The sequence below is a fragment of the Echiichthys vipera genome, assembly GCF_963691815.1.
Source record: "Echiichthys vipera genome assembly, chromosome: 3".
In the NCBI taxonomy this organism is placed as follows: Eukaryota; Metazoa; Chordata; class Actinopteri; order Perciformes; family Trachinidae; genus Echiichthys; species Echiichthys vipera.
Genome location: NC_139828.1, coordinates 15,208,940 through 15,350,680, shown reverse-complemented (window position 1 = coordinate 15,350,680; position 141,741 = coordinate 15,208,940). Strand labels below are relative to the sequence as shown.

The 141,741-nt window shown below is 39.2% G+C and overlaps 6 protein-coding genes across 6 annotated transcripts; 3 read left to right on the top strand and 3 right to left on the bottom strand.

Annotated features, from left to right (window-relative positions):
* Positions 1–49,676: 49,676 nt before the first annotated feature.
* On the bottom strand, positions 49,677–60,329 carry LOC310966667 (cystathionine gamma-lyase-like). Its single transcript, XM_083940479.1, has 12 exons — positions 60,102–60,329; positions 57,704–57,785; positions 57,468–57,563; positions 57,164–57,273; positions 55,873–56,007; positions 55,684–55,741; positions 55,440–55,517; positions 54,858–55,010; positions 54,368–54,489; positions 53,233–53,285; positions 52,779–52,917; positions 49,677–50,783 (listed from the first exon to the last, which is right to left on the bottom strand). The coding sequence occupies exons 1-12, from the start codon at positions 60,285–60,287 to the stop codon at positions 50,769–50,771; spliced, it is 1,227 nt and encodes a 408-aa protein (XP_083796605.1). The 5' UTR covers positions 60,288–60,329; the 3' UTR covers positions 49,677–50,768.
* Positions 60,330–63,554: 3,225 nt separating this feature from the next.
* On the top strand, positions 63,555–90,446 carry LOC310945255 (ankyrin repeat domain-containing protein 13C). Its single transcript, XM_083911296.1, has 13 exons — positions 63,555–64,184; positions 65,986–66,027; positions 72,717–72,821; positions 77,749–77,834; positions 79,084–79,129; positions 80,031–80,097; positions 81,461–81,605; positions 82,076–82,207; positions 83,150–83,311; positions 86,812–86,891; positions 87,671–87,769; positions 88,207–88,307; positions 88,431–90,446. The coding sequence occupies exons 1-13, from the start codon at positions 63,809–63,811 to the stop codon at positions 88,559–88,561; spliced, it is 1,572 nt and encodes a 523-aa protein (XP_083767422.1). The 5' UTR covers positions 63,555–63,808; the 3' UTR covers positions 88,562–90,446.
* Positions 90,447–91,570: 1,124 nt separating this feature from the next.
* On the bottom strand, positions 91,571–97,444 carry ctbs (chitobiase, di-N-acetyl). Its single transcript, XM_083940720.1, has 7 exons — positions 96,988–97,444; positions 95,472–95,610; positions 95,052–95,260; positions 94,725–94,896; positions 94,532–94,629; positions 93,181–93,342; positions 91,571–92,332 (listed from the first exon to the last, which is right to left on the bottom strand). Exons 1-7 carry the CDS (start codon positions 97,105–97,107, stop codon positions 92,144–92,146), a joined length of 1,089 nt encoding a protein of 362 aa, XP_083796846.1. The 5' UTR covers positions 97,108–97,444; the 3' UTR covers positions 91,571–92,143.
* An 8,592-nt stretch (positions 97,445–106,036) lies between these two features.
* Positions 106,037–115,607, top strand: LOC310945035 (vitellogenin-2-like; the record flags this gene model as incomplete). Its single annotated transcript, XM_083910976.1, has 34 exons — positions 106,037–106,076; positions 106,316–106,336; positions 106,432–106,619; positions 106,744–106,995; positions 107,102–107,263; positions 107,357–107,505; positions 107,611–107,761; positions 107,855–108,012; positions 108,092–108,257; positions 108,343–108,468; positions 108,551–108,769; positions 108,857–109,074; positions 109,169–109,266; positions 109,353–109,477; positions 109,810–109,911; positions 110,027–110,146; positions 110,240–110,426; positions 110,502–110,595; positions 110,708–110,893; positions 110,978–111,128; positions 111,217–111,433; positions 111,528–111,940; positions 112,028–112,072; positions 112,154–112,222; positions 112,327–112,533; positions 112,627–112,769; positions 113,782–113,920; positions 114,024–114,153; positions 114,246–114,429; positions 114,537–114,631; positions 114,735–114,829; positions 114,940–115,105; positions 115,240–115,401; positions 115,495–115,607. 34 exons carry the CDS (start codon positions 106,037–106,039, stop codon positions 115,605–115,607), a joined length of 5,091 nt encoding a protein of 1,696 aa, XP_083767102.1.
* A 6,844-nt stretch (positions 115,608–122,451) lies between these two features.
* LOC310945034 (vitellogenin-1-like) lies at positions 122,452–131,896 on the top strand (the record flags this gene model as incomplete). Its single annotated transcript, XM_083910975.1, has 33 exons — positions 122,452–122,491; positions 123,307–123,458; positions 123,538–123,789; positions 123,874–124,035; positions 124,125–124,273; positions 124,359–124,509; positions 124,606–124,763; positions 124,847–125,012; positions 125,093–125,218; positions 125,311–125,529; positions 125,620–125,837; positions 125,928–126,025; positions 126,097–126,221; positions 126,322–126,423; positions 126,535–126,654; positions 126,757–126,943; positions 127,239–127,332; positions 127,422–127,607; positions 127,715–127,856; positions 127,937–128,153; positions 128,233–128,624; positions 128,937–128,981; positions 129,075–129,149; positions 129,252–129,458; positions 129,561–129,703; positions 129,790–129,925; positions 130,008–130,131; positions 130,215–130,395; positions 130,499–130,593; positions 130,881–130,975; positions 131,199–131,364; positions 131,520–131,681; positions 131,784–131,896. The coding sequence occupies 33 exons, from the start codon at positions 122,452–122,454 to the stop codon at positions 131,894–131,896; spliced, it is 4,998 nt and encodes a 1,665-aa protein (XP_083767101.1).
* A 1,046-nt stretch (positions 131,897–132,942) lies between these two features.
* Positions 132,943–140,929, bottom strand: LOC310965787 (afadin- and alpha-actinin-binding protein-like). The gene is made up of 14 exons (XM_083939540.1): positions 140,865–140,929; positions 138,786–138,902; positions 138,231–138,370; positions 137,864–138,067; positions 137,128–137,238; positions 136,891–137,026; positions 136,713–136,788; positions 136,206–136,386; positions 135,700–135,853; positions 135,225–135,361; positions 134,326–134,499; positions 134,031–134,148; positions 133,630–133,759; positions 132,943–133,537 (listed from the first exon to the last, which is right to left on the bottom strand). The coding sequence occupies exons 2-14, from the start codon at positions 138,802–138,804 to the stop codon at positions 133,390–133,392; spliced, it is 1,728 nt and encodes a 575-aa protein (XP_083795666.1). The 5' UTR covers positions 138,805–138,902; positions 140,865–140,929; the 3' UTR covers positions 132,943–133,389.
* Positions 140,930–141,741: the final 812 nt, after the last annotated feature.

The following is a 141,741-nucleotide window of genomic DNA, read 5'->3' as shown; positions in this document are numbered from 1 at the left end:
CCACGGTGGTCATTCAGAAAAAAATGCAAATACTAAACTGGAGCCAACTGTTGATTGTAAGATTATTTATTAGTGTCTGTAGTAATATAGTTGTAGTATAATAGTTGTTTCTGTGCTGAATGTTTATGATGCTACCCGCTGGGTATCAGTTGTAAATATTATACTGTACGCCGTATTCCTCGGCGAGCAACCAGGACTATGAAATGTGAAGCTTTTAGTTTTTAGTTCCCTCCTGAATATGAACGCACTGGTATATTGTAGTGCAATTATTTTCTCAATAGTTTTCTTTTAGGAATAGCTTCAAGGCCACGCTTACAAACGAAGTGTGTGAGGGAAAGGGCAACATTAGGGGATTATGGATGACAGGGTGGCCATATGCTTTATGACAGGGCCGTCAAAGTCTCACTTAGCAATTCCTGCCTATTCATTGGATTAGAAGTGTTCATGTTCTGTTAGTACAAAATGTGTTATGACAAGTGTGCCTAATTTCATCAGCCAAATCTTTATGATGAGTCAATATAAGTAGAGAGGAGAGTGCTCTTTGGATACAAGACTGAAGCCTGAAGGAAGCCATGTTCAAAATGTCCAAAACACACAACTTTTAAAAGATCAAAAAGCTTTTTGGCACACTTGAATGCTTGCTACACATAATGTATAAGCTTTGCAAGCTTTTGTCTGTGTGTAGGCCAACGGGGTTAAGTGGTCACATTAATACACCAGTGCAAAGGGGCTGTGTCTGCAGGTACTGTATATTTAAACTTAAATTTAATATTGAAATCTTTTTCAGCATGAGGTCATGCTTTTCATTTTGTGGTGATTGCCATATTCAGTCATGTTTCTTCTCACCAGCCAACTCGTGTCCTTAGAGCCTTAATGCTACGTTTAAATAGAAGTAAATGTCCATTTCTTTTTCAAGTTCAAGTTCTCTATTTATCATGTGCACAACAATTGCAGAGAAGCAGTCGTTGGCAATGGAAATCTCAGGCTCTCTCCAACAATGCTAATTAGAAGATGATCACACAAGTAAAAACAAAATGAGAATCTAAACATTAAATCATAGAAAAGTTCAAATAAGGGATTAAATACAACATGAATTAAATATAAAATAAAGTCATTGCAAATGAATTAACTGAATATGAACAGGAATGTAGTAAATGCATTTGCATAACTGTAAATATACAGTATATATAACATATGTACACATAAAGGTAAAGATACAATATACAGTAGTGGTAAAGTGTCAAGTGAGCTCAACAGTCATCTGGCCTGTAGGGCCAGGCTGTCCCTGAGCCTGCAGTGCAGGACCGGATGCTGCGGTTTTTAATGTGTACAGTGCAATTCAGCAGAGATCTCAGATAAAATCAAGGTACTTTTTAATGAGTTGGTTTGCTCTTAATGCCAAGAGTGCTATTGGCAGGGCAATCCATTCCCTCTACTGTAATGTAGATGTGTTTTTTTCTTCCTAGGTATGTTGTCATGTATATCGCTATAAATGTATTAGAAGAAGTCCAGCATCTCGGTCAAAGATGGATGGAAGCATTTGCTGTCATGGCAACCTTCATATTGTGGCACACTTTCTAACAACATCACAACTCTGCCTTCTCAGCGCGTCAACCAACAGGATTAGATTTAGGTACACTGTGCTTTGCCCGGTCTTGCCTTTCAAATGTGAGAATACATCCAAGCTCAGTGATAATGACCCTATAGAAAACTGTTATCTGCAAAAGCCATGTGGAAGATGAACACCTTCCGTTTCCCAATGTAGATTTTTGTTCAACTCAATGGATTAACCTCGGTTGGTGAACACAAACAAAAATGTAGATGGAAACAAAGCATTTGTTGCAGTGTGTTGCACAATAATGAATAATTTGTCACTAATTATGACTATTAATTATTCATTGCCAGCTATGAATGTGCAAAAAACAAATGTATTCCTCAACAAGTAATCAGTTTCTTTACTGTGTAAGTGCTATCTATCACACTAACATGAGGAGTGTGCATTTTAATGAATGCTCCAATAATTGAGCTCATGGATCTGCATTGATCTGCAATTTTTATTTAAAGCATGTGTTTGTTTTGTGCTGCAATTAATATGCACTTCAACAAAAACATCTCAGATTTAATCCATGCATTTAAAACCATGATTACATTTATGTGCAAGTTGCAGTTGGATAAGGGAGGTTTTTGATTGTCTCAATCAGCTTCCACTTGAATGTGTGTCATGTAATTATCTTAGTTATCTTTCCAGGAGACTGAAGCTTTCTGTTCTTCAGTTAATAAACAATAATTATGCAAAGGAATATCCCCTTAAAGCTAACTGGCCCTACATTTGGTTGGGGATTTGCCACGGTATTGCATCCCTCCAAACTCCCACAGTTGAGAGGAAATGGCAGATTAGCATTAAATTCTTTGTAAAGCTAAACAGAAAACATTCATTTCCAACGTCTTTAAAAGATCCAGTAAAGGTTTACAAGGAGTGAATTATGTCAGTACAGCTTAAATATGAATGTTCATTAGAACCAGGGGAGAGCCACAGTAATATGTTTATTGATCCACACGGTGTAATCATCAAAGGTGAAGATAGAAGATAGCTTCATTAAGCTGTGTCAAAATTGAGTTCTCTCTGAAACAAACTAAAGCATATTAATCTCAATCTCTGATTGTCCAGACTGTGACATTGCTCAAATGTTTGAATGGTGTTTTTTTGTAAGGAACATGATTTATGGGGTTCGGAGATACTGCCGCTGCCAGCTGGCACCCTCTCTCTCACTCAAGTCACTAATGCAAGGAAGTGAGCTGCGTCACTTGGGGTTTTGAGATTTCAAGATGAGAACAGATGTTTTTGAAAAAATGTTTGTCTGCATTATTTGGAAAATAGACTTTTCCAAATGTTAATTCCACATAGCTATTCCGACTTTATCGGAAACCCTGCAGTCCAGGAATTTTGGTATTTTTCAACATTTACACGCAGCCCGGTTCACAACGGGCAGGCTGCAGCAATCCCAATCAATCCTGTCTCTCAAGTCTGTCTAAGCAGCACATGGTGGTGTCACATATGCACACAGTACAATGGAAACAGGTTTGGCACACCAGCCGAGGCTCCACTGATTTAACGGATGTCCATAAGATATCTTCTTATCTTTTGTTCACATTACGCCTCTGCTTTTGAATGGTTCCACACATTTACAGTTTCTCTGTAAGCGCTCTCGTCTCTTTCACATTGTGTTCAGTTAAGGAATGCTAAAAATTTGGCAATCTTTTGTATTTTTTTTCCTTGAGCTATTTTGACATATCTGTCACAGACAGACTTACGCAACATGTTGCTGAGATGAAAAGAGAAATATCTACCTACCTATCAAAGTGTCCTTTTGGTTCTTTATATCTTCGTCCTCTACTTGACTTGCATCAGTTTAAACATGCAATGCACTTTTGATTCATTTTGTAGCAGTGTTCTTGGCTTATGCGGTGGTGTAATGCTGTAATTCCATTAAAGTATATGAACATAGTTTTTTCAATATGCGTTGGGATTTTGTGGCTGCTGAAGCATGTTTTCTTATTAAATATATACATCTTCACTATCATACTATTTAAAAACTGATGCAGGTGGACTGTACAGTGTTTAAAATGGTGCCCCCTGATTGAACTCTGGTTAGGCTGAGCCAAGTATGTAAATGTGTGTAAATTAACTTGTAGGTTAATAGAGTTACGTCACATACTTAATTACATGAGTTGACTTGCGTAACTGCTACCATTTTCACAACATGACAATGACCTCCTGCCACTGTTAAGGGAGATAATTTAGGCAGTTATTTTTTTTAAATGTCCGTTTATGAAAATAGCCGGCCATGTGTAAATGTAGCGGTAGAGAACACTCCTGTGGGTAATATTAGAGCAGGGGTGTCCAACCCTGCTCCTGGAGAGCTTCTGCTGTGCATGTTTTTGGTTTCATCTTAGTTCAACACACCTGATTCTGATGATGTGCTCGGCATCAAGCAGCTGAAGCTTGTCATAGGTTTGAAAATCGTTAGAGCAGGGAGAAACTTAAAACATGCAGGGCAGTAGCTCTCCAGGAGCAGGGTTGGACACCCCTGTAGAGGGTAGGAAAACAACTTATGTGGTTTCCAGGGAGGGTGTCCAGTTAACCAGTTACCCAGGTAACCACTTTTGTGCCCTGGTTGGCTTTGTTGGCTTTAACAAATCCTCAAAACTGAAGAAGAATCAGCAGCGTCCTCGAACAAAAGATGTGAAAGACATTTGATATATTACATCCAAGCGAGTTTTGTTTTCTGTGTTGAAATTGCTTGAAGTATGAGGATAATGGTTTTACTGAGAATGATGCGACTGTTTTTCACTGGTGAATGTTCTGAACACTGTGAATCTTGTTACATGCTGCTGGCTATGTCAAAGCATGTGTAGACATCTATTGTTTACTGACCTACAGCGTGTGTCCCATGGGCCAACAAATGGAATAATGTAATGTTAATTTACGAAACACTAGAGAGGAATAATTGCATACATGCATTTTGAAGAGGAGTGTGATGCATAACTCTAAAACTGCAAATTATACCAATACTGCTTTTAATACATGCTACATATTACAAACTGTACAATACAACAACATGTGCATTATGCTTAATATTACATTTCATTTAAAACTGTTACTGCCTTTGTGCTGAAAGGAAAGATGTGTTAGGTTGAACCTTATAATAATGTCTAAAAACACCTATTATTAATAAAACCATACACTAGTAAAGAAAGAGATTTACCTAAAGACGAATCTGCATTTATAGTTTTGCAGAAGACCAAAAAACAAACTTTAAATCATTGCATCATATTTTACACAACAAAAAAATCATACTGTATGGGGAACTATTCAAACGTTTAGAGACTGAAGTATTGGACATTTATTGTAGCCCCATTGCCTTTTGAATTATCAAATGTATTAATATTAGACAATTATCATAAAAGAGTTATTTTAATAATCAGATAGAGCCCCGCAATGTTCCAATAATATATGTAATACCTGTTTTTGTCAAAATATCGCTAATAGTCTCTCAAACAGTAAACCCTCAATATACCCTAACGTTTTTAATCTTTAAATGCCTGCAGTTGACGTGTGCAGAGCCTTCTCTTGATGTCTTGACCTTCTTACACTTTAGCATTTTGTCATAAGTGTGGTGATTTTCTCTAAAGTATTTGCAGACTTCTTCAGAGTTTTAATGGGAAAACTTGAATGCCAGTTAAAAAGGTACCAATGTGTAATGCACAGTATATGGCCGTGTTGAGGTGCAGCAGCCTTCCCTTGAATGTCAAAATCCCTAATTAAGATAAAAAGAAGTTTTAACTCTTTTACTTTCAGCAACTTTGACATGCAGGATATTTTCCAAGCTGTGCAGTATGCAGCCAGGTAACCTTAAAGACAGCTGTATGAAACCCTAAGTGCTCAGTAGCACACAGAACTAAACTGTGGTGGAACTTAAGTGCTAATTGAACATACTCTTCAATAAATAAGAGGTAAAAGGTTCCTTCCATGCCTTATAGACATCTGGGACTAATTCTGAGAATATTCAATTAGTCATGAATTGTGTAAATCACCTGGCTCAGTCTCTGGACTCTGCACACCATATAGTCCTTTTATTGCTGAGTAAGGGTGCTGTCTGCATTTGATAAATTATAGTGGGTCCATTAAAGACTTTATCCTCCCATTTTTATCGCTGTTAAGCTCAATAGACTGAAGTTGTATATTTCTTATGAGAGAAGCACAGAGAGAAGCACTTTTCTATAATGACTTGTTGTGCTATGCTGGTGTGTTAATATGAAACGCAGAGAAAAAAAAGAACAAAAAATCCATATTTAGAGTTAAAAGTACGATAATGTGCATCTCATTTGGCTTATGAGGGTGAATGGGATGCAGTTTTAAATGGCAATTTTAAATCAAGATTAAATCATGGTGGTGTGCTGCTCCAAATGTTTGCCTTTAAATTTTAGTCTATTCTTCTTTTGGTGAAGCAGAAATGTCTCTCCGTGATAATAACAAGAAATGTGCAGGACCAGTACATAATCGTTTCTACATTTTCACCAAGTGTTTTAAAGTAAGGGGTGTTTGCCTAAATTTACAAAGAACGTATATACGCCGAGGTAGCACGGTCTCAGGGATTTTGTTAAAGTCTCATATCTCTCAGCAGAAGAGCACTAACATGACAAAAATATCAGTTGTATCAATTTTATCCTCACCAAGAGCGTCTATTGTTCGGACTGTGGCCTTGAAGGATGTTGGTTGCCCCTGTTGTTATTGTTTCTTTAATGCTCTCCTTCCATAGACCATAATGCAAAGAGAGATGAATGTCTGTTTCCTCTGAATGACATAATTGCTCCTTCAGGGCCTCTCACGGTGGAGGCAGGACTCTAACTGAATTAATCAGGTCGGTGATGGATGCTTCCACTTTACCTCACTTATGCTTTTAATGTATGATTTGAATGTATGGGTCTTTGTTCGCAGACTGCGCGCTGAGGGAATAAGGCAAGACAATGCGGCTGGGCTTTGTGTGAAGACGTAGTCTCCTCAGGTCAGCTAAATAACCAGGATGAGTCAAAAGGTCACATGGTGGCCGCAGAGAGGATCCAGCAGCGTCCTCTGAACACAATGACTCTGCTGCTGTGGAAAAGGTTTGGTTGTATGACCTCAGGCGTTAATCCACTATGGCCCTAAACATAGCGGTAGGTATGTGTTGTTGGTGTACACTCTCGCTGAATGACAATGAGGATAAGTGATGTAAAGCTTGTTTATTCAGTCATCAGTGAATGGAGACCAGTGGGACCAAACACATAGACAAAAAAAAGAACTGCTGTAGATCATTTCAGCAAATTGAAATCACCTCAGCACAGTCAAGATTTGATGTAAAGACTGCCTCATTAATATTCACTACTATATTGCCACATATAGCTTTTCTCTCAATCTTTCACCTGATAGATGTGTTTTATTAACATGTAGAGAATTGTTGTCAGTCCTTGCGAGACCCCTATCAGTTTGTGGCCTGCAGTCTGTCAATGCACTCTGCTGTTCAAACACAAACTAATGAGGCTGTAAATCCATCCCTTGCCCGCATGCTTGGCACTTCCAGTCTAGCAAAAACACTTATCTATTGTCAACAGTTCTCTCATTTTTGCAGTCAAGTCCTTATCCTAAAAAAACATGTCATGTTAAGTTACAACTCTCTTAACATGACCTTAAAAGTACTAGATTGTAATGTTATGCTACTGTGTACGATGAATATACCAAATATTAGTGACAGTTGCTTCTTTTCAGGATGTAGACTAATTCAGAAAACACATTAAGAGTGTTTTCTTTCATATCTTGGCAAGCCACTAACATATTGTGTACCTTTTTTTCAATTTGTTCACATGGCTGCAATCAAAACCTGTTCTATGAAGATAAACACTATACAAGCTAATTAGAGCTTCCATAAGTGTCAGTAATGCAAAAGAAAAGGTATCGTTGTTATCACAATACTGTTTGTTTTTAATTGAATGAAATCTAAAATGGAAAATGTTTTTGTATGATGGATAAAATAAGGTGGTGGTGTTTGGGCAAACATTAAAAGGTACCCAGTGATACACTTCTTTTGTGGAAACAGTCATGGGTGTGTGTATGTGTATGTGTGTGTTCAGAGTCACAAGAGGGCAAGTTTATGCTTAAAAGACTCTGTTTACCTTTTTTTTATTAGCATGTCAATAAAGCTTTTTATGACCATGCATCAGATAACAGCGACATCAAACAAACCTGGAATGAACCACGACTCAGATGGGATTTAGTTCACCTTCTCAATGTTATTTGTCAGCGTGGTATCTAATAGAATTAGTGTAAAGTAAACCTTCTGCAACGCTCAGCAAACACAAGAGGTAGACTTCGAATCCATGGCCCTGATACGTTGCCATGGTAACACTGTTACTTATTGATGTTGGTAATTCCTCATGTCCGAGTGAAATGACCAAAAGTATTAAATGTATCAATCTGAAAGTATTGAATATAAAGTTATTTATTTGGAAAATGAAGTGTAATCTAGAATGACTGCATTTTATTTGGGGTTTTCTGATAAGGTGTTTTTCAGCCGTCTTCTGCAAACAGGCGCTGACAAATGAGCGACTCTATAAAGAAGCAGCTGGAGATGAAGAGGATTACACTTCTCAGTTTTTCTTTTGTGGGAAGGTTTGCAGCTCTTCTGTCACAATTTTAATTACTTTTTTTAGGTAAAAATCAATGATAGGGAAGAAGAAAATTGTGATAAATTCATTTAAAAGAGATCAATATGTATGTATCCTACTATATGCTAACAAGATGATTTTAATAGGCATAATGTTTGCCATGGTAACCTCAACAACAAAGAATTGCCCTCATCCGTCTGGACTAATCACAAAGTCCAGCTGAGGTTCATGGGAAGACACTATAATATAAAATTGAAAGAAAGATAATACTTCCTGTTGTAGTGTTTTAACTGTTATTGTTACAACAAAGAGTGCAATATGGGACAAAAGGAAAGTTAATATTGAAATACATACAAAAACACCCATACGTACCTGTATATATAGACAAAAATATATATATATCTATACATAAACACATGTATCCATATATACATACACTCATATAAATTAAAAAGTGTTTGTTCTGCAATACAAACAAAAACAAACTATTTACATTGCAGCATTAATTGACCTATTTTTTAACTCCAGCATGACTCAAAGTATCTCACCCATGTTCAAAAATCAAATTATGTTCTTCATTCATATCAACATCATTTTCAAGAACCCATCAATATCTCAAAAACCTTTTGAAACATTGAGTGTCAAATTGTTGTCTTTTTGTAGCTCTATATAAACACATATTCCCCCAATAATGATGTTGTTCAAATAAAAAGTTAAGGGAACACCAAAGTTCCCATCCAACAGTTTTTGAGACATTTAAACCACAGATGTTAATGTTTGTGGTGGTCACCTTGTGGATCACTAAATCCATTAGGATTAATTCTCTCAGCGACACGAATGTCTGTATAAAATGTTTCCATCTTTCTGGTTCAATTTATAAGATGTAAGCATACGTGTGTTCCACCGACAACACACTACTGTATATTAATGACCACGCCTTCAATAATCCATCCCTTCTCCTCAGCTGATGCACAGTTTTAACACTGTTTGTGGTCAATAGACCTTCCTGAACTACATTTGCATGTTCATGATGGAGCAGTTCCTGAATATACAAACAAAGGAGTGCAACATGTTCAAGGATGAAAGAGTCGTCCCAGAGACCATAGTGCTGTTTACACACAGGGAAAACTTAATTTAAATTCAGCAACCAAAATAATGGAAACATTGTGGTAGTACAGCTCCCTGTTGACCATTATACACAAATGCAGTAAAAGAAAGAAACATAATAGACTAATCATGACTGGATTTTACCACAGCCGTATTCTCCAGGGAAGCAGTGCAATAAAGACAGCAATTCAATTGTAAGAAAAATATTTCTTAGTGCAACACTGCAGCTTCAACTATTTTCCTCTTGGTTGAGATTCTTTTTATACTCTTGGGACCTCCATTTCCCCTCATTTCACCCTGCTGGGCGTTTATATTGGCGACCCAAAAGCAATGTGAATGTGATGTTTTTGCATGTGGCTTGTTGTAGTGATGTGCTGTCTGAATGGTTTTGGAAATGATACGCTCTGCCTCCTCGACTCTGCTTGGCACTGCCGAAGCACTAACAAGTCAAATCCAACCACATACATCTTTATAATAGCACTCTGCACTGCTGCCTCTTTGTCTGCTCCTCTGCACCAAAACATATTGGAGGTTCAATTTCTGTCTTTGTGACCATAGAACGGGGAATGGAAATTCAATTATTAAAAAGAAACGTACAAAGAATGATGAATTCAGCCCATTTGATGAACAGGAAATTATGGTTAAATAAAAATAAACACAGTCTCCATCGTCTGTGTTACCAATAGTAAAAAGTGTTAAATAAGCAATAGGTTGACATCAGTGATTAAAGAAGTATATATACTTTTATACCAAGGTAAACCAAGCAGTACAACATTAAAAGTTATTTTTATACCAATCTTACAACCCATTGGCTACCTGTCTGACGGCAGATAAACCTATGGAGGCTCCTTTCACATTGCTATATTATCATAGAATATTACATTATTCTGCTGTTGGTTTTTTTAATCACTTACACACAAAATCACATTTTAATGTTGTAGTTAATCAATGTGGAGATTATTTGAGATACGTTGTATACTAATGGGTACATTAGTAGTATTGCATCATATCATATAAGAATATCATGGGGCTTTTTATGTTAAGTGTCAAATACATGTAGTGGAGTAAAAAGTAGGCCACAATATTCTCTATGAAATATAACAAAGTAGAAGTATAATGTATTATAGTCAGAATGGAGATACTCATGTCAAGAGGGCAAGTGTATCAAAAACTGTAGGTTAGTCATATTCCTCGACTGCAGGGGTCTTCGATGTTTTTTAGGCCAAGGACCCCTTAACTGAAAGAGAGACGAAGCAGGAAGCCCTTCTACAAATATTGTATTAAAGTGAGTTGCATATTAAATTGGACCTAACAGCTAGGGTGGCCTAAAGGCTATACACACAACTTTTTATGGTGCATACAACACTAAGATGTTACAATAATCATTATTAACATATTCATATAAGTAAACGTAGCATGTTAATGTTAAACATACATTTGGAAGGGATATTGAATCATTCAGCTCAGTTGTATCAGTGCATGGCTACCTTAGTGGATACCTTGCCTATAAGCTGGTAAGCCTATTATCAAGGTTGTGTAAATGTATTTTTTTATTTTTTCACAAATTTGTTGCATATTAAAAAATAAGAAGATCTCTGCTATACTGGATAAATGTATCGTTAGTGGATTTAAAAAAAAAAAACATCCGAGAAAAACTATAAGTTGCATAAAATGAACGCTTTCTCAAAATAAGTCCGTTGCTATGGAGGGAAATAGAGCGACGGTTGGCAATGGCAACCTCAAAATGTCCCTTTGGTGGAAACCAGGTGAAGTTGATTAGCCAACGATACCAACTTCATGTGAAACTGTGGACAGTAGCACCAACCATGGCTAGCACTCAAAAAAAATGTGAAGGGAAGCAGCTTCACGCAAATGAAAGGTTAGCAGAAACGCTATTCAAAGAAACAAACAGGAGTCAGTGGAGACAAGTCAGTGGACCAGAGGCGGGCGAAGACGTGGGAGTGTGAGAGTTGGACACTTCACATGATGTCCTCTGTGTCAGACGAAGACCTCACGTCCAATGGGGAGTCGTGACATGATAATTAAACACCTCGCCTCAATGACAGCTTATCTTCAGAAAGGCGAGTTTAACACTGCTCCCCTGCTCTCTCTGTGGCTTCCCTGGAGACACAATGGTCCGCGGTGGGTGTCAGGCTACATAGACTGTATATACTGTACAATTATTGTTGTGGTCATACTGCTCGTAAAGGCTAAAATGTCATACACATAGGTCATATACTTTGTTTACCTGAGCTGGTGGTATTATCACAGTATAGTCCTAATGGCTGTTGAAGTGTGTCCTTGCATACACACACACACACACACACACACACACACACACGTTCATATACTGTATATAAACACCTAGGCACAAACTCACTCAGCACCATGGACAGGGCCTTTGGACAAACTAGAAATCCTCAATTTCACATAATTGGTTTGTCAGGTTTAGTTGTAGCCTGTGCAGACTAGAGGTCTGCTGGATACTTAAGGTGTCATATGTGTACAATTGGTAATTGCTTTAATATGTAATTAATATTTGGATTTTGTTGTACCCCCTACATTGACGGGTGTGTAACTCGGTTATTTGGTTTGCATCTGATGTAAACCTTTAGATATAATCTGCCATTTAGTTATATGTCCTTTGTTGTTCTGATCATTTAGGTGATCACCCTGAAACTGAGAAAAAGCCAAATCTTTAAAAAATGTAGATACATGTCTTAACTTAAAGATGACCTGTCTTTCTTTGCATGACATCCTATATTTTTGTTTAGCCTTCCTACTAACTTTATTACTGCTGTCTGAATCTGAGCAATTACTTTTTGCAATACAAAAGTAGTAGTAAACAAACCATACACTGGCATTTTGTCATCGCTTAGAGCCTACCAAAAAGTAATAGGGCTGGACATGTTAAGTTTCTCTTATGGTTTCTCTTATGGCTTAAAATCGAGTTTTTATGTCCATGTAAAATCTGCCCAATCTATTTTTTTTCATTGTGTAGTAGTGGATATTTTAGACTGATGGTGGCACTGTAGAAAATCTCACTTGGTGACGAACAGAGACCACCAAAAAATCATTAAATTACCCGGGTTGTGGTTCAATATTTTTCCAAACAACATGACTCTTGAAGGACAGGGTCATAATGTTAATACAGCAAAAACATATACTTAGAAGGAGGCTAACAAATGAAGGCAGATCACATAACAGGTGATTTACGGTCCATGGTTGGTTCAATTCTGAAATGGCCTATTGACTGTTTTGTTCTCAGTAATGGCATTTCTGTTTCTGTTACCGACCGGCCTGCATCTATAATTCAGTTTTCCTCAAGATCAAATGGGTTTTCCAATATCGCTAATATGGTCTCACTAAAGGAAAACAATCTTGCTGGGCCTGAATAGCAACAACAACACCACTCCTGTTTTTCCCAAGAGTGTTTGTAGAGCAAATTTAGCAGTAAATTACATTTTCGCAGCAGTCATTACGACCCTTTCTTTATATGTTTGAAGTTGAAAGTGCAACAACAGGAGGTTCATTGTTCTTGTTAAAGCTAGACAAACAACTGCTAGAAAGATAACGCCAATATCCTTGAAACCCTGCAGCTGCATTCAGTTCAGGCAATAAAGTGGGAGAACCAGAACAAGAGGAGTTTACTCATGTGGACACAAAAACAGGATTTGTTCCACAATGCTCATCCTGCCTATTATTGCTGATTATTATTATCATTGGACTGCTGATATAAAAGGACTCACTTTTTGTCACTAAGCAGCCTGTTACGGTCCTTGCCACACTCATTCACTCATAGGATTCATTAACCTCCAAACCTCATCAAAATCTCGCTTCTATCCAATTATTCTCCCTCTGAAAAAAAAGACAAAGGAAAGGTCGGGAGCAGGGTTGTGACCACTGCAATGTGCTGTAGGTATTGTTGGAGGTTAACATTTCTTATCAACATCCAGTGATGTGACTGACTTTTTACTATAAATGTAATTCTAGTTATATATTATGTTAATGTCGATAAATCTCATTAAAAGACCAAAACCAACAATGCATTAATCTTACTAACTATCATCTTTGCTACCTGAGCCAGATGTATCTTATTTTTTCTTTGCAAAGAGCTCCATTGTTGTCAAACTATTGTAAACACATCAATGAGCCCCACATTTTCTTTCATCAGATGAACACAGGCACTGTCATGTTCTCTGAGTCAAATATAATGATAGCAGGATACGGCCTGATCACGTACGATTCATCCATCTTGCTGTCAATCAAGGATTTGAGATGATCAAATGCTTTGTTGGATTTGGTCTCTTGGACATAAGACTGATTGACAGTAATAAAAGAAAGAAAATACACTAATGCCATTGCCAACCGTAACATTTAGTTCCTCATAAGAGCTATTTTGCAATTCATGTTATTAGATATTTTTGAATTGTAAAAGTTGATGGACTGAATGAAACAATCACTCCAGTGAAATCTATAATCATTAATTTGTTCTTTAGGGTTTGGCAATTACTTAAGACGGAAGGAGCCATTGTGTGTAATTAATTCTAGGCGAAAAAGAGATTTAAACTTTAAACGTTAATAATTAGGAACACAATTCATTGAACACTGTCACTGCATGACAGTGATGTGATATTATCATCAACAAATCATCAGTTCCTGACCCAAATGCAAGCTGTGGTAATTCTTCTATCAATCTACCCTAATGTGTCTTTACTTTTGTGTGTGTGTTCATTAGGGGCGACCCCGAATAGTCGACTATTTGACGATTGGCTCCGAGGAGCCTGATTCGACAGCCAATCTCATAGTCAAATCATAGCAAAATGCACAAAATGAGGTTATGAAACAATGGATTATTCCATTCTGGCTCTGGGGGTGCTGAATGTCTGATTTTACGTATAGATGCTTGATTTCTCTCAATAAACCATGATAAACAGCCTATTTGGGTAAAATATAAGCCAATTAATAAATACCGTTGCTAAGAATGTGAAAATAACTCATGTGTTTTTAATCGTTCTCCTTAGTGTGCAGGAATAACCCCCTCCCCCTCCCCCTCGTAGACTAGTTCTTCTACCTAGGATCCGGCACGTCAGAGCGCATCTTGCCTTGGCTTTAAATCTATTTGGGCGTCAGAAATACAACAGTCTGCTATGGTTTAATCATCAGCATAATTTCATTTTGAAATTTGCCTTTTGTTGTTTTTCATTTTAGACGTTCAATCCGACACAGTTTGAAACAGCGCCCTGAAAGTGAAACTACAGTTCTAAAAATACCTTCAGCTATATGAAAGAAAGAATAACAAACAAAACACATTTATGTTATAACAACAAATACATTTAATAAGATGCTCCTATCAGAAATCAGACATGACTAAGATGATTTGACTATGAACATTTTTAGTCGGGGACACCCCTAGTGTGCATGTAGAAGTCAATACCCAGCTACCATTGTTCTTCTTTTTGTTCTTTTTGCCTGTTGTTGATCTCATTAACATTCCTCCAGAGAAGTGTCATTTGGCTAAAGAGTCTAATGTCCCACTCTAATTCACTCCTAACTGTGAGGCAGGGCTAATGAGAAATTAGAGCAAGCAGTGCAGACACAGTTTACAGCAGGAAATGAATAGCTGGTAGCACAATTTCGCATGAGTCATCAATCACACCAGTTGCAAAATGTGGCTGCTGAGAAGGTTTTTGTTGCAAGAAGTTTTCTAACCCCTATGTATAAGGGGGTCTAAGAAAATATTGATACACTTTTATTGCAGTATTCAAAGTATTACAAATGTTTTGTTTTATTTACACAGCTAACCCTAATTGTCTAGAAGAACGAGCATACACACATTTGCATACATACACATACATACTGTAAATATGCACACATCTACACACACACACACACACCTGGTGATCAAAGCCCTTCTTCATCCCTGTATTTAGCAAGGATCATATATTTATTTTATATTTTCAAAATATGATTTCCGGGTCCAAGCCGGTCCAAGTCTTGTATTTCTACAATGCATTAGTGCCGTGTTCCCCGTTGTTTGAACAGATCTGAGTTTAAAAAAACAAAACAACGTGATTGTCGTTTTACCATTTTCTTATGGATGAAAAAGGTGACGTTAGAGGTGATCATTATTGTTAACATGTTCGGGTGTTACGAAAGGTGTTATGTCAGACTTAACAGCCGGATAGGACCTTTTCAATGAAATTCCATTGCTAGGCAACAGCCTTGGCCCTTGTTAACTTCCTGTCAGTTTATGTCATTCACAGGAACTGCAACAGGAAATAAAGTAGGACGGATTTGGAATCTTTGAAAAAGGTCTCTATCTTTACACGGAGAACAGTTATATTAATGTAAATGTGGCAACAATATAAATTATTTTTCTGTTAATCAAATGACTGTTTACGATCTTGCCATGACATGATCCTACAAACGGCAAATGAATAAATAGGAGTTTTAGGAAAAGAAATCTGAGCACAACTCTCCATCAACCCGGGGTGTTCTGGGACTCACACAGACTCACACAGATTGACGGCAATATCACAGTCTACTGTATATCTGGCTTCATCTCATGATAGAGAAAGAAGGTGATGTACAGTGACTTGTTTTAGAAGATTAGGGGATATATGTTTAATTTCATCCCTTTACCTTGAAGGAACTCACGACTGCCTCCTTACGACTACAGTATACTTTTTCCTCTTCCCCACAGTGACTGTGATGTGAAGTCTGATGTCTAACATCTGTCCGCTGTGACTTACTGGTAGAATGTTTTTTGATGCAGTTGTAAGCCAACCTAAAAATCTTTTATCTGCCTATTCTAGAAGAAACAGTCTGTTTAATGTAGATTTATAAAGTTAACTCGACTAGTTGCCAACTGTTAAATGACTTTGTCGCTATTTTGATTAATCGTTTTCAGTAATTTAATCTAAATAAAATCTTTTTCTCATTTCCAGCCTCTTAAATGTGAATATTCCTCTGATTTCTTTACTCCTCTATGACAGTGAAGTGAATATATGAACTGAGTTGTGGACAAGACAAGACATTTGACATCGTCTAGTAGATGATCTGTAAGATCTCCTTTAAAAGCATGAATGAATGCTGACGGATATTCACAAAAAATGTTCTCAGATTAATTCTCAGGATAACAGAATCCTCAGTCCATGCGTGTGTGTGTATGCGCGTGGGTGAGTAAGGGGGTTGCTTTGACTTTGAGCACAGTACCCGTGTCCCTGAACATGGACATCCTGCTTTTAAAGGGAAGTCTAAGAATGTACAAGGCCATAGTCGAGCCTCATCTGCATTTTTAGCCACTTGTGTATTCTAAGCGCTCAAGGTTCTTGAGTCTGCTGCCAATTTGTGCCGTCCTACAAGGTCTCTTGTTCACTTCATGTCCAATTTCTTTGCAGTTTTGGTCAGCATACAATTCTCATCTGACATCCTCTTGTTTCAGAGTGGATTGAAAGTTTTATGGAGGATTTCCTGAGACGTCAGAGACAAGACTTACCCTGGGATTAAATGTGACTGACTGTGGAAAAAAAAGTTCCAGTAGTTGGTGGCAGTGTAATGTTATGAGTTGTTTTTAAAGTATTAAGCAAATCCTCAGACTGATACATCTACAAATCTCTGCGAGAAAGCTCTCCATCTAAGCTATGAGCTGCTATCAGAGACTTCCACCAACGAGTCACAATCTTCCAGTTAGGTGCTCCACTCAGTCTTTTCTAGTGATAGTGAAACAAGTCATTTAATAGGTGTTCTTGCACTAATTTTTACATAACGGATTCACAGTTTCTTTTTCTTTTGCCATGATAGTCAATGGGAAAAACTATTTTGGGCCAAAGGCATCAAGTGATGGACACAGAAGTTGTAATTCCAGTGTTTTCCCCCTATGTGAAATCGGTGTCAAAGCCCGGCACATCCTCTTAAAGGTGTGGCTCCAGCTGTTGGAAGCATCCCTCATAACTGAAGCAGATAATGTAGCCTGTAATAGGAAATCCGGCCCTAATCCCACAACTGGCTCATTTAGCTTGCATGCAACCATAGAGCTGCGCATTTTCTAACTTTTCTCTCATCAAGTCGGCCATCAATGGTAACCTCTTCTTCTAACCAAAAGAAAAGGCACCATCGGGGCCAACAAAAGCTACAGGAAAAAAACTCAAAGGTGAAGGTTCAGCAATCGAATGATGATAAAGCTGTGTACGTGTTTGAGAGAGATAATAACAGAGAGACGGGATGAGAAGGAGGTTGGTGGATTATTGCACGGTATACATTTTCATCCGCAAGCAGTACTTAAGTTGTGTGGTGTCAATAGTGAATAGAACCTGGTGCATAACAGGTAGCTTTTTTTTTTTTTTTAAATATTTTTTTTTAACCAATTTAGAAGTGCTGATCATGCTAAAAATACTGAAAAAGTTGCAACTTCTTATGAACAAATCAGGTTAAATAAGCAATTTAGGACAAGCTCAGTTAAGAGGGTTTGGTGTACATGACTCAGAACACTAGTTAAAAAAAGTCAGGATAAGAATTATGAAAATGTTCCTGCATGAGGCCTAATAAAAATCTATAAATCGAAGTCTGTGAAATCCAGTTTGTCAGTCAAGGACTTCCAGTGAAACACCTAATACATATTTGTGGTTTTGTCCTTTGTCCTAAATTTTCAGCAATAATTCTGTTCGTAACAATGGAACAAAAGTATCTAATGTATCAAAATGTCCACAGAGACTTCAACCACTCCTATCTATTTATTACACTTGTTACAATTTACGTCACACTGTCCTCCCTCATTGATGTGGTGTGTATAATAAAAATAATACAACTCAAGGTGAAAAAAAACAAACTACAGTTTGTTTGTTTTACATCACAACCACTGGAAGCTGTTTGGCAGCAAAAAGCAGGGATTGATAACAACTTTCCAAGACACACAGACAGACGCCGAACAAGTAAGGTCAAGTTAAGTTCATGTGTTTCCAAAAAATACTACAGTGTGGGAAATGTACTGCAAAAACCAAGACCACATTCATTGGGAGTATAAATTCTTCTGAATCTGGTCTTACACTTTATAATTTAACAGGAAGAGCTCCAAATTCATGTCACTGCACCAACCCACGTCCATTTAATAATGGCCATTTTAAACTATTCATCAATCGGCTTAAAAACACATTTTCCTTTTCTATTTATCAATTTAGTTTATTTGAAGCAGTAGATTACACACTACACGTTAACCGCATAGGTATGTAATATTTGCTTTTTGAAAAAGCGCCAAAACCCTAACAAAACTGGGAAACCCTGTACGTGTTGCTGCTGTGTTGTAACTAGTAGTACTCTGAGACCTCATGTGAATAATGTATAATCAGCACATCAATTAATTCATCTACAAAACATGTCATTGGTACATGCTCTCTAGAATGACAAATAAATAAATAAAAGAAACAACCAAAAACATCTGCAATCGGCCAAATTATAATCTAAACATTCACATTCCCCAATTTTTCTATAGCTTTGTATAACAGCTTAATGTGGGAGCTTGTGTTTAGGTTTAAAACAGTTGTCTATTTTGTTGTTGCACGGCGACACAAATCCTAACAACTGTAGCATAGACATTGATTTAATGTCAGGTTTGCATGGATTCACCAGTGTGTTTTGTTGTTTTTGTCCCAAGAACATTTTCTTGATGAATATTTTTGCCTTACAGATGTATCAAAAATAATGAATTGGATCAAAAGCAGCAGCTGTGCCCTGACAACAAACCAACCTATTCATCATCTTTATTTAGATGCCATTTTCTGAAGTGTAACAATGCCGTTGAAACACTGTGATGCCAATCAATGAATAACATTCTTGTCAGAGGATTTATTGATCAAGTATTTTCCAAGAAAACAATAAATTCACCTACTTATAGTAAATATACAGTAATATACACAGAGATGCCATAACCATTAGTAATGGTTGTGGCACCTCTGGAAAATACATGACGGCAAAATAGAGTCAATACAATGGAGCACCTGAAATTCTCTGTGGAGGAAGTCTGGGATGTTGAGAATGGAGTCTGTCTTTTGTCTTAGTGGCTTTTATATGTTAAAATCAACCTCACAAGCTTTGTCTGAAAGCTGTGCATCCTGCTTTCTTTTTTTATCTGTCCCACAGACTGCTGCAAACAGTAGGAACAGTATTTTCACTTGTGAGATGTGCCGACCACACCCTGTTACAAAATATAGCAATCTAATTTCAAGCATAAAAGTTATCTCTCCGTCTGGCAGTCTGCAGCAAAGTTGGAAGCTCACTAGTCTTATTACATTTACCCCTGCCAAGATGCCATAATGGCTCCCAGGAGCATGCTGTTATTAAAGTAAGGGTAGCAAAGTATAATATATCATTTTAAGAGCAGATGCATGATCAAAATTTAAATGTGAGTTTAGTTTATTTAAGAGCAGCCTTGACTTTGCAGGTCACAGGTGCCAGTTCAAAAACACTTAATTGTCAAGGATAATATCCCGATCACTTGGTATTATCCTACAAACAGACAAACTGAAAAGCAAAGGAAGTTCATTGACATGATGACGCACTTCTCATTTATCTGCTCTTTAAATCAATTCTTTATGAGTAATAACATTGTGAGAGAGGAAGACTGTTAGATGCACAAGATGAAATACATTCAACGCCTGTCTGATGATTGAGACAATAAGAAACATTTTTATAGCCACATAGCAAAAACACACAATATATATGTCAAGGTTTGACAGAATAATTAATCCAAATGAATGACTCAGCAACTATTTTACAATGTGCAGAGTGAGGTTCCTGGCCTGTAGAACATTTCCAGTTTGTGGTCTCTGGTTTGAAACTGCAAAACTGCTCAACCAGGAAGGATCTTAATACAGTGTGAGTGAGTGACCATCTCCCAAGATCTATTCATCATATATTGAATAAACAATATAAAACAGTCCAGTTCATTAATACCACAGGCTGTGTTATATCAACACAACCCCAACAGTATCATTATATAGGGCTCAGTTTGATTTAAACAAAATGGTAACACTGACTGAGAGAAAACAGACAATTCCTGCAGCGGCTGGTCAGTGCGCAAAGGTTTATTCCCACAGAGGAGTCCCACTGAGTCCTGAAAATGAAACGACAAAAACAGAAGTGATTTCTGATCTGAAGCCCTTATCAACAAGACGGCATAAGTTGTCTGGGCCTATCTAATAGAGTGACAACAATATAGTTAATGTTTGTTTAGGTTTAGGCACAAAAACTACTTGGTTAGATTAATGAAAAGGTCATGATTTGGTTAAGAAAAAGTACCTTGTCAGGGTGACTTTATTTGTCAACTAAGGGGAACGTCATTGTCATGGTTACAATAATGAGCATGGGGTTAAGGTTAGGGAACATCATAAAAAACAAAGACATTGACTTTCGGTTTCAAACGGGAAAACAAATTATGTCTTATTGACCAATCCATTTACCCCTCCACAGGGAGGGGGGACCCAGGGGCTGCTCAATAACAGCATCACCTGTTTGTTTTTAAGCATTTCCGAACTGTAAGAATTTTAGCAAGTTATTTGTATTGCTTACAAGTCAAGCAAAGTACCCCTGTATTTCTGATTTTTTTTTGTCCCCCCCTGTTTACTCCATAAGAAATGAGTGAGAGGGAGCAAATACTAGTGGATACAATTACGGCAATGCCTCTTAAAAAAAGAAAAACATCTTGCTGATCAGAAAGTCTCTCTGTCATGAAGTAAAAGTGGAAAATCCTCAGGCAGATTACTTTAACAGGTCCGGCTTAAAGGTTTGCCAACTTTCTAATTAAGTACAGAAGCCTATTTGTCCTCTCTTTCACTTTCAGAGTCCAGAACTATTTGTTGGGATTTCCAAAAAAACTTTCCTTCACTGGTTTTCTCAGGGTTTACTGTGTTTATGTTCAGCTTCATATTTTCCAGTTACCATATAGTCAGTCTTTGTATTGCATGGTATTTTGAAAATGTGTGGTTTACAGTACTTGTTATTCATGCATGAATGTGAGTTACACTGTTGAATTCGGCCAAAACACAATCAAGTCAGATGCCAGATTGTGGCTGAAGAGCTCTATTATGTGACAATTACTTCTTTATAGCAGGGAAATTGAGCTACACAGAAACACTAAATCACACTGTCAGTAGGCTGTCAGTACGAGCAGCAGAAAAATAAGATTTAAGGGAGTGTGTGACAGAGGTGATGAGCTTTGTCTTCTGTGACACTGGAGTGAAGATGATGGAGATGAAAAACTAGAATCAATTTCCATTTCTGTCCAGCTTCATATTGTGTATTTTCCTTCAGTGGGCTTTTGTTTCATACATTTGTACACGTTTGTTTTACTTCTGCACTCATTTTTAGTTAAATCACAGTTTAAACTTCTGTCACGTGACTTTCACAGCCATAGAGGATATCATAGAATAATTAGTTTGTTAGAAGTGCAAAAGTCATTTATTGTCAATGCAGAGTAGAAGTACAAAGCAGTCAAAGCCGCCTAGAAGACAAAGAAATGAGTAATTTAATTTCTACAGAAACTAAAGAATTAAAAGTACCACTTTACGGTCCACACTAATTGATTGACAGATGATCTGTGGAGAAGACATTAACGTTAAAATTACCGCTTTTATGTTCCAGTAGTCTGTAGGAGACTCTTCTACTGTGTTTCTCTCTTATACATCCTTGTCCTCGTTTTCCTTCATGCAGTAGATTTTGCAATTTATCACTGTCAGATTGCAGTTGCAATTCATATAAAATAATCATATCACAAAACGGATTCACATTGTGTTCAAAGAGCCAATGCAGCGTCTACAAGAGAAGGAGTCCAGGAGGTTGTCAAGGATGAACAAAAATAATTGTGCACCACATAGTTTTCAGTGGAGCATTTCATGTGCCTCTCAGAGGCGCATTACTGATGGGGGAAAGTAATTAATCAAAGGAAGGACAGAATGAGACTTTACTGGCTTCTTGCATTGTCTTGTGGCAGACAACAGATAATCCTCTAGTGGCGGAGCAGTACTTTATTGTATTCACCTCACCAATGAAGCCTCTTTCCCATAGTGCACCACTAGTTTAGCTCCTTTTCTACCATTTATGAGGGAAGGAGTGAAGCATACATCAGGATACAGTGAGATATTTTTACAGTGTGCTGCAGGCACGTTCCCCATTTCAAGGAATATAAATGTACTGTAGATTTCCATCCAGTTTATAGTGATTGATGTAGTCAGAGCACAGAGACAAAATATAGTATTCAGGACATCCAGCTCAAGGTTATTTAGGGCAGGCCTTTGAAAGGATGCAGCTGCTGCTCAGTATGGTACCATGAAATAAAGACAGCAAACGGGCTGTACTCGTGACTGGAATTATAAACTACATTGGAGTTTTCTGTGTTCTCTCTGAAGGAATATGTAGTTTGATACGATATATTAAAAATAAGCTGTGCATTAAGGAGTGCTGTGATCTCTCTTCAACAGTCGATTACTTGTACAGAATTCCAATTGAGAATAATTGTCTCAGTATTAAACTGAAGAACAAAAACTAAAGAACAAAAACGTTTTCTGAATTGCAAGATAAACTGTATTGATTAGAAGTCAGCAGTTGCTGCAAAGTCTTAAGATTAGTATTCCCAAAAACCCAGCACACCGTGGTCATCTCACCTAAATGTCACAGCATTGTAGCCGGGAAAAACGACTAAATTGTTTTTCTCAAATCACCCACTTTTCTGAGCTAGCAGAAATTACATACTGTCCTTCTATACATATTAAGTATGACGGAAAATGTAATATGTTCTGCGTTCAACCTGCATAGTTTGTGGATATGTGTATGTGACAAGAATGCACAGATGTGCACTACACAAGCAAGATTTTCTGAATATGAGATATGAGCTTGGTGATAGTCAACCACCCCACAGTGCATTGAGTCTCTTCAGATTGTGCAATGGCGAAGATTTTGTCCAGCTGTTAATATGAAACTTTATTATATTTTATGTTTTAATACATTGATTCCCAACGCGTGGTAAGTTTATCCTAATAATACCTGTTTTGAGATCAGTAATTTGGCGCTGTGAGAGCCGCTGGCTGTATGTATTTTAGCAGTTAGTAGTATATTTAGTATATTTCAAACAGCACATGACTTAGTGAAAGGACCCCTCCTCCAAATACTTCTTATGATTTTAAAACTCTAAAACACATATTGCATAATGTCTGTAAGTCTCTGTGGAGCCCTGTGGTACATTTCTGGATGATCAGAAGGCTTTGAATCCATTAGCTAGATATTATAGTGCTATAGATGAGAATGCATTTTCAGTCTGCAGTAACTACATGATGATGATGGACCCAAATGGCACAGAGCCATCGCAAAAGCATCTGCTGTAATTACCTCTGTAAATAGAAAGTACAGATGTGTCATGAGTGGGATGAAGATGATGGACTGATGTATGACTCAGGAGAAATAACGCAAAATATCGTCGCTTATCCCTCATGATTCTGACACATGCGTGCATAAGTAGTGTCACCTTAGGTACTTTTTAGACAGGCTTACACCTCTTCCCAACATACAGTTAACAAGTGGAATCCGGTGTTGCTTAACCTGTTTGCTGACATTCGGAGCAGGTTAGGACATCTTTATTGAGAAACAAAAAATATATTTAAGTTTGCTCATTCACATCACATCCAGTTAGGAAGAGGTGTTATGCAGTTCTCTTTGAAAACGTATTTTACTAGTGATGGCAGTTGGTTCACTACTTTGGTGGTCCAGACTTAAATATCTCAACATGTATCCAGTGGATTACCATGAAACATACAACAGATATGAATGGCTCCCAGAGGATGTGTCATAATGACTATAGGGATCACTTGACTTTTCACTGAGGTTGACATCTTAGTTTAACAGTGAAACGTTTCGACAAATATGGGATGAATTGCCATGACATTTGCTAAAGATATTTGGGGCCCATATAGGATAAATGATACTGACTTTTGTGATCCCCGACTTCTCCTCATGCACCACCTTGCTCCACTTTAATAAGCTCTTCAGAGGCTGCTGCTCTGAACGTTTTAAGAGTTGTAGAGGGTTGGCAGAGGTTTGCGATCCCTCACTTACTCCCTCGCAGGGACGGCTGGCTGCGTAAAGTCCTCTAATCCTTCCATGAATGTCTCACACCAGAGCAGGTGAGATGTTCAGAGGGAAATGGAGTAGAACAGCTTTTGTCACAGTCCACCATGTTGTCAGGTCAATGGCCCTTTGACAAGTCCAGTTTGTTGAAGTGCCCTGCAGCTTGTTATCTCTTAATGCTCAGTGTGGTGGTCAAGAGTGAAGCCAGAGAGGCAAGAAGCTGTCAGCAAGGGTCATCAGTGACACAGAGCAGACACACAAGTCACACAGAATCTCAAGATAAGGGGTTTTCAAAGTCTGCGACTGCGGGCCTCCTCTCAGTCAAAGCCTCACTCATTTTACTTGCTTAGTTTTCATTCAATTCCTGGATGCCTATAGGATCATGATTATGTTAAGTTATTCCCACATATACTTCATTGTAGTTCATGGATAGAGCTGCAAAGATAAATTCCTTTATGAGTTTCCAATTACTAAATTAATCACTAATCATTTTGCTAATCGATTAATTGCATTGAATTATTTTTGACCAGCGATTGTTGTTAGTTGTCATTGTTGTTGTGGTGACATCACATGTGTCCATAAAGCATGTAGCAGCCAATACTTAATACTACAGGTCCCAGAATAGCAGGGGGAGAAAAACAAACAATTTTCATTTGATTAAAGAAGTCCGGTAAGTAATTGGCCTTTTCCATCATTCTGTAAGCAACTGTGACTTTATGCTGCACATGGCACTAGTCTGCAAACAGTGAAAGTGAAAGTAGTTGGTTTCCTGGCTGAGAAGTTGCAGCCTCTTGCTTGCAGCTTTTCATCTAACAATTCACTGTGGCTGCTCCCAACTGTTCTATTTCTCCTTTTTAATTTTTTAAATGGATCCACCGTCAAAGAAATGCGAAAAATGACCACTGTCTAGTTTTGTAGATGCAAAACGTCCACAAGTAATGAATAATCTTTTTACAAAACAGATGATGAACAGCCTGAGATATCTTAAGAAAAATAGGTGCAATTTCAACAACATGTCTCAGTTTTAGACTGTATTCTGTTCAGGTTGAACAAGGAAATCAGTCTTATAGTGGGGCATAATATTCTATTCCTTGAGCACTGAAATAGGTTATATACAAATAAGCACACCAGCTTTCCATTTACCTCTGAGAAGAAAAGGGAACTAAAAAATCTTTCTTAAAAAACCTTGACACATTTTTCTCCCCCAGCGACACTGCACTTACTACGTGCACAGGTAGTGTCAAATCAAACCACAATTATAGACTAGAAAAGAACATGTAGTGGAAGAAAACACAATTACTCTGACACAGAGGGTGACACTCATCTCTACTATAATGTGATCACAAGAAGTAAAACCTCTTAGTGGTAAACAGGATCCTAATCTTACTTGGACCTTCTCCCAAAAACTGAGAGCACACTAATTGGACAATTTCTAAAATGAACTCGCAATGACAAAACACTTTTCAGTGGTCAGAGACATGGAGAAAGGTAGACAGCAAACACTCAACTCAAGAAACTGCGCCAGTAGTACAGAAATTAAACTGAACCAAACTGAAATAAACTCGTAGCTATAACCCCACCGGTACTGGCGAAGAGCGCCAGAGCCAGTGATTGTACAGTCACACAAATGGGTCATTTCAAAGAACAAAATGTCTCTTTCAGTATCCTAAAAATGTAATGAACCCGGGTCAGAACCTTGGACAGCGCCCTCTCTGCTAAAAGTAGCCGGTTCAGGACCTCGGAGAGCATCTGATGCATAGCGCCGTTTGCATTTTGAAATTTTGCATTTAGATATTGTTTAATATTGTACTGTGATTGAAAATTGTTCAAAAATAGATAAAAGGTTTAGAGCTGGACAAAATATCTAATGTTGTATAATGAGCCAACGTATATCAGGCCAATATGGACATGTGATGTTGACTTGAAATAATATGATTATGGAAACAGAGTGACGTGTAATATTGATTTGAAGTTCTTTAGATACAGACTAAAATGTATTAAATTGCCTCAATACATTTTATATAACTTTAATCTGGATGTTTGTTCTAACTTAATTTTAGCAAGATGTTGTGTAAATAATACCTATTAATCTAGTTTAATTTTAATCAAAGTGTTAGTAATTTCTATTTAATAATACTATGTGTCGCTTTATTGCCAATAATCTTTTGATGATTGATCAGTTTTTTACGGGGCAGTTCCTGTTTCTCAGCAGCTGGGCTTGTTCAGCTCAGGTATTTAACTTGGCTTTCACTTGCTAATTAATTGCCCATGCTCCCCACAGACCTGCGCAAAGATGTACTATTTCCCATTTTATCATGGAAAAAATACATTTTTTCAGAAACCACTCTTGCTTCTTCAACCTGTTTTTTTTAATCATTTCAGCTCATGTATGCAACTTTCCTCTGGTCCACCTCCAAAGGACACAACCCATGTTGTTACTTAATTAACAACACAGTTTTAGAATGATTTCACAAAACATTTATGAAAAATATTTCTTACCAACATTCACTCACAGAGTAAAACCTGTCACTTCAAGAGGGTGGATGAACCCTGCTGCTCTTGTTGAAGGATTGTTGAAGTTCTTCCCTCCCCTCCCTGCTGTCATGGAAGAATGTTGGCAATTGTTCAAAGAACTGAATTACTACTTTGCACAGCTTGTTCTCAGCACGCTGAAGTTGGTGTAAAATGTGGAAAGAAAAATGTACTGAACGTGCACTTGAGAACAACCCTAAGGAGGAATAAGGGCGCACTCACAGTGTCCATCCCTACCCTAGACCTCTGAGTTTTTGTGCGCAAACACTGCAGTAAACACTCCACCTCAACGTGAACCTTTCGCCACCATTGTTTTAAATGTCTGCGCATGGTCTGTCCTTCTTTTTTTTATATGTGCACATGGAAAACAACGTCAGAACGGCCGTAGGTAGGTACGTACACGTTCGCACGTTCGTGCTCGTACATGTGCAAACGTTCTTTACAAATACCCACCTCTCCCAAACGGGCTGTGGTGAGTGCAACCGCACCGCGCCTAGGAGCGGTACAGTTGCACTCACACTGGTCAAACTAACTAGACTTTAGCCTCGAAATGTGCTTGGGCATGGTACAAATTGGACAGTGTGAGTGCGCCCTAACACAAATAGATAGAATGGCTTGATTCAAAATATAACAAGATAATCCTTATTTTGACAGTGCAGATGGACAGCAAAGGGTCATAGAAAACAACTGTATAAACAAGATAACTCATCGCTTATGCAACAGATCAGCTTTCAGTTCGGTATCAATTTGGAAAAATGTCAAAAACAAATAATTGCTCCATTTGTATTTTTATCCTTTGTGGAGCTTTTCATACTGGCAGTGCAAACCACCAAAGTACCCTACACCAACTGTTTTGTTATTTATTCCACCATTTGTGACAGAGAACCAAATAAATCTTCATTGGTGGAAATGCTTTAAGCATTCCCAACCTATGTTATCCAAATCTTTATCATTGTTATTATTATTCTGCCGTACGGTTTTTAGTTGCCTAACTATTTAATTCTTATTCAGTTCTTTAATGTCTTTTACAGTTTTTTCCTATAATCATGGTTTATGTTTTAAATGTTATTTTTAGACCTAAGTTTATAATGAGTGTGTATTGCGCCGGTAGAGTGAAGAGAATCTATTTGATCTCTCCCCCACTCTGACTCAATCTTCTCTAGCTTCCACTACCTTTATTTTTACGATATCATTTTGATCTCAAAATTTAGGCATTCTTGTCTTCTTTCAGAAAATGTGCTTATTGTAGCAATAGGACTCCGACCTTTTGTGATAATTTAATGCTAATCCCATTTTGAGAAATTGGTCTTTTTTCTGCAATTTTACACACATTAATAACTTAACATTATAATTAGTACTAGACCAGCAGCCCTAGCACCCTTGATGGAAACACTGAAACCAGGGAGTTGTGGGCTGAAATATCAGAGAAGGATACGAGAATATCTTATCCAGGGATCAACAAAGGATCATATAATCATTACTTTTCCACGAGACACTGTGTGCAGGCCTCAAATGTTCTTTCTCAAAATATCCGTGCTTCATATTTAAACAGCTACACACCAGTCAGAGCTGCCCAGAAAAAGCAGGCTTTGGTCTGACACAAATTCCTGTTAAATGAGCAGTAGTTGTTTAGCAGTAAGGAAGTGTTACTCATTCACATTTCAGGCCAGGATGGGGATTGAAATCATTAATCATCTGAGAGCTGTCACACTTCTCAAACCTTTGAGATACATATGTGCAAACGGTTAAAACATCTTTGTATTTTATTCTCAGTCACGGAAGAATTTTAATTTCTCTGGGCAGATGGTTCAATAAAGTAATCAAACACTTTTAGTGCATTTCTGATCCGCTTTCATGAATCCAAACCTTTCATTGGACACGGAAACATCTGCATGCCACCGATGCCCTGATGTCACAAAGTGATTAACTGCTTTGTAATTGCTTCACAGGGAGAGAAGTCATGGTCACCAGCCAGCACGGCCCCTGGCTCAAGCTCAATTCTTGTTAGCATCTGTTTTGAATAGGCGACTCAAGTACTTTCTCTTGCTGTTGTTACCATGGAAATCCTCCCCAAGGATTATCTTCTCTGCTCACCCGGGGTGCTTCTGACAAAACAGCTAGTTAATGCCATTTCCCCTCCTTTGCAGCATGTTCTTTTCCAGATTACACCGAATGGATCATTGTTGATGAGAAAAAGGGATTCATTATTATCAGAAGAAGCTACAGTCTCTGTGGCTCTTTCAGCAGTGTGGAGAAGTCTGGCAATGTCAAAACATTCGACAGTTTCAAGACTACGGATATTTCCCAGAGCAGGAAATTCTGAATGTAAACGTTCCCATTTACTGCAGTAAGATAAGCACTGCAGTACCATTTACTGACATTCATACACAGTTAATAGATACCATCCTAAGCTTACAAGACTGCGGCCTCTATGGAGGATGTTTGTACTTTGTTGGACCTGAGCCCTGCATAGCAACTCTGTGTGCCCTGGCAACAAATGTGACGACACAGTTTCCTTCGAGATGCTCAACACTTGCAGCTTGTCCAAGCACATGGGGATGTGTGCTGGCTGTTCACATGTAATTGGGATTTAATGGAGCACCTACAGTGATAAATCACTGTTGGTATCAATAAAGGTTGGTATAGAAACTGTGCACCCAAGTTCTAATAAAATGACTTTCGCACATCAAAGTTGACTGCTGCGCTGAACGGGGGGCAGAGTTTTAGACTAGGGGGCGTTAAGTATAAGGGTGTTTGTGAATCATGTGTTTCAGTAAATCATAAACCAATTACATTAAAACAGACGGCTGGCTTGGCTCTTAGAGGCCATGGGCTTTGGTTATTGTGTTACCATTAGTGGTGGACCACTGCTGCTCCCGCCTCAGCAATCATATCATGTCAGAGCCTGTCAGTGTAGTTGCATGGAAGCTAGAAATCAGTACTGAGGCAGTCTAAACTGCATAAATAAATAATTAAATAGCAAAATAAATAAATAAGCAGCAATATAATTACATCTTGTACAATAGATTTTATATAATGGGATTTAATGGCATGTGATAACTAAAGAGCTTCAGCTACACTAAGAAACGTAGATTTACTTTACAGTACACTCATCCATCACTAGTCCAAAACCACAACAACACAAAATAAAACACAAGCTCGTTTCGATTTACAGTGACTCAGTAAAAGGTCTCATGCTCCTGACCTCAGACTGAACTGAATCGCTATGAGCCTGTATTGGACCAAATGGAAGCTAATTGCTTTAGCTTGCACATGCCAGCTGAAACAGTGCAGTGTAAGGAATTAATATTTGATATAATGAAAGGCAGCGTCACTCAGAAAAAATCTTTGTCCTTGATTTAAAAGAAGTGAGAGTTGTAGTGAACCTGCAGTTTTCTGGAAGTTTGTTCCAGATATGTGGTGCCTTAAAACTGAAAGCTGCTTCTCCATGTTTAGTTCTGTCTCTGGGGACAGAAAGCAGACTCGAACCAGACGACCTGAGAGGTCTGGACTGCTCATAATGTTGCAAATTCTTTGACAGTGTAAAGACGTGGAAGTGATGTGATCCACTTTTTTGGTCTTGGTGAGGACTCGAGTAGCAGCATTCTGAATCAGCTGCAGCTGTCTAATTGATTTTTTTAGAGACATGTAAAGATCATTAGAGTAGTCAGGTCTACTGAAGACAAATGAAGGCTGAATAATAACATTGATAATAGGAATTGCTCGGAGGCTTACGATTCCAATAGATCAGACAATTTGATTCCCATCCCTAAACCTGATTGAAACCTACTAAAATATTTGATTATGTGGCTACCACTGTGTGTGAACTATTAATGTACTGTACTGCAGTAACATGTTGACATTTAAAGTTAGACATCCATAATTAATCATGACTGTAATGACGCTGAATGTTTGTGCGGTGATTAGTGGTTCTTTCCCAGAAAAAAACCTGCCCCCACAACAGGCGCAGTATACTGCTGCCTGGGGTAGCTCGAGGCCCTGTTTAAACAAATTAACCATAGGCTAAACCTTGAATATTTTACAGTTCGCTGCTCAGCTGTGTTCATGAAATCATCTCTCTGAGCTGGTCTGCAGTTTCTACCAGATGGCTACAATCACTCAAGGCAAGACCTGATGAATGCAGTTTGAGTTTTTATAGGCTTAAATGATGGGGATAAGGGGTGTTTTTGCTCAGTAAAAGGCCCCTGCTAAGATTGCATTTATTTTATAGGGCTCTCTATGATCTTACAGACTGTGAGCAAACATGTTTTTATACGTTATCACTTTTATTGATCTGTTTAAAAAAACTGAGCAGCTGAGTTAACACTGGCTATGGCTTAGTTTTACATTTTGGCCATAGGTCGGACATCTGCACACATCTCTGTTTTTCCAGATTTGTATTTTGGAAATAAGGTAAATGCACCAATGTTGAAAACGTGTGTAAATGGAGCACCAAAATGTAGGATGATATTAAATCTGTCAGTATCTGCAACTTGAGGCATATTTTTTGACATAAAATCAAAGGTGTGTAAAATTTAAACCATTAAACCACTGAAGCTGATACAGCCTGGGGTCAGCCCCAGGTCATCCGATGGCCCAGCTGCTGTTCTAACACAGCATTGTATTGGCCTTGTATGTTGCATCCGCTGAGAAATGCTCAGTTTATGACTCGATCACAGACAGTTGACAGTATAGCATGTATCAGTATCATGACTGATGGTGACTATGGCTTCTGGTGTCTTCTGGGTCATTCATTTTATGATTCAAAGGTCACAATAACCAGTGTTAAAGTGATAAAGGTCAGGGCTGACTGAGAGTTAAATAGGTAATTAAGATACTGCTAGAGAAAAACCAATCTTGATACAGATAATTAAATTTCATATTCATATTATTCCATATTTTTCAAGTGAAACCTAATCTGATATGTGAGTTTTATCAAAATAGGAGTGAATTTAATGTATTTAACATAAATTTAATTAAATACACAAAAAATAAACTTTTTACTGTATAAGCACTTCTCAAGTCCACCATATAAATATCAAAAAAGCAGTTTCACCAGTTGATGACGTGGTAGAATTCCCATTAACCAAAGTCTACACTCTTTTTTTAATGGACTCAATTTGTCAGCAAAATTCAGAAACAGGACTTTCAACAAGTACCGTTGTAAATCTCAAGAGAAATGACACTGCATTGTGTAAGTTTAAAATATCAGAGAGGTGTAACACAGAAGTAAATAATATATCTGTTCTGGATTTACAATATTGATTCATTATATTGAAGGGAACAATAACAAATGCTGAGTCTAGCAGGAGCCTTGCATCAGCGTAATGGCCAAACAAATTTGAGGAGCATCATTCAACCATCCACTGCAGAAGAGTTATCAAAAAGTGTTCCATCTAAAAAGTGACTTTCATTTTCTCAGGTTTTTTAGGAGGTGCTAAGTCTTTTGTAAAGTCATAAACTAGTTAAAGGTAAATCTCATTGACTGACTGAATACAACTAATTTTCAACCCAGAAGTTTATTATGGATCAGATATAGTTGGAAAAGCAAAAGGACATTGTTAATTATTTCAAAACACTAATCTGAATATGCAGATCTTTAGAAGTGGGTAATCATAAGCCGTCTCCGGAGGATAACAGACTAGAGTTTTAGATAAACAAACTTTCCTCCGAGGCAGAGCTGCTTGCCAGATATGATCGCAGAGTTAAACCCAAATAAATGGAGACAAACAACTTCTGTAAATAAATGACTTTCCACCCCATAGCTTTAATTGGAAGCTCAGTTACCTCATTAACTGTCAGGGAAATAACCCTAAAATATGATAAGCTTGCTCAGATTTAATCAAAGCTGGTGCTGCTGCTGCTGCTGCTGGTGGTGGTTTAGAGCGCACTTGATTTGTGAAAGTTCTGGAGGACATCTTTTTCAGTAGCTATATTTACAGCAGAGGGAAGCAGGACAATATACAATCACTCAATTTATTTCAGATAGATTTACAGCAGTGGGAAATCTGCTTTTTGGCATGTTCCCTGCTGCAGTAATAACAGCATTTCAAATCATTCTTTGATTGGAGTAAAGTTGAACAAGACTATTTATTCTCCTTTTCACTTTGTTTTGGTCGAGCTGGTAAATGCTCCACTATGATTACTAGCTAGCTGCAAACTGTGGCTGTCTGCTATGTGGTTCGGAAGGAAGTGTATAATAGGCTTATCAGAACTTTTTATCGGGCCATTCACAGCTGCACAGTGTGTCTGGAAGTAGTGCTGATGAGAGCAGTGAGAGTGAAAAAAAAAAGTAACTATGCAGGTCTTTAAGGATGCTATAAAGCTATGTAGAGCTGCAGAGTTGGGAGATAATTATTTGTAAATTTGTCTCTATGCATGATCCCTTTACCCCATTACACATACTTATTGATGAACTGCTTATGTAGGAACATTGATTATCAACAAGAACATGAAAACAGTATCAACTGTCCATTAGTTACTTAACTAGAAGATGGAAAACTGAATGTAGCAGCTGTTGAAAACAGACATGTAAAGCATGTTAGCTGCAGCATGTAAAAAAACAGCAATCATTAGTCAGTTTGCGTACAAACAGCAGCATAAATGCGTACAGAGATGTCATGCTTTGATCTGACATGAGCAGCTGTTTGTGCTCCTGGGTGAAGTCAGCTGTGCAACTCAGACCAAACCGTGAGTAACTGGACATCATAGGAGCTCCTTCAAAGGGAGGTCTGAATCTCAGAGGGAATAGGCCTGTGCTCTGAGATTACACATAAGAGCATGAATTTTTTTTTTATCAGGCTCTTCATGAGTCAAATACAACGCAAACTCGAAATAAATCACCTCACCTCTCAATTTACAGAGTGTGTTTGAAGTGCAGCTATATTCGCTGCACATCAAATTCTCATCAAGGAGCCCGGCAGCAGCAACATGGCCTGTGAAACACCAGAGCAGGGCTAACATGTTTGTTCCAATCTACACAGAGCAAATTGAGAAAGCAGCTCAGAGGAACACAGAAATAATGGAGAGGCAGAAGGTTGTTATTTGTCGCTCAATACAGCAGCGTCTGCTTCAGCCAGGAGCTGCTGATGATTTCAATTTATGGGAAAAAATTGGCTCATTGAAGTGAAATGATTCTCCATCTTCAGCTGAACTGCAAATGTGGTCAGAATAAATAGATTTTTTGCCAGGAGACAAATGTACAGCATCAGATTTCACCTCAGAACAATGTTCCCTTGCTTCACAAATAAGTTAATGAGTAAGGTTTCACAAACCTACATGCTTAATGTCCAACAGACGCCATAAGAGATGTCTTTTAAATGTCTTGTGTTGTCCAACAAGCAGTCCAAAACTCAAGATAATAAGCTTATCATCATATAAGAGTAAAAAAGCAGCATATCCACACATTAAATAAGCTGAAACTGGCAAATGTTTGGCATTTTTCCTTGATAATTTTCTATTAGGTATATAATCTTTAAGGAGGATCATTTTTTTTCACAATCAGCAAGAAGAACATACAAAAACATAACTGGTGGTGGGACAAAACAAGACATTTAAACACCCTGGGCACCGTGAATCTTCATTGTTTACTTACATTTTTTAGTAGAACTGCAACAAGTATTTGGTAATAAATGAAGATTAGGAGAAATAGCTGAATACGCATCAGTACTGTATGTTCAGTATCAGTCAATTGCAGTCAATCATTTAATGAAAATAAAGAACTACTGCTAGTTTTTTAACAAATAAAGAACTTTGTAATGACACCATTTCTGAATCACCTAAACATCAGTTTCTACATAATATGTTTTCTAAAAAAAGTTTTCATGTTGGCACTTACTGTATCGGACAACATAGCGTACCATACGATACTTTATCAGTATTGATATTGTGCATACCTAAAGTAAATAATTGTTGCAGCCCAGTCGATCCACAAGCAACCAGCTCCAGCAGGATCAGGGGATGGCAAATGTATGATCCCATTTATGCATAATATTATGTGGTGAGAAAACCAAAACCTTTGTTAATTTTATCCCCATTCAGTACAGCAGTCTCCCTGTGTCTGCGTGGGTTTTCTCCGGCGTCCTCCCACAGTCCAATGACATGCACGTGTTAGGTTAATCAATGACTCCAAATTGCCCGTAGGTGTAAATGGTTGTCTGTCTCTGTCTTTATGTGCCCTGCGATAGACTGGTGTCCTGTCCAGGGTGTACCCCGCCTCACGCCTGATGTCAGCTGGGACCAGCTCCAGCCCCCCCGTGACCCCGATTGGGGGAAACGGTTGAAGATGAATGAATGAATGAATGTTAACAAATGTGGCCTTTGTGAAGTATTTCAGTACAATACCTTCCCAAAACCACACTGCAACAAAGTACCACTTAAAAAGTTATCGCAGAGTCAACTTGTTAATGTTTTGGCAGGCCGCTTGTTTTACATCGCATTACATCTTCGATCTGCTTTTATTTTCTTGTATATCTGTACAGAGTGGTTGTAAAGCATCTGCACCCTGCATTAAAGTCAATGGGGCTCACAGACTTCTGCCTGTCCTCATGCCACCCACCTGCTCGAGATAGCTAACAACACATTTATCCGATTTATCATGAGATCAGAGACTCTGAAAACACATGAAACAATGTCACCTGTAAGGTTGCAGAGTGGCTAGTGGGTCAAATATAAATCTGATTTATTGTACATATGGACATTTGAAGTTTAAAGATGTACCAGAGTGAGTCCTTAACAAGAATTTACTACACCATTTGACTTAATGCAGATTGTGTTTTATGATCTATTACAGGTGTGAGGGAAGATAGTTGCACACTCCATAATGCAAAAAAAGATTTTATATTTCACTGTTTTGACAACAGTTCAAGGTATGGGATTTTCTGATCTATTACAACATAAAGAGTATAATTTTGACCTATAACACAAAGCAAAATGAAAAGCAGAATGAGCGTGCAATTTATTACACTCTTATACTGTAGTGGAAGAATTTGTGAAACAAATCATGTATACATATGCTCCCTCCGGTCCATAACAAACTCTCCTCTGCTCCGCTCATGCGTGGTCTGGGAGAATAAGCAGCACTTTTAATGGCATAGTAAATTGGTATTGTCATATGCTGTCATGAATGCAAATTCTGCATTAATGGGTTGTGTTTTCCATCCTTGTAAAGTGGCTGTTTTTCATCATTATGCTCATGCAGTAAATGGCTCTTTGTGTAACTGAAATCGATCAAGATCTTAAAAGAGTCACCAGGTTAATGCGGAGAACACATCACTTGAAGCATTAATCATTCTGATTAGGGTAGTTCAACAAGAAGTCCCATCATGATATAATAGAACTTGCACTACGTCTTTAATATTCAATCCATGTTCTTCATTAGACACCAATTTCATGACAAATGAAAATATTCTCCTGTGTCTGTAGACACCTCGTGATTATCTCAAACATCAGCCGTTAGGGCTGATTTTGCTGTTGTGAAACTAAATTTAACTTTCATACAGGAAGGGACAGGATCCACGGTCTTGTGTGTGTGTGTGTGTGTGTGTGTGTGTGTGTGTGTGTGTGTGTGTGTGTGTGTGTGTGTGTGTGTGTGTGTGTGTGTGTGTGTGTGTGTGTGTGTGTGTGTGTGCGACCCAACCATCCACCTCAAAATCCTCCCTAAGTGGAGTTTTAAGCTTGTTATACTACATCACCTGACTAGGGCACCTGCTCTAAACATGCAATATTAATGTAGATGGTTTTACGTTGGAGTCAGCTGAAAGCCGGTATCAACACGTTTAATATCAAAATGTCTGTGGTTTGCAGAAACCAACAATGCCAACATTTTTTCTAGTGACCAGGCTGTGTTTATGTCAATCCAGTCTTTAAATTGAAATGCTTTGTCATTTAATTTGTGTAAAACACAGTCTCTTGGATTACAGACCTCTTACATCTGATTTCTGTGGTTACAGCTCTGTAGCGTCGCAGTATATTCGTCTTTGCTCTTTGTCATGAAACAAATCAACCGACCGTTGCCAATGGATTTTATGTCCATTGATCTGAGGAGAGGGGACCAATATAATCACATTAGCATAATCAATTATGGCAGGTTCAGTCAATATCTCAGGTTGACTCTCTTCCTTTAATATGCTTTAAAAAATGTGAGACCAATCTGATCAGCCTTCTAATGAAGTGTTTGCTTATGTGCAAAATTATCTTTGATTTATTTACACATTCCATTTCCAGCTGTGTTACATTGATTGGATCAGAGACTGTATCTGTACCTGAACTATTTTATTTTTTTTAGAAATGATTTTAAAGTTATTTTTTCAATTTTTAAATGTTTCTTATGTGTCCCAAAAAGTACAGGAGAGAGTACTTTCTGTATTTATGTCCCCAAACTGGGAAACTCACTGCCTCTGGATTTTAGAAGGGTAAGCTCTATCTGTATTTTTAAATTAAATTAAAGGCATATCTTTTCAACCTGTCTTTTAATTTGGAGTAATGTTATAGCCTCACCTTTTGTTGGCTAAAATCATTGTTTTTTTTTAAATCCTAAGGCCTAAACCTTAACCGTCACCTTTTGTTGGCTTCTGGTCAGGTCCTGCCGCTCGTCAGAGAGTTTTTTCGTACGAACTTCTGTGCATAACATTAGGTAGGATTTGCCACGAACACGTTCATGAATACATTGAATCAGGTTATTCCCCATATACGTGATAAATAACCTGGACACTGATTACTGCATCATATTGTGCTCTGTGTATGAAAGGTGCTATATAAATAAGTAGAGTCGATTAAAATTATATGTCCCTCTGGAAAACTTAAATCAGAGCATTTTGATGCAGCCACACCCTTTTACAACAAATTCAACACCATTGCAGATCTGTCTGTTTTAGTAAAGGACATTATAACTCAGAAGTGTATATAGGTCCAAGTATTCTGGTTTATGTTGCTGACTCAATTCTCAGCAGCTCAAGCCAGAGTTTGGCACCTTCACATCTGTCACAGTTCCTCAAACTTTCATTTATAAAAGGTTTTGAAATTTGAGTCCAAAGCTGCAAAAGGTAAATTTGCACAACAAAACAACACTATAACCTAGGGCTTCCACCAAATAGTCGACCAAGCACTAGCTAAATCATTAGCTGACCAAAACTTCATAAGTCCATTAGCAGGAAAAATAAATAAATTTGGAGCAGTGTCTTCTCAAAATTAAGTGAAAATCTATGTGACTGGCAGCTGGCCTAAAAGGCTGGAGGGCTTTTAATTTGGAGGGCCAGATACAGGAAGTTGTGAGTGAGTGTCACGGCAGGTCCAGGTCTCTTCAACATTGCCGTTAGACAGTTAATAATTAATAGTCAATCATGTCAGGAATGACGTTTAATATATGGGATCACTTTGATAAGAACAAGGATGACCCCAAGAAGTTCACATGCAAACTTTGCAAGAAAAACTTTGCCTTCCCCTCGTCCGCGACGAACATGACTTACCACCTTAAACATGTAATAAAGTTTAAAGAATTAGAATCTGAAATAATTTGCCAGTGTCATTAACAGGCAAAAGACTTATAGCATGCAGCTGTGCATACTATTTAAAAAAATGGTTATTAATTATGTTGAATTATGGTATTTAGTAGCTGAGGCTATACTTGGGGGGGGGTGTCGATTAGTCGACTAATCGCTCTAAATGGCGACCACTGGTCAACCAAGAAAATCCTTGAGCGTCAATATTGGACAAACCCTAGATGACATTACTTAAACATTCTTTACAGCCAATTCCCCAATTTTAGTCTTTCTCTACAATATTTGATCGAAATCGAAATCGATTAGATTAGATTAAAATCGAATCTAATCAAATACAACTTTATTGTCCACCATGTTGGAAATCTTTGATTCCATCGTTGTATCCACTGTTGTCATTACATCAATAAATCAATCAATCAATCGCAAGTAAGATACAGTCTGCATATATTTAGCGGAGCTTACGGAAAGGCGACTGGAGAGGTCTGCTCCTTCTATACTGTTAGGATCGTCAGATGCAGACTGTCTACAGGTTTCATTATTTACAGTTTGTCCTCACATGTCAAAGGTCTGGTGTCTCATGACAATGAGAGGGGTCTCCGGGTTTTATTTAGACCTGTTTTTTGTTGTTGTTTTTTTGTGATTGTGTTGTGATTTAATTTTATCCTCTGATCTTTTTTTTTCTCACGCCCGTCTGTTCCCCACTCAAGCATCCATCATTTTGATCCACTTAAGTTTGATTCATGTTGATGTGGATCTTAACACTTATTTTATGATGTAGTAACACATCAAAGAATACTGTATTTGTGTCTGATGGCATCGAGTACACCTCACATCTGTCAACGCAGATGTTTCATTTATTCAGGACTATACTGTGTCATAGATCCAATTTTCAAACTGTTTTGAAAATCACTGGAAAAGATCAATAAAAAGAGGCAGAAGATGAATTTAAGACTGTTGCTGTAGTCAGTTAAGTGCTAAACTGTGATCACTTTGGCTTTGAGTCAGTTGCATTACTCTAAGTTTGCAAAGTTAGATATCTTAAACATTAATATGTTCTATTACTATTATCCCTTAAGACATTTTTTATTGTTAGAGCTGCACCAAAGAACATTTCTGGAGCCTGACCAATACATACCACGATATCAGCTTATTACAGATGCCAGTATATATATGTCAGCTGATAAATGACATTGACGTTCAGACATGCCAAAGATATATAGATCCTATAACGTGTTCACCAGAGAGTATAACAAGGCTATTTTTCTACTGTTCATTTCTTGGTCACAACTGTTGTTACACAAATTTTAAAGGGAAACTAGTCAAAAATAAGTGTTATGGATTGTGTCCCAAAAAATTAATATCAGTCAATATATCAGTATCTGATTTTGTCAAAATTAAATATCCGCTTTAATACATGCACATTTACACACACACACACACACACACACACACACACATACACACACACACACACACACACACACACACACACACACACATATTAGTTCAATGTCTTCATTGTTGACTATTGTAAAGTCTTGTTTTAATATTGGGGAAAATATGTCCTCGAGACTGTACATTGTGAACTCATGAAATGTCAAAAAACATGGATTCTGCCAGCCTGAAAATTGAATAAACAACTTTTTAAGGTCATCTAAGGCAGAAAAATCAATTAGTAAATGTCCAATGTGCTGTGGATCTGCCTCAGTAAACAAGCAGGCGGGAGCACAAATATCAAGTTAAGTTATCCACCGGCCTTGAATACAAGTGAGTCACAGTCAAGTCAAAATTACTTGTGAAAAAGTATATATGGACGCTGCAGATGGGTGACAAATGAATGAAAATAAAGAGAGCTAGAACCGCTTTAACTCTACTTGTCATAGATTATCTCTTTCTATACCTTTGCTATGAGTTGTTTATCATTTGTTTACTTTTTTTACTTTTACAGTTTTACCTTATTCACTAAAAAGACATTTTTTAATGAAATATCGAAGGGAAAGTTTCATCCCAGGCATGATACTAACTAGCTAACAGCTGTTAAAGGAGAGGAGGAAAAGAAGGAACGAAGATAAGATACAATAGTGTTAAATACAGCTGAATATAGAAGTATCAGGCATACATAACAACAGGTACATTAGCTTAATAGAGTAGAAATAGAAACTAGACAAACTATACAAGAGTAACAAAGACGAAATTACAAGTTAAAGTGATAATGTGAGTGGTTCTGATAAAGTGACAGTGTTGGGGTTAATAGCAGCAGAGTCTGCAGGTCTATATAAACATTATACACACCAGACTAATATATTATATGATTAAGTAATGGAACTCAGTAGGTCTGTATTTAGATAACAGAATCTAGGGCAAGGGTCGATGTGACTTAACATAATATACAGTATTTAAATATATAATATGGTACATTATTATATAGTGAAGGGCGTAAGACTGTATAAGGTGCAGTAGAGAAAGCCACAGATGAAAAAGACACAGATGATGAACACGTGGTCTGAATAATGTATATTGCACGTGTGACCTTTGGTTTACATTATTCAGCCTATGAGTACCTGCTTTTTTGGTAACTATGGTAACCTCCTAAGCTGAGAAGTGTTGAACGTATCTGCCAAGTAGCAGGAGCCGAAGGCAGAGTTTTCAGTTTGGTTGTCATGGAAACACATGCATTATGTGACGATTGAACTTCGCAGATTTTGCAAAACAAGGTCGGTCTGATCGACCTAAAGTGGACGAAAACGTTAGCTACTGTAACAACAACAACAACAACAACAACAACACATACATGTATTCACGGTACGTCTGTCATTGTTCACATGAAAACACTCTGCACTGGTTCATTCATTTGGTCATTTATATCTACTTACAAGGGACTAGGCTTCGCCTCCACTGACTTCCCAGGTATATATTACTTTTAGAATAATATAATTAAGTAATGTAAGTATTTTATATAGCTGTTATTTTCATTACAGAGTAAGAAGAGCTCTCTAAGAAACTGGATAACTTTAACATTGTATTAAAACAATATCTACATCTGAAAATACACAATACAGTCGTGCTTTAGGAAAAGGCTATATTACAGGACAGGGATATAATATGTATTACAGGATTTTTATAGGGGTTTTAAAACTTTATAGTTTTGATTTTTTTTTTTATAAATAGGAAAAAATGTACAGTTGGGCCAAAGCAGGCTTTAGTATTTTGATACTTTTACTGTATTGCATATATTTATGTATGTATATGTTAAATATAATAAGATATATTTCATTTGAATACTTGTTCTTACTCATATTCTCATCAGTAATTTTCATCTCACACATTTCTAGCATATCCTCAAGAGCATGCCCTATATTTAACTTCACATAATGTGAAAAATAAAACCCTTTACTCATCCCAGTTGATGCTACAGTTTCTTTCAGAGTGGATCAGTATGGCTGTACTTTGAGCAACAATTAAGGAAAAACATCTCAGACACTTAGACACTGTTTTATATCATCAAATGTTGATGGTTGTTTCCAACACAGATTATTAGATCGATCAGAAGATACAAGTACAACTATAGGCCAAATATACTTAGACTTTTTGTATACTTGTCATTATGAGTTAGTAATACTTGTATATATCTGATGAGTACATAAAAAGTAAACTGAAAGTAAAAACGTATGTTTTTGTTTAAAGGAAGCCCACTTGACTAGACTTCTTTCTGGTTAGGGAATTATTGATTATTGTGTGCGTAGAAAAAGAAAATTTCTGTTTGAAAGAGAGTGACAGAGAAGGATGGAAAAAGATAGGCGAGAGAGAGAGAGTGTCATCATTCATTTGCAGATCGTAATGAACAAGAGGGCTCATAAACTTGCATCAGGTAGGTGGGTGCTGCACTAGTGGCCACTATGTTAGCGAGCATTAGTGACTTGAACTCCAGGAAAGCAGCAGAACAGAGCCAGTGGAGAGTAATTAGAAGTGAGACATGAGCTGTTTTTGGCGAGTTGAAGACCAGACATATTGCTGACAGAGCTGCCAGAACATGTCGTAAATAAAACAGAAAACATCATCTCAACGATCAAAAACACATTTACAAAACCATTTGATTTTTTCCCTGCCTGCCCCTGAAGCTCTTATTTTCTTTCCACTAGTTTTTCAAATCCAAATTAATTTACATCAATGATTGTCATTCTTTAAAAGTTGCAGTTCATTTTTTTTTGTTTCTGGCAATGCTAATCATTAATCAGTGATCAACCTCATTCTGTTGTTGCTCTCATTGAAGTTGCTCTGTATTAGTTTAAATGTGTAAAGCATCATTTTTACTTTATCTTTCAACTCTGCATTTTCATTAATGGATAAATGGTAGGGATGCACAGATGCTGCTTTTTCAGTCCCAATACATGGATATAAAGTACCGATCCAATACCAGTGTTTAATTAAATTCACCCCGGATAACTTTTCTGTTTTAACTAATCATTATGAAGTAAAAGTTGATTGCAAAGTGTTATGGCTATAGAAAAATGTCACCACCGGCGTTTAGACTGGTTTTCTATAAGCCTCACTTTCACTATGAAATCCTGTCCGTCTGCGGGTCTGAATTACAGGGAAAATGGCGACTCGCTTAATGGCACAAAGGAAAAGGAAAAAGCTTGAGTTGTGCCTGTACTTATGAATAAAAAAATCTATACATACTGTATATGCATGAATAAAAGCAACAACAACACTGCCCTCAGAACACAACATTTTGGTGGACACAACGCGAGTGCTCTCAGAGACCATGGCTGGTTAAGTTAATCTTTTGGTTGAAGAGTAAGTAGAATTTCAGCCAACCAAGTTTTTCTTTGGTTAACTACAGCCCTACCATTTTCTACCAAAAAGCCCAGTACAACCATTGTACAACCAGTGAAAGCAGGTTCAGTGCATGCTCAAAAGCCCTTCTTTATATTCACCACAAAAACAGGATAAATCTAAATATGGATCATAAGTGCACCTGTCATATTGCAGTATATAGACTATATTTATAGGTTATAGGTGCTTTATATGTTTCTTACTAATATACTTAACTACCTGACTGACACGACTTTCATGACGTGCTTCATATTGTTCTCTTTTTATGACAAACAAAACCTAATCCATTTTTCACGATTTTCACGAAATTTTCATTCTTTCCCAAGGGTTATAAACAATTTTAAAGTCGCCCATGTTTTCAAACTCGGTACCTGTGTATGTCTATTCTGATATGTACCAATATGAAAACACAATATATAATGCAGAAAATGATGCTTGTGGTGATTTAGAAATTGTGTCATATACCAATTTATTTTATTTATTCTTTATTTAAATGGTCAGCAATTGTTTATTCAGCTGTTTATATTATATTCATTTCTAGAATTTGTTGAGAATGTAATCCATTGTTTGTATAATTTATAATAATGTTAAATATTCTTTTATACATTTATTTGTTTAAGACCGCCATCTTCGGAGAACCTTTGCAGAGTCATGATATGAAATCACGTCATACAACTGTCAACCCACATAGAAAAGGACATAGTTTCATCGGCGGCCATATCGGAAATCAGTGAATTTTTCCCCCTCATAATCTATCAGTCTATTGGTTGACCCTAATCATAATGTTTGTGTTAGTGGTCTCTGTTGGCTGTGAGTCACAACAGTTTCAATGACTGAGGGCCTGACTCATCTGTGAGGACAGAGGGGGGTGGTGTGCTGCAACTGTAGATGATGTGGATGGGATGGTTTTTTTGTTATGTTTTTACTCTCTGGATAATGAATTTCCAACAGCAAAGACAAGGACTTCTGGGAAACAAATGAAACATCAGATTGAGACTGAGACCAGAATCTGCTCTGTCTGTCTCCTCAACAACACAACACACCTCATACTATAAATAATTGATATGATACTTCGACAGGGTCAGGAGCAGGGAAAATACCCCCTCAAGCTCAAACAACGCCTCCATCCATCCCCTCTGTGTTAACACTTTCGATGTATTTCCGTACTCAGGAGATACATTATTCTTCTGTCTGAGCTGATCGACTCCTGTAGAACCTTGGTCTCTCTGAAGAGCCAGCTCAAACACATTATACTGCATCTTAGAAAGTGTGTAGATGGAATATATCACAGCAGATGGAGGGTAATTATGAGAAACAAGACACAATTTTCTCCTTGATCTATTTCCTTGCATGTGTGCAGGGGACAGCATGTTATGCTGTGCTGGTACAGATTTTAGCCCCAAGTAACATGCATATGTATTAACCTTTGCTTGACATGGTGAGAGTGAACAGTGTACTTCCACCAAAGTGTTCACATACAGAAACATTAAGTGGACATTTACAATATACAGTCCTTACAGCCCTCTTATGATGTATTGCATGAAGTTTTTCTAATCAACGTCCATGACATACACTGTGGGGTTGGTGATCGTTTCTATTGTCATATCATCCAACCAGGGTTAGTCAAGATCACCTATATAAGTGATTCGATCACCTGGGGGCTGCAGGAGTAGGAGGGGGCTGCTGGCATTCGTCTCAGCATGCCAGTGACATGGCAGACTTTGTCTTAGTGTCAAAGGAAAATGTACATAATACAGTTACAGGTATATGAATAAACATTTATTAAAGAGTTTGAATGTTTTATGTAAAGAAGCTATCCTCTAAATACTGAAAACACACCACTATCCACACGGCTCTCCCATATTGTTCCCCAATATGTGAAGTACCGGCATTTTTCACAGACTTCATTCTCTGATGCTCACGACGTCATTACTCCACTATATCTTTACATATGAGATATTTGTTTGCTGCTATATCAGTGCTCTGAATGTCACTGGTGCTGGTTAACGAGGCTCAGCGGGCGGACATGCTTCTCCACCAGAAAATTCTCCAACTACATTAAGTTAGGTAAAATCCCGTCTTACAACCCTTCTGTTGTCGATAAGAGACCATGCAAGTTACCTTTTCTTCTTCTTTTGTTGTTGTTTACTTTAACTTTCTCTGAATACTGTGAACATATCCATACAATACAACATTTGTTCCACAATTCTTTGCACTACCTCTTCACTCTTGCACTTTCTGGAACTGAGTAACTTAGCTTGAGTTGTCTACTGCTGCTTTTATATGGCTTTAAAATTCACTGAGGCAGCTCATGCTAAACATTTATGAACTCTGTACTCAATATGGATAGAAGTGTCCACCAAATGGTGCGTACATAAGCACAATTTCATTGTCCTTGTAGGCCTGTCCCTGCCAGCATCACTCATGACCTTTTACATTCAAAGCCAGTGGGCCATGTTGCTGCCCTGATCAATACTTACTGTAAGAAGGATGCAGACAATGAAAGGCTGGTTCTCACATAGACAAAGCACATCTCTGCTTACAATAGTATATGTTCAGTAAATCTACCAGTTTGCGCAGTGTCCTTATCAGACTTATCTTGAAGATGAAATACTTGTGAGCACTAATGGTGCTATGTCAGTATGTTTTCTTTTAGATTTGGCATTAAGACATTTATTTCAGCCATTTGTTGAGTACATTTGATTATACCTCCTATCATTATATTTAATGGCAGTAGTGTTTCAGCAGACATTTACTGTGTGAATTGTGAGTCATATTACAGAGAAGCATCCAAAATGTCCAAATATGTCTTTTTTGAGATTGCTGACCCCAGCTGCAGTTCAGTTGTGTGTATAATTGACATAACAAACCACTTACATGATCAACAACTGTTGCTGCTGTTTCTGGTTTTCCCAGAACAGCAGAAACATAGACATAATTCAGTACATCAATACATGACTAATTATGTTCTTTGGAAGCAGAGTGGTTGAGAGAAGAATGGGGACTGGAACCCTTCAGACCTGTAATTATAGTTTTCTGTACCCTTGACACTGTCAAGGCTACTCGTTGTCACCCTCTGGTCCAACCAAGAGGATAATTCATCTTTAAACTAATAAGTAATCTGTAAAAAGAAATATGGCCATTTTCCCTTTCTTTAAAACCATGTCAAGTGGTAGATTAAACACTGCGTTTACAGTATATCTGGCAGGGCTGACATTCAGTGCTGCAGGACCATTTATAACAAACAAAGCGTGGCAGACATGCTTTAAAAATGAACATCAATGCGGACATCCATTACAACCAAGCTATATAACATGACACTGTACATGAAGGGTAATACACTGAAGGTCAGCTACACTGGAGTAATTTTGTGTTTGGTCCAATTGGTCTTATTCAATCTACTACTTCTATATGCTTTAATTTTAAGGGCTAATCATCAATTATACTAAAATTAAAGGACAATATGTCCTCTTTAACCATGTATTTATAACACAGAGAACACATTGTACTGGGATTACGCCTGCAGTTATTCTTCATTAGAACTCTTTAACTGGTTCTCGACACACATGGGGTTTTAATCACCTACAAAACAGCTTTATTTACCTTCTCATTTAACCACAGTGATTTACATGGACAATAAAACAGCACATACACACTGTTGCTGTTCAGTCTTAGGACCCCTCCAAGCAAACAAACTGGTTTATGTGGAACAGAGTTAGTGATTCAGGAATCATTCATTGTCTCATCAGGCAAAGCGGTCCACTCCCAATGTTTAATCAGATATAGATTTACTTCACTAAACCAACACTGCCAGAATACAGAGGATTTATTTTTCATGTGATCGAGACACATTACAAATATCTATTTTTGAGAGGTACTCAACAGCAAAGTTAAGTACCGAATGAGCTCACCCAGTGAACATGACTTTGTGATTAAAATGAAAAGAATCTTTCCATGTTCATTTAGTAGCTATTCATGGGCTTTTGATTGAATCAAAGATTTCCCAGTTGTCATGGAAATGCTAATTGTTAACTGGACTAAATTGATTATTTTTTAGATACTTTGGTAAAATAAATGTTGCTGCAACAGTATTTAAATTTTTGTATTTCAATGTCAAGCAGATTTTAACTACACATTGAAATACAGTCATTGAAATGCTGTTGAAACAATAGATTTTAGTAACTCAAGCAGCTAAAAAATACTTTTCAACCAAATTTAGCACCATTTTTACTTGGATGTTTAAACATGCTATACATTCACCTTAAAGGAATAGTTCTACAAATTTGCTTATGTGCTAAATTATGAGATTGATATCACTCATATGTCTGTACGGTAAATATGAAGCTTAGCTTAGTTAGCTTAGCTTAGCACAAGGACTGAAAATGGACAAACAGCTAGCCTGACTCTATCCACCAGAATCTGTCTACTCGTGCCTCTAAAGCTAATTAATTAATACATCATATCTATTTTTTTTTAATCTGTACAAAAAACTGTGTAAAAATGACAAGTGGCAGTGACTTCTCCTGGCCAAGAAATAGTCCAATAAATGGCAAGTTGTAGCTTTATGCGCTGAATTGTCCTGGGTAAATTCTGGTGTCAGGTATAGTCACCAGTTTGAGTAAGAATGTCAACTGTCTCGTAAACAGCCGTAAGTAAGCACTTCATCCAGAGAAAGTTGGACTCACCACTCTTTTGCATCTTTCGCCTCACTCATCTCTTCGGTATGTTTTGGTAATATACTGTCGTTCTTACAGACTCTAGACAAACATGACTGTTCTGTTTACAGTTGATGTCACTTCACAGGACTTTTGGTAACCAAAGTCAATATTTAAAATTGTTGCTTTGTGTCGCCATTTTTGCTGTCACAGTTACTGACATAGCAAGTCGCCCTCTGAGCGCCAAACCTCTTATCTACATATTTGTGTACATGAATGTCATCTACAACTGCAGATGTGATGGAGTGCAGACGGCGTCGAGTGAATGCAAGTGGGCGGTTTCTTTTTTTTCTGTGATGCAACAGATTATAACCACGCATTAGGAACCAAAACAGCCACTTTATGTTTATACTGAAGACTTTCGCCGCACATTTTGTTGTTTAAACTGTAGGTTAGGTGATGTACTGTAATTCCACAGTCATATTTAAAATAAACTTCAAAAGCCCACAAAGCCACATCATAACCTCTCATGTCTCCCCTTAGTTGTATCATGAGAGACAATTATCCATATTGATGGAGATGTGCTCGCCAAAAAAAGAACCTGGCTGACTGAAGGGAGCTGACAACCACTGAAAACCTGCAGTGAATGATGATGTTTTTGAGAAAAGTCTAAGCACACACTCAGTGACAAGATCCAACCACATGAGTCAAGGTTGGGAGTGTTGAGAGCTGAATTTCAAACACCTCAGTAGCTCCTTTGCTGTACAGGAGCAGTGTCTGACATTTAGTCCCATCTAGCGGTGAGGTGGCAGATTGCAACCAACTAAATACGCCTTCCAACTTTCTCTCCCTTTCCAAGTGTGTAGTTGAACCTCTGGTGGGCTTCAGGTAATGTAAAAAGAATAATCAATTAGTTGTCAACTATTAAATTAATCTCAAACTATTTTTGATAATCAATCAGTTTGAGTAATGTAAAAAATAGTCAAAATTATCTTAATTCTGATTCTTAATGTAAACATTTTCGTGTTTCTTTACTCCTATGACAGTAAAATTAATCTTTGAGATGTGGACAAAAAACATTTGAGGACATCATGTTGGGCTTTGGGGGACACAGACATTTTTCACCATTTTATAGACCAGACTCTAATCGGTTAGTCTTGGAAATAATCAATAATCAATGCAGTCCTAGTCATTATGTAGATATGAAAGGCTCAATTTAAGCTAATGAAAACCCAACGCTTTTTAGTTTCAGGTGATTATACACAAATGAAGACACTTAATCTATTCCATTTCTGCCAATAGATCCCCTTAGGGCATGTTTCATTAAGCCTTTTGAGGCGGTGTTTCTGGTTGCTAAATTATCAAATTTAGCCTTTGGCAGAGATTTGTGAGGTAGCATACTTATACAAAACCTAAATGGCTGATTCAGAAGCTCCTCAGGGGGGTAAAATCCATTACTAAAGTTCCAGTGAAGCACTGATCTTCTTTAGAAAACTGAAACCTCCTTGTGGAAATGTTATTGTTGATTTGGTCATTAGGAAAACAAGTAGCTCACTTGATCCGAAACCCCAGTTTGCTGCCGACCGCTATCCAGGATAAATTGGATGTGGCTCATCGACGGTACGGTTACTGGTGCTGAACACATAATTACACTGCTCGTGTTTGTAAAGCAGGGTGGCTAAGAGAAAGTGAGAGACTGAGACTTGTACTGCAAACTGATTTTAATGGAATCCTCGCTTACACAAATGACATGGACTGTGAGTGGTCTGCTCCAAATGAAGGGTATACTTGAGCAATGATGTGACTACAGGGGGAGAGCAGAAGGTGGAAGTGCCTGAGTGATATATGCGTCCTGACCTGGAGGAAATTGTTTTTTTATCAACACCAAGTGTTTTATCAAACATTATGCTGAGAAGTGCTCCTAGAACAGCCTTTAGTTGTTATTATAAAAACATTTAACATCGTCATTGCTGAGAAATTCTGCTCCAAATTAGCCATGTGATTATAAACACTCCCTCGTTAATTTGCAAAAATCCTCAAACGTGAGGAATAGCATTCCCTTCCTCTTGCCTTAAATGGCATACACTTGATGAAGCGTCATATTGATATTCTGCGACCAAATACACACATTTATATTAATAACTTTGAATTGTTCTTCATAAAACCATTTAACTGGTTCTGAAGAAGCCTATAAAATATTTGAGATGTTGACAGTAAAATAATATTGAAATATTTCTGACTTCTGGACAGTAGATGGCGACATTAGTTTCACCTGTATGAGTCTAGTTAGTCTGACTAATGAGAGGTAATTAGTAAGTCTACATCTCTTACCTGGACAAATAAGAACCTTCACAGGCTTATCTTTTACAAAGGAAACTATTCCAGAGAAATAGGAAATTATAATTGCAGAGTACAGCTGCAGTTGTACTCAGGGAAGTGACATTTAGAGACTGTTCTGTGCATCAAAACAAGTTTGGTGTTTTTCCTTCAGAAACTTACTGACTAGGTCTGTGCCACATTAAAGCCCTCCAAAGAAAACTAAAAACAAAACAGACAGCACAACCAGCATAAGATAAAAAGGCTACAACTAATGATCTAGTCAAATAAAACGATTCATGTAAAAATTGTGGTAATTATTCACATATAGCAAGATTTGTATCTTTTTAAAAGAGCAAGCTGTTCCCTGGTAGTTGAATCCCTGCAGTTTGTGCGCTGAACTGAGGTACCAAGTGTTGATCTGCGATGATTTAAGACTTCAGGTACCGCCGGTCTTCATCCCGACTCCGACTGATTTGCGCCTCAGCTTCGAGGATGCCCTGAAGACATTTCACTTCTTTGGATGCTATTAAAAAAGGCAAGAGAAGAAAAAAAATGACCAGTGAAATCAATACACAGTCCACCTCCAGGAAGCAGCACACAGGCACTTTTTCCTGAAATGACCCGCAAGCACATCCTTTGAGCAAACATAAGACCACAATCCATAATTGTTTCTCCTCTCTTTGCTTGAGCAGCTGAGCCAAAATGTCAGCAACTTCATAAATGGCACCAACACATTGGAGAGCTCCGAATTATTAACAAACAGCTAAGTTCATGGTTCAAAACTAACCCAAGGATGAGGAAGCTCGGCCGGAAATTTAACCGCCTGCCCCAATCGGACCTGCCATCCCATCCAATTAAACGCTTCACCCATCAGGTGCCTTTTCCCCAGACCACACAGTCATTAGAGATATTTGTCTCCATTTAAATTCCATTTGCTGCAGATGGGCAGCAGAGGGATTCAGGGAAATTATCTGAATCCTGAGGAGAGGAGTTGCAGCCTGCCATGAAGGATACGGCTGCATGAGTTGGCAAACAGGGGTTTTAGGAAACTTAAATTTCCTACTGATAGTAATGCAGTCAGTAGGTAAGAATTGGATCATTCAAAAGCAGCATACTACAACTCATTTAATAGCTTTAAGCTTCACATGCCAAATTGTTTCTAAATGAGCTGTTGCATTCTAGCCGTTTCATTACTTTGCCCCCCCCCCCCCCTTAATGCATCTAGGAATAATATAAAACACAGAGAAAAAACAATGATTCAATCCAGATCCTGTGTTTGATGCAACCTCGGCAGCCATGAAAAGGGCAGAAAGAAGATGTCGACACCAGCCGTTTGAGCAGAGAGAGAGGTGATAAAAATGCAGATGTCTGGACGAGCCAGGCCAGATCTGCCAGCAAATGGTGCAAGAAAAGCTGAAACAGAGCAATGAACTTGGAAATGGATTCTGGGAACACTCGAGTTCTTCTGATGAGTCATTTTGCAGAAATACTATGAACAAAATAGTGACGAGAAGCAAACAGCTAGTAAATCAACGTATTTTAAAGATACAAGTGTTTGAAAATATAAACATTTCCCCAACATTTTAGAGGGTAAAACAAAAAAGAGTGACTTTGGGAGAAGACATATAAACAGGGATTTGCTGAGCAAGTGCGAATATACCCAGTGGACCACAATGAGTGACTTACCCTGCTGCACACAGATACAGACTGCACAGTGCATGATGGCTCTGGTCCATGTAGCAGGGAGAGGGGGTTTATGGAATGGGTGGATAAGCCACAGCCGTCTACAAAGTTCACAGCGTGCAACCACTGCTACATCTAACTCAATCCTGGTCTGCATCTCTTGCCGACCTGGCTCTCCTTAAATATTCCCCAAGATAATTATCACTTTTTCTTCAAGTCGGAATTGTCTTTATTCTGCACCATACAGGTCAAATATAGTATATAGTTTATTGTGAGCCTTGAAAGTAAGCAAGTGGCATACTGCTTGGTCTCAACGCCAAAAAGAGAAAATATATACGTGACTAAGAGAGAGTACTTTTAAAAATGTTTTAAATATTACCCACAAGTACAGGTCGTAACTCACGGACATCCCACACAGCTCTGTGTTCTGTACAATTACAAGGTTTTATCTAACCACAGACGCACGGGTGTATTTATCCTCTGATAAATCATTAGCTAGCCTCACTAGCATCTGGATTGGCTTCAAAGCATTCACACCATAAAGCTCAGTGTGTAGTGGATTTTGGGGGAGAAGAGACACTGTGGTGCAATAAATACTACTTGTGGTATTTGTGACATTTTCTGTTTTCAGCATTTAAAATAGTGCTACTTGCTGGGAATTCTTTTCTAGAAGTTAAGTTCTGCATAGATTAAAACTACAATTACAAACTTACAATTTCTGAAAAAATGGTGTAATGTAGATTTCTATCCCTTATTGACACCAAACTTGGTGTCATTACTTTATCTGTTGATTTGAGTGGTTTACTGGACTGATCTGGTGTTGGATGTTACTCACAGCAGCAGCCAGCGCTTGCTCTAGGTCATCAATGATGTCAGCCTCATCCTCCAGGCCCACAGAGAGACGGATGAGTGTGTCACTGATCCCCAGCACAATCCTCTCTTTCTCTGGCACTGATGCATGGGTCATAATCGCTCTAAATTATGATTGAAAACAGACCCATTTATATATGAGCCACAAACAGAAAAACATCCTGCCGTTTTAATAGAAATTAGAGCAGAGACATGGACTTTAATGAAAATAAAGTGTCTGATAAGAATTGTATTTCCTGATCTCTGCTGCTCCCTTGTGGTGCTACTGGTAATATTACATCTCTGCTTACAGTTGCACATTAAAGTTATCATTTTGATTATTTAACTGTAGTACTATTTCTGCATGTTAATTGATATCGTGTTTTACTGCAGAATACTTAGTATTGAATATGTATAATATGTTCTGCAGGGATACTTACGGATGTTCTGCTAAACTTTCATATCCACCAAGACTCTCAGCTATGGCAAACAACTGAAATAAAAAGAAAACAGATTACATGAAGTGAAACATAGTGCAGGTTATAATGTTTTTAACCATAAAAGAAGGAATTTAAATATAAAGTCACACAACAGATAAGTAACAAACTACAAAAACTACCCATTTTGTGCTGTTTAAACCCATTACTGCATGATATCGGTGTTTTTATGCATCTTTAGCCATTTAACTCTTTTACTCCAACGTTACAATGTATGCATATGGTGATTCTTAATTCCAGGACTGTTTTCCTAAAATAAGATTTTTAAAAAATGCATTTTATTGTTCTGCCTACAGTACCATGATACAGTCAGGATTCGTACACCTTTTCAAGCACTTTCAAGGTCGATTGTCACGCTTTTCCAGCACCTTACAGCTGTGGTAAAATAATATATATTTCTATGAATACATACATACATACTGATAACAATTATTTCATGCTTTCACTTATTTTATTTCTATTCTGTAGCTATTTACTGTGAACCTGCACCTTTTCTTAGCCCCATTCACACACTGTCGTTGTGGGGGTGTCATGCTTTTATTATGTCCCTCCATCTGTGTTAAAGGCACAGAGACAGAATAGGAGAACAGATCTGTTGTGGATCTGCGCCGGCAACAGAGGTAGATACAGAGCCGCAACAGCGCCAAGCTGACATCCGTGTGAAAGGGGAAACCGGCAGGGTGCAACGGAACTCAGCAATGAATTACCCATATCCCAGGTCAATATGTGACAAAGCAGCGTTCAGTGCAGCCCATGCTACTTATTAGTAACTTACAGAATCACTGCGTGCAATAATCCACCGTCTGTCCCCCTCTCTCTTTTCTCTCTCTCCCTCTCTCGAACACACACGCTGCGGTCCATCTAACGTTTCACCTCAGCAGCTGCAGGAAATGCTTGCAAGTAGGACTTTAGTGCTAAGGCACCCTTGTAATTGAGCAGTAGAGTGATTTTTTCCTTCATCAGTCCTCTCAGTCTTGGAGTCTGAGCCAGTCGTTTGGGAAAAAGCCCCTCAGTACCTACTTCCAAACACAAAACCAAGCAGTCCAGATCAAATCAAAATATAAAACTGCCACATTACTTTAAGGTTACTGAGGAAGGCACTGGCGTGCTCGAGTTTCCCCTTGATGTAGAAGGTGATCATCCCTGGACATCCGGTGCATTGCCTCTTCATCACATCATGCTGAGGGTGAGAGGGCAGACCTACACCAAGAAAGGGAAAACAGTCAGGTGGTGATTACAGGATGTTTCTACCTCATTAAAGCATGGACAAGTGGGTGTGTGCTGGATTTGAAAAAACTTCTTTGAAAGTGTGTATGATTTTTGTTTGAGAGTACACCAGAAGATTGATAGGAAAGGGGGGGGGGTGTAGCAAAGGGCTGTGAGAACATACTGTATACTAATACTATTTGCTCATGAGTCCTGGCGTTCTTCCACACATCATTAGACTAAAAAAATAAGGTGGCAGAGAGATAACAGACATTCCCTTAACAATATGCTAACATGATATGAGAGTAAATAATGAAGGTTAAATAAAACTTGTTTGCTACACTCCAGTGCTGAGAGATTACCTGGGAAGATGACCCGCTCCACCCTGGGATCTGCCTCCAGAAACTTAGCAGCAGCCATGGCGTTCTTAAAGTGCCGTTCCATCCGCAGATTTAGCGTCTTCAGCCCTCGGTTACACAGGAAGCAGTCAAAGGGAGACGGTACACAGCCCAGGGCTGAACCAAGGCAAAATCACATGGAAAGAGAAATAATTACCCGAAAGAGGTCACAAAGCCTCCCAAAACCCAGATCAGGCAAACAACAAAAGCATAAACAAATACCTCCTTCTCAAAAGGTTTTAAATTGGTGCCAAACTTTGGCCTCAGGAGCATGTTTTGGTTGGTAAATGAGTGAATGTAGGTCAATACTGACTGTGGCAGAGCAGGACACGAAGTAAATATGACACTAGAGCCAGCAAACATTTAGCTTCTTTGACAAATGACTTAAACCATAAATCAAGATATTTAGCCACTTTCTGTCGATTGACCTATTGTTCAGCACTTGTCTGCTGTACAGTATATCTGATGTAGCCTGTGGAGGCAGCCACTCACTGCTGTAACCTGATAAATGGCATTTTGTCAATGCAGATTGCACTTTCCCCTCACCATTCTGCAGAAACTTCAGGCGATCATACAGGTCTTCTCGGTTCACTGAGGCCAGACCCATTACCACGTCACTGTGACCTGTCAAATTAAAAGACAGGAATAAAAGGTGGATATTTTATACTGTCTAAATTCCATGTAATTGGGAGCAGAAGAAATTTTACCAGTTATGTTTTGAGAATTAAGTAATATATTTCAATAATTTTTTTCAAATGCTAGTTAAACTGTAAAGATGTACACAACTTACCGTTCATGTATTTGGTAGCCGAGTACATGCAGATATCAGCTCCTAAAGCCAAGGGGCGCTAAGTCACAAGACAAACACACAAGTTAATCAATAACTTGTTTCCACATGAACTGGAATTTGATTGCAGGAAACTATTAAACTGCTGCTTCAAAATCCGAAGGGCATAAAATGCACATCTGTCACTCTCACCTGGAAGTAGGCAGACATGAAGGTGTTGTCAACTACCACCACTATGTCTTTGTTGTATTCGTGGGCCACCTCAGAGCAGGCCTTGATGTCAACAACCTTCATCGTGGGGTTGGTGGGCGTCTCAATCCACACAAGCTAAATGAAGAAGAAGCAGCATGTTTAAGAGGATGCATTCAAAATGCATCCCAACATGATAGCAGTGTTGTAATATATCTAGTGATGTCTTTGTCTGCATACTGGGGTCCATATAAACAGTCTTGAATTGCATAAGTTGGGTCTTACTGGAAAGCTGAGACTCATTTGGATTTAATGAGCCCAATTGTATTGATGTTATTCACCATAGTAGTAATTTCGTTGCAGTGAGACTGCAAGTCGAGTTTTCTTTTTTAAACGTAACGTCACAGTATTAAATGAGCTGTTGTGAGCTCTAGGATAATTACAGCCTCTTCAAAATTTGCAACCACAAACAAGAGACATAGAATATCCAGAGGATGGATGGCTTTACCGGGTATATTGACAATAAGGGCGTTTCTGAGCAGTTAACACAACAGAAGTGCTCCCCATCCAGTCACTGAAAACTGCAATTTTTGCAGAAATCTCCAAATGTCAAAAGTTTGACACTAAATCACAGCATGGATTTTTCTATGGTGTCCCTCTGGGTTTTGTTGTGGTATTTTGGAAAGCTTCTTTTTTTTTTATTCTCGAAGAAAAGAAAAAAACATATTACATTTAGGTCCAAACGGTAAATGTAACAAATGGTATCAGTCATCAATACGTCATTTATCCATAAATGAGGGTGAGAAAGGGAATCATATACTTCCATCATAATGTTCCAACCATAACTCTAAACATTTGAATAGGTACCTAACCAAAATCACAGTTTATTACAGATGTATGGCTAGAAAAACTTTCCAACGTGTTGGGCTGCATCTCAAATTAATCTTCAGGTTCCCAGCTTTCAGATGATGTTAACCACTTATGTAGCATCTACTGTTGACATTTACCATCCCCTAAAGAGCCCCTGTTCCTCACTAAAAAAGACAAAAAAAGTTCTGTGGTTGATCTCGAATGGTTAACCTGCCTGTTAAAAATAAACACACTGCCAATAAGTCAGAACATAAAAGTGCTGATCCACAATGATTACTTAATGTCTGCCCAAAGGGAAGTTGCAAACCCAGTTATACAACATCTAGCAAAATGTCACTATGTATGGTAAAATCAGTTTGAAGAGAGAACTACAAAATATAGCTACAGACAAATAACACAAAGAACACTTTATTCTTTGACTCACTTTAGTGTTGGCCTTCAGGGCAGCCTTCAGCAGCTCCGGTTTTGTACAGTCAGCAAAAGACACCTCAAGGCCAACTTCAACAGCAATTTTTTGGAAGTAGCGGTTTGTGCCTTTGCAATTGAAATAGCAAAATTAAAGTTACAATTTCCACTAAAGCAACTCACACAATATGCTTACTCTTTCACATAAACAACACATTTGTACAAGTAAGTAAATGTCGGGTTTCCAATGTCCTATGAAGGCTTGTCATGTTTGAATCATATTTTTCTACACAGTCATTGTCTGTCACAGAGGGGTGTCTTACCTCCGTACACGTCGTCCATGCAGACGATTCCATCCCCCGTCTTGAGCATGTGGGTGATGGTCACTGTGGCTGCCAATCCCGAAGCAACAGCAATGCCTGCAAAGGAAAAAATGTAAAAATCATTTTCATGTCAGAAGATGCAGTTCGCATACATTTCCTCCCTTTAAATCTTTACTCTCCGTGTGAAATATGGCTGACATGGTTATGTGAGAATAAGTTCTAACAGTCTTACTTACAATATTTTGCTCCATCCAAGGCTGCCACAGCCTTCTCGAGGCAGTTTCTTGTTGGGTTTCCACTCCGGCTGTATTCAAACCCCTACATAAGAAACGCGATAAGAAGACATTTCAGCCACCTGTGTTCAATCAACAATAAAAGACCGTGTTCTGGCCAACATGTTGCCCAAATACAAGTGTGCATGAATGCATTTTGAGTTCAACTAAAACACTGACAATTCCTTATAACTTCTTCATCTCTTTTAGCAAAACTAAGATGGATGGCATGACAACATGTTCACCAACAAGGCACTCCATACCTGTATTGACCTGCCCTTTATGTCCAAGCTAAGCAGGTTCTTAAATTTGTCATCAGTTGGATTTTCTCTAAATCGAGTGGGTGCATGCACAAGATTGACAACTGTGAGAAAATCACACCCTGTAATTTACAGTTATAATAAGTGTTATATAAGCGGGGGAAAACTGAAAAGTTGTCCTGGATTAAATGGAGGTAGAAAACATAGCCTGGAATGAGAGGGTAAAGCAAAGGTTAGCTTAGTGCTACAGTTCTAGTCTGACTAGTTCACTCAGGTTTGACTATTTCTGAACAAGCAGCAGCCGGTTTTTTGAAGAGTAAAATAGGTTTTTAAAATGTTAGGAAAGGGAGGCATTGTTAGCTCAACCAGAATATTGTGCGAGTAGTGAGGCCGAGCATACCAGGATCTACAAAATAAGGTCAAGAGGCCAGCGTCAGCAGTGGGTGGGGGGCATTTCTCTTAATTTTGGTCATTTCACTGAGGATGCAGTTTTAGCTGTTAATGCTTTAAAATATGCCTAGTAGTCTTGAAACTGGGGAATATTAAAGACCACTCAATCCCCTTATAAATTGTTTGTGCATTTGCACAGAAAAATAAACATCATAAAGCCTAACTGACCTCTGCTCTCAGTCCCTACCATGATATGAGCTTTATGTGTGAGAATATAACAATGGCACTTGAAAAAAGGGACTTGTAGGCTATTAAGGGCGTGATCACATTATCCTTTTGGCCGCGGCCAAAACCGGTTTTTCAGCTAAAGTCTAGTACCTTTAAGTAGTGTGAGCGCACCCGCTCCGCGCTCAACTGGGGCCAGCTGGGCCGCCACGGCCCGCTTCAAATAGGTGGGCTTTAGCGGAGCCGTTTGCACATGTACGAGCACGAGCGTGCGCACGTGTACGCGCACGAGCACGAGCCCTACGGCAGTAGCGTTATGTCCGCCTGTTCTGACATGTAAATAGAAGGACGGACCATGCGCGGACATTTAACAACAACAACAATGGTGGGGAAAGGTTCGTGTTGGTGTGATGCGGAGGTGGAGTGTTTACTGCAGATTTGGTCGGATGAAAATATTCAAAAACAGTCGACAAGACGCACAAAAACTCCGAGGTCTGTGGAAAGATTTGTAAACAAAGCCACACACGCGATCAATGCGTGTGACGTGTTACGGCTTGAAGGCGTATGGACAGCAAGAAGCATTGGCCGAGGCCCTGGTAGTGTGAGTACAAACGGGGCTGGGGCGCGGGGGGGGAGAGGGAGGGGGGACAAGTACCCTAAAGTCCGGGTCTCGGTCCGGGAGGACAGTGTGATCACGCCCTTAGACAGCTTATGATTAACCTGCAGTATAATCATGGAAAGAGTCAAATTGCAGTTGTAAAAGTTAGATCTTGTTTGCAACAAAGCCTGTGACCTAAAATACAAGGAGAATATGATAGCGAGGGGGGACCCTGGTTATCCCACACAGACCTTTTTTTAGTCTGTAGTCCTTCACACATGGCCTGGTGTTAAGTTGTCACTGAAGGAAGACTCACTTTTGACAGAAGAAACAGAAGAAGGTTGTTTTGTGTATTATGTGTATATGAATTCTCTATACTTTATAGTCGTCTATGCACTTCCATTGTATAGACTATTACCATGCAGTGTAGTTGTGTATAGATTCAGACTGTGGTCCTAGTTTGTTATAGTTATTCCATTTTCTTAGTTTCTTGTTTTATAACTAAGGGTGCCCATTGCCATCAGCTTTTTTTCAAAGTCAACATGGAATTAGCCTACAAGATTATGATATTCATAATATGTATTCTGTGTGTTTTGTTGTGTTATCCGTGTGTGACTTGGCTGATTTAGGGCTGAGTGCCCGTTGGAATTAATAAACGTACTCCATCACAGTGTGATTCAGGCAGTATTATAGAAGTTATTTAGACATGTAGATGAGAGTTTAGCTTTACTGAATATATGAATATGATTTAAATATAATTTAAAAAACAATTGAATAATCATTGATAGTTTGGTCCTAGGGCTTGACGCACGTGCGTACCCCCGGATCATTCCCATCACCCCCCTCCTTGAGTGACCGAGGGCATCTAACAGCCTATCGGGCTACTTACGGCGTGGTTTCCTGGTTCCATCTGCTTGAACGTTGTAGACAGAGAAATCGGCGGCACTACGGCCATTGATTTCCATTGCTCCGGCTCCTGGCCGACGTGAATTGCCTCTGTGGCGAAAGATTTATACGCCGTGCTGAAGCCGGCAAACAGATCGCTCTGCTCTTCTTGTTTGCGCTTTTGATCCATGGCAATGCGCTCCTCCCTAAACGTGTACCACAGTGAACTGACGATGAGTGTGCATTACCACTGTAGTAAAGAAGGAAAGCAATTTAAGGTGGCCGTCGCCTGCGCTCGTCCATGTCAGCCTATCAGCGTCCATCAACAAGCGGCGGAGGGCACTGATTTGTGGATCAGCAGGGGCGTCCGACCCACGTGACGCTGTACGTTATTTGCATATACGTGCGTGTGTGTGTGTGTGTGTGTGTGTGTATTGGGTGTGTGCAGTGGGTTATGATGCAACGTTTCCTGCCGTTTGAGTCAGGAGGTTACACTCTGTACTAATACTATTACTATTACTATTACTAATACTATTACTTTAGCTACTTCACAAAGTCACTTGTTATATTTTTTAAACCGTTTCAAAATGAATGATGTAGTTCTGTAAAGTAAAACTGCAAAGACTGAACAAAATCGAAACTAAAACACTCCTGGAGGTTTCTGGGTCACCACCATAACATTCATTGTCGTTATTGAATTATAGGCTACACTAAATTTGGGGTATTTTTGATCATTGTGGCAGCATGGCACACACACAACAGAGACGTTTATCTGTGTTTCCATTCTTGAGCCATAGGGGGAGGAAGTGCACCATGCAGACTCAGTGACATCACTGGAGGCCTGTTCTCCTTCACTCTGCCAAAACTTGCTGCTCATGACAGAAAGATAGATATCAGGGCCACTGAGATACATCATGAATCAAATGAGATGAGAGAGAGCTAGGTAAGGAAAAAATAAGATCAGTAAATAATAAACAACCCAACAAAATTAAGTTCATATATCTAGGTATCCGTCTACCTCACTGCCCATTTGCACCTGTTTAACATGTACATATTTGTTGTCTTTTGTTTTTTTATTCTCTTTCTGTTTCTATTCTTTTATTCTGATCTATTTCTTTCTATTTCTTTTCTTTCTTTTTGTCATTGTGCAATTTCTGCTGTACGTGCCTCACCTTTAATTACGTGTGTGTGTGTGTGTGTGTGTGTGTGTGTGTGTGTGTGTGTGTGTGTGTGTGTGTGTGTGTGTGTGTGTGTGTGTGTGTGTGTGTGTGTGTGTGTGTCTGTGTGTGTGTGTCTGTGTGTGCTCTGCCTGTTAGCCTGCTTGTGTGTTTTCCACACCCATGCAGGTCATTGGTGAGCTGGCTCTACTGGTCTGCAGGGCATTATCTTTGCCTTGGCATGCAACGTCTTTACATCTCATGTTTCACTCACCATGGCAATTACGTACACCCAGTGGTACAATCTAACAGAGTCATAAGTCTTTGTTACAGTACTTAAAAGTATTTTTGGGAGTATCTGTACTTAACTTCAGATTTTCTTTTTCTTTCAACTTTCCTTTCAATCCAATACTTGTGCTAAAATGTATACCTTTACTCCAAACCATTCCCCCTAAGCAGGTAGAGCCTATTGGAAAACAGACTGCACGAAATCAGGCGGTGGTCATTCAGATTAGTCATTGTTGAATTATGTTATTGACAAGTACGGTAGGAAAGGAAAAGATGGAGGGATTAATAAAGGAATGGGAGTAAAGGAAAAACTACATTTGGTTCTTTAAATACTTGAAGTTGTGAAAATGTTGTTTTTCTTCAAGCGTTATGTGGGCTCCATTTTTTAGGTGGTGTACAAGTTTACAAAAATAAACTTCATAACTATTAAAACTCTGACTACTTCTAAATATCAGATACTTTAAGCCTTGTACTCACTTAATATTCTAAAACTCAATGGGTTTCAATTCACAAGCACCTTAAGAACTTGCACTACTAAATAACTGTACAACACTACTGTGCACTGTGCAGCACTATATGCCTCAGCTGCTATTCTTATTTATCTGTATATTTAATATTTTTTGTTATATATTGTACCTTAAAATGGGCTGTTGTGAATCATAACATGTGGATGACATTTAAATTTTGTACTATTTGCAATGACAATAACGAGATTTTGCTTCTAAAAGGTGACTTAACTTCTGCTAAAGTCCATTTCAAACAACGCCCTACTCCAACTTTATTATGTAAGGTATATAGACTCTATAATTATAGTGCCACAGTAATACACGGTGCATTTGAACAAAGACAGAAGTAGAAGAAAAACAAGAAATACTTGATAGTTGTAGTTACATAGACATGCACAGGTGCTACAGGCTCTGAGAAGTCAGACAGAACGGCAACACATGAGTAATAAGTAATAATATGTAAGGGATGGATTTAAATAAATATAAAGTCAAGTGAGCTATCTTCTCTTGTTACGAAAAATACCAAAACATTTCTACACCAATTCTGTTTAGTTTTAATTTATCTCGTTATGCTATAAACTGTACAGTATAATGTTAACAGTGGTGGAAAGTAACTTTACTCAAGTAATGTAGGCTTCTTTACACTTCAAAATGTTATCTACATAAGTATTATCCAAACTTTTTATATATATATATATATATATAAATAGGACTTATTAAGCAGAATGACCCTTTTTTTTTTTTACATTATAACACCTCAAAAGGGGGCAAATATTGTAATTTTATCTGTTTATCTATATTGTTGGGTGGAACAAAGCCGAACATTATTTCGATTGATTTAGCACATGTTAAAAAAACAAGAAGATTACATTCACGAGACATTAAGTATAAAAGGGATATGCAAAGGAAACCCAAACAACCCCCCAGGGTTTGGCGTGTTGGCTTCCCTACAATTATTTAACAATATTTAACAAAAAGGCAAAAAAATATAGTATACAATAAAATAAAGCTAATAATAATATAAATAAAAACAATAAAACATGAAAAAATGTATTCCATAATAAAGGACAGAAGAAATGGACAAACAAACTAGGCGGGTACATAAAATGTGAAACAAGAAAATAAAAGAAAAGGAAATGTTATCATAACAAAACAAAATAAAATTAGGCTTGTAAAATGTTTTTGTTTTTTGTTTTGTTTTTAACAGATGTTTTAAATGATAAAGGAGAAAGTTTCTGTAGGCCAGAGGGGAAAGAATGCCATAACCTGGAACATCTGTACAATGTAAAAAATGTCCTCCAATATGTAAGTAAATAAAAAAATCTTTATTTTCTAACACATTTATTGAGGAAATATGTATTAAACAATAACTTAAAACCTAAAAACGTCTCTAGTATTAGCAAACGACCGTTAATAACCTTTCCTGAACTCTCGCGATACTACGAGGCGGAAGACATGAGCCGAATCTTGTTCCCTACTCGTCAACTGGAGCCGCTTATGTTGTGAAGCTACCAGCGACAGTTTTGAACGCTAGGAGGAGAGTGAAGTGTTTGTTTTCATAGTAAAACCGGTGAACGGAAGCCGCATATTGTTCGTCTTCGAACAAACTGTCGTGTTTTTGCCTTTTTCGGTGAAGGATTAAGAGTGTTTTCATGTTGTGCAGTTTACAGTGTTTGCGGGAAGACTTCCAACGGGCGAATCGCATCAGTTCGCCCGGAGGGTCATCGTCATCAGCGACGACTCCCTCTACTCTTTAGAAAATGACCGGAGAGAAGATCCGCTCCCTGCGCAAGGACCACAGGCCGAGCAAGGACGAGGACTTACTGGAGCCGGACGAGGAGGCGGCAACTGGGACGTTCACCGCTCCCAAGACGAGCAACAAGAGCAGGGCGAGTAAAATCTTCAGCAATCACAAGTTAATCAAGTCTTCATCCACGCAGCAGCAGCACCAGCAGTCGCAGATTAACGCCAATACCAACACGCTGTCCACGGCGGATGTCATCGATGACAACAACAAAAACCCCATCATCCGGACCGGGCATGACTTTCCGGTGCATGAGTGCGTGTTTAAAGGAGATGTCCGACGCCTGTCCTCACTCATACGGACGCAGAATATCGCCCAGAAAGACGTCCATGGTGAGTTTACCTGCTGGTGATGTCTTAGCCCTGAAGGCAGAAGTCCAAACACCATCATGACCCACCAAATTGAAGCTCCAGTGCAGCTCAGTTTTAGTTAGCCAATAGGCCATAAGTCCCCAGCAGCATTGGAAGTAGGCGAGGCTTCTCCCTACCAAGGCCAAAAATAAGGACTATATTCCACTATACTAAAGTTTATTTAAATCCTGCGCTCTCAAGTCAACGGAACAGAGATGTGTTATTGTTTCTGCTTCAATGCCTCCTCCCACCCACAGCACCGAAATTCTTAATTAATCAGAGCCAGCCAGATAAGCCATCTATGGTTAAATGCTTATTAGTAGTTGATTCAAACAGCCATTGTATATTTAGAGATTAGACCTATTTACAAGACTTTTCCCAGACTGATAGCAGCACCTCTCCACGGGGCAAAGTCTGCTCAGATAACACCCCAATATCCACAGAAAACCCTCCCTGAACTAACAAAAGGACAAGATTGTTTTGTTCCAGTTCACGTGCCCAGACAAAAGATGCCCTGTACATGAGCTTATTGTCACTGATGGAATGTGGTTCTTCTTCAAATCAAAGCTCTGACATGGTGTAACGCAACAAGGTGTCAGACAGGGCATTCGCCTCCAGTGTTGTTTAGGAATTTGAGCCTGTATTTTTTTTTTCAAACGTTTTGCCAGTCTTGTTAAGGGTTGGTATGGTTCAGTGGCAGCAGTTTGTGTGTTTACGCACACATTAGTTTAACTTCCACTGGATACAGGCTGAAAACCCAACCGTCACACTAAAAACCAGTTGTTGTTTTTTTACACTTTTTTAAGCTTTATTAAACATTTATTCTATATATATATATATATATATATATATATATATATATACGTTGCATTTTCTGTTGTCCAGTGTAATAGACTGCAACTAACAATTATTGTTATTATTAAGATACAAAAGGGGTTAGGGTTATATGAGAGTGTTAAAGTTAAGTTGTTGAATTGTCTGTCCAACTAAATCTCTAAATCTAAGATAGTAATTTTTCAATTATAGGAAGAGTAGAAAGTATAAAGCTTTATAAATGACTTCGATCATCAATTCATTGACTGGACATTTAGAAATTACATGAGGAAATAGAGGGAGAAAACTGAATTGGAGTAACCAGATACTGATTTTGGCATTGAATTGGCGTTCCTGTTTATCACAACATCTGGTAGGACAGCTAGCTGATCCCCAGCTTCTGCAAGGCAGGCCCTCTTTACTCTGGAAGCTTGCCCACTGCTCTCTCCCTGAAAGAGCAGCCTGAAGGAGCTGACTGGGCAGTTTGGCTTCCTCTTGAGGGATTCTCCAATGCTTATGAGGCACATTTCCCATTGTAGGGTAAAAAAACTGTGCTTCTCCACACCTGACCTGACTCTCGTATTTTCCCTGAATGCATTTATAGCATGCAATCAGTACCATTCAGTGTTTACACTGACACTGCCAGTTAAACCGTGGTTCTTATGGGTGCTGCAAATTCTTGAAAATACTTGAATTTTAAAGTTTCCATGTTTGAATTTTAAATAAAGTGCTTGAACTGTTAACCGTTAAAATGCACCTTGAAAAAATTAAATGCATCTTATTTCAGTGGTGTGGTAGGTTAATAGACTATAATATTGCTTGTCATGGTAGGGGATCACATAATAGGCATATTCACCATATTGTTTGGAATAATGGGAAGCATTCCTTCTAATTTAAAAACAAATTCAGCCTCAGTGTGACAGTCCTAGAGGCACAGTGCTTATCCATTTTCTGTTTCTCTTCTCCTCAGGAAACACACCGTTGCATCTTGCCGTCATGATGGGGCACAAAGGTGAGTAATGTTTAAAGATGCACCCCCATGTGGTTTGTATTGGTCTGTCTCTGTGGCTTTCTTATTTAATCTCTCTGCAGGGTCTGTATGTCTTTTGTTTCCGTTTATCTGTGTGTTTGTGCGTGTTTCAGTTTGTTTTCCCGTCTTTATGCGTGTATTTGTTTGGCTAAGCAACACTAGACATTTGTCACAGATCACCACACAAATCCCAGGCGGCAAGATGCTCATGCATGAATAAAAAGGTTGTGTTTTTGGATTCCTTGCCTGGTCAAAAACAGAATTGAGCAAGATTTTTTTTCCCCCTCCTTTCTTAAGGTATTCTCTTCTATTGAATACATGAATGAAGAAAGAACATACAGTATTTAGTCATCAGGGATTAGATCATGATGACACTGCAAGAAATAAGATCCTCCCAGTGTCTAATGTCTCTTGTTCTGATTGATGTTCCACCACTGGCTCAAAGACTAATAGTTTCAGACTGGCGTAGTGGATAATTAGTTGAGATAAGAGATGTCATTTTCAACATCCATACGATGAAGTATGCAATTATTAGTTTTCTGCTGGAATCTCTTGTGCTGAAGAGTTCACATAGTTATTATCATAGAAGCTCCGTGTATTGTCCCAAAAGGAAATTAAAAAGTGTTACAAGTTGTGTATTTACACGTCCTAGAATAACAATCATTTTGGCATATAGGATATGAATATGTCATGTTGTATCAAGGCTTTGTAGAAATCTTTACATGCTTTTGTTCTTAGCTACATTGCAATGGCTGAACCTGAAAGCATGTGCGTAAAAGATTAATGCAATGCAAGGAGACTTCAGAACATGCTATTGAAAAATTAATCCCGTTCTCTTCTGCAGCAGGTTCTCAGTACACCATTCAAGCATGGGGTTACTCGTATTGCACATTCCCATTTGTTCAGTGTCTGTCGTTGGAGCACCGGTTTCAATTGATTTCACATCCACAAAGTTCAATTCCTGTTGACGGAGTGAAGGCCCTGCCACTGCCTATGGGTAATCCAGTGTAGTGGCGGATGGGACGCTATGGAATTGATTGTGCTAATGAGATTGCCGATTTCTTGCCTGAGCTGCTAGCCTGTCCTCCAGGGATGCCCAGGCCAGACAGGCTGAAAGCATGAGATCATAGTCTGGGTGTGGCTGGTCTGTTGGGATGGGGGCTTTCTGTGCTTGTGTGTGTGTGTGTGTGTGTGTGTGTGTGTGTGTGTGTGTGTGTATTTTTCACCAGACTATCATGACAGTGATGCATGTCTATAGTAGTGCTGCAACTAACAATTATCTATTTACGTGTTCGATTAATCTGTTGATTATGTCCTATATTTATCGATTAGGTGGTTGATCAAATGTCAGAAAAGCCAAAGTCCAAGTTGATGCCATCAAATGCCTTGTTTTGTCCACAACTCAAAGATATTCAGTTTTCTGCCTTAGAGAATTAGGAAAATGTTTTCCTTTTGTCAAGAGGTTGTGATATCTGAACTTCCCATGGTCACTAGATATTTTAAATTGGTGTCAGAGAAACAAGATTGGAGCGAAAGTGTCAGTGTGGCAGGGTTGGTCTTCCTCTGAAACAACACATAGGAGCATTTTGTAAGGTCATCATCAAAGAAAGGGCATTCTGTTTACAGAGGAGAGGAGATTAGAGTGTCATTATGCACATTTATGAGTTCTTTCAGCATTGGTCTGGGACAATCTGCCAAGAAAACCCAGTGATGTTGAAGCGCCTCACTTGCCTCAGAGACTGCAATAATGTGATTCTTTGACTGCTGTTTGAGTCGGTCACTGAGTGTGTGATCGATAGCAAGGAAGTAAGGGAAAAAGCTATTTTATAGATGTACTACTCAGCCTCGATCAGCATGGGTAGTGAGGGTGGGGTGTTTTAACAGCCCACAGAACCTCTTGACAAGTGCCCCATCTGTAGCCACTGCACGTAGTGAAGTATTAGATTAGCACTTTATTTCTCCATCCTGCTCTGCCTCCCTCATTCCTCTGTTAGAGTTGTATGTGACTCCAGCAGGACCTCCGTGCAGCTGCTGCACATGCAATCAACCCCGAAACCCAGAGGGAGACGTCCTCCTATCCATACTTTCTCAACTGCGCGTCGAATCGAATCAGAGAGCAAACCATTTGCTTTATTTTGAGTTATAGGCTAAATGTTCTGCAGAGAGCTTTTCAAATGAATCTCCTGTAGTTTTTTGATTATTCTTTCCCAGCATCCTACTCTTAAAATACAAAGAAAACACCAACTCAAATGAACTGCATTTATATTAAGTTATATTACCGTACAACAGTGTTTTATGATACAGAGCGGGGACAACTAGTTAATTAATTGATTAGTCCATAGACAGACATTTTTTAAAGGCCCCTTTTCAGGTTAGGTGGCAGTGCAGAGATCACAGGAAATAAAAGGAGAGGGAGATGGGGAATTACTGAAACACAGGTCCCCAACTGAATATGAACTAGGGACATTGCGTTTCGTAGTTTGCGCTCTAAATCCAAGGTCACCAGGGCACCCCAATAGGCAAACAACTAAACAATGCCACATAATGTTGTCACAGCGTGCGATCTCGCAGCAGGCTGACAGAAGCAAAAGCGGTGTGAGGTGTAACACGACAGCGCCATCATCTAGTGTGCGTATAGTCCCAACTTGCCTGCTGTCCCTTTTGCACAGACATCGATTCGGCTCTTTGACTATAGAATTATAGTCGGCTGTATTCCTATACCGTTTACACAGAACGGATTATCAGAATAACGGCGCAACATTTCCTCAAACAAGATTTATGATAGGGGATGCTGTTAATATCCAGTCAATCGTTTCAGTTGTTTTTCAAGCAAAAATACCAGCCGTTCTCCAGTTCTTATTTCTCAAATGTTAGAATTGCTACTTTTCTTTACCATACATGAGGGATAACGTAGAGCATACCAAAGGGGCCTTGAGTTTTATTCACAATAATTACCTCTTTGGCTGTGGTAATTCTTGATGCATTATTTGAAGTTTGGGTTGCAGGGAAACACTTGTTTGGGAGCCCCTGCTCTGGATTAAGCTAGATTTTCAGTTGTACAAAACATTTGACACACATTTAGAAAATGAATATAAAAGAATATAAACAAAGGATTCAGAACCCATATGTCCATACAATATGGTGACCTCAATCATTCAAATATTTTCGGCAATACCGGTTAATCGTCAAAGCCAGACAGTCCACTTTCTTGTACCTGAAAGTCTGAAGCCAGACGGTTGGCAGCTCAGGACACATGGCCTGGCTGTTCTCTTCATGGTTATATAATGTATATCTGCTGAATGTAGTCATTATTATTACACAATCATTGGTTTTAGCAGGACGATATAGGTCAAAAGCCAGAGGGAATGCAGGGCTTACGTCAGAAAGCAAACATTCGTGCACGGCTCGGACTGGAGCATAAACGGGTTTGATTTTTTGTTTGCTGATGCAAGGCTCTTTCTGAGGCACTCTGCAGTTACATCCACCCTTTCTAGTGCCAACGCAGCTTCTTTATTTAATTAAAGCATGCAATATGGTTGATTTTAGTCAATCTTCCTGAAGTGCGGAGCTGAGCTGGACAATATTTCAAGCTTAGCATGCAGGTCCCGTCAGATAGAAATGTGCGAAAATTGAATAAGAAAATGAATTTGGAGTAGTCATGAGCCAAGACTTTGAACCTCAGCTGCTCCCCTGGTGTGAACACAAAAACTTCCCATTGGTCTTTCTTTTGTTCAATTCGATTTTCTTTGCTCTGCTTCAACATTGAAGCAAGCTGCGCTGCCTAAGTGCTTAGGGTGCTGTCACAACCTGCCTTTTTATTTTTCTTTAACTACACTCCTGGGAATGCCATGGCACTCTTTGTTGTATGGATAATATGTTTAATTAGAAAGAGTTTCAAAATGTATTCCTCTCTGACATAAAAAATGTATGAGACCCTGGCCTCTATGCCATTAATAAAACATTGTGAGTGTGTAGATCAGAGGGGTGATTGTTGCTATGTGTAAAGCTCTCTTTACAAAGGCTGAAGTTATTATTTCTAGTTCAAGGCACCAGTATGGCTCTGTGACTACACTTAAGGCATATTTTTTTTTCTAACTTTCATACTGATGTTAAGCAAAGAAACAAGTCTGAACATGAGGGCAGTAACCAGTTTGAATTTGTTTACATGACTAATAGGGTTGACTCAAAGGTAGGCAATGAAGGAAGGGTTGTAGTGAGAGCTTCTATGCACCTCTTGTCAGTCTAAATGATCATTGAAAAGGCTGGTCCAACAGCTATAATAAAGCCCAAGTTCCTGCCCCATCGGACGAATAGACCCAACATATCCACTCAGCAGCAGACTGTTAGCAGGTAGCCTCTGCTTTGCATTTGAGTGGTTTGCTACTCTCAGGCCTGTGACAGTCCCTGCCCAGCATACAGAGCCGTACAGACGCCAACGCTATAATGAATGATGTCACAGCAAAACTGACAGCTGAGCCGGAACAACGGGCTTCATTTTTGGCTTGCTGTAGTTTGTTGACAGCCTGCCCAGGGAGTGGAGGGATTTTGCTCTGCCCTTACTGCTGATCTTGCCATTGAAAGAGGAATGAGGCTTTTTGGCTGTTTTCCCATTGTTGGACTACAAGCACAGCTCTGAGGGATACTCTGCACAGGACCTGGGGATGTTTGACATTTTTATTCCTGAGAATTTTTCCTCATGACACAGCAGTATAGACTCTAAAGTAGGATGCTGAGTCTTGTGTAACCATAGGTCCCATATGGCTCTTTGGTTAATGGGTCAGCTGACATCTCAATCCTACACACAATCTGTCACTCTATAAAACCAGGATTAATTTTTATGCCTCTAGACCAGCAACAACCATGGCAGGAGGCATTCAGTTTTCGGTTTGTACATACATATGTGCATCCATCTCTCTGTACGTTCGTCGGTCCCATTCTTGTAAACAGAATATCTCAGAAACCCCTGGAGGGAATGTCTTCAAATCTCGCCCACATGTCCACTTGGACAATAAAACACATTTTTGGCCATGAATCAAGACATATTTTAATTTTAATTATGACAACATTTCACACAGATTTCTTAATAGGATAAAATGGTAGCACGAGAGGTGTTTAAGACTTTATTTTTCCATGGTTTATCTCATAAACATGAGCTGGACACAGTGGTGACATGGAGTTAAAATTAGTTTCTTGGGCTTTTCTCGGGCTCTGATTATGAAATAAATGGGTATGTCACCAAGAAGCAGTTCATTGGAAATGTTGGATCTTGGGTCAGTCTCAATCTGTTTATTTCCTAACAGGATATAGTCAGCTCTTTTTTTTATTATACCAGTACATGTCCTGTGCATGTTAGAAGTCAAACAGACATACTTTTCCTTCTGACGAGTTTCAACATTTTCTATTAATGCATTGTGGATGTGTAGCATCAGGACACCCAAAAGACAAATGAGGAAAACCATTAGAGCTTGTTCACCCAATGCCTTTTGGCCTTAAATAAATGTCACCTTGGCTAAATAACACAGCACGTTTTCTGCCCCGTCTGTTCTCTGTGTATATTTTTGTCTCTCTAGATAAACGAAAAACTATTTCCTGGTACCTGTGAGTCGTCTCTGAGGCACCTTTTATGCTCAGGTGCATGCAGAGTCTTGTTTTGCTCTGGTTAAAAAAATCTGTTAATCTTTTAATGGGGCTGTATTTATCACTTAGGAGGACTCCCATCACTTTTCTTTTCATTGCCTCAACTAAATGTGTCTCCAGGGCCTCCTGTTTAAGCAGAAAGCCATAGCCAGGATCTTTATTTGTGGTCAGCGAAACCCTCTGAACCCCGTAAGCTTATCATGAAACTGTAAAAACTATTTCTGACGATTCTTAAACAATCATGACAATAATATCGTCAAGAGAAAAAAACAAATCTAAGCTTAAAATGGTTATATTGCATCAAAAACACTTTATCCTACATGTGTCATTTAAAATGTTACCAAAAATAAATTGTTTAGCATCGTTTGACTATAAAACAAAACAAAACATTAAATGCTGAGCTCCTCAGCAAAACTGGAAGTCATGAATAACTCAGGTGAGACCAACAGTCACATGATAAAAATTCTGAGAAACTTAAACTCAACTGCAGGATTAGGAGAGAGGACATGAGGGGTTGTAAGTAAAGGTTGTTAAAATGTAATTCAATATGAATAGCATGTGGAGTCACCTTTTTCCCCAACATTGGTAACACTAAGTAATAATTATATACATTCCATTTATTTCCAATTAGTAAAATTGTAATTTTTGTGAATTGCATTTTTTTCTTTCTATGATTTATGGTATAACTGTGTTATACTGCACCAAAGGCATTTTCAGTGCGCCTTACTTCTAGCCATGATTGTGCCATTTCCATAGAGGTGCATAATTAATTATATATCACTGTGAAATATATGCAAGGAGCAAAACATGCCTTGAAACTGCTTATGCGTTAATACACACATAAGTTGACTGCAGTTATATTTCAATCCAGGGATTTTTAACTTCAAAAAAGGCTGGACTAAAAACAAATCAACTTTTGTATTATATTTATTTATGTTAAGATCTCTCTCTCCTACCTTGTGTTGTTTTTGCTGCTGTTTTTTTAATTGGCATACTGTGTATGTTGTCTGACCATCTTCCCCTCCCTCTGACAGAGTGTGCACACCTGCTGCTGGCTCACAATGCACCAGTGAAGGTGAAGAATGCTCAGGGATGGAGCCCCCTTGCTGAGGCCATCAGCTACGGAGATCGACAAATGAGTAAGTATCCATGGAGAGTGGCGCTGCTTGGCAATACACTTTCAGTTTACGTTTTCTCGTATGAAAACAAAAAAAAGGTCCAATCAACAGATGCAAATCAACAGTTGCCATTGCACATTCTTCCACACCGCTGCCTCCTAGAGAGGTCACGACGCTGGCCTGCCTCCTTTGTCCTTCAGAGAGAGAGAGAGAGGACATTCCTCAAGGCCCTTTGGCTTTTGTGCTCTGATAAAAGGCAATTCATTAGATGTTTCTCTCTCTCTTCAAAGGCTGACTATGCTCAAGCCCCTGTCTTGCCCATTTTCTACCCACAGTCATAGTGGCGCAAACTTTGATTTAAAGAAGTTTTTGTTATTTTTTAAGGATGATTTGTTATTTCCAAATTATCGATCCATGTTATTTGTATCCATGTGCTTGAACAAACCATACCTGACATGAAAGTGAAACCAATAATGTCAGTTTTTACAAGTGCTGTGTGTTAGATGAGAACACCTTTATACACCAGCCATTTAATTTTTAACATATTGAATATTGAAATTCTGCTGTTTAGCATTCATCAAAATGTGCTTAAAGAGCACACCTCATCAGTTTAACAGTAATCCCCTTTTTGTACTAGACCTTTAAGATTATAGTTCAAACCCTACTTTACATGAGAGGTGTGTTTAGTCTATTATCTATTTAAAGGTCTTGATATGGGACCAGGGTGGCCTGAGGTTCCCTTGTGTGGTGGAGCTCTGTAGCAGGGGTGAGAATATGTTAAACTGAATTACAATGCTATTGCTTCAAAACTACAGTGAGACTGAGATGTTGAAGGACCAGTATTGTGAAAACATGGAGTTGGAACATTATGTTCAAGCTTATAAGTAATAACAATGATTCCTCAGCATGTGAGCTGGCAGGGTGGCATGTCAAAGTTGAAAAGATGTTGTTGCTGTTTAGAATAATATGGTTAAATATATTTGTCTTTTAGTGAAAGGATCCTTCATAAAATGTGTGTTTATGTATATATACACACTTGTGCTTTTTAACAGCAAGATATTGATGTCATATCGGCCCCAGAAATATATTATCAGTAGGGATCTATTACATTTCTGGGTCTATTTTTCTTGGATATGTGAGTCTTCATTCCTGCAGATAACTAGCCTAACATTGATGCTGCAATACAACATTAAGGCATTTGCTTAACAGCTACAGTGATGCTAAAGGGCAGAAGGATGCTGTTGAATTTTTTCAGACTGGTGAGTGTCAGTCCATCAGAATGAAATAGTTGGGGCATGTTAGCGTAGCTTCTAGGCACCCAACATTGAGCAGCTTAAAGTGTCTCCATTGACTGCATCCTCTAATTAACTCTCTAATGCCACTTACCTTACTTTACCATGTTTACAAGTGTCTCTATCGACAGAAACCTCTAATGAACTCTGTAACACCATTTTACTTTACCACTGACAGTTCCTCAACTCTTCTACCACGTTCAGGCCCAATATGTCATGTGACACACATGACATATTGGGCCTCATGCATGCAAAACATAAGGCAAACGTTCACCAGATGTGGCCAGACTAAGAGAGATTCAGTGACCGGTGGAATTGCATTCAGGGGAAGAGAAAATTCACCGGGACTATCTGCTTCTTGTCGACGTGAGTTTGTAGTCCAGATGAATGTAGGAGATCAGTAAACAGGCTCAATCTGCTGGCTGACAGGTTGGAGTAGGGACTGCAGCTGCTGTTGTACTGAAGCAAAAACTCTGCCACAAAGAAGGTCTGTTTTTGTTGTCCTCTTGGTGTTCTTTATTGTCGCTCCAAAGTACAGGCCTCTGTTGTGACAGCTCAGCTACAAACAGCCGAGTCTGCACATTGTAAAACACTTGGCCTTCCCCTACTTCTACAGAATTTCACCTGGCGGCCACAGTGACATTAAATGAGAGCGGTGTTGAAGGAAACTGTGGCTGTTTTCTCTCTTCAGTGTAATACATGAGTTCTTTAGTCCTTTAGTTATTCAGTATGAGCTGAGTCACTGTGAGTTTGTGTCAGAGGTCTGGTTTCCATATATTCTTCTTTTTGAATGTGATTGATAAAATAAATCAGTGCTTTCGCTGTGTTACTTTTAGCCAGTGTTTCTTACTTATTTCCATTTGTCAACCCACGTTTGTTTGTGATTCCATGCGTTTGTCACCTGAGCTTTTGTCACTTTATTATTTGAACGCGGAGGCAAAATGTGGCTCAGAAATAGTTTTGTTCAATAAGATCTATTTCTGTCCTTCCACTCACACAGCTGCGTGCTCGTTTAAAAGCTGCCAGAGTCACCTTGGTGTTTATCAGACGAGGAACTGCCTGCTTGCTTTCATTGTTGCTTGTTTTATTCTCAATTGAAAGAATATTGGACCATATAATACTGTTACAAAATCAAGCGAAGAGGTTATTATTATTATATCATTGGTGTGGTATCAAAACAACCAGACGTCTCTGATTGAGCGTTTCAAATAGAAGGCTTGTTCCTTGTAATGCAGTGCTTAACCATCAGTGTTCAGTAGTTAAAGGAAGAGTCCCTTCAGAGACCAGGGGGAAATATGGCTGTGATATCATTATCAGTTAGTAATTTCCTTATTTATTTATTTATGTAAGATTAGGGTTAGGCCAGGTGTGCCATGATTATCACCACCCACTGTCCAAGGTTTGATTTTGTTCATATCACACCAGTTTGTCCACTTTTACAGCCAATAAGGCTGTAGACCGGAGTTGTAATATTATAAATACATTGTTGGGGGCTAGTCTGTACTTTAGTCCTACAGTCAAATACTGTAAGTGAAGTCATGTCCCGTTTAAAATGCACTTACACCTCTGAAAAAAAATCTGAAACAAAACATTAAAGATTGCGCATGCTAAAGCTTAATTAAATTTTTTTTCCTCTCCAATACGTTTATGCATACTTTTTTAAAGCAGCTTATAAATTGTAATCAAACATTAAGCGCTCTGCACCCTGCACTTAACGTGTTATCTCCAGTTAATGCGGCCGTTTTTAGCCTTTTTATAGTTTTCTTGTTAAATGAATTGACCATGCCTCAGTAAGTTTAAATCTTTATTCAAATTGGCCTGTTTGCTGCCGCCTGCCTGCTTTGCTTCACTGTACAGTGACTCCAAAGTGTACCTGACTCATTGACTGTTCTCAGACTGTTGGAGACCTGCCAGCAGCACTTTGTCCAGTTAGATCCAAGGCCTAATTGTTAAGTAGTAGCAGTTTGTGGTGACGTAAATACAAAATTCTCCTGACTCTGTCTCTTTTCATTAATGCCTGGAGGTGAAATTACTGCGATCACTCACCTAATTAATGCCAGGAAAGTGCCCTAATCAGTATCTTGGTGAATTACCTCCGCCGTGGACAGTCACTCTGGTTTAGTGTTATTAGTTTCTCGGACTGTGTTGGCTGGGTGGTCCGTGAGCAGATGGTGAGATTGTACTTTTGTCCCCCTCATCCCGCTGAGAAGCGGCGAAGATCAGGAGGAGCCTCACCCAGAGCTTGTCCACACTCATTAGGCAGCAAGGCCACAAAGACTCCATCGTCAACTTGTGTCTGTGTCAACTGGTGCTTGTGTCGTCATGTGTATTACTATGTGTGTGTTTGGCCTTGTTTTCTTCAGTCGAGCCCCCACTGTTCTGCCTCATTGGTAGTATCAATAAGACAATATGAACAACATGTTTGTGTATGTTTACTCACCACAGGAGCTACTTAGGCTAATGATTTATGCCGTATGTCCACTACTGCTTTTAGTCCTGTTAAAATGTGGGGCAGTCTGGATGTGACAAGCAAAACATTTTCTTTTTTATCACTGTTTCCATTAGTTTATAAGTGGCACGGTCATGTCGTCATTGAATCCCCTCCTGGCTTCATTAAATTGCCACAGTTATGCCAGTGAGCAAAGGATGCTCCCACTCCCTGTAAACGGCAAATAACATTTAAATAAATGTTTGCTAGTTGGGTGTGCACAAACAAGCAAGACTCCTGCAGCCGATGTGTTAAAGAGCTGTGAATGCTGGTTAATCTGACCTGTCACGGTTAAAAGTGTCCTGTGAGTATGTCTCTCCCCCAGGTCATTAAAGGAGGTTAAATGTGCAGCTCATTAGCTGGCAGCACCATATCTGACAGGCTTGTTCCCTTTGAACTTCCTGGAAACGTTTTGATCCCTGCAGGCGGAGTGCAGGGATTGGCCCGACGCTGCAAGACTGAGAGTGTCCCATCTGGCCCAGGAAGTCATCGTTACTGTAACCTGCGTGAACTTTTCCTTTAGCATTTCACATGGCTGATAGGATTTGCATAGTGAGTCAGTTCCTAAGATAATGGTGGTGATTCACCGTTCATTCTTACAGGCATAAGCACACAATGACACGGGGTCACTGTTGTCATAGCGGAGGGGCAAAATCTGATCACTTCACATGTACTCATTTTTGCACCTTTACAATTATTTTTTAGTTTATGTGCTATGAACATATATTAGCTTAAGTGACCTATTGACTTTTTAGGTGGATGAAGCTCACATTTCAAAACTGAGTGAGGAAGGGCTGCAATGCACTCAGAAGGCAGATGCTCTCAAAAAAGCTAATTTTGGAAGAGAGCAACTCTCCCTGAAAGTGAGGAAGGTTCAGCTTATAAAAGCGCCTTTTTTCCTGCAAACTCAAACAAAAGCTACATGGTGGAGAATTTTTTTTTTTTAATATAGTGAACACGTGTTCTTGGAGGAAGTGATCGTATTCAGTAAAAGCAAAAGATAAATAAAAAACAAATAACGTTTCTCCACTTTATATACTTTTCTGTGTGGAAAAAGCCATTCAGCCATTGCTTTATTTTCATGCCGCAAAAGTCGGCCCCATTGTTGATGCTTTTGGTCTCACTCCTGCTTCTCTTCTTCTCTTTTGTTTTTCTCTTTGTTTTTTAGTCACAGCACTGCTGAGGAAGCTGAAGCAACAGTCCAGGGAGACTGTGGAGGACAAGAGGCCCAAGCTGCTGAAAGCCCTGAAAGAAGTAAGTAGTCCTCACTCAGTCTTCTCTTCCTGGTGTCTTCATGCTGTTTCTTGTTTGTATTCATCAGATCTTCTTACTTCTCATTCTGCTCTCATCTTATTGTCCCTTTTTACCTTCTCTTCATCATAACAAAGCAAAGCAGGGAGAGACACACATTATCAGCGAGTCTAAGACGTTAAACGTTAAATGAAACTTAAGTGCTTTTGTGGCTGTCTGGTATGACGTCACATGTACACACACACACACACACTATAAACATGTAATTACTAACAGACGGGCAATTTATCCTTCAGGGTTTGTTCTCTGTTTGTGTGACATGATGTCCCACTTACATACCCACAGGCTATTAACATCATGTACACACAGACGCATATGCTTTTCAGAGCAACCAAACACGAGGCTTCTCTGTTTTGCTGTTGCTGCTTACCATGAAGTTGTGGAGCCCAAACTGTAGGCGTAATTATCTGCCGATTTTAGCTTCCAGGTAAGCTGTGCAGCAACACCACCCCCAGAAGAGAGTCAGGGAGCAAGTAAGCACAAGGTTATGTTCAAGACTAAAAGACTATTTAAACTCCCATGTAGCTGCATTTAAAGTGGTCAGTACAGAAGAGGCTCCAGTCCTAACGTAAACGCCAGATTTTGATGCCGTTCAGGCTGACTCTCAGCCGAGCCTGTGTTTGACGTGATGATGAGTGAGAGATGAAATTCTTGTGCGTCATCATCGTCTCTTTTAGAGATTATATAGCACTGGGAAATGGGGATTTCTGGCCAGTCCTGACATCACCAACCAATGTCAGATTGAGAGCTCCAGTGATGGTGATAAGATCAGCTCATCGCAGTACCGTGTAGGATAATTAGACTGTATTGAGTTGTGTCAGTCAAGTGAGATCTCTTATGGATGGACATAAAGGCTCATGTTTACTTCAGTTCATGGAAACTGAAAGGCTTTGATACACCATGTTGATAACTGCACCCTTTTCTACTAACAAATATACAATTGATTGGGTTTTTTTTTTAATCTCAAATAGCCCTGTATTTCCATCTTTCCACTCATGTTGTTTTTTCTGTGCCTTTATTTGGACAGTACAGCTGGAAGTTGACAGGAAATGGGAGAGAGAGAGGGGGCGACATGCAGCAAAAGGCCGCAGGTCGTAATCGAACCCAGGCCGCTGCGGCAAGGACGTTTAGCCTCTGTATATGGGAAGTGTAGTTTTACTTGTGATTGAGATGTATTTGTCTTCATTTGCAGCTTGGAGACTTTTACCTGGAGCTTCAATGGGACTTCCAAAGTTGGGGTGAGTCAAGCTGCTGCTGCTGTCTTGTTTCACAGACCTAATCCACTCAGGAAATTAACCATGTGTCCTCAGTCAGGGTGTAGTCTGAAACATCAACATGAGAATGTGTTACAGTCAGGAAAATGTGATCGACTCTGCCAGTGTCTGTCTAGTTAGTAAGTGCTTATCTGTGCCATATCAGAGTCACCATTGGCTACATGTTAAAAACGACTCCTCCTGCTGGACATGAACTGACAAACCATCCTCTAATGTCAATGTCCCTCCTCATATGATTATCAGACATATCTGCTGATACCAGAAGCAGAATTTATCCAGATGTTACTGTTACTGTTACTGTTACTAAATGCAGATGGAATATACTGTGTGACCAAATGTATCTGCTTGTACTGGTGTAGCAGCATTTGCTTAGTCTGCATAAGTCTGGCCTCATGTCTGAATTCTGTGTACTCACTGTGTCTGTGTGAATTATTGACAAGGTGAAGAAGATTATGTAATTGATTCATGATAGCAACTAAATGTAAACTGGTTACATAACAGTCATGAAGGGAAATTGTGTAGAAAGTAAATTATTTGTGAGAGCTTAAGATGTAAAGTATGTGCAAACAGAAGTACCTTTCACATGGATTTCTCAATGGAGTCCTCCACACAGTTATTTTGGACTGTTAATATACCTCCTGAGTTTTGTGCAATGATAGAACAGCAAAGGAAGTTTCTTGCTTTCAAAGACTTCAGTTGAGTTATTAAATATTTAGCTACAGATGTACACGTTCTACAGCCCCCTTGTCTACAGAGCTATATGCTACTGAGGCTTTGAAGAGTATGGTGGTCTTCATTATTGAGTGAGCTTTCTAAATTTAGACTTTTGTTTCACATGTCCTCTCTGTATCTTTTCATGTTTCAGTGCCTTTGCTCTCCAGAATCCTGCCGTCAGACGCCTGTAAGATCTACAAGCAGGGCCTCAACATCAGGCAAGTCCTGTCAACAGATGTAATGACTTTTAAATAAATGTGTGATGAAGTCAAATGAAGGCAATTCTACAGCTGCTTTGTAACAGCAATATATTTTTTGGTCTTGTTTCAAAATAAATGCTAACTTATGGTCACATCAATTTAAACCGTAGAGAGAGGAAACCTTTTATAGGCATGTTGTTTCTTTTGAAGTCTTACTTATTAATCTGTCATCTTGTGCTGCACATAACCTTTCCTCTCTCCCTCTATCTCTATCTCACTCTCTCTTACTCTACTGCTCATTTTTTTCTCCCCTCAACCTAGTTTGGTTAACTAGAGTGTGAAATCAGTGCCCGGCAGTACGAGCAAGCTGAACGGCGACGCCCGTGCGCACAGATCTTTGACTTCTGTGTTTCAATTTAAATCTGAGCCTCATACACGGAGAGTTTCTAGTAATGTGCTGCCTAGCTCGCTTTACAAAGGGCGTCAGCAGAAATTCGTCACACTCGCTGACACGTAGTCACCACAATGAATGTACAGCAGGATTCCACGTCGCTTTGTTTCGCACAGGCAAAAAAAGATAGCACCAAGCAGCTTTCAACTGCCTTAAGGTTTTGCATTCAGGGCATACGCGCACACACACACACACACACACACACACACACACACACTCACACACACACAAACTTGGATTCCATTGTCTGTGTTAAACGTGAGACATGCCAGGGCAGCCCTTTATCCAGCACATACACAGTTGCTTCTATATTTGGGTATCATAACATATCAGCTACATCTATTTGAAGAATGAACTAAGCACATAAAAGAGTATGTGTTTGTGTGTCTGCATGCTGTGCCTGAATGAGATATCCTTGAAGTGGAGCTTGTCATTATTCTCTAAAACTGCTCCTGGCTGTCTAATTTGGTATTCAAAATGCTCTCTTGTTATCCTAGCATTGCTGGGAGAACGGGAGGGAAAGGGTGAAAGAAAAAAACTGTCACAGCAAGTTCATTTGCATTTGAGCTCTACAGTACTGTGTGTCATGCCTGTCATTCCCACCTATAGCACCTACCACTTAGTGTCTGGTCTTCACAAGCAGATCAGCTATTCTCTTTGCTGTCATTCCAAAAAAAAACAAAAAAACTTGAATGTTCTGTTGGTTTCCCATGGCAACGATTACCATACACATTGTGTCTTAAACTCTCGGAGCAAAGGTCTGACATCCATCTCAGTTTTTTCTTTTTGCACACATTTCTGACACTGTTTGCTGGGTGTCTTGGATGTAGCCAATGTTAAACTCAGTGCAGTGCTTTTGCTGTCATCCTCTGTTTACAGTTCCCACACTAACCCTACTCTATGTGTATGTGTGTGTATTTGTGTGTGTAGATTGGACACTACCCTGATAGACTTCACAGACATGAAGTGTCAGCGTGGGGACCTCAGTTTCATCTTCAACGGCAATGCCATCCCCTCTGAGTCTTTTGTTGTGCTGGACAACGAACAGAAAGTCTACCAGCGGATACACCACGAGGTTTGTGAAACATATACTGAAAGATTCATTTGCGGCCCGTGTTTGCAATGTTTATTACAATCCATGTTTAGGGCTACAACTGCCAACAGAAAATACTGCAAAATGGCTTCAGATTTTCCTAGAGCCATTTAAATCTTGTTTTGTCCAACTAACAGTTTAAAGCTAAACATGTTCAGTTTGCTGTAACCTGAGACAAAGAAAAGCAGCTAAAGATCATATTTGAGAAGCATTTTCTGCTTGAAAAACTCAAAATTAGTTTGCAAGTGGAAATGTGACCTGAGGGTAAAACTAGACAAAATGTTTGGATACATATTTTTATTATCAATCAGCCTTTGGGGACTGAATATTCACACAGCACTTTTGGACAACACTACTCAGACATTAAAGTGATGGTGCTTTCCACCTCATACTGAGTGTCCATGCCTGTGTTGATGCCTCTGTAATTTCCTGACCGTGTCCTGTATTTTCAGGAGTCTGAGATGGAGACAGAGGAGGAAGTAGACATTCTGATGAGCAGCGACGTGTACTCCGCCACTCTCTCCACCAAGTCCATCACCTTCTCCAGGGCACAGACTGGCTGGCTGTTCAGAGAGGACAAGACGGTCAGTGTTCATTTTTGTCCTTGGCTTATGGTTGTTCTTTTGGTGATACCATTACCCGCACCACTACGACTTTTCCAAAGGCAACTATGGTTCACAGGGTTTCATCTGGACAATTTCTGGAATTTTTAGTAGCTTGACCCAGACAGAAAATTTGGAATTTGAACAATTCTCTCTGGGTAAGACAGGAAATGGAAGATACACAAATATATATCAGAATGTATATTACAGATTATGTGTAACATAACATCAGTTGCAATGTATGCTGGTTTTCAGCTGATTTACTCAAAAGGAACCCAGACCCCTTGGACAAACTTAAAGCCCTCTGGTCTGTGAAGTCCTCTGACAGTGTGCTGGAAGTGCTGACTTAAGAAAATACACAGGAAGAAAAATATTGCATTCTCACTTTGTCCTTTAACATAAGCAATAATACCATAAAATAATGCATATAATTAGCAGTAGTTTGACAGGTCTGGACTGAATTAGACAGTTTTCCCTCCTTTTCTTTCCATCTTTTTTGGCAAATTAATCCAGTCAGCATTAAGTTGTTACCCTATACTGTAAATGTTTCTCTGTCTTGAAGATATCTCACCCGTAAGCCTCCCTCTGTCAGAATATGGCTCTCATTTCAGATAAGTTCTGGTACTGTTCTCCTATTACGTTGCTGTAGACTCTGTCCACTTTCTTGATCATATTTCTTGCACTACATCTCCCAAACCAGGCAGGGAAGACAGTAATTAAATCAGTGGTAACCCCAGGAAGGAACCACAGGTGATCAGCTAAAAAACAACACAGACAAGGCGGGAGGGGCGTGAAGGTGTTTGATGAGTTACAGTATGTGGTATTGCTTTCAGTCCTCTCGCTCCTTTGTCCTTTTGACATGTGTTTAAAAGGGAAATTGGTGACTCAGCAGGGGACTTATCTAACTATTTCTTCTGCCTCCAGGAGCGCGTGGGAAACTTTCTGGCAGATTTCTACTCTGTGAACGGCCTGGTGCTCGAGTCCAGGAAGAGACGGGAGCATCTGAGCGAGGAGGACATCTTGAGGAACAAAGCCATCATGGAGAGCCTGAGCAAAGGAGGGAATCTCATAGAGCAGAACTTTGAGGTGAGTCAGGCTTCGAATATTGGCTTTCAGCAGACAGAGGAATCAAATTTACAGCATTAGCCCACAGCGCCCCCTCCATCATCACCCATGACACGATTATTCGCTTCACGGGGGAACTATGGAGCATCACATCGCATCACAAACATCCTATCATAGATTGGTAGCCTCACGAGACCATTCTGATCTTGCGAGCTCCATTGTATTTTACTCGCAGATCAGTCTGGTAACTGACAACAGAGAAAATTTTGAGCGGTTTGCCAAGCGATCGTCCAATCGGGAGGCAGATGAGGCAGATTTAAGTGGGATGCAAGCCACTTGCTAACTCTTTTTTCTCTTAGATCCTTTTGTAGGAATATGAACTCGGCTCCTGAAATTTTGCCTTCGCGTAAATTCACGTTACACAAACGGAAAATATCCTTTACCGACATGTTGTTTACTTTCTGAGCTTTTCCTCGATGCTGTTAGTATGTCATACTAACTGGTTGATTTGGCCCCTATGTTGGTGATAGACAGATGGTTTATCCAATCAGCAACCAGTATTTTCGCCCCTTGAGGGTTCCCAGATGAATATGCTGAGCAAATGAGAATCATGCAAATCAATCCATCTGGTGGAGTCAGGTCACTAGTTTGGTGCTTTAAACCTGAATGTTAAAAACATGATATTACACAGGAGACAATATTACTAAAATCCACTTTGACATTGTTAAAAAACATGTTGAATATTTACAGACTGACTCCCACACTGCTGTTATGGAGCTGACAGTACAATCTGTGCCTTAAAGGAGTGTCCAGTGTCCTCGGCCTCTGGATCAGGAGATCAGAATACTCTAGAATTTCTGAACAGTCTTGACTTATTTTATTGTAGAATATTTCACCATTTGTTTTGTGCGTTTCATTGTTTAGATGCCCTTTTTGACCAAAATGTTCCAGGAACTATGGAATCAGAGGAACTTGTTTCCTGTATTCCTATGTTCATTTCCACATCATCTGAAGAATCTTGAAGATTAGGCAAAGTAGACAGATGACGGGGAGAAAAGAAATACTGGTGTTGTTTTAAACACACCGAGGAAACATGAAACACTGAAGGAATTATGGCTAATAGAGTGCAGCTGGACATGGAGCAAAGATGCAAAGGTGCACATTCAACATTCAAGAGGAACCTTTTTTTAGTTAAAAAGGAGAACAAGTTGGAGCATTGCTCTTTCGTTAAACTTCCTGTTTACTTATACCTGCAGTGTAACCACCAGTCCAGTCCTGAAACTGTCCTCTCCAGCTGGAACCTTGGGGTAGGACATGAGTCTCAGACAAAATAAACCTCACAGTTCTCACCACTGTATCCGTACAAAGATAAAGCCCTTAATAACAGCATGGACTTCCCCCATCAGTCAACTTTGCATGGTTTATTGAAACATTCCTGAACGACTCCCTGCTGTTGTTTCTTTGATGTTTTAGACATGAAAACAGAAAAGCCACCGTCTTTCACTGACACAGGTCCACCCTCCATTCTCATCCACGATGCATGGATTTGAGTCCCAGCACTGCCGCCCAGTGGTGAAAGCAACAAAGCTTTACCTACACATTCACAAGGGGGACTCTCCCACCCACCGCCCCCTCACTGTAGTATGTTCCAGAGTTTGCTTAGCACGCCCTTATCTAAACACTGACAATAAAGCCAGTCGCACAGTGAAGTCAAAACCTCTCCATCCTCAATGGATGCTTTTTAACTGCTCGGTTGTTTTTTGTCAACTCCCTCTTGTTCTGTGCTGGGCTTTGTCTCATCACAGTGTCCTCCGTTGTGTGTCTATTTGCACCCATTTGAAATAGTGGCCTCGCATGTTTATAAGTCAGTGAAAAAGCTGTGTTTTAGTTGGTCTTGGTGTCGATGTGGAAATATTTTCTTTTTCCACCCCAGTGGAAAATGATACGTTGAGAGTGGGTGAGATGAAATTTAAGCAGCTGCTGTGACGTGGCTGTGTTTACCACAGTGAAGGGGAGCGAGTCAGCTTTGCGCCTGTGGACACAGGGAAGCATGGGGGCTTTTAAACAGGGCTTGACACTATTGATTACATGGATGAAGGCTAAAACCCCCTTTGCTATGGAATGATGGATGGGCGGGACCGACATACCAACAGATCAGGGCCTTTGCAGGCCGTGTGTATTCTGTCTTCGTCACAACAACATGCCAGAGCTGAAACAGTGCGAGGGCGAGCACTTAACAAGGCCGCAGTCTGCCGTGAAAACAACAAAACAGTTCTGTGAAGACTGCAGTGTAGGTGGGAATGAAGGTGAACCAAGATGTCTTCCTCCATTTGTGTTCACACCACACAGAGCTGACTCTTGGCACAGTCGGGTGTCTCGTCATACACAACATTTCTCCACATTATTCTGCCCTAGTTGCCTTATTTAAGCACAGCTTACAAAAGAGAGGTCGGCTGGTAGGAACGTTGGCAAGAATAGCAAGTTCATTTTAGGTGAGACAGGATGGAGCTCACCACCGTTAGAATTCAGGGTTAGCAAGAGAAGATCGTCTTAAGATAGAGTGACACTGAAGGAGAACTCTTACAGCTTATTCAAGAAGGCTGAGTCAAGATCATTTTCATCAGGAAACCTAGATTATTTTGCATGATGATGAAACTCGCACTGTTCTGTTATTGGCCACTCATTACAGAGTGAAGTATTTTCAATGATTGATGGAAACACTTTTGTACCGGCAATCAAATTTTTCAGTAAGGCTAGAAAAATCTGTCCCTGCTTTAACTTATGATTGACTGATGATCCTTCAGGGTGCTACTTTATCCATCTTAGTGTAAGCACTGAATCCTCTTGCTTTTATGTTTTGTTACAGTGATTGGGTTGATTATTTTTATAATACATGTTCTGTTTTTCTTTCTGTTTTGCTGTAGATGTTTTGTTAACTTACTTGTTGAGGCAACAGAAAATAATAAATAAAAATAAGAAGTTATGCTCAATTTGTAAAGTTTACACCTCATTCATCTTGAGCTGTAAATAGAAGTCTGCGGTGATGTCTTTACTGCCTGTCATTCTGACGGTTTACTGCTGCTGTATTTGTAGAAATGTAATCCATTAAAGTGTGGATGCAAAAAAGGATTAAGAGCAGAAACACTGCGGTCCTAGAAGTAACGGCATTATGTACAAAAGCAGATTAAACTACACTCTGTGAAATAACATCACATCTCAGGTATCAGGTGTTTAGTATAGTACTAAATTATAGTATTTTAGTTACACTTAAATGTGAGGCCAAACAGAGGTTAGTGCTTTTAGTGGTGCAATGGTGCCCTCAAGTGGCCCTTGCTGTGCACGTCATCACTCTGTGGCTAAAAAACAAGACAGACTTTTATATATATTTTACGAGGTCTTCATGTGATGTTTGGCACATTTGCTCTTGAGCAGAAATTGGAACAATTGTTTTTTTTTTTACCCTGCAGTGGTTTAGTCTTCAGATCTGCCCATAACATACTTGTTTTCTCTCTGCTCTGCAGCCGGCAAGGAGGCAATCTCTTACTGCTCCTTCACCCAACACTATATCCTGGGAAGAATACATCACTGCTGACAACGGAAAGTAAGTTTTAAAGGGGGAATTAGACCATAAGGAACAATAATGTTACTATTATTCAACATAATTTAAGGGGTGTAGTGTTTATTTATGCTTCAAGTCTATTTTTTTTCCATGATATGAGCGTTAATGTGAGGTAGATGCCCTGTAAAGAGACCCTGAATAATTATTTTAATCAAGGGTCGGAGTGCCTCAGGACAGAGCCAGATAGCCATGAGATACTTTGTACTGCCACAGACTCTCCCTCCACTTGCCTAGGCACAGGAGCTTCTCTGGTATTTCGGAGCTGCAGTGTTTATTCATATGCGAACAGTCACCTATACTTTACATTTGGTGCCACTAGACAACTCTACTCCACTAGCCAATGCCCCCCTGCCCTTCTGCTCAATGCTTTTAAATTAGTGGACAAGAAGTAACCGATATAGATAGTTGCTTCACTGTCGCACAAACATCGATGGCACGCAAAGCTGATGTGACGTTTACTGTCTAGACAACGGGGCAAGATTAATCTCTTTTCATATTGAAGTTAACTGCACTTTTCAAGGGCGGTTGTTTCCTCTGACTGATAAGAGTCACGTTTAGTTTCTGTTTAGAAGAAAGAATAAAGGTGACAGACAGCAGACCGAGTTACTTACATGAAAATCTCTGTCAGTTTCAAAATTCATTCATCCCTTTTTAGTATTGGGGGAAAAAAATACAGGTGGAAGGTTCTCGGTAAAAGAAACTGTAAAGCTCTTCAACATGAGATCACATTGTGACAAGTTGTCGTTTCTCTCTCCACTCAGAGCTCCTCATCTAGGAAGAGAGCTGGTCTGCAAAGAGAGCAAGAAAAACTTCAAAGCCACGATAGCAATGAGTCAAGACTTCCCTCTGGGCATCGAATCGTGAGTCTTCTCTGAAATTGGCATCTAAAAGTCCCTTGGGTTATTTTCTCCTGGCATGCGCAGGGTGGTGATACAAAGGGAAATTACTAACTTCTGCAAATGAGGAAAACCTTTTGGTGGAATTTATTGTTTCCTTTACATTTTCTAAAAACTTTTTTTGTCTTTCTTAAAAATCATTTTTATTTTATTTTTGTAATTACTGATTGTGTATCAGCGACGTATTACAGTTCTGCCCTGTGGAGATTAAAGTGGTTTATATAATTGGGTTTATATAAGTAGCACATGTTAGTGAGATACATTTATACATTTAACTAAACAAACTCAAGCTTTTTATACCAATCAAATTAGCCTTATATTTGTATTTAGTAGCTATATGTTTGCTGGTAGTTGTCAGTTATCTGTAACCTGTAATTCATTTTTGTTTTGTTCTTCATCAGGTTATTGAATGTTCTAGAGGTGATTGCCCCCTTCAAGCACTTTAATAAACTCAGGGAGTTTGTTCAGATGAAGCTCCCCCCCGGCTTTCCTGTCAAGCTGGGTAAGTGCATGTAATTCAAAGGTCATTTAAAATATCGAAAGAAATCTAACAGTAATGTACAATAAAATACAAGAATGCCTGTAAGATTTAGAACTGAATAACTCTGCTCATGTCACCCTCCAGACATCCCGGTCTTTCCTACGATCACAGCCACCGTGACGTTTCAGGAGTTTCGCTACGATGAGTTCGATCAGTCTATTTTTACCATTCCCAACGAATATAAAGAAGACCCTAGCCGCTTCCCTGACCTTTAACCTCCCGAGCTGGAACAGGAAACAAACGTGCAACAAGGCATTCATACTTTTTGAATTACAAAAGGAAAAATGGAGGGAAAAGAACTGCAGTAAATGTTTCTTGACAGTTTACGGATTTCCGTCACTCATCCTAACCCTGAACACAAACCGCAATGAGACGACTTGAGTTTGACACACGCAGGACTCAAATTGTGTCATCAGAGATGATGATGAAGTCCACTATGGCAGAGAGGTCGACATCTTCTCATAATAACAAAGTGTTTTAAAGCTCAGTGTTGCAGGTTTTTAGATTTGGTTTCATCCAGCAGCCGAGGCAGAAAGTACAACTTGTGGCTTTGATGTTAAAATGAGTGACATGAGTTCTCTGTATACGTGGTTTAAGTAGAAGACAGAGAACTAGTTCAGTTGATGCTTTTGTATTTAAGTATGTAAGTAATGTTTGTAAAGGGAATGTTAAACTGACTTGTAGTAAAGCACTGATATATCTGTGTGAGACAGAATTCCACCAAAAATGACTTTTTCGGTCCTTTTTCCTGCTAGAGTTTGGAAGATTTGTGATATTAGATTTAACATTGAGAAAAAAATACATATATAATCTGATGCATTTAATATGACCTGTTAGACGGGTAGGGCTGCAACTAATGATTATATTCACTCTTGATAAATCGGTCAGCTGTTTGTTCTATAAACTCTCATAAAATAGTGAAAAATGTTGATCAGATCACTGAGGAGAAAATAAACCTGTGCGTGTGCGTGTGTGTGTGTGTGCGTGTGCGTGCGCACGCACTACATAAACACTCATTTTGCGATACTGAACACTTAATCCTTCATTTGAAATATAGTTTCATCGAGGCAACGTAAGAAATGCTGCAATTTTTATGGTACCACAAAGCTTTCCCTTAGTTTGTTGGAGTGGCAGTGCGTGTAAGTTATGTCTGAGCATTTTGTTTCATACTACACCTTTGTAAACTATGTAACAAACTGTACAATTGTGCAAAAAAAAGAGGACTGGGGATTGTATAGTAAGTAGATATTAGGGAATGAATGACTACAATATTCATGCCATTTTTACACGTTAACAAGAACCAGGCTTTTCCCCTGCACAGTATGTAAATACATGTTTTATGAGCTTTTGTGTTATGTTCTCTTTTCGTTTTATTTGTGCTAATAAGTTTAAGATGTCTTCTGCAAAAGGACAAGGTGTGGATTTTTTTTTAAATGTAGAGTCACAAATTAAGTTTGTTGATAAGTAACATGGTGGTGGTTGCTATTTTTGTACATACTTGTAATGTTTTAAAGGAAAGTGAATCTCTTCATTATTCTGTCATCATTTCCCTTGCGACTGTATCTGAAAAACTCAATGAGCCTCCTCCAGACGTGTTAAACAATCATCTTCACAGGGTGAAAAGCACAAAAAGCACCAAGCTTCCTCTGAGGAAAAAAAAAGTCCACGTGTTGCCTGAAGGCTGGATAAGTTAAACCCTTTGAGTGCTTATAGCTGCTGCTCTGGTTCACGAGCTCTTAATCATGTCTGTTTAACTTTCCTGCTCCTGAAAAGGAAGGTGTACTACGCAGATGTGGTTGCTCAAACTGTTTTTAAAACAATGAGCTTTTTTAACATTACATCCATATTCAGACTCTGTATAACCAAATGCAGTACAGTTAATTTTTCACATTACATTCCTCTGTGCAGCTAACGAAGTGTGCCTCCTCACTGACATAACGCTTTACATTTGATTTCATGCTCCTTCCTGTTTTCAGCTGCTTGAATTTTCCATGATTTAAGAAGGAAATTCATCTTCATGTCCATTGTACAGCAAAACTGTTGTCTGCGACACTATTTTCATATAAAATGTACTAAAATAAAAATCCCACACATCTGTAAGAGTTTGGACTCTGGACAATGTTTTTTCACGCCCATATTTACTGTTACTAGTTTAAACGAATGATAACATTGACGTTTTCATGTAGCAGCCGGTCGGGGTTTCCCCAACTAACATCTCTGCCCGTCTGTCAGCAGTTGCACCTGTGGAGCTGAGTGGACAGCGGCTGCCTTCACCAGACTGACTGACAGCAGTCATGTTTTCATGTCGGCTACATGGAAAGAAATCAACTGTGTTTGCATCTATGGATTTATCGATGAAAGGAAACCATCACTAACAGCCCCCCCCCCAAAGCAGCATTAGCTTATGGTGGGGCCCCCTTCATGCAAGATGTCTTTAACACGTTGATAATAATATGATTAATCAGATGCTGTATCTCCATTAGAAAGAAAGCAAAAACAAAATGTTTCATTTTTTATTTAACTTCAATGATTTTAAGTTTTATCAGAAAATGTTGAATTTATGAAACGCATACTTTTTTCAATAGATATTGCCATGACTGCTTGATACACAGTATCCTATGACTGAGTGAAGCATTTTTTAACATTAAATAAGACTTTTTTCTACACTATACTATGACTATTTGGGGGCTTATTTTTTGGACACGTTTTTATGACTTTTCTTGACTTTTTTTTTTCAAGAAATTATGACTGCTTTAGACAGGCTATCATATGACTGATTGTAGCATTTTTTGGACATATTGAATTTTGACCTATTTTGACCCTATCGACATACTATGACTTTTTTTTGGCTTATCTTTTGAACACTGTTCTATAACTTTTCCCGGCTTCATTCAGAGGGTTCCTACGCAGTATGAAAATTTAATTTAATCCGAGTAATTTCCAGGTCTGGATGAGTTGGGAAAAATGTTTGTGTTTCCAGACTATTATCTCACTTTCTAAAATAAAATATAACATCAAAACAAGTTTACTAACGTATCCTATCTGTAGATGATAGGAAACTTATCAAGCTGGCTGTAGAATGGTGTCGGGTTAACCTAGTTACCGTTCACCGCGCGACTACGATTCTCATCTACATTTAATTTATGATTTCATTTTTATCCATTAATATACGTTTACCCCATCTAAAGCTAATGAAGCACAGACTTCTTTTGTAGTTCTGGTTAATTGTACACCCCTTCTGTTTCTGTCTGTAGAGGGTGCAGGTACATAGTTATTAATTGCACTCTTTAAGCATTCAGCTTGAATAAAATGCTGTGTGTTGAACATGTCTCGGTTTGGAGTTCATTCACTTGTATGAGCTGCAATACGTATTTAAAAATCTTGTAATTACTTGGCAACATAACAGCATACATAGTCAGTTAACATAGGCGTTAAAAGTTGGATTTTAAAACCATTTATTTACATAATGAGCATCTGACAATTGGTATTCAGGTGCTTTGTATTGACCAAAAAATCCCCCGGGAAGTCTGGAAATTTGAGTCTGAAAAAGTCTGGAGTTTTGAAAATGTGTAGCAACCCTGAAAAGATCTCCGTAAGCTCGTTTGTGTCACATTTAAAAGATTGGTTGTCTTTTCCAGTTATTTCAGTAATGTCAGACACAACTACATTCAATAACATGGCATGCAATAAAAGCCACGATAAACTCTGAAGTACAAGTACTGCTAAGGGATATATTGACTTAACAACAAACAGGAGGGGTGATGCACATTTCTGCAGCAGTGTCAAGTGTATCCCAGCTAGCATCCTAGGAGTGAATTCCACATCTCTGTGGTTTGCTGCCTGGCAACCGGTTCATCGCTGTAGTCCAAGATGTTCCCGTTCCACGTGCCAATGCCCCTCAAACCTTTAGATTTCACTGCGTTCGCTTTGGGACAAATACTCTGTGGGTCGTCATACCAAACCTGATGAATCTGTCCTTTCTGGTCCTGAAAGAAAAAAAGAATCCTGAAGTTAAATGAATACATTTTAAAACCACATAATCAATTTGAGTTCTATATGGTTATTTCAGAAAAAGTCATAAAAAAGCTGTATTATAGTATGTCATAAAAAAGTCACATTATTTCATAAAAAGTAATGTTATAGTACGTCATAAAAAGCTTTGAAAAGTAATGTTATAGTACGTCATAAAAAGCCTTGAAAAGTAATATTATAGTATGTCATAAAAAGTCACATTATGTCATTAAAAGTAATGTTATAGTACGTCATAAAAAGCTTTGAAAAGTAATATTATAGTATGTCATAAAAAGTCGCATTATGTCATAAATAGTCATATGTCATAAAAAGTTATAAACAGTCATTATAGTGTGACATAAAATAATTATTGAATTTCATAAAACGTTAATTATAGTAAATCATAAAAAGTCAAATGTCATTAAAAAGTAACATAGTATGTCACAGTTTTGTTAAAGAGTAATATCATAGTATGTCATAAAAAGTGTTATTCTAGTTTTTCATAAAAAGGTATATTATATGACATAAAGTATTTTTTTAAAGTAATTATCGTATGTCATAAAAATGTCATAAAAAAGTAATTTTATAGTATGCCATAAAAAAATACCGTGGTAGCTCAGGTGGAAGTCGGCACTCACCTAAAATAAATGCCTAATTTGTTGAGTCATAATTTAACAGGACTAGAGGAGCTGAAATTAGTGAAGCTCTGACTTGGCAGAAAGACACATCTATGAAATAGGCCAACTAATAAAACATCTAACCCTGACACAGCTGTAGATCTTAAGGAAATGAAAGCCTAATCTATACGATAAAGATAGCATACCTTGTAATTGAAGTAAGGAGCTTTCTGCCTGTCATCCCAGAGCCTGCCAGACAATGAGCTGTTGACCTGCTTCATGATCCACTTGTATGTTTTCTGTGTTCCTGCTGCATCACTGCAGGGAGCTCCACGGAAAGGAACTTCCATTAACGAACACACTCCTTCCTGGTATGGGAAAAGATGTGGTACAGAGAGATAAGATACATCAGGCATTGGCTACACAGGCCCTACTTGTTAGTAGATTCGATAGAGTTGGGGCAGGAGGTAGAGCTGGTAGAGCTGGTCGTCCTTTAATCACAAGGTTGGTGGTTTGATCCTGATGAGCAGCTCCACCACCATTGGTGTATGAATGTGTGTGTGAATGGGTGAATGAGTAGGAAGGCGCTATATAAATGCAGTCCATTTACCGTCAAGTCATTGTTAGTTTCAGTCTTTTTATGGGATCTGTTGACAAAAAAGAACATGACTAAGCGCTACAGCCATGCTATGGCCATTGTGAGGCTACGGAGCCGTGCTTTGAGCTAAATAGTAACTTGATAACTACATCAATGATGCTAACATGCTCACAAGGACAATGCTAACATGAGGCTGATGGGATTGTCAATCGAACGACAAATGAAAGGAACACCATACTTGTTAAAGGCTGTGTAAAAAGTGTGATCTGAGTTTGTCATAATACAGACCAATGTCACAAACCACCCAGCCAAATGTGAATGAATAGAAATATTATAATCATAAAAACTAAGCAGTACTCTCTTCTCTGAAACGTTAAGAAGCGCTGAAACCACGCTTGACAGTAAGTGTAGGCAAAGTCTGAGCACACATGTCATTTTATAAGCATGTGAAAAAGTTAAAGCTTTGATTGTAATTCCAATTATGTGTTAACACCTGTATCCACGTTTGGCTTCATAAAGGCTCAGTTTTTGGACTCAGCGTCCCATAAAAAATGTGGTTCTGGGTTCTTTACCCTCTTGGTATTACTCCATGCCACCACACAGCAGCGTGTGCGCTGGGCTTTCTGTCTCTGTGGTTTCAGAGCGTCATTGAGCCATGATTTCAGGCTCGGAAAAAAAAAAATGTTCAATGCTCTATCTCCTTTTCACATGTTGACGGCAATCATTTCCTGACATGTACAATGTTTTTTTAAACAAATTTACTTCACACAGATTTTAAAAATCATGAAACATGAAAGTCTGGGCCGTATTTCACAGCAATCCATCCAAGAGTTGTTAAGACATTTCACCTAACACCACAAGCGTCGACCTCTGGAGGAAAGGTCAGTGGATCGGCAACGACTTAAAAACAATCAACAACCAACATTTTAACTGTGTATCTTTAACTGAACAAATCTTACTTGGGAAAAGTTGAGACACGGGTAGTCATAGCCGTACCATGGCACTCCCATCACTAGCTTCTTTGGATCGATCTTCAGACTCAAAAACTGGTCATAACCTTAAAAGAAAGTAATTTCACATGGTGGTGATGAGGAGTTTTTGCATTGACTGATTTATTCTCATTCAGTGATGAACAACAACTGAACAACATACCATTCAGTGTTTGAGCGAGTGGAGCGTTTGCCATTGCAATACAGTCGCCCAGGATCTGGCTCTGTTCATCATAGGACATCACAAACAGAAGGTCGCAGGATTCAGCGATGGAAACGTAATCGTAGCAGCGCTTGTCAATACTATTTGGTGACCAGGCGACGTCAAATGAGACCTTGAGATTGGGATAAGATAAATAAAACATTTACACCAGGCAGGTTAGGAAGGCTCACAGCACTTCATTCATTCAATTCGGGATTTGAGGCTAGAGAAACAGACTAACTAAAGCACCAAGTTTTTATTGGAAAATCTTGTCAAAACATTGTTGACCTGGGAGCCTGGGATCTCCCTGTGGAAGGCCTCAGTGGTCTCTTTGACCAGGTCTGTCAAAGCATGGTACTCTGGCGAGCCCTTGTCCACTGCTTGTTCGATGTCGATGTTGATCCCATCCATGAATTGACTCTTGGCCAAGTTGACCTTCTCTGTTATCCACACCGTCCTGTTTTGTTGGTCCACGATGTAGGGGAGGTGGACGTCACCTTTTCCCAACAACAAGGAAAGAAAGAGATGGCAGAACTATGAGGACAATAAGTCAATGAACTGTTGACAGCAGGAGCAAGAAGATGCGTCATAATAAGTGATCAGACATGTCAGGAATTGGATGAAGCTCTCGATGCTGCTATCATTCACTGGATTGATATATACCAACAAATCAAAAATAGGAATTTCAATCAAAGAAAGTTATACTACCTTTAAGTACAACCCGTGCTCCTTTGGAGTGGGCGTAACACATTAGTTGAGCGTCATATTTTCCAAACGTTGCCACAGTCGTCACCATGCTCCAGTTGTAGGAGGTCCATGTCTTTCCACCCACGTCAAACACAAACACCTGAAAACACAGAGACCCCACAGACATGACTGTAAGGTTAATTGCTCCTATTCATACTCTGTAAACATTTATTTCTTTATTTAGCAGTTTGTCAAATCTTTAATCAGTCTCACTTCTCTTTATCCTACCATAATAAGTTGCATCCTGAACTCTCAGAGAGCCCAGACCTCCACCAAGACCTGCCCTATCTCACAATGTTAATGCAAACGTTGCTGGGAACTTATTTTTCCAATTATTCCGACACCACATGAATCTAGCACAAATGGCCTATCTTACAATGTAAAGGAAAGTGAAAAGTAATTTGTGCTACACCCTTCTACTAAGTTTCATGAAAATCAAGTCAGTAGTTTTTTCCGTAATCCTCCTGACAAACAGACAAAAAAAATGAAAACATAACCTCTTGTTGTATTGATTATTTGTTAATGAGTCATTCAATTGTTTAGCCCAACCTGCTAAAGCTGGGGAAGGCAGTTTATTTTGGGAGATATTGGGGAAAATCCATAATAATCATAAGCATCATATTGTAATTCCAGTGTTCTGAGAAATAAAACTAGACTTCTGCACCTCCTATTGGCTGATTTCAGCCTTTAGAAAATCTAGGAGACTTTGGGAACGGCAAGAAGAGTCTCACTCGGATTCAAATTCTGTCTTTTTAAATGTTTAAATTTTTGCTTTTTACCTGATGCAACTTTAAATGTCAAAGATGCAAAATGACTGATGTCTGGCCTGAAAGTATTAAAAGTGAAATGCAATGTTTGTCAGTCGGCTAAAATTATTAGTTGTTTAGTTGGACCAGGTTTTGATTGATTCTCTGATGAATGACCAGTAAATTAATAGATGATGTTTTTGATGAAATAAAATGTTAGCTGCCAACAGAAACAGGCTGCTTTTACATTATCCCTTCCACATGAGTAAGGGTCGAAAAAAAAAAACCCATGAACTCAATTCCATAATTACATTCATGTCTGGGCAAAGGTACATGAAGTAGACTTTGCAATTTTGAAAACAATGCACAAAGCAAAACAAACAACACCACAGACTTAATGAAAATGGTTGCTTCAAAACCCCATTTAATAGTTACGGCAAATATAAAACATTCTACTGTTTAAGACAAGGTTCTGCTGATATTTTACAATTATATCACCAACATCTTGTGTTTCTCCATGACTGCAATACAATGTGATGTGATGCTGGCAGTCAAAAAAACAACAAACCTACTGTGTGCTTTGATAGTGAGCATTAAACTGGCATATGGTGTCATTTTGAGTAGCTGCCCAGTCCCACTAATAATCCCTAATATACCGTGTTGTCATGTTTAAATACTAAAGTGTCAGCACTGTGCTGCAGGTGGAGGTTTGACGTGTTTGTCAAAGTTACCTCAAAGTCCCTCTCCTCGCGGATCTGTTGACAGAGCTCCGGTGTCTCACACGGACACACGGCAGCCCTGCAGACCAGGACCATCGACGACAGACACAGAACAAGCAGAAGGTCGTACATTTTCGGAGCAGGAGGAAGTAAACAGATGCCAAGGAAATCACCACCAGTCACTTTCAGCCGTAAACACTTTCCTGTACGGAGGCTGTTATGGTACAAACTTCATCCAGTTACAATCCAACACCACGAGAGCGCAATGACATTAAACAAAAATGCTCTCAATTCTCATGAATAAAAACGTGTATTTTTCTTTAACCAAAACTAAGCTCCAACTGATGGCTTTTCTAGGCCTAATCATAGATTAGCATTATGAAAGAGTTTATGAGGCCTACACCTTGTGAAGATGTTAAGATGCTGTTCTGCTGTGCAATAATTGCTGCTGACCTTATATGCTGTTAGTAGGGTGACCAACCGTCCCTTAAAAACGGAATCGTCCGGTATTGAGCTGAAAAGGGACGCACTTTGTCCCGTAATACCGTGAGAATCAAAAATAGTATGTGAAATGTCAATAGAAGGAATGAATGAATGGCGCCTTTTTAGAGAATTTACGGTAAATGTATTCTCAGCCTCTCCTGCTCTGTGACCAATGAGCTGACAGCACACTCACACACGAGTATGACGAGGCAGAATCCCGCTCATCTCATTGGTCGAGGTACTGTTGCTTGCGAAGAAGATACCGGAAGACAACAAAGCAGCACGGACGCCCATCATGCCGACAGTACTTTACAGGTCTCGGCCGGCACATCTTCTAGCAGCAATGCAACCACTCCTCCGGGGAAAAAACAGAAAAGAATGCAAAAATAATGAGAGGAATGGTTTGAAGGAAAAACATGGGTGGAAAAAGTGCACGATAACATCTATAAAGCGCACTGCGCTGTGACTTTTCCCATAGCCCATGGTGGACTAAAGTGACAGGCTTCCAGAGGTGGGCAGTGGGCACACAAGAAACATAAGGGACACCAAAACTAGGGGAACCAGAGACCAATTTATATTCCACCAGGTAACGGCAGAGGCAGATATGGTATGTAAACAATGATTTTAACCCTCTGGTTAAGGTTAATATGGGGAAGTACAATGAGTGTCTGAATTATATGGAGAAATATATAACAATATTATTTTCTGTGTAATTAGAAAGTACAATTGCAAGATGAGTACATTAAGTAGACAATAGTACACCAAACTGTTACATAGATGAATAACAATAATTACTAATAATTAATTAAAGGAGAGCTCATTGTCACTCTAAATGATGAGATGTCTGGCTCTGAGTTTTACTCTGTGGCACTGGAAGGCAAACAGCTCATGGCTGCAGCAAGAGCTCAGAAGAAGTACAGACGGAAAAATAAATAGACTGACAACAACTGTTTTACTCAGACTTTATGTCTGCACTTTTCCTGTTGCATTAATTGTGTACTATGTTCTGCTTTGTGTTGTTTTATATTAATTTATACAGTTTTAAGTTAGGCAGGAAAGATATTTATTTTATTCTGTTAATTTTTGTTATTTTGTATAAAAAAATGCTGATAATTGTTTATTTTCTATTTATTTATACTACTTAAATATGCATCTAATTCAATTCAGGTTTGAGTCAAATAGCAAAATAAAATCGCTTCACATATACAAAAAAGGGTTAAAAAAGGCAGCCAGCCATGCTAATAAGGTGTCCCTTGTTCCTTTTTCAGGGAGTTGGCAACCCTAGCTGCTAGTTCATTACTATCATGGGCATGTGCTATTTATTTATGGTGCCTATTCCCCTCTCACATTACCTCTCTAACACTTATACATAACATATTTATAATGTCTATTATATGTATGTTATTTTGTTTTTTCTTACATCCAATTGAATTAAATTAAATTGAATTGAATTGAATTGTCTTTATTGTCATTGTACCAGTACAACGAAATTTACAGTCCAATCCCTTAAAGTGCAGAAATAATTTAACATTATAATCATGAAAAATAATAGGCTAGACCTTTAAAAGACACATTTTAAACGACATGCTTACACACCAACATGCACACACACACGCGCACACACACATGCACACACCATAGCAGCGTAAGGAGACAAAACTAAAAACAGTAGATTGCAGAGACCCTGAGCAAAGATAGGCACATATTGTCAACATTGAACATCAGAGAGAGCAACAGTATAGTGCACATTTGGTGATCATAACAAAAAAGTGGTGTTGAGTGCATGTACTTTGCATGTCAATACTATAACACAGATGGAGATTTATAGGTAAAGGTATTTCAAGTCAAGTCAAGTCACTTTTATTTACAGTATATAGCACATTTAAATACAACAGGAGTTGACCCAAAGCACTTTACATTAGAAGAAATCAGGTTTGGGCAGGACAGTAGATAAAAGGAGCCCAAGAATACACAGGTCTTGCATAAAATAAGTAAAAAGAAAACAATATTAAGATCAGCAATCAGCATATAATAAAAACAGGTGAAATAGAATCAAGCAAGAAAATAAAAGAAGTAAAAAGTAAGAAGAAGGTTAAAAGCAATAGACTAAGTGAAATAAAATATATAAAAATAAATTAAAATAAAAATAATAAATAAAAAGGCAGTGGGGAATAAGGGAGGGTGTTAAGGGTTGTTAAAGGCAAGAGTGAAAAGGTATGTCTTTAAATTAGACTTAAAGCTGGCAAGGGTGGTAGAGGACTTAATATGGAGTGGAAGGGGATTCCACAGGTTTGGGCCAACAACAGAGAATGCCCGGTCACCTTTTGTTTTGAGACGTGTACGGGGCACAGATAAGAGCTGTTTTGTAGATGACCGGGTCGACCTGGGGGTGGAGTGTGGGGAGAGCATTTCTACAATATAAGGGGGGGGCTAAGCCATTAAGAGCTTTAAAAACAAAGAGTAAAATCTTAAAATCAATTCTGAATTTGACAGGGAGCCAGTGCAACTGAGCCAGGACTGGTGTGATGTGCTCTCTCTTTTTAGTGCCGGTGAGCAATCTGGCTGCTGCTTTCTGGACCATCTGTAGTTTGTGGATATTGGTTTGAGTAAGACCTGTGTATAAAATATTGCAGTAATCAAGTCTAGAGGTAATAAAAGCATGTATGAGAATTTCAAGATCATTCTGGGTTAAAAGGGATTTAAGATTTGATATTACTCTAAGTTGATAAAAGCCACTTCTAACCACACTGTTGATTTGTTTATTAAAATTCAGAGAGCTATCCAGACACCAAGATTCCTGACCACACGATCACGTTATTGGAGAGGGGACCAAGAGCACTGCTGAGAGGCTGGTGACAGAGGGAGGGGGAGCAAATATAATGACTTCTGTTTTGCTATTGTTGAGTTGTAAGAAATTGCATGCCATCCAAGATTTGATATCATTGAGGCAACTATAGAGTTTGTTTAATGTGCATGTGGTCTGAGGGGCAACTGGGAGGTAGATCTGGGTATCATCAGCATAGCAGTGGTACTGGATGCTATATTTGTGAAAGATGGAACTGAGGGGCAGCATGTAGAGAGAGAAGAGGAGGGGGCCGAGGATTGAACCTTGGGGGACCCCATATTTCATGGTGGCAGAGGAAGAGGAGTGATGACCCAGTTTAACTGAAAAAGTCCTGTCTTTTAGGTAAGAGGTGAACCAGGTTAAAACAGTGCCCTCCAGCCCAACCCTATGTTCCAGCCTCTGCAGAAGGATTCCATGATCAATAGTGTCAAATGCAGCACTAAGATCTAATTAAAAAAACTAGAATGGCGCAGGAACCAGAGTCAGTGCAAAGCAAGATGTCGTTGTATACTTTTAGTAAGGCAGATTCAGTACTGTGGATAGCTCTAAAACCAGATTGGAATTTATCTAATAAATTAAAACTGTTTAAATATGTTGTAAGTTGCTGGAAAACCACTTTCTCTAAAATTTTGGATATAAAAGGTAGTTTTGAGATAGGTCTGTAATTTTTTAAGTCGCTTGAGTCAAGGGAAGGTTTTTTTTATGAGAGGTTGCACAGTAGCATGCTTGAAAGTGGAGGCGACAACACCAGAGACTAGTGAGCTGTTTACTATAGCCACAATGAAAGGACAAATAATGGAAAAGATATCTCGAAAGAGCTGAGAGGGAATGACGTCTGAGGGGCAGTGAGTGGGTTTCATCCGTGAGACTATCAGAGATAGCTCAGAGGAGGAAACTGGTGCAAAGTGCTGAAGATCGCAGCTGGTGGGAGGTTGAGGGTCTGCAGGGTCAAGAGGAGAACTAAGTATATTGGCTCTGATTGAGTCAATTTTTTGAATAAAAAAAGTTTAAAAGTTTTCACAAGCTTCAGTGGAGCTTTCAATAGTGTGGGCAGCAGGGTTTTAAATTAAGTTAATAGTTTTAAAAAGCACTTTTGGTCTATGAGTTTGCTTATTATTTATCTCAGCATAGTAATCAGTTTTTGACTTTTTAACAGCAAGCTGATAGCGGTTTAGGCTATCGCGCAGAAGATCGTAGGAGATTTGGAGCTTGACCTTCTTCCATTTGCGTTCAGCTTGTCTGCAGACACGCCGGAGAGCACGGGTGGTGTCATTTAGCCAGGGTGAAACTACCTTTGCTTTTCTCCGTTTCAGAGGAGCAACCTGATTCAAAGTATCCATACAGGCTGAGTTAAAGAGAGAGGCCAAGTCATCAGCGTTTGAGCAGGTGGGAAACGAGACAGAAAGATTTGACTTGTGGGCTAGCCTAAAATGGTCAGAGAATTTTGACGCAGTAGCGGGGTTTAAGATCCGTGAGAGAGAGGGGGGCTGAGTGGGGGAGGGGTCAGGGCGAGCAAGAGTGCACTCAAACTCAATCAGGTGATGATCTGATACAGCAATAACAGAGATGGAGAGATTGGCCACATCAAAACCGGAGGAGAGAACAAGGTCTAATGTATGGCCCTTCTGATGGGTAGGACCAGACACTGACTGTGTTAGATTAAAAGATTCTAAAACATTGATGAAGTCATTGACCATTGGTTTAGTTGGACAACATATGTGGATGTTAAAATCACCAACAATCAACAGTTTTTCTGTTATAGCTTTTGGATAAAAACTGTTCTTAAGTCTATTAGTCCGAGCATTTAGAGACCTGAAACGTCTGCCCCAACTCAAAGTGTTGGTGGCCTGGGTGGGACGAATCCCTTAGAATGTTTCTAGCCCTACTAAGACAGCGAGAGCTGTACAGTTCTTCCAGGGTGACGAGTGAGCAACGAGTGATCTTTTGGGCTCAGGATGCTTTCTATGGAGCACAAGCGAGAAAAAATCCTTCGTTTTATCCAAGTGTTCTATTGTGTTATTTGTATCTTTGCTCCCCCACCGGGACCTGAGTGCATCATTCCGTTTCCTTACATGTACCAACGTAATCTGGCAATGACAATAAAACTTCTTGAATCTTGAAGAACCTATATGCTTTGGGTTTTGTAATTGTCCATTTCATAAAGACACATAGGCTCTTTAAGTTATCGCACTACAGTGTCTGTCATGCTCAGTGCTATGTTTTGTAAAAACAGTAATGGTATTAGGCTTGTATATGCTACTAGGCATATGGAGAGTTGGGATGGTGGATGCAGGGGTTTGCCGCAGGATCTGAAATGACAGGAGAGGTTCAGAGCTCTAGTAGCCCATAAAATGATTATGAGGAACTGGCTTAAATCCCACCCACCCACTTTAGACCAATGGACCCAAAGAGTCAAAGCTGTCAATTGTATGGAAAATATAACAGCAAAACTAGAGCTCAGGGGGGATATTTATTTAGAGAGGTGGTCGCATGTCATACAGTATAGAGCAAATTAACTAGAGTGTAAAATTATAACTGGACGCTTTCAATTAGGAAAGTAACTCCCCACCTCTTATGTGTTCGTAGTGGTATGTCTATTTTTCTGTATGTAATTTCATGTCAATACTATCTGTAACATGTGTAGTGGTTAGCACTGTCGCCTCACAGCAAGAAGGTTCCAGGTTTGCATCCCGGTTTGGGGCCTTTCTGTGTGGAGTTTGCATGTTCTCCCTGTGTCAGCGTGGGTTTCCTCCGGGTTCTCCGGTTTCCTCCCACTACCCAAAAAGACATGCACGTGTTAGGTTAATTGATAACTCTGAATTGCCCATAGGTGTGAATGGTTGTCTGTCTCTGTTCGTCTCTATGTGCCCTGTGATAGACTGGCGTCCTGTCCAGGGTGTACCCCGCCTCACGCCCGATGTCAGCTGGGATCGGCTCCAGCCCCCCGCAACCCCAACAAGCGGTTGAAGATGAATGAATGAATGAATGTGAGATGCTTTGTCAAAGTTCTTGTTTTAATAAATGTTCAAGAAATGACAGAAGAGTTAGTACATGGTACATGCAAGTCAAATGTTCAATTAGACATGGCTGACATTGTGAAGTTTATTTATGGATGAAGTGCTGGTAGAAATTGAAAAATCCCAGAGGGCGCTGTGACTGCTTGTGAAAGAAGGGGCCGGGTCATTCTGTGACTGTTTTGACCTGGGTGGTGTCCATCTGGATGCTGCCTGCAGTGACAAGGAAGCAGTGCAACAACACAAATATTGCACATGTTCCTGTTTGGTCTTTTCATAAATCAGAATATAATCCAAATATACAAAAACAAACATAGTGGTCACTTTGTGTGTGAAAGGCAGGGTCTGGCTTACATGCTTAAGTTATCTAGATTTAAAAAGCAGCAACAACTAGTTTATCCATGTAATCATTTAACAATATTAACAATCACATTTGCTTTAGGTTCTCATTCTAGTTTTAATCTTTTGCTGGATAGTTAGTAAAATTAAACGTGTACACATTCTGAGCCTGGTTTTATAGAATATTAATGGAGTCTTGGTGGCAGGGCATACATTTTGCAAGACACTTTAAAGTACTTTAGAATAAATATTTTTATTAAAAAATATATCATCATAAATTTGGATATGATTGAATTGGTTTTGGTTAAAAAAAAAATTCAATGATGTGATTTGAAACAGTTGGTCTCATGCAGCAACATCTCTCTTTCTTTTTCCTTATCTTAAATTTTAACGTTATTTTTCTGTTTCAGAGAAAAAAGACGTCAACTCCAGATACAACAAAACATTCGTACCGAGCAAACCCACTCTTACCCAAGTGTACTGGATGATGAATCCCGTTGGATCATAATTGTTCATTCGCATACGTTAACGCCCCCTAAACGTCATATAAAGACACTCTGGCACAAGCCCAAGAGTGAAATCAAGTTGTTCAATAAACTTTGACAAGGTAAACATCTTATTTTCCAGAGTGTCAGTATATATTTATATATACAGTATATAGTGTGTGTGTGTGTGTGTGTGTGTGTGTGTGTGTGTGTGTGTGTGTGTGTGTGTGTGTGTGTGTGTGTGTGTGTGTGTGTGTGTGTGTGTGTGTGTGTGTGTGTGTGTGTGTGTGTGTGTGTGTGTGTGTGTGTGTGTGTGTGTGTGTGTGTGTGTGTGTGTGTGTGTGTGTGTGTAAATATGTTATGTTTATATGTTTCTCACATTTAAAACAAGTTTCAAGTTATTAATTGTCATGTGTGAAACAATTACAAGAAACAGTTGTTGGCATGAAAAATCTAGGATTTTAGGCTCCCTCCATCAATGCTCAGTACAGTATATGCATTAAAAAAGAAAATCTCACAAGTGAAAGCAAAATGAGAATCTAAGACATAAAAGTACAGTTAAATTATGGAGTAATGTAAACGTAATAAAATAAAAATAAAGTAATATATATAACTGTATGCAGACTGTATTTGCAAATGCATAAAAATAAATATAATGTAAATAGGTATGTAATAAACGTATGAGAAGTAATAAAAACAGGAGGTGTGAAGAGTATGTAAACAGTAAGTACGTATATACAAGGTAAAGTGACAGTTTAATGGAAAAGTGATGAGTGATGAGCTCAAACTTATGTTTCCTTGCGGTGGAAAAATAATTTGTGGGCTGCGAAAACAAGATTTTATTTTTTTTATCTTGGTAAGAGTAATGTTGTCTTATCTCAGAGAGGAGCAGAAATAAGAACACATTTGGTGAATCCCAGAAACCAGTGGGCACTATCCTCAAAGCAATTTCAGTCAAAAACAACTGGACTGGGACTCCCAGCCTGGTCAGATGCGTACATGAACTGATGAAGCCTCTTGGATGAGAGGTGAAACGTCTTCCTAGACAAACAACCAGTCCAGTTGTTTTTGACTGAAATCCTTTGAGGATAACGATGACCTGGACAAATGAGAACATTCACAGGCCCAGTGGGCACTAACAATATTGAATTGTTGGTCTCTGTAAATCATAAATAAAAGTCTTAGTGTGGTCTTTGTTATAATTTTACACTGTAAATAAAATTGAATTGAACTGAAGAACAAACTTTGAGTGTGAAAAACATTCCCGTGGTATGAAGATGAAAGTTATGTAAATGTTGGATCGTAATTTGGGTCAACAGTTCCTGAATCAAGCTGATTGTGAAAACATCTTATGGAGAGACTGGAAAGTCTATATGAGTACAAGACCATTGTATAATAGCATTAAATTATTTTTTTTACATTATTATAATTATAATATATATGAGTTTAAGTCATTGGATGCTTGAAAACTGTAACTTTAGTTTCATTTTGGCCATTTATGGAATAACAAGACATTTAAATGATAGTTTTAAATTTTGTTGTGTAGTGAAATGTATGTAGGTTAAATCTTTATAAGTATACACATGCAATGCTGTAAAAAAAAAAAAGGTATAAAAGAGCAATGCAATTCATCTGTTTAAAATGTGTTATGCCACAAAGGTTATAAAACAAATTGGATTTTGGACATTGGGCTTTTTGTACAAAGGAGTCAGGTTAAGGTGACTCTGTGACATTTTCCATTCATGTACTTTACTCTGTTTGTCTAATCTGCATGGTTAGGGCAGCGTAACATCAATGATGATGAAAGCTAATATTTAGTTAATGATATATTTCAATGGGCAAAAGGAGGTCTTTAAAAGGAAGCCTCTGGTTGCAGGCATTCACATCATTCAGCCATGAGGGTGTTCCTGCTAGCCTTCACTGTGGCCCTTGCCGGTAAGTCTATATGCCTTTAAAACTAAATCAACTTGGATTACTTGGATACTACTGTGCTTGCTGAGAGTGTAATGTTGTTGATAAACTACTAATGCCTGAGCAAAAAGTAAACATTGAGTTCTTCAGTTTTACCAACTTTCTTGCCAGTTAAATACAATTTGGAAATAAAGAATGCATTGAAAAAAATAACATTTACATTTATTTCCCCCACATATCTTGTTTGTCCTTAATTTTTGTAGCGGGTTACCAGGTCAACTTTGGTAAGTTGTATTCTATTATGTCAAAAATCAAATTCTGGTGTATGAATATAGAACGTTTCTGTTTCTCAGTTTAAAAACTGTAACGAAATTCAAAGGCATTAACTACTTTGTTTTCTTGTGTATTAATGCAGCTCCAGAGTTTGCCGCTGGAAAGACCTACATCTACAAATATGAAGCCCTTGTTATGGGTGGCCTGCCTGAGGAGGGCCTGGCACGGGCCGGAGTAAAAATCCGTAGCAAAGTTTTGATCAGTACGGCGGCTGCTGACACCTTCATGCTGAAGGTAATGACTGTTCAAATGTTTAAATACAGTTAATTTATGATCACTTACAGGAAAACTATAATTATTATACGCATAATACAATCAAGTATTCAAAATTGATTGAAACTGTCACTCTTCATGACAGCTTGTCGACCCAGAAATCTTTGAGTACAGCGGCCTCTGGCCCAAAGATGCTTTCATCCCAGCCACCAAGCTCACCTCAGCCCTGGCTGCTCAGCTCTTGACACCCATCAAGTTTGAGTATGCTAACGGTGTTGTCGGCAAAGTGTTTGCACCAGCTGGCATCTCTGCGACTGTACTGAATGTCTACAGAGGAATCCTCAACATGTTCCAGCTGAATATCAAGAAGACTCAGAACGTCTATGAGCTGCAAGAGGTACAAATAACTAAGTATTTTGGTAACTACTTAGTACATAGTTTCCACACACAAAATGCCACAATACTGAAACCAACAAACTGTTGTTTGGATTTTTGTGCACTAGCCTGGTACACAGGGTGTGTGCAAGACCCACTACGTCATCACCGAGGACACAAAGGCTGACCGCATCCTGTTGACTAAGACTAAAGACCTGAACCACTGCCAGGAGAGAGTTATGAAGGACATCGGCTTAAATTACATTGAGAAATGCGCTGAGTGTGAGGCCGTAAGTACAATGTCCCCCTCGTTTTATACTCTCTAATGCAGCACACTCCTGGACTCGGCTGGTGTGACAGTATTTTGGGTCTTGTCAATGCAGAGAGGAAAGGCCCTGAAGGGAGCCGTTGCTTTTAACTACATCATGAAGCCAGCAGCCACAGGTGCTCTGATCCTGGAGGCAACTGCTACAGAGCTCATCCAGTTCTCACCTATTAACATCTTGAATGGTGCTGCTCAGATGGAGGCTAAGTATGTGTCTTAAATGAAAAAGAGTGCAGCAACAGTGTCATGAGCATTATTCTCAACACAAAATGTCATAATGCAGATTAATGTAGTGCTTATGTATATTCACAGGCAAACCCTGATCTTCCTGGAGATGGAGAAGACCCTAGTGGAGCCCATCAGAGCTGAATATCTTCTACGTGGATCCCTGCAGTACGAGTTTGGCAGCGAGCTTCTCCAGACACCCATCCAGCTTTTGAGGATCAGCAATGCCGAGGCCCAGGTACCTCGGGAAATATTCCCTTTTCTTCATGTTTCTTTTTTATCCATCCTGTAGCAACACAGTTTAACATGGACATATTTTGTTTCCTGACAGATTGTTGAGATTCTGAACCACCTGGTGACCTATAACATAGCCAAGGTCCACGAAGATGCCCCTCTGAAATTCATTGAGCTCATCCAGCTGCTGCGTGTGGCCAGATTTGAGAGTATTGAGGCCCTCTGGACTCAGTACAAACATAGAGCCGATTACAGGTAACTGCGACTTTCATTAAGGGAAGAGCCATGAAAAAAAAAAGGATAATCTAATAATATAATATTTGTTATTTCCAAGGCACTGGATCCTGAATGCTGTCCCTGCCATTGGTACTCATGCTACTCTGAGGTTCCTCAAGGAGAAGTTCCTCGCTGGGGAGCTGACTATTGCTGAAGCTGCTCAAGCGCTGCTGGCATCTGTACACATGATGACAGCCGACCTCGAGGCCATCAAGCTTGCAGAGGCAAGTCAGCGTTAAAAAGTTTGCTTGAGTATTTATTATTACATAAGAACTGTGATTTATAGTCAGTATCTTCACCACTCCTCAGGGCCTGGCTATGAACCAGAAGATCCAAGAAAACCCAGTTCTGCGTGAGATTGTCATGCTGGGCTACGGCACCCTGGTTGCTAAATACTGTGCAGAGAACCCAACTTGCCCAGCTGAGCTTATGAGGGTATGTATCATTTATCATGTGTTTTATATAACTTAAATTCAGTGACATCAGGACATTGATGTTTTTTCTGTTCCTCCCACAGCCCATCCACGAACTTGCTGTCCAGGCTGTTTCCAAAGGTAACATTGAGGAGCTAACTATTGCTCTCAAAGTCCTGGGTAATGCTGGACATCCTGCCAGCCTGAAGCCAATCATGAAGCTCCTGCCTGGCTTTGGCAGTGCTGCTGCAGGTCTACCACTCAGAGTTCACATTGATGCTGTTCTGGCCCTGAGGAACATTGCTAAGAAGGAGCCCAAGATGGTAAGACTACGTTTTCCAATTCCTTCCATTACTAAGAATGCTTACACTAAGATCTTTTTTATTTATAACATTCTCTTTATGAATTAGATCCAGGAAATGGGAGTTCAGCTGTTTATGGACACGGCTCTCCACCCAGAGCTCCGTATGGTTGCTGCTATCGTACTGTTTGAGACCAAGCTGCCCATGGGTCTGGTGACTACCCTTGCTGATGCCCTCTTGAAAGAAAAGAATCTGCAGGTTGCTAGCTTTGTCTACTCCTACATGAAGGCCATGACCAAGAACACTGCTCCTGACCTTGAGTCTGTGTAAGAACTTAATATTTCATTTTGAAAGGGATTTTTTTGCAATTAAAACATGTTAGCACCAATAATCTCATATATTTGAATGATCTACCTTCAGTGCTGCCGCCTGTAACGTAGCCGTGAAGATCCTCAGCCCCAAATTTGAAAGACTGAGCTATCGCTTCAGCAGAGCTCTTTATCTGGATACCTACCAAAGTAAGAGCATAACGGGATAATAATTTGTCATCACACATTTCAGATTAAAACATGTGGCTTGATGGTTCTTGTATTTTTCCCTGCAGACCCCTGGATGGTGGGTGCTGCTGGCAGCGCCTTTTACATCAACGATGCTGCAACTGTTCTGCCAAGAGCCATTGTGGCCAAGGCTCGCACCTACCTGGCAGGAGCTTATGCTGATGTTCTTGAGGTATAACAATCAAGTCTTACATAGCTATTTAACACAACGAAAGGCTCTTATACTGTATATCTGGTATGTGTCTCCCATTCTTATACACCTTTGCACAAAAGACTGTATCTCAACAGCAAAAAGAAAGAAATTTAGCTAGTCTTTGGAACTAATGAAAACATCGCAGGCTGTTTACCAATGCCAAGAATTGTAACGTTTTGCACAATATCTGATTTGATTTCAATGAATGTGATTTTTTTGTCAACAAGCTTAATTATTTTGGTTATATATACCTTGATGAATATATTTTTTAATAATACTTACCAATCAAATGCTGTTTTTACTTTTTTCAGCTCGGAGTGAGAACTGAGGGGATCCAGGAGGCCATTCTGAAAATGCCCCAGGCTCCAGAGAACGCTGACAGGTTGACCAAGATGAAGCACGTTATGAAGGCTGTAAGTTTAAGGGATCACTCTGATGCTAAAGCCATTTTTTTTATTATGCAATCAAAGCTCATTTATTTCTAGAAAAACATATACACTATTTCCTCTACTTTGGTTCTTCGCACAGCTTTCTGAGTGGAGGGCTCATCCTTCCAGCCAACCCCTGGCCTCCGTGTATGTGAAATTCTTTGGACAAGAAATTGCATTTGCCAACATCGACAAAGCCATTGTTGATCAGATTATTGAGGTACGGCATATTCTACTGTCCAAGTAACTGCTAAGTAATACATGTATTATCAGCTGAATATCTGATGTTTTATAAGCAATTCTGTGTTTGCAGCTTGCCAGCGGACCGGCAATTAACACGTATGGCAGAAAGGGTTTGGATGCTCTTCTGTCTGGATTCGCATTGCATTATGCTAAACCATTGCTGGTTGCTGAGGTGCGTCGCATCCTTCCCACCACCGTAGGTCTGCCTATGGAGCTCAGTTTCTATACTGCCGCCGTGGCTGCTGCATCTGTTGAATGTAAGTTGCATGTTGCTTAATCAATGCTGAAATTCTCATTTTGTACCGATACTGAAAAAGTGTTGTTTTTCACAGTCCAAGCCACTGTAACACCACCTCTGCCTGCAAACTTCCATGCTGCCCAGCTTCTGAAGTCTGACATCAACATGAGGGCTGCCATTACTCCAAGGTAATCCTGGTGTAGCTTACATGACAACTAATTAGACATTGTCTCATCAGTTTACCATTTAAAAACAAATATATTTGGAGATCACCCTTGAAATTGATTTTTTCCCTTGCAGTGTTTCCATGCATACCTATGCAGTTATGGGAGTGAATACTGCTTTCATCCAGGCCGCCTTGCTGTCAAGAGCCAGAGTCCACACAATTGTTCCTGCAAAGATTGAAGCAAGAATTGATATGATTAAAGGAAACTTCAAGCTTCAGTTGCTGCCTGTTCAGGGCATCGACAAGATTGCATCAGCTTAGTATGTACTTCTACTTCTCACTAAGTAACATGTACCCCCCAGCTTTGATGATTTCTTAAAACAGTTTTTTTCTGTCTTCAACAGTGTTGAGACTTTTGCTATTGCAAGAAATGTTGAAGACCTTGCAGCTGCCAGAATCACACCGATTATTCCAGCTGAAGTTGCAGCTCAGATCTCAAGGGAGATCTTCTCTTCAAAGATTTCAGAGCTGGCATCTTCTCTGGCTGGTAGCATGGTGAGATTGATTCACTGACCACCTTTCCAACACAAGCACTTGCACCACTCTACAAATTAACGGGGCAGCCTTTGTTGTTGTTTTACAGTCCGCATCATCTGAAATCATTCCTGTTGACCTGCCAAGTAAAATTGCCAGTCAACTGAAACTCCCCAAGGCCTTTGAGAAGAAAATGTGTGCTCAAATCGAAACCTTTGGAATCAAGGCATGCACTGAAATTAAATCTCACAATGCCGCCTTCATCAGAAACTGCCCACTCTACGCCATGATTGGAAAACACGCTGTCCTGGTTGAGGTTGCTCCAGGCAAGTGACATGAATGTCATTAAATTACTGATAGAAGTAATTCTGAAGGAAGTTGCCTAAAAAGTAACATATTTATTTGTCCTTGTTGTTGCAGCTGCCGGACCTGTCATCGAGAAGATTGAAATTGAGGTTCAGGTTGGAGAAAAGGCAGCAGAAAAGATCATCAAAGTGATTAACATGAGCGAGGAAGAGGAAATTCTCGAGGACAAGAATGTCCTGATGAAACTCAAGAACATCCTGGTTCCTGGTCTGAAGAACAGGACAGCTTCCTCCAGCTCCAGCAGCTCTCGCTCCAGCAGCTCCCGCAGCTCAAGCGTCTCATCTTCTGCATCATCCTCCTCCAGCTCCTCTTCTCTCCGCAAGAGCAAAGCGGACGACATTATCGCTCCAATCAGCAAGGCATCAAAGAGATTGAGCAGCTCCTCCAGCAGCTCATCTCTCCTGTCGAGCAGCCAATCTTCTAGCTCATCCAGGTCCAGCTCCTCCATGTCCAGCTCAATGTACAAGGTGAGACAGCTTTACCTCTGAACATTTAAAACAACAGTATAATCAAAAAAGTATGAAAGAATGAATCTCCTAATTCTTCTATTTCAGCAACAACTGTATAAATTGAAGTTTATCAAGAGCCACATCCACCAGGTAATTATCAGATTAATGACACAGCTGCATTGTACACATCTTGTTTGAGCAGGCTAAATATATAATCTATTCTGTTTGCAGCATGCCCTCTCTGAAGCCCGTGCCAACAGCAAGAGCAGTGCCTATAGCTTCGAGACCATCTACAATAAGGTATATTAATCAGTCCAAGCCATTTAGAGTCTCTTGTACAGTATTCAGGGGGAGGGGGGACGACAAAGCTTTTATTGATATCAATCTTTGGTTTTCACTTTAAGGCCAAGTATCTCGCTAATGCTGTCACTCCTGCTGTGACCGTTCTCATCCGTGCTGTGAGAGCCGACCACAAGGTTCAGGGATACCAGATCGCAGCTTACTTTGACAGACCTACTGCGAGACTGCAGGTCATTTTTGCCAACCTGGCCGAGAATGACCACTGGAGAATGTGTGCCGATGGTGTGATGCTGAGCAACCACAAGCTGATGGTAAAAAACTTTGATCTGGTGAATTGGAAACTGTTATTAGAAATATTTGTGATGCTTGAGATTTAACTCCTAAAGATTTTAAATTTCTCTTAGGCCAAGATTGCCTGGGGCATTGAGTGCAAACAATACAAGACTGAGATCACGGCTGAGACTGGTGTTGTGGGTAAAGAACCTGCAGTCCGCCTGAAGGTTACCTGGGACAAACTTCCAAAGAGCCTGAAGCGCTATGCAAAGGAGTAATGTCACATACTAAGATTCAAAAACTGTTAAAAAACCTGCAAAACAAAGATATTAATTCTGACATAACCTTGGCAACAGCCTTTACTAAAAATGCAATGTTTTAGTCATAGACAGGGTTGGGAAGTAACGGATTACTTTGTAATGGTGTTACGTATTTAAAATACAAACCCTCCTGGGGTTTCCGTGTTGTGTTTCTCAAAGAACAGCAGCTGTGCTCAGTCTCTCTCGTCAGAGTCACAAACATCCTACTAATGATTATCAGGCTCCATCTCATATCTTCTCTGACGGATTTGATTGTATAAGGGCTCACTACATTACTGCCACCATTGAAAAATATATTTGTAGCAGGGGAGACCAGGTACAGTTGGGGGCGGTTGTAACACCTTAAATTGCTCCAATCAGAAACAAGCTACATTGACATCACTCATTCTGGAGCTCACTGTACACATCTCCTCGCCATAAAAAAGGAGCCACATCAGGATCTCACAAAGTAGGCTATCAACAAAAAGTGTGGGTTTTTTTCGGTATAATTTCTGGATACGGCCCTTGTATTAAATATCAGCATATCTTTTTAGGATCACTGTTTTGTAAGCTAGAAATAAAAACTTCTAACATCTGCCAAAGTAGCAGTTAAGCTAGGCAACATGAGCTCAAAACATTGCTAAAGGTCCAGGGACGGTTGTAACACCTTGTCAATCCTGAAGGCTTGGATGGATAAATGGATGGGTGGATGGATAGATAGATAGATATATATAGACATAGATAGATTTGACGATACTGAAATGTTATTGCTGAATGTAATGAGTAGTAGCTAATAAGGGAATACATTACAGATGACATTTTAGGACATGTAAGCAGTAATTAGTAGGGGAATACATTTTAAAAGTAATCCTCACAACACTGGTCATAGATCAGCAGACATCCTGGATATATGTTTGTGGGAATTAATTACTTTCTTTTCTCATGTTTTCATTTTCTGAAATAACCTTAACCTTTATGCCTATTTAGGGTCTCAGAGTTGATTTCCCGCCTCGCTAAGGAATACGGATTAAGCCTGGCAAAGGTCAAAAATGTTCGGAACCAGATGAAACTGTCTGTGGCTGTTGCTTCTGAGACAAGCCTCAATATTGTGCTGAAGACACCAAAGGTGCGGTTTTATTGTCCATTATTAGCACAGAGAAGATCTGCATCGTACTTTGCTACCCAGTTTGTATACTCTTCAAAACCATTTTACTATCTTAATATCATAGAGGACAATTTACAAACTCGGGGTGGGTCTCCCTGTCGCTCTGCCAATCAAAGACACTGCTGCTGAGCTGGAACCATACCAGAGCAACTTGGCTGACAAGATCTCCTACATGATCACCAAGGCTCATGCAGGTGAAAACGTTAAAAGAAAACAGGTTTTATTGAATAGTCAGGCTGACCATTGAATAGCTAACTAAACTATTCATCTTTTCTTCCCACTCCAGCTGAGTGTGCCGTGGTCAAAGACACAGTGACCACCTTCAACAACAGGAAATACAAGAACGAGATGCCTCACTCTTGCTCCCAGGTTGTGGCTCAGGATTGCACCCCAGAACTTAAATTCATTGTTCTGGCGAAGAGGGATCACACTCATGAACAGAACCAGATCAATGTCAAGATCGCAAACATGTAAGGACAACATATCAAACTTTTAAGAACCCCCCCCCCCCCCCCCCCAAAAAAAAAAATCCAGGAAACGACTGCATTACATGTATTTCAATTCTTTTGTCAAACAGTGATGTCGACTTGTATCAAAAGGACAGTGTTATCATGGTGAAGGTTAACGGAGTAGAAATCCCTATCAGCAACATGCCCTATCAGCATCCTGAAGGTTTTTTTTATCCTATTAATTTAAACTTAGCTGTCATGCTAAAAATTATTCAATATATTCAATTGTAAAATCACATATTTGTATAAATTTGCATTCATTTTAGGCAAAGTCCAGATCAGACAGAGGGGTGAGGGCATCGCTCTCCATGCTCCCAGCCACGGTCTCCAGGAGGTTTACCTTGATCTGAACGTACTTAAGGTGATACAAGAACTCTGACTAATATCTTTTAGATTTAACCTTGTTTAAATTTTATAATCATTTAAATTATTTAGAGCAAATGCTGAACACTTTCTTTTCTTTTCCTCCAGGTTAAAGTTGTGGACTGGATGAGAGGACAGACCTGCGGACTCTGTGGAAAGGCTGATGGTGAAATCAGACAGGAGTTCCGCACACCCAACGAGCGCCTGACCAAGAACGCAGTCAGCTACGCTCATTCCTGGGTTCTGCCTGGAAAGAGCTGCAGAGATGCCTCTGGTAATCCTTAATGAGACTGCTTCACCGTTCTCTATTAGAATATAATTTATACTCAGAATGGCAAAATGCAGCATATAATGAAACATGTCTTGTGTAAACATATGTATATTTACAACACTTACCTTCTTTTCCAGAGTGTCACATGAAGCTTGAATCTGTGAAGATGGAGAAGCAGGTGGTCCTCCATGGCCAGGAGTCCAAATGTTACTCTGTTGAGCCTGTGCTGCGCTGCCTGCCCAGCTGCATGCCAGTGAGGACCACCACCGTCACTGTTGGCTATCACTGCCTGCCCATCGGTGAGTGTGCAAGAATTCACAGCCGGTTAACAAAACGGAATTATACTACATCTTATCTATACGGTGCCTAACTGTTTTACTCTCTTTTTGCAGATTCTAACCTGAACCGCTCTGAGGGTCTGAGCAGCATCTATGAGAAGAGCATTGACCTGAGGGAAACAGCAGAAGCCCACCTGGCCTGTCGCTGCAACGCTCAGTGTGCTTAATCCTTTTGCATTCACCCTTCATAGTTTACTACAAATACAAATTTAAGTAAACTGCGAAAAATGTATTAAGCATGTGCTGTGTCAAATGTCAATAAAGCAAATTATAAGACAATTCATGCTCAGAGGTTGTTCATCATTAATATTTAACATAGCTAACATTTTTGAACCGACAAGCAAGAGCCACCATTCACCCCCAAAAACGCTCATCAAAGCTATATCAAATGTGTCACCTTTTAGCAATCCCAAATCCCTGCAACACACTGTTTCTCTTTTTACTTCAATGACAATAACTTTTTTTAAAACCTTTGATGGCAAACAAAAACCCTTAAAACTCTAAACTGTGAAGTCACAGTAGGGGTGGTTACTGATCTCATCAAGAAAGAGCAACAAGCGTATTTCCCAAAATGCTGAACTATTCTTCCAAATATTGGTGCTAGAGCTGAGGGGTTGATTAGCCTAGTTTAGCATGAAGACTTAGTAGCTAGCCTGGCTCTACCAGCACCTCTAAAGCCTACTCAATCACATGTTGTATCTCTTGTGATAACATTAGACACATATGGAAATGTGAGAACATCGGTTTATCCCTCTGAGGTCTAAGGCTTTTTTCTCGATTTTGCATACTTTTGTAAATTCCTACAAGCAAGAAAAGACCAGGCTGGTTCTCGAGTTTAGAGAGTCCACCGAACAGGCTGTAAGGAATACAAAAAATTCAAGATTCCGACAGGCCGGAAGTGGAATGCCCAAACTGAGGCCGACAGAGCCATCTGTCGCCTCCAACATCAAGAGATTGTCGGCAGAGTCCAGGCAGGAAGGGCAGGCCTAGGGTGGGGAAAAACACTACGGTTCTGGTGGTTGTGGAGGTGACAAGGTTGGAGGAAGAGTGCTATAATCAAGGCTGTGTCACAGGGCCGACATGGAAGCTGGACAACCTGGGAAGGAGTCATCAACCGAAACATCAGTTGGACAGACTTGTGGAAAATCCTGCAGGCAAGGCTCAGCTTTCTTATTTGTGGAACATATGAAACGCTTCCCTGTCCTCGGAACCTTCACCAGTGGTTTGGGAGCGAGAAATGCTGCACACTCTTCAACACCCCTAATGCAAACCTCCAGCAACTCCTGTCAGGCTGTAAGATCACGCTCCCACAGTGACACTACAGGTGGCACAATGACCAGGTCCTAAGGAAGCTAGCAGAGGTGTTGGAGGGCCGTCGACAGGGTACCACCTGCAAGGAACCACAGCTTCATCGGCTTTGTCATGGAAGTTGGGGGAAGAAGAGACACCAGGCCAAAAGAAAGACCTAGGCCGTTCTCCCATAACCAGGAGTGGAACATGAGAGTCGACCTCGACAGGCAGCTTCTCTTCCCGGTCGAGATCACTGCTACATCGCTCCGGCCAGACATAGTGGTGTGGCCTTTTAAGGCAAAATCTCTGCTCCTCATTGGCCTCACAGTACCAGCGGAGGAGGGGATAGAGGCTGCCTACGAACGAAAAAAAGCCAAGTACTCAGAGTTGGCTGCTAAGTGCCAGATGACTGGCTGGAAGACCACCATCTATCCATTGGAAGTTGGATGCCGAAGCTATGTGGGGCAGTCAACCTCACGCCGAGGCAGTCACGCCTTCTGAAGGATGTAGGAGGAGCCGCAGGGGGAAACACACTTTTAAACAAACTCAGCTTTATGTATAGCGAGGCCTTAATTTTTCCTAGAGCAATGTGTAAAGAGATTATTTGGTTCAAATGCTGAAAGTTGAATTCCACTTTTTCAAATTCTTCATATCTCCTATGAAAACACACCTTTACTCATGTGAACAAACTGTTTTGGTGTTTGAAATGAGTTTACCAAAGTCTTAGGTTCACAAAAGTAGTGAAAATAATATAGTAGATACATGAAAAAATTAATGTCTGAAATGGAATTTTGTCAATATAAGTTTTTTTTCTCCCTCTATTTTCACCATGAGATGAAATGGGACTTCACACTACATATCCAGCTTCATGGGATGTGTGCAAATGAAGAAAAATAGCATTACAACTGTTTCTCTTCCAAACCAAAGATTTATTATATCCAAAAAATACAGAATTTACATAATGTGCATGTTTTTATGCTTCATATATTCAGATGTGCCATTTGCTGGTGAGGTGGTGATGGCTGTGGTGCAGGCACACAGGACAAGGATGTGTTCCTGGTGGCAGACAGAAAATAATTTCACTGTTACATTCAGTATAAAAATCACATACAAATAAAGAAATGCAATTCTATGAAAGACAGTTTCATAAATATTATAGAGTAATACTTAACGAATGGACAGTCAATTTTGTCAAACAAAGTTCATAACTATTGATACACGGGCCAATTTACGCATTGCGCACAGAAGCACACTTTGGCCAATATGGTCAAGCTTTAGCATCGTTTTTGTGAAGTGAAAACACTTACTCATCTTCAAGTGGATCTCTAGTGTTTCTCTCTGTCGGAGGAATCAACTCTCTGGCACAGAAGCACCGTAATCCTCGTCGCGGCTTGGCCAAATCAGCTCCAGAACGGCGCCTGTATGTCTGTGTTTTCCACTTTTGTGATCTTCTGCCGGCGTCGGGATGCAGTAAAAGGATCAGACTAAATGCTGACGGTGGTGGGTGGGTCTTTAGTGATTTTCTGATTGTCTATTGATTAGTTTCACAGGATATAAGGACGGACACCACGGTCCACCAACCACACTCAAAATGATGCCGTTCATAAGTGCTCTTTCCTGTCTTCTAATTGGCCGTGTGGGTGACCAATGAGCTTGCAGAAAGAAATGTGGAAGAGGAGAGTCTGCAGTCTCCTTCAATGTAAATAGTGGATCACGTTTGTGATCACAATTTCTCAACGAACAAAAGACCAGCTTTCTCACAATCGGTCACATTCAAATAGACTGTGACTATGCACCACTAAAATATAGGATATTGAGGGTGAGGTTCCACCTGTCAAAACTGAGTTTTAAAGGGGACCTATTGTACTTTCTTCCAGATTCATATATGTATTTTGTGTTTCCACTACAACATGTAGTCCAGTCTACTCTTATTGGTCAGGCACTTCTTGGTCTCAGTAATACTGCAGAGGACTGAAGGCATCAGAGAACAGTGGGATTTTCTACAGTCAAAAGTCACAAATAAAGCCTTCTGAACCAAACATTACACAACCAGATATGTTGCAGCAGACTGTGATGCGAAATTAGGGAACAAAGAACAACACCAGCAACCATTATTATAGCGTTGTCTGCCATTAGTACCGTAGCTTTACTTCGTGGGCGTGCTTTTCCTTATTAAAAAATCTGTGAAGGTCTGTCTGAAATGAGGCACTGACAGCAGTCTGTGTCCTGAGCAGATCGGCTTATGGGGGGGTTAGATTGGTTACCCATAAACACGTTTACCTCATTATATATATATATATATATATATATATATATATATATATATAAATGACCGAAAACACGGAAAAGCATAATAAGTCCACTTTAAGACCTTCATTATTCCAGTTGACGTAACTACATGGTGCACATTCCCACTTCAATTTGTCAGACTAGCATTACATGCCAGTAAATCTGGGGTCAGATACTAAAAAGTGTTTTCCTGGAATAACATAATGAAGCTGCATTGTGTAGTGTGCTGTGTGCACTGTACTGTACATGATGGGTACTTGAAGACAACAGAATACATACTCAGTGTACATTGTCACTCAGTACAAGTAGCAGTGAGTCAGTAGGAGCTTGAAGCTCATTTTTGCCTCCATTGCCTCCCAGCAGGTTTACCTGGTTGAGTGAGACAAAAATGTTTAATATTTTATTGAATAATGTTTTAAACAATAAACATGCATTGCCTCTCCTCTGTTAATGGATCTGTAACTGTTCCCAAATCACTTCATGTTTTTAGAAAAAAGCATACATCACCCTTTCTCTTGGACATTAAGGCAATCACTTAATTCCTTCATAAAAACAACAACAATACGGGCGTGACTTTTGGTCGCTGGATGAATGAGTGGCGATATTTTTTTCCTAGAATGCGAAGGCATGACCCACCCTACTCTGCCTCAATACTCTTTTTCTGATCAACCTAAGAGTGAGTCATTGCTTCGTTCCTATCCTTGTAAGGATATGCACATACACAATACTGAAGAAGCGAACAAGTGAGCCTTCTCACTTCCTTCTCATCTCTTTTGACCGTTACATTCAGGCAATAACAACCAGATTTTTCTACTATGGCGAAGTCATGACCAACCCTACTTTGCCTCTAATTGGCTAGTAGCCTACTTGTTGTCTTTGTTGGTTAGGTTTAGGCATGAGGAGTGGAACTGGGGTAAAGAGGGCAGGAGATGGGGCAGTGGAAGTGACCAAGAATAGCACCTCATTAAAAGAGAATGGGGAAAAAGGAAGAAAGGGAATAAGGGACAGGGCATCATTAGGCAGGTGGAGAAATGAGGAGCGTATGTCATCTAGGTTTTTTTACAAAGTGGTCAACAAATGCTCTGTAGAAGGGAGGAGGGAGGGGGGGGAGTGGGGGGATTGAGGAGGGTAGAGAAGATAAAGACGAAATTTTGGGGGTTTGAGAACGCACTGAGTCAGACAACCACAGAGATTAAGGGCTCGGTCGAGTCTGCCGAGAGGTGGGATGATACAGAGAGTCCAAAGAAGAGGACAAGGAAGAGATAAGAGTGTCCATGGAGAGGGGAGAGCTGATTAGGTGAGAGAGTAGGGAGAGGAGGGAGATGGGGTGAAGTTTGTGGAAAGGGACAGTTAGGGACAGGGTAGAGGAAAAAGTAAATGGCTGTATTACAGGAAAGACAAAAAGAAAAGGGCGTAGCAAGAGAGGTTAAAAGACAGAGCTGGATGAGAGAGCAATATGAAGCGAAAACTTAACAGAAAATCGTATGGGCTATGGCACTGTAAAAAAACTGGTTCATCCAAAAGAAAAAGTAAACAGACCTTGACAGTTACAGAGCAGAAAACCTCAATCAGGTGCTGCGGTCATTTTATGCATCTGTTCAGAGTTTCTGTTGCTGTGGACGTATCCAACTGTAGAACCAACTGGACTATTCTTTAGCAGGTTCAATAAATTGTTTTTAAGATCAATACATTTAAAAAATATATTAAATTGTAGCAGGCTTTAAGCTCATAATTTACCATAATGATTTGTGCCTTTTATACAATATATTTTCCTTTTGCACTGATGCTCTGACAGTTAGACAGGGTCCCTTTAAAGGGTCAGTCTGTCTTAGTAACGGAGGAAATTATGGTTTTAAAATGTTATTGAGTTTAATATTTATGGATTAAATAAATGACTCACTTGTGTAGTCAAAGATAGAAAGTGTTCATCTCCATTTTCATGCAACTTCTACAATATTTGTTTTACAAACTAATGATTTCTTTAGTAAGTAGCTAATGACTGGCTCACTCTAAATCCTCCCTTACATATTATTATCCTTATCTTGTAGGGGCCATTGGCTGAAAAACAATTGAGAACCTCTGCTCTACACTCCTAGAAGGGGAGGGGGGAAGGGAGGGGTAAGTCGCTACCCGATCCATACCATAACAAATGAAACATTTTATAAACAACTTTAGTGCAAAATATCAACTCAGAATGTTTCACATCTTCTAATATATCAGTAAGTTTGTACTTATTATCAAGTTAGATGACAGAATTAGGTATCACAATATCTCAATATATGATTTTATCACAATACGATATAACTGATAGACAATAAATGATAATATTGAATTATCAACCAGCCCTACCCTTAGCATTTAAGGTCACTGCCAATAACCTCAACTGGCAAATGAGTTGAAGAAATCGAGTTCCCTGTACGGTCGGACAGCCACAGGGTATTCAGCGGCACACTGGTCCTTTAAATGATTTATTTTGTTTATAACTGGCAGCCTAATGTTTTCTTAGCATCAAGTTATCATTAGACCTTTTTTGTAATTACAATAAAAAATTATTTGCATCACAGTCATTGTCATTGATATTCTATTTAATTCTATTTAATTCGCTAATGATAAATAGCTTCTTACTGCGCAAACAAAGTAAACACTTCCATTTCACGGTGGAAACGCTGTCGTGTACACAGCACACAGATCTGCTGTAATGTCATGACATCAGGGGTCACTCTGACCACAACAAACAAAGTGCGCAAACAGCCATAGTCATAGTGCTCTCTTGTGTGAACTTTGAAACTGCATTTCAACAATATGATGAAGTGATGCCATACAGAACACAAAATTAGCACTGTTTTGAATATAAAAAGACACAAATTATTTCTACAGTTTTCTACATTCTACAGTAGATAAAATATGAGTATGGAGTATGACAGAAATGAACTGAATCAAATTTCTCTTCAGTTAAATAAAGATTGTGTTACTCATTTTTGTAAATTACATTTACTAAGTTTCAGGCACAGAAACAGGCAGAGTAAGTTAGTTAACTCTAAAAACCATTTGTTTATTTTGAAAAATTGTTGGACTATATTTTTACTTCTTTCATATACAAAACAATGACCATGAATTTGATACATTTTAATACGAGGGAAGAAATGGTGACTTCAAACTAATGTGAGACAAAGCAAACATTTTGAAACATGATAAATAACTTTGACTTGGCATATGTGAGGGCAAAAAGAGCAGGTGACCCTAACTTTTCATTCACTGTTATACGCCCTCCCCACCCATCTAAAAATGATACAACCCACCTGTCTAATAGGGTGTATAGATCAAATAAGCCAGGGTTCATATGATACCATCATGACATCCTTGTTTGTCGTGTCAGCAGAAAGTTCCCTTTAAAAGGCGACATGACTGCAGACATTCACCACCCCATCAGAAATGAGAGCGGTTGTGCTTTCCTTGGCTCTGGCCTTCGTGGGTGAGTACGGTCTCTGTTTTTGTGACGGTTTGACTTTTCAGACACTGAAAATAACTACATTTATTATTTGGATGCTATTGGACACCATGCTTCTGTGTTAATAATCCACTTTTAGCAGTTTATTTTCTGAGATTGCGATGTTATAATATAAGGTGTAATGAAGTGTAATGCAATATTGTAACAGAATAACCACAAAGGTTAAAGCTGATGGAGGAACTCAAAAAATATCAAGTGACAAAAACAAAGGAGACAATTTATCATTGCTATGAGGAGTAAGAGATTTATATATTATTAGAAATCAGAATAATCAGTAGGTAGAAGTGAAAATGAGGAATGTAAAGAGGCTGAAGGTCCTGGAGGCAGCAGCTGCGGGTTTGACTCCGACCTGTGGCCCTTTGCTGCATGTCTCCCCCCCTCTCTCTCACCCCATATCCTGTCTGTGCTGTATAATAAAGGCTTGAAAAACTGTCAAAAAATAATCTATAAATAAAAAATTATTTCACCATTTACTTACTGGAATATTCGTTTCTTTTTTATATAATTTCAGCTGGTCTACCTCATAACTTTGGTAAGTTCAGTACTTTTTATAAGCTTAAAAGAAAGCTTCCATTTTTCGAATCAGTATATTAAAACCCCTAATCAATTGGATACACAATACATTGCAATCATTTCCACAGTTATGAAACTTAATTATTCTGATAAAATTCAATATTTTAATAATGTATTATTTATATGATGTCATATATAGCTCAACAAAATTTGGTGGGTCGGGTGTAAAAAAAACCACATCTCTCTCAGTGAAATTGTTTTTACAGCACCTGAATTTGCTGCTGGCAAGACTTATGTGTACAAGTATGAGGCACTTCTCTTGGGCGGTCTGCCGGAGGAAGGTCTGGCAAGAGCCGGACTCAAAGTCAGCAGCAAAGTTCTCATCAGTGCTGAAGCCCAAAACGTATACACGCTGAAGGTAAAGATCAGAATTGAGTGTAAACAACATTGTTCTCACTGTTAAAATGTCCTGCAATAATCTTATTTTTGCCATTTAGCTTGTGGAACCTGAGCTCTTTGAGTACAGTGGCGTCTGGCCTAAGGATCCTTTAATCCCAGCAACCAAGCTGACTTCAGCCCTTGAATCTCAGCTCTTGACTCCCATCAAGTTTGAGTATGCCAATGGTATTGTTGGAAAAATGTTCGCCCCTGAGGGAGTCTCAACATTGGTGCTGAACGTCTATAGAGGTATCCTGAATGTCCTTCAGCTCAACATCAAGAAGACGCAGAATGTTTATGAGATGCAGGAGGTTTGTCAAATATCCTTCAGTACGGATTATAAATCCATTACAAGAAGTTGAATATCTCAAGTAAACATATGTTCTCCTCATTAGGCTGGCGCTCAGGGTGTGTGCAAGACCCTGTATGCCATCAGTGAAGACGAAAAGGCTGAACGCATCATTTTGACAAAGACCAGGGATCTGAACCATTGTCAGGAGAAAATTGTGAAGGACATGGGGTTGGCATACACTCAGAAATGTGCAAAGTGCCAGCAGGTAGATTCAAACAGACATTTTTTTGTCATAAATACATCTGTGAAAGTCGAACATTGTGCATGAAAGCCACTATGTGGGTTGTCTCACAGGATTCAAAGAACCTGAGAGGAGCTACAGCATACAACTATGTCTTGAAGCAAGTTGCTAGCGGAATAATGATCCTTGAGGCAAATGTCAATGAGCTGATCCAGTTCTCACCTTTCACTGAGATGAATGGAGCTGCTCAGATGCAGACCAAGTATGTCAGTAGATACTCACTGTAATAAAGACAGTGTTTGGATATAATGGAGCTGCAGATTAACCATTTTCATATTACTTTAAAGGCAATCCTTGATCTTCCTTGAGATTCAGAGGACCCCCACTCTACCCATCGAGGCTCAGTATCTTCACCGTGGATCTCTTAAGTACGAGTTTTCCACTGAGCTTCTTCAGACACCCATTCAGCTCATTAAGATCTCCAATGTACAGGCCCAGGTATCGTCTCAGACTGCTTTAAGTTATCAGTAAGGTCAGGAAATATATAAATCTCTACCGTTTTAAAATACTTCCCCTTCAATTGTGTGTCCTTAGGTTGTCGAGGTTCTGAATCACCTGGTTGCCCACAATATGGTGAAAGTCCATGAGGATGCCCCTCTGAAGTTTTTGGAACTCATTCAGCTCCTCCGTGTAGCCCGCTTTGAAGACCTGGAAATGCTTTGGAGCCAATACAAAACCAAACCGGCCTACAGGTGCATTTAAGTGTTTGACCATTTGAATAGGGTTTAAGGAAATATCTGTTTAAAGGTTTACTTAATCCAATTTCATTGTCCAGACAGTGGATCTTGGATGCCATTCCCGCCATTGGAACTCCTGCCGCCCTGAAATTCATCAAGGAGAAATACCTGGCTGATGAGCTAACTGTTGCTGAAACTGCTCAGGCTTTGATTGCATCTGTTCACATGGTGATGGCAGACACTGAGGCCATCAAGCTGATTGAGGTAGGTAAACTACAAAGCAAGTTACCTTTTTGTAATAGGATTGGAGGTATGAAAAAGTCCTGATTACTACTCTCTTACAGAGCCTGGCAGTCAACAACAAGATCGTGGAAAACCCAGTTCTGCGCGAGATTGTCCTCCTTGGCTACGGTACCATGATTTCAAAACACTGTGTTGAGATGGCTGTCTGCCCTGCTGAACTTATAAAGGTTATATAACCTTGATCTCTTGATATTCAAAATCTTCTGCACATTACTGAAAGAAAGAAGGAGATCACAATTCCTATTCCTATTTTACCCAGCCCATCCAGGACCTCCTTGCACAGGCTGTTGCTAAAGATGATATCCAGGACATCATCCTGCTCCTGAAGGTTTTGGGTAACGCTGCCCATCCTACTAGCCTTAAGCCAATCACAAAGATCCTGCCCATACATGGCACTGCAGCTGCATCTCTGCCCATGAGAGTCCATGCTGATGCCATCATGGCCCTGAGGAACATTGCAAAGAAGGAGCCCAGAATGGTGAATTGTCAACACCAAAAAGAGACTTTCAAACTATTTCAGTTTTTACATATATCTTTATACAGAGTTTGCTTTTGTTTGTAAAATTAGATCCAGGATTTGGCTCTTCAGCTCTACATGGACAAGGCTCTCCACCCAGAGCTTCGTATGCTTGCATGCATTGTGTTGTTTGAGACAAGGCCTCCAATTGGTTTGGTGACAACTCTTGCCAACATTGTGAAGACAGAGCAGAATCTGCAGGTAGCAAGCTTCACATATTCTCATATGAAGTCCCTGACCAGGAGCACCGCCGCTTTCCATGCCTCTGTGTAAGAGCATCCTCTGATCGCCAAACATCATCAAGTCCATTTCCATGAAATAACGTCTGCTTATTCACTTATTTTCCATTTCCATTGCAGTGCTGCAGCCTGCAATATTGCTGTCAAAATCTTGAGCCCAAGGCTGGATAGAATGAGCCTACGTTTCAGCAAAGCCATCCACATGGACATCTACAACAGTAAGTGAAATCTGGTTTGTTTTACTTCAAGTTCCTTTTTTTCGGGAATATCAGCTGACCTTGTTTTTCAGACCCCTTGATGCTTGGTGCTGCTGCCAGTGCGTTCTACATCAATGATGCAGCCACCATTCTTCCCAGATCTATTGTGGCTAAGACCAGTGCCTACCTTGCTGGAGCTGCTGCCGATGTTCTGGAGGTAAAAGGATAGGATAACACCTTACCTCTCAAGTATAAAATCAGTTTTAATTCAGTCTCTAATTTAATATGATCTGTTTAAAACGTTGAATTTTTCCTAGGTTGGAGTTAGAACTGAGGGAGTCCAGGAGGTTCTTCTGAAAAACCCTGCACTCATTGACAATGTTGACAGGATCACCAAGATGAAGCGTGTCATCAAGGCTGTAAGCAATGAAACACCAGGAAATTGCAAATACAAGGATAGAATATCATACAGCGGCACATGATGAAATACAGCAGGCTAGTAAGTAGAAATGTGTTTCCTTTTTCCACAGCTCTCTCAGTGGAAGGCTCTGCCCAACAGTGCCCCTCTGGCTTCCGTCTATGTCAAATTCTTCGGACAGGAAATTGCCTTTGCCAACATTGACAAAGTCTTGATTGACCAGGCCATTGCGGTATGACTCATATGGCTACCTGTCAACCTCAAGATCAACTTTACAGCATATTGTTTGTTGTTTCCGTATGACACAATAGTAATGATAATTTATTCCCTACAGTTGGCCACTGGACCCTCTGCTCAGGCATTCGGTAGAAACGCCATCAAGACTATCTTGTCTGGTGCTTCCTTCCACATCGCTAAGCCTCTGCTGGTCAACGAAGTGAGGCGTATTCTTCCAACTGCTGCCGGTCTTCCATTGGAGCTCAGTCTGTACACCGCTGCCGTGGCTGCTGCAACTGTTCAAGGTGAGCAGAAGCTAAAAAGCATCCACAGTTTGGCTTGTTACAGGTCCCACCTAACCAGCTAACCTAGTTTATTTTATGCTGATCAAAAATGGTGCTGACTCGTTCTTTCAGTACTTTAAATCAGCACTTTGCAACCATAACAAGTATTGACTTGCTTATCATGGTCACATTACTTTTTCAAAGAAAAAAAGGGAAAGTGTGCTTAGGTTTAATAAACAATATTGAAGCACAAGTGACCAAGAGTGTCAAAGGTATTGTGTTTAGTGTTGACACATGGGTTTATCTGTTTTCTTAGTCAAGGCCGCCACAACACCAGCTCTCCCAGAAAATTTCCAGATTGCTCACCTTCTGAAGACAAACATGCAGCTTGAGACTGAGATCAGACCAAGGTAAGTACAACATCTGATACTATAATAAAAAAATAGTGCAAAATATATCATGTCATAAAGTGTGACATCCAAACATCCTGTACTTTTAGCATCGCTGTGAACACATTTGCTGTGATGGGGATAAACACTGCCATACTCCAGGCTGCCTTGCAATCCAGAGCTAAACTGAACTCCTTTGTACCTGCCAAAATTTCTGTAATACTCGACATCAATGAGGGCAACTTTAAGATTGAAGTTCTGCCTGTTTCTGCGCCTGAAACCATTGCAGCTGTGAAGTAAGCATGACATTTTGAACTAAATGTATACCCTTAATATCATTTGTCATTTCTAAGATGTATTTATCATAGTGGCCTACGTTATTAAGTCCTTGTTCTTTTAACAGTGTTGAGACTGTTGCTGTGGCAAGAAATATTGAGGATCTTGCTAATGCAAGAATTACTCCCATCATTACTGCTAAAATCTTCCAGCCCATCTCAAGGGAGATTCTCAATTCTAAGATTCTGGCATCCGCTTCTGCTAGCTGGGTGAGTTTCAAACATTGTCTTTTAAGATAGAAACAATAGTATTTCCATTTACAATCAAATGAATGCCTTTCTTTTCATAGTCAAAATCCTCAGAGATCATAGATCAGGATGTGGCTGCTCCCATTTCCACTTCAGACCTCAAAGCACTTAAATTCGAGAAGAAGTACTGTACTAAAGCCAGTGCCATTGGACTGAAGGGCTGTTTCAGGATTGCCACTGAAAACGCTGCTTCCATCCAGGACATTGCCCTGTACAAACTGGCTGGAAAGCACTCTGTTACTCTGTCCATCAAACCAAGTAAGTATTGAGAACACTATACTTGTGGATTTTGTAGAAAAAGTGTGCACAAAATAGCATTCTCAAATGATACTTTCAGTTGAAGGTGAGGCCATTGAGAGACTGGAGCTAGAGATTCAAGTTGGACCAAAGGCTGCAGAGAAGCTCATTAAACAGATCAACCTGAGTAAAGAAATCATTGAAGGAGGACCGACCTTAATGAAACTCAAGAAAATCCTGGTTCCTGGTCAGAAGAATGTCACCTCATCTTCCTCCTCAAGCTCCAGCAGCTCTCGCTCAAGCCTTCACCTCAGCTCCTCTTCCAGCTCCTCATCTCGTGTCAGCAGCGTGGCCATTGATGCAGCTGCTCCACTTGGCAGCAGCAGCAGCAGCTCCTCCAGATCTGTGAGCAGGACCAGCTCAGCATCTAGCCTTGCATCACTCTTCGGTGCTAGCTCAAGTTCCTCTCGCTCTAGTGCTAATCTCTCAAAGGTAAACACCTCAAGATTGCTTGCATATAAGAATATGAATGTGTCTGTATATGACTTGAAGGGGGCTCCACAGAAGGTAGACAATTTCCAGATGTGGGTCCTTAACATATGTGGAAGTGTGGTTTTGCTCTGAGAGAACGTCTTGGTGCATGTCCATTCAGCGCTGACTTAAACCCCAGCTCAATTGAAGAAGTCAACTTTTTTCTGTTGTTTGTGTTTAATTCTTGTTCTCTCGGCCCTGATTTTCTTTTTACCTTTCCGTGATATATATAATCGTTTTATGGAATCTGACAAAAATATTTCTTCTGAACAGCAATTGATTCAACGCCACAAGTTCCAGAAGAACCACAAGAAGCAGGTAGGTTTAGATAGTACTTGCAGTTTGCACATTAACGTATTATGCAGATTTTTTTTAATTGTGGCCCTTTACTTCCATACATTACTGTTGTAGGCTCTCAACTCTCAGGCAGCCGCACTTTCCAAGAGCAGAAGTAGTGCATCAAGCTTTGAGGCCATCTACAAACAGGTGAATCTTGGTCATTTTAAATAATTAAAAATCTTTTTCAAATCGTTTCACTGATGGGTTTATTGGCGTACTCACCGGATTTAACCGTTATTGTTCCCACAGAAAAAATTCCTTGGTGCAGAAATTGCTCCTACCTTTGCCATCATCGCCCGTGCCATCAGAGTTGACAAGAAGATAATGGGATACCAACTGGCAGTATACTTGGACAAGATTACCACCAGACTTCAGATCATTGTGGCTGCCTTGGCTGCTGATAACAACTTTAAGATCTGTGCTGATGGAGCTCTGCTTAGCAAGCACAAAGTTACAGTAAGACTCTGTCTTGCTTGTATCATAGATCTTAGGACATCTTAAAAAAAGGCAACTGTTAAAAGCTGTTGACTTATCGTCACATCTGTTGTCTCTCAATAGGCTAAAATCGGCTGGGGAGCAGAATGCAAGCAGTATGACACTATGATTACAGCCGAGACTGGTCTTCTGGGCCCAAGCCCTGCAGCTCGCCTCAGAGTAGCCTGGAACCAACTGCCTTCTGCCCTTAAAAACTATGCAAAGAAGTATGAAACTTCATTCACATTACTTTAGCCTACTTACATGCGATAACGATTATGTAAAATGCCTGATATTTGGATTCTTTTTACAGGTTGTATGAACACATTCCTGCTTCCATGCTGGCAGGCTTGATTAAAGGAAGGGATGAAAACAGCGTCAATCAGCTCTCATTAACAGTGGTTGCCACATCTGACAAGACCATTGATCTCATTTGGAAAACACCAATAGTATGAATAACTTAGTAGTTCTCCCAAAAGTTGTATGTTTTTATTTTATTTTTTCTAAAAATATGAATTATTCTGTCTACAGCGTACTGTTTATAAGCTAGCTTTGCATCTTCCCATCGCTCTGCCACTTGATGAAATCAAAGGTCTCACCCCCTTCGATGGCGTTGCTGATAAAGCCCACTACTTGTTTGCCAAGGCTGCCGCAGGTAATGTTGAAGATAAGATGCACTGACTGGTATCTTTGGCTCTCTTCCAACGATTGAAACATATTTTTTTCAATTCTTCACAGTTCAATGTAGCTTCAACAAAGACACACTGACCACCTTCAACAACAGGAGATACAAGAACGAGATGCCGTTGTCTTGCTACCAAGTTCTGGCACAGGATTGCACCAATGAGATGAAATTCATTGTTCTGCTGAAGAAGGATCACATCGAACAGAACCACATCAATGTAAAGATTGCTGACATGTGAGTGTCTATTAAAAACAAGAAAGAAACTGCGTTTTCATCCACAAGCTGGCAAAACAAAGAGACATAAGCAACAATAACTTTTCCATTTCTGTACTTGTAGTGATATTGACCTGTACCCGAAGAACACTGATGTGATTGCGAAGGTCAATGGAATGGAAATACCCATTAACAACCTGCCGTACCAGCATCCAACAGGTTTCTATACACATTCATCCCATCTTCATAGTCTTGCACTGTTGTACCAACATGTAATTTATTATTGCAAACTACACATCATGGTGTCAGTACTTAGTTTTTAATTATTTGTATGTAATGTATTTACACATTACATTGTATAAAATAGAAAGAAAATAGCTTTGTCAAACCATAAAAAACAATAGAGCAAATAGTCCCTCTCGATTTTACCACAGACAGCCGCAAACAAACACAAAACATAGAAAATGATTAAAGTAAATGACAATGAAACTGTTTTTTGCTTACAGCTAAAATCCAGATAAGTGCAAACGGTGAAGGCATCTCTGTGTACGCTCCCAGCCATGGTCTTCATGAAGTCTATTTTGACAAGAACTCATGGATGGTAAATGCACCACTATAGACTATGGACTATGGACAATTTAAGTATAGATATCGTTTCGTGTAAATATAAAGCTTTTTTCGCATGAATCATGGGCTATTTTAGGTGTAAAACTTTTACAACTGAGGAAAGAAAGATTCAAATCTTTTGAGAGCTTTTTTGATAAATTTGACTGACACTGTATATTTTGACAGCCTGTAACCTCTCATATGACCTTGCAATGCAGGTTAAAGTTGTGGACTGGATGAAGGGACAGACCTGCGGACTCTGTGGAAAGGCCGATGGGGAAGTTAAACAGGAGTACAGCACACCCAACGGACGTGTGACCAAGAATGCAGTCAGCTACGCCCATTCCTGGGTTCTGCCAGCTGAGACCTGCAGGGACAGCACTGGTGAGACACAAAGCTCATTGTGGTATTATGGTTGCAGAAACATCCTTATCGACATACATGTTATATCACTGTAAATGGTTAATGCAGGTATTTTAAACATGTAATGATGCACTGAAATCATCAGAAACTCACTTATTGACACCTTTCTCTTAAAGAGTGCCGTATGAAGCTCAAATCTGTGCAGCTGGAGAGGCAGGTAAACTTCCATGGCCAGGATTCAAAATGCTACTCTGTTGAGCCTGTGCTTCGCTGCCTGCCCGGCTGCTTCCCTGTGAAAACCACCTCTGTCACGGTTGGCTTCCACTGCCTGCCTGCTGGTGAGTCTGCAAATAAATCACTGTTGGATCAAGTGACAAAATATGAAAATGTGGAGAGAAATGACACAGTTCCAAATGGCTCTGCTTCATCCTTTTGTGCAGATTCTGCCCTGAATAACCCAGAGAGTTTGAGCAGCATCTATGATAACAGCGTGGACCTGAGAGAAAAAACAGAAGCCCACCTAGCGTGCAGCTGCACTGCTCAGTGTGCTTAACACTTTGTTCCAGCATGTGATTGTGTTTAATGTGGATACATAAATTGCATCTCAAAATAAGTTTTCTGTCGTTAAGTCATTTCAAAATGTTTTAGCCTACTTATACACTAAACTCTGATCAGTCTGTTTGATTTCTGCTGGATTGAATATATTTCCTCGATAACGTACATTACTGCTCCATTACACAACGAACAATATGGGAATTTAAAAGGCCCTTCTAGGGATGGCCACTTGAAACTAGCAAACCTGCTATAATAAATGCTAGGATACATTGCATTAGAGAACTGTTATGCAATTTTCCATGTATACAGCATTCGTCCCTATCAGATAAATGAAATTACTTAGTACGACAATGACAATGTTTGCCAACACAGCAGTACAGTTTAGATCCAAAACATGCATGGGCAAGACTGTCTGGCCACAAAAGCTAATGAAAAAAAAGCAATTTATTACAGCACTTACCTCTTTAGATAGTCCTGCTGAATTGCTGCTTCACAGTGTTTACCTCAATGGTCTCGACTTTCGTCAATTGTAGTCCACCAATGAATGGGAAGCAACAGGTGAAGCAGTTTGGTTGATCAGTAACTTGTTTTTCCAATGAAGGTCAAATGACAAGAAACTCCTGTTTCAAGAATCTGTAATGAATTCTTCAAGGATGTAACATAGTAAAAGAACGAATCATTCTCATCTGTCAATATAAAGCCACACAAATAAACACATTCATTTAATCAAAATGGTGAGAATAATTCACATTTCACATCAGAGGGGTCTAACCTGTGTCAGGGTACTACTTTATGTAATTTGTGTTAAATCTTACAGCCTTTCTCTTTTACATCAAACATCACCCCACAACTAATTTAACTGCAACATCTGTTACTAGATAACAATATTGCCAACCACGTGTCTATATCAAACTACAGAAAAATACTTGATATTTTATACAGTTTCTTATTGCATTCAGTGAAACGGCAGCATTAAAGCTATATTCTAAAACATTGTGCCAGCTGTGAAGTTTAACATAATAACAGAAGTTTAAAAGTTGTGATGAAAACAACACATCTAGGCAAGTTTAGGTAAACAGCGAACATTAACAAGCAACATTTCATGACACGTGATCTTTTGTTGCGCACCTGCATTGCTTAAAAAATACTAGCCTCTAGACTGAGATTGTAGACGTAAAACATGACGGTCAAAACAAGTTTAACAGCACCACATAAATAAATAATAACATATATTTATCACATGATCTAAAAACAAATTAATAATACATTTTTTGTGATTTTCTCTGTACTTTGCACATAAAAACACAAAACACCAGCAGCTAACCAGAACACTTGTTTGGCTTTGACTGTTTACAGCTATTTAATCATTTTACAGTCTATCTTCCAGTGCTTTGCATTCACAATCCAGGTGCATTTATGTAATACCACAAATCATCCATAATCAATGGACATGAACTAGAATTGTAATTCAGATTATGAAAGTACATGGCTTCATATAGAGCTGGTCTTTTCCTTTGTGGGCGTGCGGCTGCTGTGGTCTTCACTGCCGTTCCACTGTTTGTGCTGAACTGGAACATTTCCATTCAAAAAGACGCTCGATTGGTCAACATGTTCAGTCTTTCTCTTTGGTTTGGTTGATCTGGAAATTTGACAACAAGAGTCATGAATACACAATAGCAGCCTTAATTTAGAAGTACTTTTTGGTATGATTTGTATTATTAGAGACTCTACCTGTTTTCTGGGATAAGGCAAAGTGTGCGATACAGGTCGGCTGTTGATCGTGATGGTGTGGGGGAGGTTGTGCTAGGCGGACATTTGATGAGATTTTCTGGAGCCGATGCCACACTCGTCTCCGTATGAGCTGTAATGATAAGATTAAATTTTATTGATCCATGACGGGAAAGTGAGTTCTTGATTAATTATAAATAAAAACATAATAATAGTAACAATATAACCCATACTGCATCATACAGTTGTGGTATAAATGATGGAGACTAGCACATCTCAGTTTATTGTTAACATAGTATCCGTAAAAAGTATCATTCATATTAATCAACAATCAACTTTGGAAGATTCTAATATTAAGACAATGGTGAGCTGGGCATGTACAATGTAACACAGTAGACACTCACATATTAAAAAGGCACTTTTAGACTTTGACATCTGGGGTTTCTTCGACTCAGTAAAAGGACTCAAGTTTAAAAACTGGTGTTTGAGCCACGTTGCTCGATCATCCTCAAAGGCCTTTCTCTGTAAATTAAACCAGAAACAAGTCCCCTCAAAAACAGTCACACTTTTTAAACCTAAACTGAGCACACAGATTTAAAAAAACAGTAATCTTATTTTACGCAAAGAGCAAATTTTGCCGTATTCCCTAAATTCTATTTCATACCGATCTTTTGGGAAAAAATCTGTTTCATAAATCACCTCATGGCTAAGTCTTATAGCTGCTTCAGTGAAGTTCCTCCTCTCCCTCTCAAAGATCTTTCTCTGTTCATCAAGGGTCTTCGACTCCTCTCTGAAGCGCTCTTTCTCCTGCAGCATGAAGCAGTCACCCAGCAGGGATGATGTCTCCTCATCACATGGCGGGCTCAGCTGCTGCTACAAGAAAACGAAAAGGAATGAATTGCCAGAATATACCAAAATAAAATGTTTTTTCCTCAATTTAAGTGCTCATTTAACACCCTTAGAGAGAGTAAACACTGTAAAGAGACCAGCTAATATTTAAAACTAGCTTTAAAATGTAAAACTTTCTAAGTGTCACTTCACTTCCTTCTCTAAATTGTTCATAGCGTTACACTATATGGTACGGAAGCCCTAAACGGTCATACATAACATACATTTTATTTCCTCTATTTTCTCGTGATAATGAGATAATTCATTTGAGATCTGGAGAATCAGTGTATCAATGTCAGAGGAGAAGGAGAATATCGATCACCATCACATATCTCTTCAATCGAGGCCTGACAGGCTGAAATAACTTAATGCCTTTTTATTACAAATAATGTTCACATGTGTGAACAGTAACAGTGTGCATCATCTAAGAAGACGTTAGCAAGGCTTCAGCTTTATCAGAGGCGTGAGTGGGCCTGATGTCCTCATTAACTACAGTTCTTTTTTGGATTTTTATCAAACTTTATTGTCAACAATATTATATTACAAAAGCGAAAAAACTAAATTATTTTGTTATAACGAGAAAAGAGATCATAATAATCCCGTTATCATGAGAAAATGGAGGAAATAAAATGTATGCTGTTTAGGGCTTCTGTAATATGGCACTCCCCAGAGAGCGGAGTGACAACAATTTAAAGTAAACTCATTCTTACCTGCAGGAGGTGCTGTTGTGTTTGAATAAAGTCTTTGCACTGCTGGATCTCCTGCTTCAGTCTGTCCATCTCCTCCTCACGAGTCTCTCTGTAAACAGCATCAGCATTTTTGTCCTTGCCCATCTGAGCCAAAGATGCTGAATAAACAACCCAGAAAATGAAATTGTATAATTATGTTTACATCCATCTTCTACATATTGAATTTAACTGGAAATAAGGATCCAGTCTGGAATGTTTTTGGAAAATCAGTCCATGTATTTTGGTTGCTTCCATACAATATCCCAATTTGTGATCCAGTATATATTGTAAGCATGCTTGCGCTGCTGTGGCAGTTTCTCTTCGGTTGAACAAGGTTCAAGGTAAATTTGGGGGGTTAGAAAGGAATCCAAATTATCAACAATCCTTGCGTAACACAAAGTTACATTCCTTGATTTATCAGAGTCAAAAGAGTGAAAGTATGCTGCATGAACACTACCTTGGCTGTCCAATCTTTCAACATGGGTCTTGAGTCTTCTCCACTGGAGGCGAATACTGTTGATCAGCTTCTCCCGGGCGTGAACACAATACAGCTCTACACTTTCTTTACTGGAATCAAATACTTCCTCTTCTTCCTCTGAGTCATGCTGACACTGAAAATTAAAATATTTTTCTGACAATTGGTAGCACTTCTGGCAAACATGTCGAGGACACATTTTCTCTGTGGTTAATGTGTTTGTCTGCTTAATTAGCCACTTTGCAATCAATGTTTTTAGGGATCATTCCACTTATTTGGTTATTTAAATACTGGAAGCATAACAGGCAAAAGTAATTGAATCACTCCTCGTAGAGATCTGCTGTATAATGTCTATCTGCAGTATATTAAAGATCACATACATTAAAATTAAGAAATATATGGGCAATGAAGTTAGGGCAGTTACTTCTGCTCTACATCTCTTCTGTTTTTGCTTAATAAAGAGAAAAGAGAAAAACAACTTGCCCTACCTTTACACCGTCATCTTGATGTAGGCCATCTTTCAGCAAGGGTTTCCTTGAACTTAGAACAGACACCATGTCTTTTTTAATCTGCTGCAACACTTTCTTCAACTCCCCATTTTCCAGCAGCAACTCCCTTTGTCGGATGTCATAGTCGCTCAGCAGCGTCTTATACATCTCTCCCTCATGCCTTGGGATGAAAAAGGCAATCATCTACGTTTATTTGTCTGTTATAATAACTATACATAAGACATCTACAGAGAAAATGATTTATTAATATCCAGCATTCAGCCGTTGCACCATGTTTGAAGCCTATGTTCCTAAGATAAATCTGTCTCACCTTCAAAACTGACAAAGGAGCTCATGTGCAAAAGAAAGATGAGTACTTTCTCAGATCATGCTATTTATTTATTTGTCCTATGTTCTCACACTTTTTATACAACCAGCTCTTCAGAGACACAGTTTAAAGATAATCGAAAATGACAACACAAAAAAAAACATCAGTAGTGAACTTACTTTGCTTCTGTCTTTTCAGTTTTCCAAAGGCTTCGCTTTCCATCAGCTCTTCCGATGTTGTTTAATACATCAATAGCTGGAAGCAAGAAAGACAAATGGGCATGTTAATCTGTTAAGATGTTGCATTTCTAAATATAGCTGCAAAGATTAGGGGGTTGAACAGGTTTACTCATTTAACCTTGTTTCTTCTCCTTTTTGTCAACCAGAAGTTGATTCAAGCGCTCCTTCAGTTTGTTAAATTCCCTTTCTTTTCTTTTCATCTCATGATTGTACTGGCTGGCCCGGCTTGCGATTATGTTCTGGAGTTTTTGCACCTGGCAGGAGGAAATAAAACACTCACACTCATTCACCAGTGACCAAAAACCTGCCTGTGAATTCACTCAGTATTATCTGTGGCTGTAAAAGAAGAAAATACCTCTTCCTTTTCATTTTTCAGGCAGTTTTGCAAACTCTTCACTTTCAGCTGCAGCTGTCGTTCTCTCTCAAGGAGTCCCGTGTTTTCTCTTTTGGACAGTTCAAGCTGCTCCTATAATAACAGAACAACATAGACATGGACATTTAATGAGATTCTTTTTTTTTCAATATTGAAAAGCAACTCTTGAGGTGCTTAGTTTGAGTTAAAACATTATCTTGTTTTACTAGGTGGTGTCACCAGAGTAATTCGCACTGGAACCTCTCAGTTCATCTTCTATTTCCAAGGGACGTTATCAATGGTGCAGAGCAAAATGTCTCTGGATGCAATTAGATGGACCTACAACCAATCAGAGCAATGAAACAGCAGTGCTTGGTCTGTGTTGAAGCAAGTAAACAATGGCAGCCGGGTCACAAACTATTTTTAATTAACAAAAATGTTCTTTCTGAAAACATATAGGCTAGAAATAGGCAATACAGTAACTTAATCTTATTTCATATTTGATCAGCGCCACCTAGTTTGATCTGAGTTTCATGAGCATTATGACAGGGACACTGCGAGTCGTCCTCTTAAACCGGCCCCATATGAGATACACAGTTGTGAGGGAGGGGCCAGATATACCTGCCAGAGTAAATGAAACATAAGCTTGGCAGACCTGTCTGATTTCCAGGCTCTATTTTTTATTTGAATACAATATTGATACAGGTGTATTGGGTTGTGGGTTTAAATGTTACTGTACTTTTAGTTGGGTGCTGGTGACCTTCAGGAAGTCCACATTGCTGCTGGACTTAAGCTGTTCCACTTCCATGTTTTCCAGGGTCCGGAGGCCCCTGTGGTGCTGCTGAATCAGGTCATATATGCAGTTAAGCACAGCCACAACATTCATCTCTGAGCTGTCGCCTGACTCCGTCCAAACTGGTGGGAGGCCAAGGGATGACATCTCCTGTAAAAGGAAAAAGAAAGAAAGAAAAGGATGCGGAGGCCCAGTCAGACTCAAACCTAGAACTTTGCAGTCATACTGTGCATGCCTTAAACCACAAGCATGTATGTATGTATCAATAACTAATAATAATAAATCAAGACACATGTACGGTAAGGTTACCAACCTGATTGATGTGTGATACACATTCTTGCACATTGTGCTCTGTGCAGAAGGTACTAAGCATGTAGTTTCTGTGCAGTGGCAGTGATGAATGGCTAAAGTGGCCCAAGGGAGATGGTCTACATTCAACAGCAATGTCCTTGACTTCTGGGGGGGAAGAATGTCTGTCAAATACATATTTTATGGCCTTATAATAATGTGTTAATGCTTGACAAAGAAAACACTTCATATGAACTAAATTGTTACAGGAACTGAGGTTTCCTTTGGCACAGAAACTAAGAATAGTATTCATCTACCATTTGTGTCAGTTTAACCTGTTCCTAACTCACATGTTTGAACACAGAGCACAAGATAGAGGTTCAAAATTAGAACCACAAAACTGCTGAATGCAGAACACTGCAGAACTGTACTTCGGATGATGATGCTGACATAGTCAAAATCACATTACACATATAAAGGTGTTAATGAACAAATGCTAAGTACAATAGCCGACTGTTCAACATGTCTCATTCACAGTGCATATTCACTGGTCTACAAAAATGTCAAAATCTAAACTCACCCAGGGAGGACTCTGGCATTGTTGCAGTGTAGCCTTCAGGCTACGTGTGTGGATCGTCTACTACATGTGCAGGATACACAAAGCTCGTCACAAAATCCACCTACGTAGTCAGTGCTCCTGAAATAGAGGGTCAGATTAGCAGTGGCGATTCAACACAGTCTGGATAATGAGGCAATTAAAGTAAACATGCAGCGATGACGGGCTGAAATATGTAGTACCTAAATGAGAGTGTGTGAGGACAGCAGTTTGACGAGAGTTATTTAATTCCTCAATCACAGCCATAAAATACAGTAGATTATTTTAACTATTAAAATGTGTGTTTAAATAGTCTTTACAATGCTTATCATGATTGTTATGTTGTTGTTGTTGCTGTTGTTGTGCTTTGTTATAACACTGGTGTCAGTGCAGGAAAAAGGTTAACAGGTTACAGGCTGGGACCGGGCAGGCATCTTATCTCAATGCTCTTATCATCAGCTGATCAGACTAATCCCAGGCAGACAGACAGACAGTATGGGGATTTGTCTGCAGACCCACACAGTCAGAAACATTTCTTATCCTGTAGGAACAATACCTTAGTTTTATAATTAATATACACACTGTATACAGATATTACAGTTTCATCTACAGCATTTCATTCAGGGACAGCAACTATCAGAGCATGAGCAGAAATTGCATTTTAAATTTGGATTTTAATTTCAAAATGAACATTTTTTGAATTTAATTTTTCTTACGTTTTTGTAGACAAGAAGGTTGTGACTCTAGGGACCTACCCTTTGGTTTCAGTGATACTTAATCAGCCTGGTGAGACAGATGGCAGGCCTACAGCCACAGCAAGCTTAACAAGCCTATTCGCTGCTATAGACTCACTACTCAACAAGTGTTAACCTTAAACTCAGTAGTCCATCTTCTTTCCAATGCAAAATCTCCAAAGGGAAATCTCTAAGTCAGGGTTAGTTTTACTAGGTACATTTTAAAGTCTGTGGTCCCTCAGAGGCGTGCCTGATAAGCATTTTGCTGAACAGATTCTGAACTATGAGGGGTACTTGATGGGATCAAAGGAGACAGCTCAGCCTAATCTGCCTGCACTTGGTTTCTCACTCAGCCTGCAATAAATCCTACCTTCATGAAGGTTATAATTTTCATTTTTTTTCTCTTTCTATTTCACACACAAAATTAAAACAAGAACAAAAAAAAGTCACATGAGCTGCTCCTTAACTTGGCCCACAGCCACCAGGGGTTTTTTACTATTCATTTATATTTATTTATCTATTTTAATAAATGCAGATCAACAATGCTCTCACTTTTACATTTAGTTATGTGATGTGCTGAAGAATGTGCCTGTGTTGAATGGTTGTATTGTGTTTGCCATGCCTTTTTTACTCTAGCCTCCAGAATGACCATAAAGTTGAATCAACAACACTGAACATTATAACCTTCAGGGTAGGATTTCTTCCATAACCATTGCATTAGATTGCATTTTTAAAATAGGTGTAGGCCTACCAAATAAACAGGCATATATTTAAATATCCTAGTTTTGTAAAATGTCACACTTTCTATGAAATCCATTTGAAGACCAAGGGTCAAGACCGATGACAGAGCTGGGTCTGATGAAGGGGAGGATTTCGTTGCCACTGTGTGCACACGATTGCTGTATAAATACTGAATATTGATATTGTTGTTGTTATTATTATTATTATTATTATTATAGATAGTGTAACTTGCTGCCGCTCATGGAGGAATGGTTGGGTCTCTGTAAATCATAAATAGGTCATAGAGTGTGGTCTAGACCGACTCTAGAGCAAGAAAAGTTTGTGACAAAAAAGAAAGAAAAGAAAAGCTTAAAAAACACTGACTTAGTTCTCATAATATTAACACTACAAATCATCTAACAGTTAATTTATCGAAACAAATGCTAACACAGCAGTCAGTAAACAAACGTTGGGCTAACTGAACTGAACACATTGAAGCCGAGCGGCGGCTATTTTGGCCAAACAAGTTGCCTAGTAACGAAATCGGACGTTTGTCATTCTCAGCTTCTTTATAAAGAATTGAACATAATAAGATATTACGAGTACTTACTTAAGGTTTCAAATGTATTTCACAACCGCTCCTCGCCTCACGACAGAGCAGCGCCTTGAGACATGTCGGTCCGACTGACAGTACACACCAGTGCACGCAAACCAAACAGCACGCTAATTGGCCGACTCGTTGTCTAGCAACCGAGCACGGTTCAATATGATTGGCTCTCGTCTGTAATGTACTTCCAACTGTTTTAATGGCAATTCATTAAAAAAAAAAAAACAGTAGTTTAATCTAAAATTATTTTTTTAAAGCCAGTGGTTGAAAGTAAAGAGGTATATTTATTAAAGCACTGCACTTATGAGTACAATTTGATCACTTGAGGATCTCATTGAATGCTTTATACTTCCCATCTCAGATGGAAATATGTACTTTTTACTCCACGACATTTATTTGACAACTTTTGTTACTTTACAGATTCAGGTTAAGCATTTTAATACAATATATAATCAACTAATAAATGATGATGTGTAGTTCAAGGTTAAACTATCCGGCATTATATAAAGTGATTAAATGAGTTCCACCTTGCAGTTGCAGCATTAAACTGATGAATAGGCCTATTATAGTATTATCCAATGGCCCTTTCTGCATTATAAGTAGCCTACTTTCACTATTGGTACTTTAAGTATATTTTGATGGTAATACTTAACTTTTATGTAAGTAAGATTTTGAATCCATGGGTTTTTACATGTAACAGAGTCTTTTTAGACTGTGATATGTGAGTACTTCTTTCACACCTGTTTAAAACACACTAGTGAACAGTTGTTGTTGTTTATTATTATTTTTGCTATTATGATAATTATATATATTGACTATATACATACATATACATATAGTCACTATGATAATCATCAAAATAAGCTCAAGTAAAACAGGC

What these genes read in the sequence shown, in the direction of transcription:
- LOC310965787 (XM_083939540.1), bottom strand. An exon ending in TGAAAAATGAAAAGGAAGAG is followed by an intron (nt 137,027 to 137,127) that starts GTATTTTCTTCT and finishes TCCTCCTGCCAG; the next exon opens with GTGCAAAAACTCCAGAACAT. An exon ending in CACAACAGCACCTCCTGCAG is followed by an intron (nt 134,500 to 135,224) that starts GTAAGAATGAGT and finishes GTTTTCTTGTAG; the next exon opens with CAGCAGCTGAGCCCGCCATG.
- LOC310966667 (XM_083940479.1), bottom strand. Translation starts at nt 60,287, where the DNA reads ATGGATCAAAAGCGCAAACAAGAAGAGCAGAGCGATCTGTTTGCCGGC. An exon ending in CATGGACGACGTGTACGGAG is followed by an intron (nt 57,274 to 57,467) that starts GTAAGACACCCC and finishes TCAATTGCAAAG; the next exon opens with GCACAAACCGCTACTTCCAA. An exon ending in CCTTCCTCAGTAACCTTAAA is followed by an intron (nt 53,286 to 54,367) that starts GTAATGTGGCAG and finishes TTTTTATTTCAG; the next exon opens with TTGTTTGCCATAGCTGAGAG.
- LOC310945255 (XM_083911296.1), top strand. Translation starts at nt 63,809, where the DNA reads ATGACCGGAGAGAAGATCCGCTCCCTGCGCAAGGACCACAGGCCGAGC. An exon ending in AAGCAGGGCCTCAACATCAG is followed by an intron (nt 80,098 to 81,460) that starts GCAAGTCCTGTC and finishes TTGTGTGTGTAG; the next exon opens with ATTGGACACTACCCTGATAG. An exon ending in TGTTCAGAGAGGACAAGACG is followed by an intron (nt 82,208 to 83,149) that starts GTCAGTGTTCAT and finishes TTCTGCCTCCAG; the next exon opens with GAGCGCGTGGGAAACTTTCT.
- ctbs (XM_083940720.1), bottom strand. Translation starts at nt 97,107, where the DNA reads ATGTACGACCTTCTGCTTGTTCTGTGTCTGTCGTCGATGGTCCTGGTC. An exon ending in AGCACGGGTTGTACTTAAAG is followed by an intron (nt 95,261 to 95,471) that starts GTAGTATAACTT and finishes TGTTGGGAAAAG; the next exon opens with GTGACGTCCACCTCCCCTAC. An exon ending in CTCCTTACTTCAATTACAAG is followed by an intron (nt 92,333 to 93,180) that starts GTATGCTATCTT and finishes TTTTTCTTTCAG; the next exon opens with GACCAGAAAGGACAGATTCA.